Below are 144,179 nucleotides of genomic sequence, written 5' to 3'. Positions count from 1 at the left end.
CACAATGCCCGGCTACTCCTGGAGAAATGTTTCCATTTGAAAACTTTATGAGCAAATCCATTATATTCGGGAGTGAATTTAAATACAGTTGGAAGAGAGCTTCTCTCTAAAGTAATTCCATAGACAAAATACTTCTCTCTAAAGTATTTTCATAGAAAATACTAAATGTAGGTTAAGAGAGCAGGAAGCCAGTTAAGAAAGTTGACAGCCAGAGGGGGTGGTGATTCAAGAAAAATATGTAAGATATGGGTTAGGGAGCCCCTTACCGTACCCCTCACCTCTTGGCTCTCCCTATACCTTTTGCTGAAGTTTGAGATTGTTTAACTAAAGAATAAATCCATCCATTCCACAATGACATTTAGGATTGAAGGTGCGGATACCTTAAGAGAGACTTATTCACATGCGAGTTTATAGAAGTCTGATAATGCAGATCACAAATGTTAAAGCTGAGAGAAACCACAGAGCTTAACTAGCAAGCTCTTTATCTTATAAGGAAGAAACTCGGTCCCAAAGAGGGTAAGCATGCAGATTGATAGTAATGGAGCTACAATTAGAACCTCAGATGCCTGGCAAATGTGCCCATCAAATATTGCATTCTTTCTTAAGAGAAGGAAGAGGAAGCTTGTGGAAAGGGAAGAAGGGGTGGTGATCTATGAAACAGCAGGGGGGTACGAAAGGGGAGGTGAGACGCATTTTGTTTCAGCAGTGGCTGTTCCCATTGTTGCAGATTCGCAATTCTTTGTGATACAGGGTGGGGACTCCATGGAGGTAGAAAAGGGAATTCGAGCCAGCAATTTGTTGCTAAAAGGGAATCTCTTTTTAACAGTAATTTGCTGCATCAGTCATTCTGCAGGGCAAACAGAAGAACTGTGACTTCCCAGGATACAGGGGCCCTGGGTTGGGACTTCGCCCACCTGTCCCCACTCACAGGTCTTTTATAAGGTCAGCATTTGTAGTGGAAATGGCCTAGGTGTGTCATGCCCATGGCTTTCTCTTCGATTGAAGAGAGGGGTCACCTTCTATATAGTAAGTATTTAACATACATAAAGATGTTCTGGATCTTCATTTATGACACAGAGGCCGCGGTGGGGAGAAACGTGAAAGGAGATTTCAAAGCCTTTGTCAGTCTCGGAACAATAGAAGATGACAAGGAGACACGTGAGGAGTAGCTGGTCCATGGGCGAGGGAAGCGCCGGTTTGAGAGAAGGGAGAGAAAAGTCTGGCCTGATCCGTGGAAGGTCCTGTGTGAACTGGGAAACCGGGAGAAGCTTCCTGTTGGACTGAACTCAAGAGCAGAGTCTGGTGGAAGCAGGCGAAAGGAACTCCCTTCTCCAGCTGAAGGAACTCAGAGCAGGAACTCCAGTCCCTAACGGGGGAAGAGCTAAGAGCGAGAAATCAGAGGCACTGTGCTCTGTCACAAAGGGCTGGCATGGAGAACCCACAGCTGCGCAAGTCACAATGGAGCTCCCACCCAGAGCGGCCTCACATGCTCGGGAAGGCCAGTGGGGACAGGCGGTTTTCTTCTCCGTGACCGCAGTCCCTAGAGGTACTAAGTGTAGCTGAGCAAACGTGGCCTGCCGGGAAGGCCTCCCTGCTGAGGAACCAGTTTCCCCCCAACTTGTCTGGAACATTCTTAATTTCTGACTCATGGCCAACCAATAAACCCTAATTTTTGTTTCAGAAAATGAGCTTTTTCTAGGAATGTGATGAGCTACGGAGAGTCATAGGGAGGACCCACAGGGTCTCTGGAGGTGAAAACAGAAGTGACTTTTGAAAAAACAGGGATGTCTTGCTCTGTGTGCGCTCTTGCACCCCCAGGATCCTCTCTTAGGACCCAGTTACCTTTTTTTTTTTCTTAGCTTGGTGACATCTGGCAGCATTCAGTCTCCAAGCTAATGCTCAAAAACAATAAGGTGACCTGGCATCACTAAATCGTCACCAGCTGTGTCTAGCTTTAAAAATCTGTGATTAATATCAGAGCTGAATGTTGCTTATTAACCAAGCACAGCTCATTAATCATGTGCAGGTACGAGGTGGAGGTTAGGGTCACGCCCCCACAGCCAATGCCCAGGCAGCTCGGGAGTGCAGCATCTGCAAAGAGAATAATAATAGAACGGGAGAGGAAACGCAAACCTTTGCCTAACACGCTGTTCTGTTTAAACTGTCTTTCAAGCTGCATAGAGAATAAAAAGGACGACACCATCCTTTGAGAAAAGGAAGCAGCTATTGTCAGAAGAAATGCAAGCCTTGGACAGGGAAGAGGGAAGCATAAAGTGACAGGACCAGGCAGTCTGTCCCAGTTTCCTCCCTCACTTGAGTGCCAGCAGCTCGTGGGTGCTCGCCCAGGAGGGTCTCTCCTCTCTCATGTCTTTGGAGCTTGTCTGTTTTCAGGTTCTGCTCTCTGGAGGTGGTGTCCTCTTTAAAATCCACAGAAAGTTGGCACCACCTGGGAACCCTCCTGCCAAACAAAGGCCATATGGGCAGAGCTGGAGTCCAGCAAGCCCTGGTGCTCTGTCCACACTACCCCAGAAAGTGACAGTGGAGACCAAAGGCAGGGTCCTGGTGATCCCATCCTAGCTGAGCTGGAGGGACCACCTGCTGGGATCCTTTAGGAGAAAGCCCAGGGTGCAATACCAGAAAATTGTCTCTCCAGGAATGTGGTCTGAATTTACACAGGATTCAAGAGCTCACCAGGGACAAAAAGGTTCCTGGCTGGGAAAGGAGGACCCCAGAGCTTTGGAACACACACATATACGTGCATACACACACACACACACACACACACACACACACACACACACACACACACACACAGAGCTCTTATTTCTACCATGTATGTGTGTAGACATACAGGCAGTCCCCAGCTTATGAAGGTTTGACTTACGGTTTTCCATCTTTACAGTGGTGTGAAAGCAATACGTGTTCAGTAGAAACTGCACTTTGAGGACCCATATAAGCATTTTGTTTTTCACTTTCAGTACAATATTCAACAAATTACATGAGCTATTCAACACTTTATTATAAAATAGGCTCTGTGTTAGCTGATTTTGACCAACTGTAGACTAATGTAAGTGTTCTGAGCATGTTTAAGGTGGGCTAGGCTGAGCTGTGATGTTCAGTAGGTTAGGCGTATTAAATGCATTTTCGACTTGTGGTATTTTCATCTTACGATGAGTTTATCAGGACATAACCCCATTGTAAGTTGAGGAGCATCTGCACATTTGTGGAGAACTAATCATAATCATGGAACCAGCTCATCTAATCAAACTTTTCTAATGTTTTATTCTTTATAGTTGAAAACCAATTATTGTAGAAAAAAATCAGGAAATGCATAAAAGTACAAAGAAAAGATAATGTCATCATGGAGAGAAACATTTAGCATTTTCCATCTGGAACTCTGGTCTTTGTACTTAAGGACTCTTTATTTTGTTTTTCAACATTAAAATCCACTCAATATCCTGTTTTATTTGTGTTAACGATGTCCTGTTGACCTATTTTAAGTTAAGGATGTACTGTGAACATTTCTCCATGTTCCCATGACTTTTAATGTCGGTATAGTATTCCACAGCCAGATGTACCCAACCAGACACTTTAACTACAATCAAGATAAACACGTTGACTTATAACCTTGGCTCAAGGCATAAGTAAAAATGACTGTATCCCTAACTGGGCCCTACAACCCTCAAAGTCCCACAACACTGGTACAGTGTTTCACTGAGCGGAACAGGGCTGCCTGTGTTCTGTCTTTCCAGTGGGTGTTTCTGGGAAGAGAGGCCATTTTCTTCTCTCCTCTCCTGGGGTTGGATTTGTTTTCTCTCTCTGTGTGTGTCTGTTCATTTGGGGGTTTATCGTTTGCCAGGAACCCCGTGTCTGTTGTTTTGCCATTCCTGAGTGGTTCAGAGCATCCTACTACAGAGGAGGGGTAGGGCGAGCTTCAGCACTGAGGGAAATACAGACCTCTCCTCTGGGGAGCTGCAGGAGACCCTGGGTCTGGGAGGCAGGCCAGGCTCGTCCTGAGCTGGCGGCAAAGGAGAGCTGCTGAGGACGGGCCTGTGGTGCGGGTGAGGAGCCTTCACTCGCCCCTTCTATCTGCTCCCATTTAAAACCATGTGTGCCGTGGGGAGGTAATTTGCTTAGCCCTTCAACTTGTGTGACCACACACATTCTTTAAAGAGATGTTTACTAGCTTTGCAGGAAAAAAAAATTCTCCTCAGAAAAGTTCAAGAAAATATTTTCCTTTTTTTCTCTGTTTTTCAGCTGACTCTCCATAAGAAAAGTATCTGCGGCCTCTCTAAACCATGCCTCAGATTAGCACTTGGGTTCGTGCTTTCCCCTTTTCCCTTATGCCTCCCTGTTGCTGCTGCAAAATGCTGTTGCCCAAGGTGGGTTTTCCTTTTCTCCCCACTTCCACTCCCTGGGTAATGCATGGGCCCATGTCTCAGGGGAGAAGACGATGGGAGGAGGCGGCTGACCGGAGGGTCCGGCTCACCAAGAGGCCGCGGGGAGGCAGTGCCAGCCCCAGGTGAGGGGAGGCCCCGCTCCTGGCAGGGCTGACTGGGGATTGTGCACACACTGGGCAGAGAAGCGTGGGACCTTTCTCTTTAGAATTCCACCCCACTGTTTCTTCTACTACGAATATTCTCCCCTGTGTCAGTGACCCAGGAATAAAGCTAGAGAGAAAGAGAAAACGTGAGGGTTCAGGCCTGGGGAAGGTGAGGAAAGGATGGGACAGGGACAATGAACAGATAACAATGAATAACACCACGCTGAGAGGCCTTTACAGTCCACAAAGCATTTTCGTATCCGCTACTTCATTAACTCCTCACAGCCCGTGTGAGAAAGTATACCATGGACAGGATGGTCCCCACCTCATAGTCCGTTTCCAGGGAACCCTACCGTATTAGCCAGCTGAAGCCACCATAACAAAGTACTACAGACTGGGCGGCTTAAATGACAGAAATTTGTTTTCTCACAATTCTGGAGGCTAGGAGTCATGATGTGTTTTGAGGCCTCCCTCCTGGGCTTGTTGGTGGCCGTCTTCTCCCTGTGTCCTCGCGTGGTCTTTCCTCTGTGTGTATCTCCATTCTCACTCCTCCTCTTATGAGGATACTAGTCACATCAGATTAGGGCCCTCCCTAATAACCACATTTTAACTTCATTAGCTCTTTAAAGGCCCTATCTCCAAATACAGTTACATTCTGACATACTGGGGGTTAGGACTTCAACATATATGAATTTTGGGGGAATAGAATTCATCCATAACACTTCACACAAGGTTAAGAGATGGAGTGATGTGCCCCAAATAAAGCAATGCCCCTTTATTTGTTTAACCACTTGTAAAATATTAAAATATCTTGCAGCCCCAGGGCTCTTCCTGCTCCTCTGTCATCTGTGCTCTTCAGTAGCAACCTTATGAAATGGACTGAGCAGGTAGCACTGCCAGGAAATCAAGAATTAGGACCCAGATCTCTTATAGTTTCTATGCCCTGATCACTACTACACATGGTCTACCACAGCTGGGAATCGAACCCCTTTAACTCTGCTAAATTGTTGCCAGCACTCACGAACACAAACTGTAGTGCACAATTTAATAATCTTATTAACTGATGTTATTAATGACCACAAAATGACAAAATTAAGGACAAAAAAATCACCTAAAGTACACTCTCGATGAAGCAATAGCACAGGGTACAAAAGAATACAGACTGTTCTAGGTCTGGGTTTCTGGAATAAGGACTAGATCATAAAAATCCTAACTGATCAGAAAAATACGGAGCTGTATGGTCCCAAGTGGGGAATATTTCATACAATGAAGACTGTAAAAGCTTCAAAGAATCTTTCATGTGCAATAATGTTGTTAAACAATAAATACACATTGTTGGAAGTTTGGTTTTTCTTATCTCCTGACAAATCCACATGAATGGAGAGTTAGTTGGAGGAGGCTGGGGAGAGGAAATATCTGTGATTTCAAATCAAAAGTAGTTTTTGCCTTGGAAACAGTATGCTATAAACTTGTCCTCAGATTTTCACCCCACTTATTACAATTATGTCTTATGCAAGATTTTTAATTCCACTGGGCCTCATTTTTGTTATCTATAAAATGAGGGTAATAACTTTTACTCTGTAGAGTTACTGTGAACATTAAATAGATTTTTTTTTAATGTAAAGTACCCACACAGTGCTGGTGTATAGCAAGAACTTTGAAAGTGTTCCTTCTGGCTTATGGGAGGGGAAACCACCTCTCCCAACCAATGCACTGCTACCATTGCCAGAAAAATGGGAGGAAGACCTTCAATGCTAGCCCAGAACCCACCACTTGCTTATGCATAAAGGAGACAGATTCTCTCTTTCAACTCCAGGATTACTGACAGAGGCCTCAGCATGACAACTCAGCTCTGCAATAAGCCTGCTAGCTGATCTTCAGGGTCCCCAGGAGGCTGGAAACTCCAAAGGACTAATGGGTGCAATGAATAAGGGGGAGAATAAACAAAATGAGAAAGAGAGAGAGAGAGAGAGAACACCACACAGATGGACCTTTCTTTTTATTCTTTTTTCAAATGCTTATTATAGAATATTTCAACCAATTCAAACAGACAAAGAGAAGAGGGTGAGAATATTTGACATTTTGGTGAACGTCCTTCCAGGCCTTTCTTTATGCTAAAATATATAATTGTAAATAATGTCTTAAAAAATCAATTTTACTGTATGGGCTGTCTTGAAAACTTCATTCTTTTTCACTCATAACTCATCATGACTATCCATTCACATCAACAAATATAGAGATACAGTCTTTAATAGCTGCAAAATATCCCATTGTATTATAATAATAGCTTAGAATTTCATTTTCCAATCTCATATTGCTGAATATTTTGGTACTTTCCAATTATTTTCTATCAATTACAAATATTTTGTTAAACATTTTTGTATATACATCTTCTCCGATTTGTTCAACTGTCTTTAGAGTAAATTCCTCGAGTGGGATTGCTGGGTCCAGCAGAGCGGTAACAGTTTACATTTCCACCTCAAGTGTTGGGAAAATCCCCAACTCCAGCTGGCTCGCTTCAAGTTCATGATGGTAAAACTCACATGGAAACTCAACACTGCAATCCTACCACACATCTCTATGTAGTTTGCTTTCCTACTCTTCAAGATAAGCCTTCTAAATCTTTTCATTTATCATTAACACTGCCACATCCCTTCCTCTCTTACATGCTCAGTTGATATCCTGGTTTCATACTTAAAGCAAAAAGGAAACAAAAGCCACAGAGAGCAACACCTGTCCACCTCCAATCGATACACACACACACACACACACACACACACACACACACACACACACATGCACAGAGTCCCAGGGCTCTTCCTGACCCTCTGCCATCCATGCTCATTGGTAACAACATGATGAAATGAAGTGGGCAGAAAGTCACTGCCAGGAAATCAAGAATTAAGACTGGACATTGGAATTAATTAAGACACTGGAACCCATTTTCTCTGTCTTCCTTCTTCACCGTGGCAGAGTCCACCTAGCTAGCCCTCACCAACACCTTAGTTAAGCCACGTTTGCCCAATGATTCGAGTCCTTCTCTCCTTCTCAGGGATTAGCACGTAAAATCAATATCACAACATGTCAATGATAGCCCAAAAAGAAACACAGACACAGATCAATGTCATATCACTCATCCACTCTTTCAATATATATTTATTGAACACCTACTACACGCCAGGCACTCAGGGACCAGAAGGATGAACAAGATAGACTACTAGGTTTCTGTCCTGGAAGAACTTGTAATCTAATGGCAGAAACAGATGTAAACTAACCAAGAAGCAAGACAGGCAGATTGCAACAGGTGCCAGGTAGAAAAGGGGGTGACTGGATAAGAGCACAATGGGGTGGGAAGGGCTGGAGAGCAGTGTGTGGAGGGCAGGATGGTACAGGCAGTGTGGGCCACAGGAAGGGGACTTTATTGCAAATGCCTTGGGAACACATTAAAGAGTTTCAAGCAACATGCTTGGAATTTCATTTTTAAAAGATCTCTTGAGCTAACCTGTGGAAATTGAATTTTATGGAAATACAAACAACTAGTTGGAGAATACTCTCGTTTTTTATATTAAAGTCATAGGAATGTATGTATTCCTTAAACACACACAGGAATGTACTCCTTAAAAAAAATCCATCCCAAAGATCCATATCAGAGAGTGCACAAGTCCCATGCTCAAAGTAGAGGTGAGTTACTTGTCAAGATCTCTTAGTGCTGTAATTACATTTTCTTTCTTTCTTTTTTTTTTTTTAATATTTGGCTTCATTAAAGTATTTTTTTTAAGGGAAAGGAAAAACCATATTTTTTCCTCTGAAAAAAAATTTTGGCATAGATTCTAAACAAACACACTAAAGCCATATTCTTTAATCTTCTTAGATTCATAAATGAGCTATTTCCTTACTTAAGTACAATTAGGACTGGCTTATTTTCTCAATTTTAAGTGAGTTTCTGAAACATATCACATGACGCAGAGGATGAGTGGAAATTAGAAACTGTTGCTGCTTTTATAGCTCATGAACTGTACCATCTTGCTTTTCCTCCATAATTTGCTAATAACATCTGAAATCTAAGACCACCACCAGGAATTAACATATAATTCAATCAGAGTTAAAAGGATATTACCCAGCTCAGCACTGTAGGGGGTTGTTTACATCACACACGTGGTGATGAATTAGGAAATCCTTTGTATGTTTAAGATTGTCCTCTCAGAATGTTTGGATATCCATGTAACAGTGACTTTAGGACAAAAATGAGATGGGAGGCGGGGATTGGTCTAGAATTGTTTTCAGATATTCCCACCATGTATTTGAACTAAATATGTAGGAACGAATAACGTATTTACCCAAGTATGAATTATTCCACCCCACATAGTCATTGCTCTAAGGCCGCCCACAGGAGATAGACCCTTTGCCTGTATACACTTAGCTCAGTGTGTGAAAGACGCTCTGACCTTCTTCTCTTTCTCTCCCCTTCAGACTTTGTGGGGGCCGCTGTGTGGACATCTTGAATCAAGAATTTTCTAGGCTAATTATTTCAACCGACTAAGACTGTGGGGCATTAAGGCTATTGTTGGTGCTGTTATTTGCTCTGAGATAAATGTTCTGTCCTGTTGCACTATGTTCAAGATCACTAAGGGAAGATTTTCAACCCGAAGTGGTGACTTCAGAGCCACTGGGGACTCAGAGAAGGAACTGCTTCTCTCCAAATCACTTGCCCCAGCAGCCTGCCATTACTGCTGTTTCAGGGAATTCTGCAAACAAGGCTAATTTCGCAAGGTGTCAGTAAAACAGACATACATTTAATTGCATTTTTTTAGCATGGATGTGAAGGGGACACTTACATGCAGGGTGTCCCAATCCTTGTAGGAATTATCATGGAAGATTATAAAGGCAGATATCACACACCTTCCAGGTGTTCCTGGTGGCTTTCCTTCCCCTCCTCTGCAACTCTTCCCAGCACAAAATTTCCCTTCATCAGATCAAAGAGGAAAACTACACACTCACTACCCACCCCTCCTCGCTGCTGCCTTTTCCCCAAAGTTTTCTTGTTGTACTTCCATTTCTCTGCTCTGGTCTGTTGGTCCAAAAGGCTTTAGAGATCTGTCCACCCAAACTGGGTACACACTCTCTTCCTAGGTTCAGAAGTTTTCTTTCTTCCCCAACTATAGCTTCAAGCGACCACTACCGTTCTCACTCCCCTTCTTATCTTCATAAGCCAGCTTTGCCATGCTCATGACAGTTTCTGAGATGCCCCATAAGAAAACAACAATAACAAAAAACTCCTCCAACTTTTTCCTTTTTCTTTAAGCCCAAATTCCAGCTGCCCTGGTCAAGGTCAGCGTTGAGTTGCTTCTCCCTCTGGGACCTGAGATTTTCTTCGTCTCACCCCGCCACCCCATTGCAAGAATGCTGCTCTCCCATCCCCACTGGTGGCTGCAAATGCCTTTGGTTGGCTTAGTTTCTCCAGCATTTATTTCACTCGTCTCAGTCTTCTCTGGCCTCTCCTCTCACTCTTGGAGAGTGTTTTATAAAGTTGTATATGTCATGCTTATCCCAATTATTACAAATAAAGGACACTTAACTACCACCAGTGGAATTCCCTACATAAGCACTCCCTCCTCCCCAGAACTAACCTCAAATCCTCCTCTTAGGCAGAGTGAGCCTGGGAGAAATGGAATTCCTGACTTTCTTAGCTATTGGCAACAACATGTGGACAACCACACATATTATATTCCAAATATCTTTGTCGAGATGATTCACATCCACATATAGTTATCTCTTACTTCTTTGAATAATGACAACATTTTCACCAAGATAATCAGCTTTTCAATTAACTTGATCTTTTCCTGAAGAAACTGTTCAAAATTTCTCTGATCACCAGCCTGACCAAGCTTCCTTGGGGGGTGGGGGATTAGTCTGCTACCCCCCAGCTGTGTACTTCTATCCTAACCCCATGAGCATTCTTATCCCACTGTGATGAAGTCCACAGGGTTCAACAAGTTAATTCTTCCATGCATTGAATGTACACCAGGTGCTGGGGAGGGCTGGGGAGGAGGAGGGGGGAGGGGCTGGGTCACACAGATGACCCAGTCCCTGAGGGTCCAGCTGAGCAAAGACATATCAGATACAAGCCCAAAAATAACAGCATGAAGTCAATGGAATTACAGTGTGAAGGGCTCAAGGGAGCCCAGAAGGGAAAACAGTCCCATTATGGGGAAGGGAGGGTATAATGAAGAGAATGTTCACAGCAGAGAAAGAAAAGGGGCATTTTGGGGCTGAGGAAACAGCCTTGAAATGTAGACTGTATTTAGAGACCATCTGACAGTCTGGCCTGGCTGTGGGGGAAATTCGATAATTCCATGGGGAACCGGAGGGACACAGAACCTCCACACCAAATTCTACCATTTCAGGGCCTGGAATCCTCCTTGTTTCATGGGTCAATGGAAAAAAGCCAAACTCTGTAAAATAATTTTAAAGAGATTTATTCTGAGCCAAATTTGAGGACCATGACCCGGAGCCACTACCAAGAGGCCTTGAGCAAGTGGACTTGCTGTGGCTGGGTTACAGTTCAGTTTTATACATTTTCAGAGAGACAGGGGTTATAGGCAAAGTCACAAATCAATACATGAGAGGCATACCTTGGTTTGGCCCAAAAAGGTGGGACATCTCCAAGCGGGGTCTTACAGGTTATAGGTGGGTTTAAAGATTCTTTGGCTGGCAATTGGCTGAGAGAGTTAGACTTTATCTAGAAGACCAGAAAGGATATACTTATTTTAAGATAAGGATCTGAGCACTCTGGGAGGTCCAGATAGGAGGACATTTTAAATTTATAATAGGCGCCTGCTAGGATGCTTTAAGATATTTTAAATTTATGATAGGCATCTGCTAGGATGCTTGAGTGAAGACAGGGGCTTCTTATCTTTTAGGTGATGGTAATGCCATACCAGAATCAGGTTGGGAAGTAAACCACCCTGCTTAGTGGGAATGCTTAGTGGGAATTTACCATTTGTCAGCCTGACCCAGCTGGCTTCCTTAGGAAGGAGTTTTTAGCAAAAGAAAAAGATCAGAGTTCAGTCCTCACATGTCAGCTAGGCAAATAGAAGTATTTTTTTTTAAAAGAAATTTAAAAGAAGATTTGCATGGCTAGTGAAACCTTTGGAATTACAGGAGGGACTCATAATAATAATAGCAGTAATAATATTATTATTGCACAATAATATTATTATTCTTATTTTGTCAAACTCCACGTGATTTAGGACATACATGGCATTTTAGAGCTGAGAGACCTTTGAAGATCAACTCATCCAGCCCTCTTATTTTACAGATTAGGAAGCTGAGGCCCAGAAAGAAGTTTCTTGCCCCAAATCCACTGTGATTAGAGTGTAAGAGGTTTGTCTGAAGTCACCCAGCCACTGGTGGCACGGGACACCTCCAACACTGTCTTATAAACATTCTTACTACAATTAAACTCGTTCACGAGGGACAAAGCATGAGACAGAAGAGTTAAGTGTGGTGATTAAAGCCCCAGACCCCAGATATCTGCAGTCGTGACCTGGGTAAGAAATACAGGGCCAGGGGAAGTCTGCTTTGCTTCAGCTGCTGCCAGCCTAACCCCACAGCGCAGCTAAGCCGCAGGGAGTTCTCTGTCTTCACTACGAGCTTAGCTGCAATGTGGTTTAAATTAGACATTTCTTGCCTGAGTAGAACAAATCACTTAGGTTATACGCTGACAAAAAAGGAACAGTCTGCATGCTTGGAAAGCTTAGGGGGAATTAAATTATGTGCTGTCACTTCAGAGTTGCTCCTCTGTCCTCTAACCACCACCTCTCTATCGCCTGCGGGAGCCGCCAGAGCCTTGCGTGCAAGCTGTGCCATAACCCAAGGCTTAACATAAACTTGGGGCTCTCAGGTCATTGGGAAATAACAGGTATATCCGGTTTGGGCCTTTTGTGCTTGTCTGCACGCAAATTAAAAGCTCGTGCAAAGCTGAACTCCTTGGAGCCTCTGGTTATAGAGAAGGGAGGATGAGTTGGAATGAAATTCTCACACAATTGCCTTGTTTATTTTTCCAGGGAATGGGGTGATAGAGCCAGTTTACGGGAAGTTCTCACCTCTGGGAGGCTGAGCCTTGTGCCAGATGGTGTGCTGGGGAGCAGGGCTCCAAAGGACCCCAAGTTTGAACTTTGAAGGGAACTGTTTCTTACAGGGAGGAGGTTGGAGGTGGGGGGGGGGGAGTGCCATATCCCCAAATTCCTGGCTGGTAGCAACAATGCCAAGACAGCTTAGTCCTTAGTCTTAGTTACTGGCTTGCAGGGACAGAGCAAGGTGGGGAGGATACAAGAGGGGACCTGAAACTTTGGGGGCCATGCACGAAAGGCTGTTACCTCAGCTCCCACCTCTCTAAGTTTTGTGATGCCCCCAACACAATTGAGCTCTGAACCCTCTGGAAGGCTGATTGGAGGAGGAATGGAGTATCCACTCTGTCCTCACATTTCTTCCAGTGGGAAGCGACAATATTCCCTTTGCTGTGACTGTTGTCTCCCTCCTTAAATAGAAGAAACCTATGCCTGTTGCCCTCTGAATGTGAGGTTTCCTCTGCAGGTGTTTGCACACCTGGTGTGGCTGGAAAGCAATAGTTTTTGCAGCCTGGTGGACCTGAATTCAAATTTCAGCTCAATCAGCACAGGAGCTGGGTGACATTGATTGATAACTCCAATTCTTTCTGCCTTGCTTTATTTGTAAAAAACAGGATTAGGGTAATCTTTATCTCAAAGGGTTGATTGTGCAGGATTAATGAAACGATTTATGTCAAGTTCTTGGCACACTGCCTGGCTCAAAATGCTCAATAGATGGTGGTTCTTACATTATGATAGTATATTATTATTGTTACCACTGGTGCCATCCAAAGATTTCAGACTGTGGCTCGATTTCAGGCTGTGATTTCAGGATGTGGCTTAGATGGCCTCCAGGCTCCACACCTGAGCAGGATCCACTTACCTCTTCCCCTGAGCTGGGCTCTTCCGGTTGCCTGACTCAGGCACCACCTGGGCTCTAGGCAACAGGGATTTGGGTACCACTCTGTCTGCCTCTTCTTCCTAGCCCTTCTTGGGGTTAAGGTGCATCATCAAGGCAGGTGGCTGCTGTGGGACATCTTTCTAGCCAGATACCTGGTGGTGGCACCTCTGCAATAGCCCAGCAGGGTTGCAGTGCTGATTCAATGTGTCTACCCTTGTCTCTGGGGGCTTTTTTATTAAAATCAGTAGCTGAAACTGAAATTCCCCCAAATCCACCCCACTCTACCAACTTCCTATGCCAAGACCACAGCCCCTTTAGGTTTTGGGGTTCTTTACCCCGTTGGGGAGATACACACACACCCCACATTCTTAAGCTTAGACTATGGTTCTCAAAGTATGGTCCAAGAACCTCTGGGGGGTGGCCCTCAAGACCCTTTCAGAGGATCCACGAGGTTAAAACTGTGGTCATAAGAGGTTCTTTGCCTTTCTCACTCTCATTCACTCACAAGTTTACCCAGGGGTCCTTCAGGAACTACATGAAGTCTGACATCACAACACATTGGATGAAGAAACAGATATGAGTAGTCAGCTGTCTTCTGTTAAGGCAGAAATTAAAGAGATTTGTAAAAATGTAAAACAATGCCACTCTGTCTAAATATTTTTGATTTGGGAAAATATAGTTATTGTCCATAAAATACATTATTTATGTTACATGTATCAAGTTTATTATTTTTAATGAGCTAATGTATAAACATTTTAATTTTTTTCAGCTTTAATTTCTAATGTTGTAAATATTGATAGATCTAACTTAGATAAATAGTCATTTGGACTCTACCATAATTTTTAAGAGTTTAAAGAGGTCCTGAAAACAAACCATTTGAAAAACATTGAGCTAAGATTTTGGCACTGGAACCTATGAAATCATTGCCTTGCTCACTTACTTCTAAACAAAGCTATCATTTCTGGGATTGGAATAGTGTGAATTTTATGGGTAATTTTAATATAATGGGCTTGAGCTTTGCAGATCTAGTTGTGAAGCCCATGTGGAGGCTTCATGCCAACTCTCTGCATGTTCCAGCCACTGTTTTAAGGGAAGATTTTCTAAGCCCTCCCAAGATTTGATTGCAAATTCTGAAGATTAAGTTGTGCTGGGCAGATACCAAGGGTAGTCTGCAATGGAAAGGGAGGAGGAGGATTTGAATTACATCCAGCACTGGAACCAAGATGGCTTTTCCTCTTGGGATCCTGAGCCGCTGGAGGGAATCCTCTCGTCCTACTGGAGTGGCCCAGGTCCTTAAAAGGCATAACAGTGCAAGAGAATTCTACATTTAGTGCAGAGCTGGAAGGCAGGAGCTTCTGTACAATTTATGATGATGGCCAGTAGGTACAGATGGGCTTTGGGAGCCTGAAGACCTGAGTTCAAATGTTGCCCCCTCACTTGCAACCTGTGACTTTTGGCAAATAGTTCACTGTCTCTGAGCCTTAATCCCCTTATATGTAAACCAGACTGAAAACACCAATATTTTTAGGATGATTGGGAGAAATAGATGAAATGGTTGATGTAAAGCATACAATACAGTGCTTGTCACTTGGGGGAAATATTAGCTACTTTCCTTTCTCTGTCACCAGCTTGCTATTTGGTGTTAGGGACTCAGAGAATAGAAGAGCATAAGCCACGGGTCTTGGCCTTACGATTGTAGCTTCAGAGAGGAGGATCATCCTTCTGTTTAGAGGGGCACAGTGCTCAGCATGTGGCACTTGAAATTCTAGGGGGTGTTTATTCCTTGTTAAATGCTACTTGTCTTTTAATTTTCGCTTCCCTGATCTGCCACAGAGAGCCTGGGGTACTGTGCTCAGAGCCTAGAGTAAAAGAGAACAGAGTTCGCAGTCCCTCCTGTGTCCTTGCTGTGGAAGTGGTTTCCCATTTACCCCACAGCCCCAGGGTCGCACTCGGGTGTGGTTGGCAACTTGGGGGTTCAGGACTCAGTCACATCTTTACTGCATCAGGAAGTCCCTGAAGTAGGGGAAGAGAATGAGGTGCCTGCAGGCCTGAAGCCCACGTCCTCAAGGCTCAGAAGCTGACAAGCTCCTCCTTCCCCCTGCATTTAAACTCTTCAAATGCGTGACCCACCAAGACTGACTCAGCACAATGGGAAAAGGAAAAACAGAGGTTAGTCAGCACCGAAGTACAGACTGTTGAATCTAACTTTCCATTTTGGACCGGGGAACATTCTGGACAAGTTCCTCCCTCGTGTTTAAGCAGGGAGAGCTGAGAGCCTCCTGCCTTGCCCTCTGGTGCAGGCCCCCGTAGTGCGGTGGGCTCAGCTTCCCTCAGTGCGGCTGTCTGGTGGGCCATGCCCCCAGGTCTGAGGCCACAGTACACTTTGACCCAGAGCTGTAACCTAAGAAGGCGGTGTCTTCTGGGAAGCTGGGTAGCATTGCTTCATTCGTACACATCTCCGGGAGGTCCCACAACAGCACTCCCTCGAGCTTTCTCCCGTTTGCGCTGAGTAGAGTGGTGTTTTTTTTTTGTTTGTTTGTTTTTATAACTCTCCTTGGCCAGGGACTTGCATGCGTGTTGTCCCAGAGCCTCATTATGACTGGGCTACAAAGCAGCCCTAAGGCCGTGGAGGGACTGGCCAAGGCCTCGGCTGGAGGAAGGAACCCAGCATGGCCTCGCCAGGATCTTGTGGAACACAGCCTCCTCCTGCCTAAAGAACTGCCTCTGCACTAAGGGTCCCTTCTGTGGTCCGGAGCGTGTCTGGGTGAGGTGACAAGAGGTGAGGAAAAAGTACAGCGTAGCTGCCGCCTGGGAGTTGGGGGAAACACAAGTTGGCTGTTGGTGCTGTGCTCTTCTGCCAAGAGCAGATGGTTCTGTGAGATCAGCAGGCAGTAGCAAACGGCAAACGGCACCCCGCCCTCAGCTAATGATGTCGGAGCACCCCCAAGTGCAGGCGCTGTTGTAAACACTTTACGCTCACTTAGTCCTCAAAACAACTCCATGAAGTAGGTCCAGTATCACTTCCCTTTTACATCTCCATTTACTGAAGGGCAAACCGGACCCAGAGAAGTGATTTGTAGCATGGGAGTCACTCAGCTGTAGGTGGTAGAGCCACATTCAGGGCCTGGCGGCCTGGCTCCAGACGACGCTATTAACCACTTTGGTACGAGTGTCCACTACAGTCAACACCCACAGATGAACGTGCACAGCGACTTTAGCTGACAGCTAAAGTCATTTTCATTTATCAAAATAAAATTGTGAACATTTAAAAATAAAGTAATGAAAATATATATGTGTATGTTACCTATTCTGATTTACATTACAAGTAAAGCTGCCTGTAAAGTGAAACAAGCTTTCAGTGCTTTAAAGCTTTCCTCATCACACAAGAGCAAAACGGATTTGTCGTGCATGCACAGCACAGACTATGGTGCCGACTATGAGTGCCGGCTGTGGGCAAGGCTTCGCGGCTGGTGAGCGTGGTCCGGTCCTGAAGTGGTTAAGCACTCAATGTGCTGCCTGAGAAAGACTAGGAGGAGGTGATCAGTGTCACCTTGGGCTGTCAGGAGCGTGCGGGCGGGCGGGTGGGTGAGGGCAGGCCATGCTGGAAGTCCTCACACTGAACCAAGCAGGCCGTGTCTTTATTACTGTGAGGTTCAAGTCCTTGCTGTGACATGGATTTTACTGGACAGCAATAAAGGGTTAGTAGTGGTAACAGTATTAGTAGTAATAATAATAATAACTGTTATTGGGAGCTCACACTGCCATCAACTATGCTAATTAGTTCCCCCACAATCAATATCTCAGTTAATCCTCACGACTACTCTCTGTGGTTTGTATATATCATCTGTCTTGTATGAGTGAGGAAACTTGGACTCAGAAGGGTTAAATAATATGGCCAAGGGTACAGCTTATAGAGAGCTGGGCCTCACACCCAGGAGTGCCTGGCCCCAGATTCCAAACTCCTAATAATTGGGCATGCTGGCCGTATTGTTTTTAATCTCTTCTGGAGGATTAGACGAACCCAGAGGGCATCTGGGCTTGTGCCCAGGGGCCTGCAAAGAACTGTCATCTTCTCAGACGGGATATGGAGGTGTGCTGCGTTCTCTCCCCAATCCTGGTCTCTGTGCTGTCTTCCACAGGGGAGTGGAGAGCTGGAATCCCACCCCCGCACCCCGACATTTTACTGGCTTTAATCTGGGGATTTCCCTCCTTTGTCAGGAAGAGGAGATGATCCAAACAAAAGCATACATAGTCTTTACAATAAGGACGACGTCTGAAAGACAATATTTTCGTTTCGTTTGTTTTTGTTCCATAGTTGCAAAGCTAAGATAAAATAACAGTCCTTTATAGAATGAAGAGTATTTTGGTACTTGCTACTTGGTATAAAAATCAAGGTTCCCGGGGATGCAAACTGGCACACCTTTTTAAAAATGATGCGGTGATACCATCATTTATGTATATATCCCGTTGGTGCAAGCATTTCTACTGGGAAGTCATGCTGAGGGAATACTTGCTAATGGACACAGAATTGCATATAAACATGAAATCACTGCAGTGGAGTCTATAATAATAGAATTCAGAGCAACACAAATGACCATCTAAGTCATTGTTTATGGTTAAATAAATTATATCATAGTCATACTATGCAGTAGTTTAAAAGCACCTATTGATCTATACTTACTATTATATTTAGGTCACCAAGATAATTGATAAGTTGAAAAAAAAGTCATTAAACAGTAATTCTAGTATGATTACATTTGTATTAAAAATATGTGTATATGTGCAACCATATGCATGTATTAATATATAAATAGAAAACATATAGTTACCATGGTTATGTCTGGGAAAGTGTAGGTTTTTTTGTTTTTCTGCATATTCTCTTTTTTTTTTTGAGACAGAGTCTCACTCGGCTTGAGTCTCACTCGGCTTGAGTCTCACTCTCAGTCTTGCCTGGGCTAGAGTGCTGTGGCGTCAGCCTAGCTCACAGCAACCTCAAACTCCTGGGCTCAAGCGATCCTTCTGCCTCAGCCTCCTAAGTAGCTGGGACCACAAGCATGCGCCACCATGCCTTGCTAATTTTTCTCTATATATTTTTAGTTGGCCAATTAATTTATTTCTATTTATAGTAGAGACGGGTTTCATTCTTGCTCAGGCTGGTTTTGAACTCCTGACTTTGAGCGATCCTCCTGCCTTGGCCTCCCAGAGTGCTAGGATTACAGGCGTAAGCCACCGTGCCCGGCCCTCTGTATATTCTTACATATTGATCAACTCTTTTGCAATAAGAATCTATTTATATACTATGTGGATGTGTTTTAAGAACTAATATCTGGCCAAAACATAAAAATAATTTAATATACATAATATCATGGATGTATAATAATGTAAATATATAACACAAATCACAGTCCCAAGATTTTTGCCTAGAAGTAGTTGAAAGTGGCCAATGGTCACCTGGCCACAGACATGCTTTCCCTGGTTGGTTTCCCTGTCCTGTTCCAGTCTCTGTTCTCTCGTCATGGCCTCGGTGGGCTGGAGCACTATCCTAAAGCCACAGGATGCATTTAATAGAAAGAAATGTAAAATCTTATATTGAGTTTTTAAAATATAAATTACACAGTGCAACTAAAGACTCAGCCAGCTATCAAGTCCTATGTTAAAAAGATGAAGATTTTAATTGATCATAATCTTACTAGAATACAGATATCTTAACAGTGGGATGCAGATGTTTTAAAACAGGCTAAAAACTTAGTTTGCATTAAAAGGAATAATATGTGTGATCGGAAGTAACCCTATCCCTCTGGGCTAGACAAGGAGTCCCTTTTGGGATATTGTGTTCAGTTTCAGGCACATACTTAGATGGGCATATGGAAAAACTGCATTGCCCAGAAGGCACAGGTAAGGAACTGGGGCATTTGTAATTGATAGAAGGCTGGCTCAGAGGCAGAACAGCTGTCTTTAGACATGTTACTCGAAAGGAGAATTGGTGTTGATTTCTGACACTCCAAAGAGGGGCTCTGGATTCAGCAGAAGGCAAGAAAGTTTTCTCAGATTTGTTCTTAATCTTGGGAAAAACCTCCTAACATCTAGAGCTTTCTAACCAAAGCAGTCCAACAATAGAACAGATCACAGCTGAGACATTGTCACTTCACTAGCAGAAGGGAAAAGTCCCGTTGGGAATCAATGGCCACGAAGTTGATGTATAATTATCTAGCCCTCATGTTCTCTTTTGAGATTGTGTAGGGGAGGACTAACTGCTTAGTTTATTTAACTATCAATCATTTTCTCAAACTCTGGATGCAACTATAGTTCTTAACCTGAATTTTTGTCCTTTTGTGGAAAGAAAAGAAAACCTGAGAGGAAATACAGATCTAACACCAAAAACTAAGAAGTTAATGAAGAAGGAAAAAAAAAGATAGGAATGTGGATCCTAACCACCTAAAACCTAGAAGCTGTACCAGCCAACAGGCCCATGGCTAGATGTTGAGATTTGACTAAACCCAAATGTATATTCTGTCTTTTTTAGGGTGGCTGGGGGAGGGGGAAATTAGTTCACCTGGTGTTGCTTTGTGTATTTTCTTGGTAACTTGGGAAATATTTATTTTTGGAAAATAAAAATAAAAATGAAAATCAGTAGTATCCTTCATCTGCCTAAAGATTTTCTGGGCTTGATCAAAAAATTAGGAAAGTAAAGTTTTTCTCTGCTGTTCAAAATCGTGGACAGCAGGCTTCCTGCTCCACTGTTAGAAAAGTAAATTTCCCCGAGCTGGATGGGGTGGTCATGGGAACCTAGAGAACAAGCGTGCAAAAGCAGCCACAGACCTTGGCATCCCTTCCCCACAATCCCACGGTGCAGCCCCGGGGTTTAATATTTTGCTCTTTCTCCTTTACGGGCTCCCTCTCCTTGGTCTCTTTCCTTATTTCCTTCATTCCCACTTCTCTTTCCCTCTGTCCCTACTCTTTACTCTGCTGGGAATGAGAGAACATAGACAGGAAGGGATACTGGGTGGGGGTACAGCGAAGGGGCACTTCAGAAGAGAGTGGAGGTCTCAGAGGGAACGCAGGTGAGGAAGGTAAGAGTGACCCCGAGGATGGGAGAAGGAGAGAGAGAATGAAAGAGAAGAAAGACAAAAGAAGAGCAAGGGGGAAGAAAAAAGGCAGAGGAGGAAGGAAACCAAAGAAGTGGGAGGATCTGCTGGGAAAAAAACCATGAGAACTATCGCAATCCAGCACAGACATTTTCATAACCTGAACTCCAAGACTGACATCCCATGGAGGACCCTGAACTACAGATCGACTCCAGGTTCTTTCCAGTCCTTTCCTGTAAGAAACTCTCAGCAGAAGCTGAGAGGACAATGTAAGATCAAAATATTATGAAGATCTTTCTTTCTTATGTTCTTACGTTTAACTTTTAATTCTGACACAATTATAAACTTAGAGAAGGGTTTCAAGAATATCACAAAGAACTCTCACTTATCCAGATTCTCCAATGAACATTTTTATCACATTTGCTTTATTACTCTCCTCCCTCTCCCCCAACCCTCTCTCTATTTTTTTCCTTGAACCATTTGAGAGTAATTACAGACACTGATGCCCCTTTACCTGCAAAAACTTATAGGAGCCTTTTGGTGGGACACTAGAAGACTACAGTGTAGCTCTGTGGCTTTCATTAATGCCAGATTATATAGAAAACATTTAGGAAACAATCAGGTTGGAAGGGGACATGGTCGGGGAAGGGAAGTAAGAAACTTAAGCTGCATCAACTTAGCAAATGACTGTTTTTTCTTAGATTTATTTAGGTCAATAAAACTAGCAAAATCTTCCAAAACAGCTTCTAAATAAACTTTACGTAGGATTGAGAAAACATCAACTGTCTACATCAAATAATATTAACAAAAATGGGAATGGCTTTGGTAGCTAATACCCCTGGGCCCAGCCACTCCGTCCAAGAAACTTCAAAACCAACACTGCTCAATACAAAGAGAATTGGAAGAATCCTGTTAGTATGTATAATGCTTCATTGACTCTAAAATATACCTTCTTTAACTTTACATTTTAACAGCTCTGAAATCTGGATGGGTCTTACAATCAAAGGCACAATTACAATTGGTAGCTCCCCCGTATATTAATTAGTACGTGAAATAATGGTGCATTCTACAAATGATGGCTTCTGAGATTAGATAAAATATGTTTTTGAGGTCTGTGGTTCTCAGCCTGCGTGTTGCCGGGGGGAAGAAGCAATGCCATTCAGGTGAGGCACAGGGTTTTGTTATCAACTCCTAAGAATCCTCTCAATTTCCAGCACATGGTGTGCATTATCTTATAGCTCCTCCTCTGTCATTCCCTCAGTCACTTTGGTCACTTGGTGTTTCTCTTTATTCCTGTTCCTCCTGTCTACCAGCATGTGTCTGATTCCTACCCCCCAATGTCAAGGGCTTGCCAGAGATGGCTGCTTCTACTCCACTCTGCTCAGTGCATGTGGGTATGTATGTGTGCTTGGGAGGGCTTGGAAGAACACGGTACTTATCCATAAGATTGATATGGCATCATGCTGGGGAGAAAGACCATGAAGAAAGCCAACTTCCAGCCTGATAGCAAAACAACAGAGCTGTCTTGGCTACTGGCCCCAGGGACAGCCACAGGGTAAAACCTGATGCCAGTGTGGCTCATCAGAGTCCTTCTAGGACCTTGGAAAAGAGATGTTCTTCTTCTCCTGAGGTTGTTAATTTGAGGCTGCCCATGCCCATGGCCAGTTTCCCCACTAGATGGGGAGAAATTACTAAACAAAGCAAAGACCAGCTCCGACAGTGATGAAGTACGGTAGCCCTGGATCCTTCCATCCTGTGAAGTAGCACAGTTATCCTTCTCTGCCACGGGAGCCAGTGCATTCCTGTCCTGCTTAAACAAGCTTAAGCTGTTCCTTGGAATCAATACAATATAAGGTATTTCAAACCTCTACTTGAAACTATCCTTCTAGCTTAGCTGTTCCTTTTGAAAGTTATTTGCAGCAAATAATTTAAGTTTGAGATTTGGGAGGGCAAAATGCCTGTACTCTATGTTGATTGAAAGGAGATTCCTAGGCCTTAGACCCCAGCTTTGGTTGAGAAGTTGTGATGATAATTAAAGGACAGATTCTGACTAAAGGAAGGGCCACATCCTAAGCTGGATCAGGGGCCCTCACTTTTTCCAAAGTCTTCATCAGGTACCAGATGGGCCTTCCAATGAGGTTTGCACCATGCAGCCCAAGAACCTGAGGCCTGAAGAAGGTGCTACCACAGCCAGCCATTTTGGTTTATTGTAACTGAGGCCTATCTCTCCAAAAGCATTTGCCCCCTGGGTCCTCTGCTTTTTGAGGCATGGCCTAGAAAAAGAGCTGAGCCCAAGAAGCTATAGCTTACAGGATATATCAGAACTACTTGCTCTAGCAGGAAGGCATGCATCTAGTTGACCCAAAAACTATATGGCATTATTGAGGAGTCAAACAGGAGCTCTTAGGAACAGCCTTGTTTTATGCTTTTTAAAATAGGAATTTACTTGGTTTAAAGACAACTTCTAACTGCTCTAATTCTGGCAGAGATACTGTGATAAATGCTTTCAAGAATGTTGACAGCCCAGAATTGGCATTAGCCCAAAGCTAATTCTCCTGCACTAAACTAAAGTCCAGGAGAGACTGATGCATGCGGCATAGTCCTGAATTGTTAGACAAGGGTCTTGCTAAAGTTGGACATTGCAAGGTTGTTATGAAACTCATTTCAAGGACATGCAGGCCAACCCAGCTCTGGGAAACCCATGCTTATTATTAAACCAATGTAGTTGGTCAGTAAATAACCTTATCATTGATCTGAGTACTCCATCATAGTGTGTGGAATCATTCCCAGAGAACCTTTCAAATGCTACCAAATAAAGGCTTTTACATAAAGGCATTCTCTTATCAGGTCAAATATTTTATTGCTGGTTTCAATCTCTCAAGAAGTCACCTCTCTTCAGACACCCCTTCATGTCTCTTTATGATGTAATCAGTTATTCCAAGGTCAGCTATGAGTCAGCAGTCCATGGGCCTTCCTCATAACGAATTTAATTGCAAAGGGCGAGCATACTATTCTTTTTAAGATCCTCAGAATTCTCAATTATGAAAACACAAAAACAGTTAAAAATTTTTTTTCCAGATGAATTTTGTTTTAAAGGCAGGCAAGAAAGAAGGCCTTTCAGCCTCTTATCTAAAGTTTTCTTCCCTGTAAACTTATATGAGGGATCTGGAGTGGGACTCTGTGGGTTCAAATCCCCCCTTCACTTCTTGATTGCTGTGCGACTTGGATTAAGTCACACAACCTCTCTGAACCCTATTTTACTCATCTGTAAACTGGTCAATAATATCAGGAGATTCGCAGTCCTGGTAGAGTTCAAAGAACAGGGTGGCCAGTGGTAAACTCACAACTTTGTTATTTACCCTTGGTGAGGCCCGCAGGTACAATTACTACCTGGTCAGCTAGATGGATCCCAGGATCCCACCTCCTCCCCCGGAGTAGCCCTTTCCCCAGTCTCGCGAAGACCTTGTTCTCATGGTATCCGGAAAGTATCTGTAGTATGCGCCAACCTGTAGAAAAGGGCTCAGCCCGGGCCAGAGCGCCTCGGCTCCCGCTTTGAAGGAAGCGACCCCTACTGGAGCGCACGCGTGCCGGGGAAGGGGACAGAGCCGCGGGCGCTCGGCCGGGTCGCGATTCGCGGCGGGACCCTGCCTGAGGGCGGCGGCCAGGGCGTCCACCCAGCTGGCCTGGCCCGCGCTGCCGTGCGTGCGCCGCAGAGGGTGGTGGCGGCCCGCACCCCACTCCGAGGGTGGTGGCGGCCGCCGCCTCCGCGTGTCAGGTGCTAGGAAGCGCGGGAGGGGCGGCCGCGGGGAGCGCCCAAGGGTTATGACTGGGGCCGACTTTCCAGAAGCCGCGCACGCAAAGCACAGCTCTGCACGCAAGGGGGAGGCGACAGCAGGGGAAGCTTTACAACCCGGCGGAGTTCGCAGGCGTGCGATTTGCCTCGCCGGCCACTCCCCGCCCTCGCCGGCGTCCCTCCCTCCCTGATGTCCCCCACCCCCACCCCACCCCCACCCCACCCCCAGCCCCCACCCCCACCCCCAGCGCCTGCCTCCCTTTCGCCCGGGCTCGGCTCCTCGCTCTGCGCCGGCCGCCTGGGACGCCGCCAGGCCTGCCCCGCGCCCTCCAGCGGGCGGCGCCTCCGGGAGTCGCTGTACGCGGGAAAACGCAGGGCCAGCTGCGCCCGCGAGTGCTGGGCTTTGTGTGCCCTAGGACGGTCGGGCCCCGGAGCCCGGGACCCGCTGCTTTCGGGGATTCCTGATCTAGCCGCACGAGGTGGAAAACATTTTGCAAGTCAAAGAGCCTCAATGTAGGGGCCACTTTGCGAGAATTTAAGAAAAATAAAATAACCAGGGGGGTTGCACAGCAACCCGCCACCACAACCCGCGCTGTCCTTGTTTCTGAACACACAGGTTTCCCCTCCCGGCTCGGGCGCCTGCGGGTCGTCACCGCGTTTCCCTCGGGGAACACAGCTCGAGTCACGGGGAGGAAGGGAGGTCGGCGCGCGGGGCGCGGGGCGCGCTCCCACCCAGAGCGCAGCGGCTCGGGCTGCCTCCGTCCCGGGCGCGCTTCTGGGAGGCCGTGCGGTCTGGACCTGGGGTGACTGTGCTTAGGTGCAGCTACTCGGCAGAGGAAGAGCTCGCACCGCCGCTTCCAGCGAAGCCGCAGGTGGAGCTCCAAGGCCGTCGGGGGTGCGCCGCCGACGCTGGGCCGGACCACACGCGCGCCCGGACGCGGGTGCGAGTCCGGGCTGTGTGGACGGTGCCGCCGCGCCCCGCCCCCCGCAAGCCCCGCCCCGCCAGGTCTCGTTTCCCCTCCTTCCGCACTGTCCTTAAAACCCGGAGCAGCGGGATGGCGCGTTTTGACTCTGCAGAGTGAGCAAACACCTCTGCGACACCAGCTGAGAGAGCCGCGCGGGGGGCGTGGGAATTGACGCTGCTCACCGCCCCCCGGTCTCAATCCCAACGCTGTGAGAAAACGCTGGCTTTGCCAGAGCCCCAAGTGCAGCGGGGCTCGGCAAAAGAGGCACCTTTCTCCGTCCCCATCCCAGTCCAAGCGCTCCTGGCTCTGAGGACGCCAAGAGACTCCAGAGTGGGTGGTAAAGCTCCCAGAGCGGGCGGCAGGTGTGCAGGGCTGGCCTCCGGGTTCCCGGAGACTCTCGGGCTGACGTCTTGCGCTGGGTAAAGGCCCCAGCCCCTTCTCGGAGCCGGCTGTCCCGCGCCACTGCAAACCGCGTCTCCCCGCAGGTCAGTCTGTCGGGGGAGCCGCCTTCCTGCAGGTCGGGGTGGGGTGGTAGGCACTTTAAAGGCAACCAAGAGCCGCCGCCTCGATGCCCGCGGTGTTGGCCCCACATTGCAGGAACCGTTAAGCGCCGGGGTGTGTGCGTGGGGGGTGGCGCTGGGTCACAGAGAGGTGGAAATACGCCCCTTCGTTTCCTCACGGGAGACTGGGCTGGGGATGGAAAGGGGCGTCTTTGGCTACTTCTCCAGAGAGCCAGCGCGGACCTGACCTACGCGTGGCCTCCTCTCCACCCAGCGGCTCACAAGGAGTTCGAGGCTGGGGCGTGGGGCGCCTGTTCCTTTCTCTGCACACCTGTGTTACGCCTTCACCTTTCTGTCTCCAGCATGGCCACCAGCTTGGACCACCCGTGGCCGCTAAGCCTTCTGTCGATCCAGCAGACCACGCTCCTGCTGCTCCTTTCGGTGCTGGCGGCCGTGCATGTGGGCCAGTGGCTGCTGAGGCAGCGGCGGCGGCAGCCGGGGTCCAGGCCTCCAGGCCCCTTCCCGTGGCCGCTGATCGGAAACGCCTTGGCCGTGGGCCGGGCGGCTCACCTGTCCTTCGCGCGCCTGGCGCGGCGCTACGGCGACGTCTTCCAGATCCGCCTGGGCAGCTGCCCCATAGTGGTACTGAATGGCGAGCGCGCCATCCACCAGGCCCTGGTGCAGCAGAGTGCCGTCTTCGCTGGCCGGCCGCCCTTCGCCTCCTTCCGCGTGGTGTCCGGCGGCCGCAGCATGGCTTTCGGGCATTATTCCGAGCACTGGAAGACGCAGCGGCGCGCGGCGTCTGGCACTTTGCGCGCCTTCTCCACGCGCCAGCCGCACAGCCGCCGCGTCCTCGAGGGCCACGTGCTGGGCGAGGTGCGCGAGATGGTGGCTCTGCTGGTGCGCGGCAGCGCGGGCGGCGGCTGTCTAGACCCGAGGCAGCTGACTGTCGTGGCCGTGGCCAACGTCATGAGCGCCGTGTGCTTTGGCTGCCGCTACAGCCACGACGACGCCGAGTTCCTCGAGTTGCTCAGCCACAACGAGGAGTTCGGGCGCACGGTGGGCGCGGGCAGCCTGGTGGACGTGCTGCCCTGGCTGCAGCTCTTCCCCAACCCGGTGCGCACTGCCTTCCGCCAGTTCGAGCAGATCAACCGCAACTTCGGCAACTTCGTGCTCAACAAGTTCCTGAGGCACCGGGAAACTCTTCGGCCCGGGGCCACCCCCAGAGACTTGATGGACGCCTTCATCTTTTCCGCGGAAAAGAAGGCGGCCGGGGACTCCCGCGACGGTGGCACGCAGATGGACTTGGAAAACGTGCCGGCCACTGTCACCGACATCTTCGGCGCCAGCCAGGACACCCTGTCTACCGCGCTGCAGTGGCTGCTCCTCTTTTTCATCAGGTAAAGCCTCCAGGAGGCGTGGGGCAGGCCTGCCTTTTTCCCTCTGAAAAGGGCGGGCTGGGGCATGCTGAGGTCGTAAGCAGCACGCGGGCTTTGGGGTTTTGATCCAGGTCCCCACACCTCAAAACTGAGATCGCGTCCCGAAAGCGACGCCCAGGGTCGCAAGGTGCGGGCCGGGACGCGCGCGCGCACTCCCCGCACGCGGTGCCCCGACCTCCCCGCATCCCCGGTCCTGGCTCCGTCCTCCCCTTCCCGCTTGCGAATGGGCGCACATTTGTAAGAACCTCCCCCTTGAAAACCAAGATTTTTAAAGTGCCCGCAGATCAGCCCTACTGTCTCTCCCTGGCGCGGCGGAAGCAAAATTGGAAAGGTTCCGAGAGAAAGGGCAACGCCGTAAACGTGGCAAACTCAGCAGCCTCGCGCAGCCAGTTCCCGGCGCGGATCCGAGGCCGCCCGGGCCTGGCGCTGAAAGCGAAACGGCGCGCGGGGCTTTGTCCCCGGCAAAGGAAGCCCGCCGAGGCTTGCCCGGCGGACGCGTCGCGCACGGAGGCGTTCGGAAGGCGGCCAAAAACCAGCCGGCAGTGCTGATTTATAAAACTGCGACGAGAGGAGTAAGAGAAGTGGCGGCGGCGTAAAAAGCAGTCACTTTTACAGAGTGCAGAGTAGTATTTAGAAAGGCATTCGGGGTATCCGGGACCCCTGCCCTCGGCTCAGTTAACTGACCCCCAAGGACATGCCGACCTCTGCTACACTCCAACATACACGAATTCCACAGGTCCCCCGTGTCGGGTAGCCAGAGTTAGTAAATTAAAAATAAATAGTACACGGGACTTATTTATACTGAAGGATTAGTTGCTGTTTATCTGAATTTCAGATTTAACTGGGCGGCCTATATTTTATCTGGAAACCGTACCCCCAGGGGCAAATGTCACGCCCAAGGCAAATCTTGATTGCCTGAGAGACCAGAAATCCGGGTTGTGCCATTTCTTGGCGCTCAAGTAAGCAGTTGGAGATGCTGAATCTGCAGGCGCCACAGTGCGGTGTTTGGAAGGCAGGGACAGCTTCTTATTAAAATCCACTGCAATCTATATTTCCTTAGTACTGTACAGCTATCTTCACAAATTACACGTTTTTGTATATTTAAAATAGCTTTTCAGTATTAAGATCATAGAAACGGTGGGGGGAGGCGGTGCATAAATTGAATAAACAGAAGTCAACCATAGATAGGAAGAAGGCCATCCCAGAATAGTTGACTAGGTCCTTTGCATACTCAGATCAACATTTACCTTTTGAAACAACCTTTCTTTTTCATTAGAACTGAACTGTAAATAGTTCTCTCTGTACTCCAATTGGACAACAAAAGGAACTAAAACGATTTTGGGGTCATATGCTGATGAATACTTTTTTCTTCTTTTTAGTGAAAAGACAGTGTGACATGGTTGGGCAAATTCCACCACCTGCTTCTGTATATAAGTTTTGTTGAAACAGCCATGCCCATTCAGTTATGTATCATCTGTGGTTGTTTTCACACTGCAACACAAGGCAGAGCTGAATAGTTTGGAGAGAGGGTTTGGTCCACCAACTCCAAAATATACACTATCTGGCCTGCAATATTGTGTTGAAGAAGCAATTTTTTAGATCACCCATAATTTCCTCACATACATGCTTACATTTTTTTCAGTTGTAATAACTAGTTACATGTTTGTTGACTTCTGACACTTTATGAATTATTTCCCTGTCTTTTAATATTTATTTTACTAATTTTTGATGGCTACATAATTCTGCCATCATAACACATATAGTTGTGTGTAATCATTTATTGAGCTTTTGGTCATTGACCTTGATTGCATTTTAAAAATTTTAGCTATCGTTGTGGTTACATATTTTTGTACCTGTTAGATTATTTCCTAAAAATACATTTCTAGGTTTGGGTAATTGGTTTTAAAATGAGGGAGGAGGAGTTACCGTTATAGGTCATGCTTTGTACTAAGATTTTGTTTTCTAAAAGGATGGTGCCAGCTTATATAATCAGCAGTGAATAAGTATTACAGTTTACACCATAATCTTATGAGTGTTGGGAATTTGCTTTTAAATTTAGGAAATACAGTATGTAGCTTTATCCATCGGGATACCAGTTATCGTTGTATGAAATGAGAATAGCATGCCTATTGGAATTATCCACAGAAATAAACCGTGTCCATTATCATGCTTTAGATTGAGGAAATTTAGAGTTTTTTGACTTATAATGGGGGAGAGACCTTTATCTATGTGAGGCTTATTACAGGAAATATAATTGCTAAAGTCCATCTTGTAATTAAGAAATTAGGAAACCGTTTTTGTTTTTTTTTTTTTGCCAGAAATATTAATTCAACCACTGACTTAGACAGCCTGTTTAAAGAAAAGTAAAATTAAAATAAATTGTAATGTACTTTCTAGATGAAAGAAGAATTAATTTTGCTCACCTGTTTTCCTTCCTCTGTGTTAAAACGCAGTTACCCTGATGTGCAGGCTCGAGTACAGGCGGAATTGGATCAGGTCGTGGGAAGGGACCGCCTGCCCTGTATGGACGACCAGCCCAACCTGCCCTATGTTATGGCCTTTCTCTATGAAGTCATGCGCTTCTCCAGCTTTGTGCCTGTCACCATTCCTCACGCCACCACTGCCAACACCTCTATCTTGGGCTACCATATCCCTAAGGACACGGTGGTTTTTGTTAACCAGTGGTCTGTGAATCATGACCCAGTGAAGTGGCCTAACCCAGAGGACTTTGATCCAGCTCGATTCTTGAACAAGGATGGTCTCATCAACAAGGACCTGACCAGCAGCGTGATGATTTTTTCACTGGGCAGACGGCGGTGCATCGGCGAAGAGCTTTCTAAGATGCTGCTGTTTCTCTTCACCTCCATCCTGGTTCACCAGTGCAATTTCAGGGCCAACCCAAATGAGCCCCCGAAAATGAATTTCACATATGGCCTGAGCATTAAACCCAAGTCATTTAAAATCAACGTCACCCTCAGAGAGTCCATGGAGCTCCTCGATAGTGCTGTCCAAAAGTTACAAGCCGAGGAAGCTCGCCAGTGAGAAGCTGGAGGCAAGCTGAAATTTTAAACCTATTCAAGTCTTGGGGGATAGGGAGTAAAATTCAGTTTTTTCTAGCCCCTGTTTTGTGGTGCCTCTCAGCCTCTAAGGTGAGCACAAACCAACTGGCCCTCAGGGGAGGTGTGCTCCATGTTGAGTAGCTACTCCTGAGAACTGGGCTGTGCACAATCTCCTGGAAGAGTTTTTGAGTCAAAGAGTTAAAGGGTCCAAAGAATTCTTACTGGATCCTGCTAATAACAATTTCCTAAGGTAGCATTCTTTGGAGTTAAAATGCAGGCGCATACATACACACAAACTATCTAATGAAGAGTTATTTCAGTGACTCTGACTTTCTAGGTGGGATCCAAGATTTATCTTCCATGTGCAGAAATCTACTCCATAGAAAACTGTATAAAGCAAAGTTTCAGAATATATTGTTGAAGATACAAAGGCAAGTCGTTTCAATGTAAGATACATAATTGAGGGTGTTAAGGGGAAAAGTAGAGACCATCTGATATTCCCTTCTCACCTTTTCAGTAAAATAGCCTAGACAGACTCTATTATTTATGAGCGGATTTATCTTTTTGCCTACTGATATACTTCCTTACTTTTTTAGGATAAATCATAAGGTCAGTTGCTCAAAAAGAAATTAGTAGTTGTGAATTAGTGATTATAGTGGGTTTCAGTGATTCATCATGAATTTTGAAGTGTGAATTGTTCAACTCTAAAATCCAAGCTGAAGTTGTACCTCTTTTGGTTGCCAAAATACAATATTTCAATTATGAGCAAAAACCCTCAGGAAACAAAAAAAGAATCCTGAAAACCAAATTGCCAGCTAAGCTTTAAATTATGTTATTGTAATGTACTGATTTCAATAAGTCTCATAGATTAAGAGAAAGTCACCAAGTAGTATTCAACATATATATACATATATTACATAATTGTCTGTAAGCAGTATGTTAGTATTATCTTGTTCAAGAAAAGGTTGAATAATATGTCTTGTATAATATTGTAAATTGAAAAGTACCACAAATTCAACTAAGTGTGTCTCAAGTATTAAATATGTTAAATGAGCTTGATTAAATCACCCCCCTATGTTTGACATAGGAAAACCAAGCAAGGTCTCTTTTCTCATCTAAAACCTGAAAGAGAACTGACAAATCTCAAAATTAGATCTAAAGATGTGGTCTTATTTTATAAACTTTGTAAATTACAATTGTGTAATACAGAATCTTTTTGAAACTTTTTAAATTAATATGTTAAAATTCCAAACTCTTGGTATGCTTAAATTTAAATTTAATTTTAAAGCCATTCTGATTATTGAGTTTCAGTTGAAGTTAGCGGAAATCACCATTACCCTGTAGAAGGCAGAGAAATCTAACCTGTGTTTGCCTGATTGATAGTGAAAAAGGCTGTGAATTATCTAGATGTTCTCTTTGCTAGGTAAAAAAGGAGAAACTCCCATTATAACTGATATAGTTTCTCTTTTAAATAATTTTTTAAAAGTTAACATTAATGTCTGTTTTTTGGAAAGTCAGAATCAGACGATAGTCTTGGGAATCGCATTTTAAGAATCCATTTTAAGCCATTTTAAGAATCGCATTGGAAGACAGTGGAGCTGATCGGATCAGTTGCTTTAAGATGGCCAACCCTGTGAGCAGTTATTAATATTTTGGTAGCTGGGAAAGCATAAAGCAAAATGTATGCATTTCGCTTATGTAAATAACCTGAAAACCTTTGAAGAAATGACAGAAGATTGCACAAGTACGAAGTGAAGTTGTAAGTTTCAATTTTCTTTGCAATTAAACTTGCAAAGGAAGTTCTGCAGTGTCCTAAGAGCTTACTTCTTGTTACATCTTATTAAGCTTTGTGGAATCTTTGTATCAAAATTACAAAGAAAGGCTTGTATGATGGTTGTGTGTGTGGTTGGTAAGAGAAAAGAGAGAAGAATGGAAAGGAGGAAACATGGTTAAATATTCCACCCCTCCCATTCCAAATTAATTATTTGGAGCACAAAATTCAAATCATAAACATTTAGAAAGAAGATGTTTGGTATAGTAGTGTTAAATCTCAAACAGTCTATTTTTAAAGTTCTACAATATAGCAGAACCGTTTTGTAGTTTGGAATATTTTATTATAAAACTTCATGTAATTTTTATTTGAAAGATTTATAGCTTTACTTCTTGAATATGAAAAATTGTACCAATATATTTTTAAAGATATTAAAGTCGACTATAGACATCAGGCTTGCCCAGTACATTTACATGTTTTGTCACTGGCCATTCTAAAATGTTATGCCCCAGCAGGGCTGAGACAGTGATTTTGGGCTGCTGTAGCCCATTTATTTAGATTGAGAGATGTGTAACAGCAAAAATAATCATGTACCAATCTGGATGCCTTATTAAGTCAACCAGGTCCAGATGTGCTATTATTTGGTTTTATGTATGGAGGCTCAGTCGTCATCTGATACTTGTGGCAAAGGGAAAGTTGTGCTTATGTGGAAGAAAGGAAGGTAGGTGCTTCGAGGTTACCTGGCTTATTTAACATATCTATAACATTATTAAAGAAGGAAAACAACCAAAAGTGAACGAAAATAACCGAATTTGGAGGCTACAGTAATTAGAAGATTGGCTTAACCAGAAAACCTCGTTGTGTTTCTACCAGAGATAGAATGTATTTACTGATTGCCATTAAAGTCAGCACTTTTACTCCAGTTTATTGCAGTAGTTATTTTGTTTATTAAATGAAGCTTTGACTTTGTAAGAAAAATTGCTTTTTTCCCCCCAAACAGAAAGATGTCTCAGGTTTGTTTTATGGCTTATCTAAAAGCTTTCATGTCCCAGAACTTAGCGTGTACCTGTGAAATGTTACTGCAGCCTTAATATTTTCATACTAGATCTATATTAGATCAAATAGTTGCATAGTGGTATATATTAATTTGTATGTTTTTAGCTGTGATACAACTACTACTTTAGTAGATGTTTATAACTCAAAGATAACTTCTTATTTAACCTTTTCTTATTTTTGTGCTTTACCATGTATGCTTTTGGTATATATTAGCAGCTAGATAATTATAATCAAAATAGATTCTGGGGAAACAGCATTAAGATGTAGCTTTTACTGTTTGATATACCAAATTTAAAACAAATCTGTATCTGATTATGTATACTGGACAGCATTACCAAAATAATAAAAATCACTGTCATAATCTTGTTATGAAGTTTCATTTTATGTTGTAGCAAATATAGCTTAATGCATCGATTTATTTCAGTGATTACTGTACATTCTTGAATTAAAATATTGCATTGTAAACATTTTATTTGGCTAGTCTAGATTTTAGCTTGCTTGCTTTTTTAAAATATAGGCTTTCAGCATCCAGTTTTCTACCAAATTTCTGATCTTTGTATTTTGCATTTATAAGAACCAACATAGAGGTTAAATGTCAATGGCAAAGAATCAAGCAAGTTGAGAATTAATTTGCAATTTTGAAAGATTGCATAGACTGAGACTTTAAGATGCTGATCTACTATTTCTGCTTCATCTAAAAGATGCAGTACACATTTTTCCCCTTAGCAGCACACCAGTCCTTTCTCTACGTATTTAGTTAATTAATTGTTTTAATTAATAAGTACAATTAATGTCCAATAAAATAGTATAGGATGAGCGTGAGTAATCTGTAATATACTGTGTGGAAATATTTTTCTGCTGACATTTTTACTTGGCAAAAAGACTTGACTTCACGGGCTCATGCCACGAGTCTCCAGGCCTTTGCTGCCCCACACTAACAGATGACAGTGCTATGCAGTACCAAAGGCCCTGATTTCTTCTAGACTTTAGCTCCTATTGCTGTGAAAACAGGAAAAGAAATATAGGGAAGTAAAAACTGCACACAATGTCACTGATTCTGTGGCTTGGGAATATCACTTTAGCAGCCCAAAGGTATGGCTGTGAATTGGTTTAAGAGAACACTCTGTTTTCTAGCTATATTACCATAGGACCTTGGGAATGGTTATACAGGACAGAACAAGTGAAGGAAATATTTTCATGGGAAAAAGCTTCCTTTTAAAAAATCATAATTGAGGTCGGTTTTTGCAAAACTGTTGAGCAGAGTTGGCTCCTACCCAATCAATCCAAGAGAGGAGACTACAGGGTGGGAAGTGAGGGCAGCTTTGGACATAAGACAGATGCTGTCACGGGAAACTCAGAGATTGCTTCTTCAGACTCAGAGCCAGTCCGTGTTTCTGCACAAGGGCTGCAGGAGTTAACTGGCTGGCAACGCTCCCTTCTTTTGGCTCAGTAACTCTCAGTCTCTGCTCTCCAGTTTGGGACTATTAGTTATAATTCTCAGAAACAGGAAGAGAAAGAAGAAAAGAATTAAATATATTCAAACACATTCAAAAGCAATTCTTTTGAACCTGGGATTTTGGAGGAATATAATCTAGTTTAAGTACATATAGGCAAGATATAGGTAACGGCTTATGCTTGCAGCCCTTTGTGTGCTGAGCTACATACAGCGTTGAGGAGGAACACTATGGTCTTCTCAACGTGTGTTGAGGGGAAGAAATGGAACTAAAATAGGCTGAGCACTTAGGATTTTTGGATCACCGGGCTAAACTCTTAACACGTCATTGCATAGCAATCTTGTGAAGGAGGTGACAAGGTAACGTACCCAAATTATACATTTACATGTGTTATTGTCTGAATTTTCCTACAGTTGGACTGGCTTTAAAGCCTGTTGTCTTCATACTGTAGCTTGTCACTTCCCAGCCTGCCTTACAGTCTGACCATTTTTTAAGCCTCAAGATCCTTGGAGTTTCACAGCAGTTTACCTCCTTTGTCTAGGGCACATTCCATCCTCTCGCCACGGAGTAGCTGATCTAGTGCCGTGTGACAGGAAGGCCCTCTTCTGAGAAAAGCGCCCTCAAGCTGCCTCTAATGCAAAAAAAAAGAAAAAGAAAAGAAAAAGAAAAAATTCATGTTTTGTCTTATACTCCTAAAACCTCTGTCCTAGCACGTGCCTGGACCAGGGGTCCTTGTCTGAGCAAGGCCATCCACAGGTTGGTGTGCCCCGTACTGAGTGTTGGAGCATGTGGCGGGTCAGAGCCATTCCATCTCTCAGAGCCCTTGAGCACCAGCCAGAGGGAGAGAGAAGCAGCAAGGCATGCCACAGGCATGGGAAGCAGAGAGGGCTGCTGTATACTGCACAAGCAACACACAGTGTTGCAGCAGATGCCTGTCAGCACCCACACCCCTTTGGGTCAGGGCTAACAGTCACTGCACAAGCCTGAAAAATCACCCAGCCTCTTTAAAAAAAAATCTGTTTTTCTTCCTATTTGTCTACTTTTGTTACTCTGTCTCTCAATAGGTAACTGTTACAATGTCTACTTTTTGTTTGTGTGTTCCAGCAACATTTGTATTACTGTTCTGCATACATATTTAAAAAAATTTTTTTTTTATTTTAGCGTATTATGAAGGTACAAGTGTTAAGGTTACTTATATTGCCCATGCCCCACTCCCTCCTCGAGTAAGAGCTTCAAGCATGTCCATCCCCCAAACGTTTGCATGCATGTATTTTTAATTTATGTCAGTACTGTACATAGTTTAGCTTGTTACTTAATCTTTTCTTAGCATAGTATTTTTAAGTTCCACCCCTGTGTAATCCCCTGGCTTCTGACTGCTGCCTAGTGCTCCGAGGTTACCATCCACTGCGTTTTCTCTGTTCTGCTCTCTTGGCAAGGGATGCCCAGGCGGCTTCCAACTTTTTGAGCCCCCAAATGATACTTCAAGGAACATTCTTGTATGTGTTTCCTTGTGGACCTCTGTAAAACGTGTAATATATTCTATACCCATGATTAGAAGTGCTGGGTCAGCAATTATATGTGTACGCAATTTAAATACTACAGGATGTTCTCCAAAATGCCAGACCAGTCCATGTGCCATCAGCAATACATGGCACCAACGCATGGCATGACCTCTTTATTTTTAAATGAAATATTTCTTCTTGGAAGAGACAATGCATTATATAGATTTTTTTTTCCCTTGGGGGAGGCTTGCTTTACTGGGTGTTATCTGGTGACATTATCTTAGCTGGTTTTTTTTTCAGCATATTATGGGGGTACAAATGTTAAGGTTACATATATTGCCCATGCCCCCCTCCCACCCACCCGACACCCGATAAATGTTATTCCTATATGTTACTTAAGTGTTGATCAGTTAATACCAATTTGCTGGTGAGTACATGTGGTGCTTGTTTTTCCATTCTTGAGATACTTCACTTAGTAGAATGGGTTCCGGCTCTATGCAGGAATATACAAGAGGTGCTATATCACCACTGTTTCTTAAAGCTGAATCGTACTCCATAGTATACATATACTACATTTTATTAATCCACTCATGTATTGATGGGCACCTGGGCTGTTTCCACACCTTTTCGATTGTGAACTGTGCTGCTATAAACATTCAAGTGCAGGTGTCCCATTTGTAGTGTATCATTTGATCTTTTGGGTAGATGCCCAGTAGAGGAATTGCTGGATCAAATGGTAGATCTACTTGTATCGCTTTGAGGTATCTCCATATTGCTTTCCACAGAGGCTGAACCAGTTTGCAGTCCCACCAGCAATGTAGGAGTGTTCCTATCTCTCTGCATCCATGCCAACATTTATTGTTTGGGGACTTTTTGATAAAGGCCATTCTTATTGGAGATAAGTGATATCTCATTGCAGTTTTGATTTGCATTTCCCTGATGATTAGAGATGTTGAGCATTTTTTCGTATGTTTGTTGGCCTTTATTCTGTTTTCTTTTGAAAAATTTCTGTTAATGTCCTTTGCCCACTTTTTGATAGGGTTGTTTGATTTTTTTCTTGCTGATTTCCTGAGTTCTAAGTAAATTCTAGTTATCAGCCCTTTATTGGATATGTAGCTTGCAAAATTTTTCTCCCATTCTGTGGGTTGTCTGTTTACTCTCTTGACAGTTTCTTTGGCTGTGCAGAAGCTTTTTAATTTGATCAGGTCCCATTTATTTATTTTTGTTGCTGCTGTGATTGCCTTTGGGGTCTTCTCCATAAATTCTTTGCCTAGGCCAATGTCTAGAAGAGTATTTCCAACATTTTCCTCTAGGATTCTAATAGTTTCACACCTAATATTCAAGTCTGTTAACCAGCTTGAGTTGATTTTTGTGAAAGGTGAAATGTGTGGGTCCTGTTTCAGTCTTCTGCATGTGGCTATCCAGCTTTCCCAGCATCATTTATTGAATAAGGATTCTTTCCCCCAGTGTATGCTTTTGTCTGCTTTGTCGAAGATTAGTTGGCTATATGAGGATGGTTTTATATCTGGGTTCTCTGTTCTGTTCCACTGGTCAATGTCCCTGTTCTTGTGCCAATCCCAAGCTGTTTTAATTACTATAGCCTTGTAGTATAGTTTGAAATCTGGTAAATTGACACCTCCTATTTTATTTTTGTTGCCTAGGATTGATTTTGCTATACGGGGTCTTCTGTGGTTCCATACGAAGCTTAAAATTATTTTTTCTATATCTGTGAAAAATGATGATGGTATTTTAATAGGGATTGCATTGACTCTTGCCCACTATCTCCACTTCTATTCAACATAGTGCTGGAAGTCCTTGCTACAGCAGACAAGAGAGTGGAATTAAGGGCGTCCAAAGGGAGCAGAAGAGATCAAACTCTCACTCTTTGCTGATGACATGATATTATACCTAGAAACCCCCAAGGATTCAACCAAGAGACTCCTTGAACTGATAAATAAATTTGATAAATTCTCAGGATACAAAATCAATACACAGAAACCAGAAGCATTCATATATACCAACAACAGTACAAGTGAGAACCAAACTCAATTCCCTTCAAAATACCAACAAAGAAAATAAAGTACCTAGGAATATATTTAACTAAGGAGGTAAAAACCTCTACAGGGAGAACTATGAAACACTGAAGAAAGAAATAGCAGAGGATGTAAACAGGTGGAAGAATATACCATGCTCATGGGTCGGCAGAATCAACATTGTTAAAATATCCATTACATAGATTTTTTTTTTTTAATCAAGGAAAAAAAAAAGAGACATCTAGCTCATTTTTCAATACTTCTGTACCTCCATTTGTGTTTACATTGTATCTTCTGTATTAGATGGTAGTCACTGAAATGCAGGAAGTGAGTCCGAACACTTTTGCCATGAACAATATTGTGCATATAAAAGTGTGAATGAGCAAGGGTTATGGCCTGGTTGAAGTCCTTGCAGGCAGCTGGGCGGAACAAGTGGTGCCAGATTCTTGTGGCAAAACAGGAAGTAGAACATTAGCCTTGGAGATGAGCAACAGCTAAAGCCATGGGCTGGAACTTCCCAACCAAGGCAATTTTAATTCAATGCCATATGTGTTAATTGAGCACCTACTAGGTGGTAGGCACTGTTCTAGGCACCAGGGATATAACAAAGAGTGAAACACCCAGACTCTGAGCTCATGGAGCTGATATTTTAATGGGATGGGTGGGAGGAGCGGAAAAAAAATAAGATTTCAGTTAATTATAAGTGCTATAAAGATAATAAATCAGGCTGGGCATGGTGGCTCACACCTGTAATCATAGCACTCTGCGAGGCCAACGCAGGAGGATTGCTTGAGGTCAGGAGTTCGCGACCAGCCTGAGCAAAAGCGAGACCCCGTCTCTACTAAAAATAGAAAAATTAGCTGGGGAGTTGTGTCGTGTGCCTATAGTCTCAGCTACTGGGGAGGCTGAGGCAGGAGGATCACGTGAGCCCAGGAGTTTGAGGTTGCTGTGAGCTACAATGATGCCACTGAACTCTACCCAAGGTAACAAAGCAAGACTCTGTCTAATATATATATATACATACATAACAGTAATAATAAATCAGAGTGGGGTGTAGGGGGAGACTGTTTAGAATGAGTAGTCAGGGAAGCCTTTTTTTTCCAGATTATCCATAAATGATTATTTTATCTGAATCAGAATTCAAACAAGGTACACATATTGCTTTAGGTGACATTTCTCAAGTTTTATTTTTATTTATTTTTTATTTTTTTTCAGCATATTGTGGGGGTACAAATGTTAAGTTTCTGTATATTGCCCATACTCTCCCTCCCCCCTCAAGCCAGATCTTCAACTGTGTCCATCCCCCAGTTGGTGCGCATGGCACTCATTATGTATGTATATACCCATCCCCTCCCCCCCACCTGCCCGACACATGATAAATGTTATTCCTATATGTCCACTTAGGGGCTGATCAGTTAATGCCAATTTGCTGGTGAGTACATGTGGTGCTTATTTTTCCATTCTTGGGATACTTCATTTAATAGAATGGGTTCTAACTCTAGCCAGGAAAATACAAGAGGTGCTATATCACCATTGTTTCTTAGCTGAGTAGAACTCCATGGTATACATATACCACATTTCCTTAATCCACTCATGTATTGATGGGCACTTAGGTTGTTACCACATCTTTGCAATTGTGAATTGTGTTGCTATAAATATTTGAGTGCAGGTATTTTTTTCATAGAGTGACTTTTGTTCTTTTGGGTAGGTGCCCAGTAATGGGAATTGCTGGATCAAATGGTAGATCCATTTGTCACTTTAAAGTATCTCCATATTGCTTCCCACAGGGGCTGAACTAGTTTGCAGTCCCAAGGGAAGCCTTTTTGACAGAGGCAACACCAAGGGGTGGGCATTGAGGACAAGCACCCTCTTACATCCTCTCGGTGAAGAAAATGCAGGTACTGAGTTAACAGACCATAAATTAATTACCTAAAATAAAAAAAAGCTGGTTGCAGCCCCTTAAATTGATTTTATGGTAAAAGAAAAATCAGGGCAGTTGGAAATAAAATAATCTCAGCACACTCCATGGCAGAGGATGCAGGCAGGCCCCTAGTCAGTGTTGGCCTTTGGTTTTGCCAAATGGCATTGGTGTAGTCCGGACTATTGCCTGCCATTGACTCCTAAGCTCATTCCCAGTCATGTTCCCTTGGGGTACTGAAGCAATTCCTGAATAACCAGAGAGCAGGCTCTTGGAGCTAACACACTTTTCAACGATGTCTCTTAAAATACAAAGTATAAGGGCCTGCTGATTCTTTATGTGTACCAAAGGACTCCAGATTGATTCTTTGAAACCCTTAATGGATCTTCTCCTGGAATATTTCATAGACTCTACCTCTGGCCCTTAAATAGAACTTTTATTATATCTGATCGAAAGGATGTCCACCCTAATCCTTGGGGCTACTAAGAAGAGCGGGCAGTCTCATGTTCCTGTTCTCAGATCTCCCATGCCCGGGTGTTGTATTGTGTGCCCAGCATGCTTGCCTGCCTCTGTGTCTGGCTTTATTGTTTCACCCCAGAGCTCTTGCTACTGCCTAGGCCTTGGGATGCTAGGAGCCAGGTGGCACCCAGCTTTGAGAACCTCACCTGGTCCCCTTGCCACATCAAGGAAAGCTGCTAGTGCTCCGCTGCCCCTGGTGGATGCTCATGAAGCATGCGCTGCTCTGCTCTCGCCCTTTCTTGCACCTCCTCTCTGACCCTCTCTGTGCACATTTCTCTGCTGCTCCAGTTCAGGAAGGCCGAAGGGCCACCTCTGTTCTCTTCCTGCCCTTCCCAGCAACCATCATTTAAATTTAACACTCTGCTTCTGCAATTTCCACAGTTCCCAAGCAGATCCAGTTGGCATCCTAGAGCTTGGCACTGACATTGAGGAAAAAAGTGGAGGAACACAGGTTGCACAATGAAGTGGAAGAATAAGGTTGATTTTTCACTGTGTGTTTTCCAATGTGGTGTCCCAACCCGCGGGACCTTTTGTTACTCGCCGCGGTGGGGGGGGGGGTGAGAGATGGGCGAGAGAAAGGAACGAGACCAAGCAAATGGTTGTCAAGGTCTACTTTATTTAGATTTTTTTGCTGGTTTTATAATCATACAGAAATAAGGAAGTATGAACAGAAAAATAGAGTAGGGGGATGATGAGGCTCGGGTTTGGGTCAATCAGCCCCAATCAGCATCTTATTGGCATCGAAGCTGTTTGTGACTGATCACTCAACCTCAACCTGGCAGGGGGTCGGGAACAATTGCAGGTAGCACACCCTGGAGCAAACAATTGCAGGTAGCACACCCTGGAGCAAGCACGTCATGGAATGCATTCATCTCGGAGCTATAGCTGGAGGGTTGGGTGCTTATTTTCGTTTTGGGAATTTTCTAGGGCGAGGCCTGTGCGTAGGACAAGTCGTTGGGGTGTTAAGGGTCTTAGTCTCTAACAATGTGGTTTCCAGGAACCCATTGCTATAAAAACAGGGCAAACCTGCTAACCATCTTGTTTTAATTTCTAACTTCAAGAGGTGCTCTGGAAACATCTACCAAGGCTTTGTTAACAAAAAATGAAAATAACTGTCCTTCCTCCTCAGTGCCCCACCAGGGCTCATTTTCTTTGTGACAATGTGTCATCGTAGAGACCTGCCCCTGGCCCTGCAGCGGTCAGCACCTTTCTCATTTGCTTTGCCCAAGCCCCTCATCTCCATTCAGCTTGAGTTCAGATCGCAGCTCTTAATGAAGCCTGCCCTGCCCCGCTGTTTATATAATACTTAGCCTACCCTACAGGCTCTCTCAACACCCGCTGCCTTGTGAATCTGAAGATAAATATAATATGAAGAGATATATACAAGGGCCTGCAGGTAGGTACAAATAAAGTGCTTCAGGAATGTAAGGGAAGAAGAGATTTGCATTTTCCAGTTCAGGTTAGGAAATCCAGGAAAGCTTCTTGGAGGAGGTGGCTCTGAAATAGAAAACTATCCACTACCTCAGGTCTGAAGTATAGAACATGCAATAGCTTGAGAGCATTAAAGGAGAGACCAATATAAAGTGATCTTCTGGTTGAAAAGTTACCTCCAAACAAGGAGATTCAAAGGTACAGTTCCCATGGCTCTAGGATTCTGCTCTGGCTCCACCCTCACCTTTGCCTTGGGACAAGCAGCCCCCACATCTGCAGAAACAAAGGCTTCTGGTTTTGACGTGCCCTGCTTGAGCAGAGCTGCGAAAGGCCAGTGGGCACTAACAGACTCTGGACGGCTGCTCCAATGCTTCGCCTCCAAGGCTGCAGTTGCAATCCAAAGCAGATCTCATAGAGCTGCTTCGTACAGGGCAAAGCTTGAAGCCATGACCTAAAGAGCCACATTGAGGGATGATGAGTGGCTAAATGTGATTTTTCAGATACGTGCGATTTTCCTCTCTCTAGCCTATGGGGCTGCCTCGTATTGACCTGGCCTTTAACCCACAGGTGGGGAAGCCTGCACCCTCAGTGGAGAATAAACTCAGGTCAAAAGAACAAGGCATGTGAGGAGCACAATTATTTCCAAAGAAATAAGTTAAATTTCCAAGAGTTAAGGTGGCTCTCTAATGCTGCCACTACAAGTTGAATACTTTCCTGACTGGTTACTCTGATACTGTTCAGGTGGCTCCACTGGCCACCAGCCATCTGGGTAGATGAATCTTCTCTGGTTTATACCAAAGGTCAGCAAACTATGGCCCGTGGGCCAAGTCCAGTCTACTACCTGTTTTCGTACAGCTTGTGACCTATGCATGATTTTTTTTAAATGGTTGCAAGAAACCAAAAGAAGAATAATACTTCATGACACACGAACATTTTATGAAATTCAAATTTCAGTATCCGTAACTAAAATTATGTTGGAACACAGTCACAATCATTTGTATATTTATGGCCTGCGGCGGCTTTTGTATTAATCCTACCATGGCAGAGTTGAATAGTTGTGACGAAGACCACATGGCCTGGGAAGCCTGGAATATTTACTATCTGGCCCTTCATAGAAAAAGTGTGCCAACCCTGGTCTACACTATCAACTTCTCACAGCACTAACTGATCATGGTAACCACTTCCTCTTGTGTCTAAAGCACTTTATGGTTGACAAAGTGCTTCCACGTGCATCATTTCTGCCTCTGTCTGGAAGGGCCCCGGACAGTGCGAGAGCCCTGGCAGGCCAGTGCTGCTTTGCATAGGGACATGGACCCACAAAGCCAAGACCCAAACGGGTCAAAGACATTTTTCACAAAAGCAGTTTTCTAGAAAGCCAAGACCCAAACGGGTCAAAGACATTTTTCACAAAAGCAATTTTCTAGATTGTTTGAAAATGTAGGCATTTTATCATAGACAAGAGCACAAGGATGGCTGTTAAATGGAAGGCAAAATTCAGATCCAAGTAGTGTAATAACAACTAAAACAAAATAGCAATAAATAAATAAATAAAGGTTGTGGCTTTAGGACTTGAAACCTATGCTTAATGATTTTCTTCTTCCTAATTTGGTCTCCATAATTTTATATCATTTAGGATATGCCATAGTGTCACAATTCTTACATGTAACCTAAAACAAGGCAACCAATCACACAAAATCCATCCTCTTAATCTAGTCACATAGGACACTCTGTCTTTTAGAGAATTCTTATACGTTCCTACATGCAGAACACAGTAAATCAAGCATCACTTTATATACATTCAGATCATTCAGGCCATCATTTATTCAGCATCTAGTTTATGTTTCTAAGCATTGCTATCACTGTTAGATACTGTTATAAAATAAAACTGTTGTAAAAACTAACACGTGCCCTGATTCAGAGGTGTTCATTTTCTGTTTGAGGCAACACACTTACACACCCCAACACAGTGTGATGGATGTAGTACCAAGTTGTGTAGGAAGTGCTATGGGAGCTAAGATCCAGAAATATGTGAGTCTCCTTGGGACTGTGGGGAGATGAGGGTTAGGAAAGGCTCCACGGAGGAGCCACATGCCACATGAACTGGGCCTAGAAAGATGCTTTTAGGGGTTGGCCAGAGAGATGCAGGGAGGATGAGAAGATCCTGGACAAGGCCTTGAGGGATGAAAGGGCCCGTTCCCTGCTGGATCCTCAGTGTGTGGCACAGTGCTGCCACCTCATGTGTGCTCCGTAAATATCTGTTAGATGAATTAATATGATGTGCTTGGGGGTGGCAGTCATCTAGGTGGGGGAGGAAGTATGTGTGCATTTGTGTGCAGTGTGTGGGTATGTGTCTGACTGTGTGTGTTTGTGTGTGTGTTGGTGTCTACCCAATATCACTGCCCTACTTACTTGTTAATAGAAGCTTGATTTTTTTTTCAGATATTCACTCTTCAGAGGAGATGATTCTGTCTCAGCTCAGGGAAAATCCTGAACCAGTGGTAGCACTCCTATTTCCCTTGCAGTAGTTTAGACAGGGACGTGTAATCCATTTTGGCTGAGGAGTTGCAACAGGAGAGCCTATTGGAGGGGTGCTTGCAGGGTTTCACTGTTCTTAAAAAGAAACACAAGTAGGAGACAGTCTGTCCCCCTCTATAGAATGTTATAGTGTCTGGATGTGACTGCTCTAGTGATCTTGTAGCCAAGGGGGGGAGCCAGCCTGAGGACCAAGCTGACACTCCAAGAATGACTGTATGCAAGAAATGCAATGGTCCTGTCCGTGACAAGGTCATCGGGCCACTGAATAAACCAACTCAGAGCTTTCTACATGTCTGGTTTCTCTTCCAGGTGAGATGAATTAACCTCCTCATTTATAGAAAATGAGGCCTGTCCAGAAAGTATCCAGCCATTGTTAATATAACAAGAATGGTTCCATGGCTAGATAGCTTCTGGACAGACCTCGTACAATTGAGCCAATTCTGGTTCTGGAAGCCAAAGACTTTTTAACAGAGGGAGCAGCTGTGGCATAATAGGGTGAGTGTAAGGCTAGGAAGGTAGATTGAGGCAAGCCACAAAATGCACGTGCTGGGTTGAGGAATTTGCATCTTTTCCCCCAAAAATCTGTGGTGGGACCCTAGGGCAGGTAGTGCAGGAGGCATTGAAGTAGGCAAGTGCTTTAGAATGGTGACTCTGACTGCAATGGCTCAGAGAGAAGAATGTGTGAAACTGGGCAGCCCATCAGGGGGATGGCTGTGAGGTCATCTAGACAAGAGAGAAAGTGGACAGGGCCTGGCCTCACTCAGGGCATGGGGACGGAGTGGATCTGTCAGACACTTCAGAAGTATAATGAGCCACGCTTGCAATACAAAACAGATGATATACTATATGGTTTGTGGTACATAAGTTTCTGGTAACTTTCTGAATATACTTTATTGATTTTATAAATAGAATATGACACCCAAAGAGTTTCCTGGTTGAACACTGGAGCCCTTTGTCCCCTGTCCTTTGTAGAGGGGGCAGAGCCCTTGTCTGTGGAGCACGCACTGCACTGTATTCTACGTGAGGCGTGGGCCTGGGGAGAGATGGTTCAGTAGTGAGGCGTCCAGGGTCGTATACTGGGTAATTTGATAGCGTGGAGCTAGCTGGTGAATATCGAAGGAATGTTCCCAAAGAAAGGTGGTAAGGAAGACAGACGATGATCCATGAATGGGCGGGCAGCCATGCTGGGAGCCACAGAATGAGCCAAAAGACATAGAGAATTGCACCTCGGAGCAGCACACCAGACGGGAGGGGCCGGCGGATGTGGAAGACTCAAGACTCCTTGAGGTGGGGTATAAGTCTCTGTGTGTCTGCAGGAACCCGCTGCTTCTGCTTAAAGAGGACTCCAAGTTTGTGACACCAGTAGGAGCCCTGTTATCTCAAGAAACAGGGGCTGCAGTTGGGTAGTCTTGGATTTTACCCTGCTTACAGATTGTTGTTTCATAAACAGCAGAAGGCATGAGACTCCCAGGCCAGAGACAAAGGCCTTTATTACTCACAGCACAGCAAGCACCATGAGCATGATATTGGGCTGCTTTCCCATGCCCCCAAGTTCCACAGCGACAAGTGGAAGAGCCCAGATGAACACAGCGCGTGCGGCAGATTTGTGTCATAGCTGAAGAACGCCTTGAGGAATCTACCTCTATTACAGTGAGCAGTAAGCAATCTTACTCCTTGTGGGGAGATATTGTTTCTGGTTTATATTGTTCACTGCAAATAAAATTCTGAGAAGTGTCTGAGGAAAGAGTGGTCAGGGCCTTGCCTTCTTGGCATACTCAGCAAGAACGTACAGGGACGCTTGGGTCCCATGGCGGATTGCCTCTCCCAACAGTCAGTTAACTGAGAAAACAAACTGAGGAATCATTTAAAAAATAATACACATTTTTCTTAAATATGTGTTTTAACTAAAAACACAAATATCCATTCATTCGTCTATCTTGTGATATAAGGTTAAGGTCTTTTCTTAACCATGAATCCCCATTTTGGGATTTTGAGTGGCTTTTTTCAAGTGACCTGTCTGTCACCTATGATGTCTAGTTTTTGTGTCTTTAAAGTGGAGCAAAAAATTTAAAAGATATTTGCAAATCAATCTGAATGCAGAATTTTTATAAATTGTTGTCATATGTTTTCCCTAATCTTTTATAGTTGCCTAATCCAATAGCAAAATACTTTTAGCATCTCAACGTCATTGAGTCTTTCCAAAGCAGTAGTCTTTGCATTTATCAATACAGCAGTTCCTTATTGTCATGGTCATATTTCATGAATTTAACAACATTTAACTGAATTATGTAATTGTGTGAATAAGACTTAACAAAACAAACCCACTGATTCTTGATAAACACAGAGTTCAACTTGAGGATGCAGAGGTGTACAGGCAAGGTCAAGACTGCTCGTTGGCCATGGGTGGTCACAGTGTGGGGCATCTATAATGTTAGCATATTTCATAGGAGAGAAGTGCATACATTAATCTGATAAGTGGCCAAATGGAGGTTAATCAATAGAACTCCTATGGTATCTGCATAATAAGCTGGATCAATGAATGGTTCTGGGCCACTCCTTTAACTAGTTACCTGCCAAAATGACTAATTAAATAAGGGGTTCTCAGTCCTGCCTGCACATTAGAATCACCTGGAACTGTGACAAAATAATGATTGTGTGTGTCCTTACCACATTTAATCAGAATCTCTAGAGTGGGAGCCTGGCACTGGTATTTTTTCAGCATACCCCAGTAAATTCTAATGTGCAGCCAGATTTGAGAACCACTGAGTAAGATCAGAGTACACCTACTAAAAAAACCATTAATTCAACTTAGCATGGAAATGTTTATTTGAACCATTAGGCATCTGAATTTTAACATGCATTTTATTATTTCAGTTAAATTGAGTTACTATTCAAATTAATAAAATTCACTCATGCATATTGTTCATTAGTAACATACCATTTGCAAACCATTTTGTGGACTAGATAAGACTGATTTTTTAATGTAATATTTCTTGTGTCTGTGAATAAATAAATGAAAGTTCTTAGAGCCCTTGTAAACAGCTTGTATGCTTTCTTCAGCAGCATTTTAAAAACTCTTTCCTGCTATGGCACATATGGTGGACAATGTAGGGAATGTTAGACATTCCCATGAGACCCCAAAAGCTTCCCAGAAAATTTAAACTAATAATACTGAAGATATCCACCCACTAATGATTGTCAGGAATGGTCACTCATTGCTGAATGTTTGGTCTTAGGTAAGACAGGCTGAGGGTCTTATCAATCGCATTTGAAAGGCACTGGTTTATTTTTTCTTTCAAAAAAGCATATCACAATTCAAGTGAGAAAGCTATGTTATTATAAGGATAATCTTAAATCAACCACTCTTTTATTTATTTTTAATGGGACTTATTTGCACTTATAGGAACTTTATTTCTTGTAACAAGTTACTTTCAATCTCACAATGAATTAAGACATAACTGGGATTAAGAATCACTGCCTTGAACCATAACAGAGCCTTGACATTTGTAGATTTGGCAGCATTGACATCAGTAGACTTGGCAGTCATGGAGTTAATGACTGAGAATCCATTCCACATAGTGATTTTACTGAGGCACAAATTTGAATTTCATGGACTAGTGTCTGCGAGGGAATCCATTAGCTAGCGAGCGCAGCATTGCCTACCCCTTGTGCCAAAGTAGCATTAACACTTTCTACTTGTCTTCAGAGTTTCTGTAGTTCTGATAAAACTCTCTCCTGATAAAATGAGGAACTGATAACAATAAGTTTGCAGACATGACTCCATAAAAAATAGCACTTGCTGGTGATGGCAATAAAAAGAAAGATGCTGTATGAGGAATAAGCCTCCTTAGCTGGGTTCATAAATGTCTATAGAGGAACACTAAGAATATGAATATCCTGAAACTATAAAACTACTACAAGAAAACACAGGAAAATGTTCCAGGATACTGGTCAAGGCAAAGATTTTATGGCTAAGACCTCAAAAGCATAGGCAGCAAAAACTATACTAAATTAAAAAGTGTCTGCACAGCAAAGGAAACAATCAACAGGGTGAAGAGACAACCTGTTGAGTGGGAGAAAATTTTTATAAACTCTCCGTTCAACAAGGGATAAATTTCCAGAGCTTACAAAGAATGGAAACAAATCAACAGCAAAATCATCATGATCATGATGATGATCATTATCATCTTACTAAAAAGTTGGCAAGGGAACTGAATACACATTTCTCGAAAGAAGACATACAAATGGCCAACAGGTATATGAAAAAAATCACTAATCACCAGGGAAATGCAAATCAAAACCACAATGAGATATCATCTTACCCCAGTTAGAATGGCTATTATCAAAAAGACAAAAAATAACAGATGCTGGCAGGGATGTGGAGAAAAGGGAACTCATACACTGTTGGTAGGAATGTAAATTAGTACAGCCATTATGAAAAACAGTATGGAGGTCTCTCAAAAAACTAAAATAGAACTATTATACCATCCAGCATCCTATGGCTGGGTATTTATCCAAAGGAAAGGAAATTAGTATATCAACAGGATACCTGCATCCCCATGTTTATTGCAGCACTATTCACAATGGCAAAGATATGAAATCAACCTGTGTCTATCAATAGATGAATGGATAAAGAAATTGTGGTATATATACACAATAGAATACTATTCAGCCACAAAAACAAATGTAATCTTGTCATTTGCAGCAACAAGAATGGAACTGAAGGTCATTATGTTAAGTGAAATAAGCCAGGCCCAGAAAGACAAATATCTCATGTTCTCACTCATATATGGGACCTAAAAAAGTAGATCCCATGGAAGGAGAGAGTAGAATCATAGTTACCAAAGGCTGGGAAGGGTGGGTAGATGGAAGGGGAGGATGAAGAGAAGTAGGTTAATGGCACAAACATACAGTTAGATAAAAGGAATAAGTTCTAGTATTCAATAGCAGAGTAGGGTCACTATAGTTAACAGCAATATATTGTATATTTCAAAGTAGCTAGAAGGGAAGATTTGAAATGTTCCCAACACAAAGAAATGTTAAATGTTCAAGGTGATAGATATCCTAAATACCCTGATTCAATCATTACACCTTGTGCACATGTATCAAAGTGTCACACGTACTCTATAAATATGTACAAATATTATGTATCAAAAAAAATTAAAAGAAAAATAGAAAGGTCCTTCAAAATTTTCACTTCCACTTGACTGCTTTGTACAGAGGGAATTTAAAATTCTACCACTATTCACAAATGCCTCCAGACATATTATCCAGTTGAATGTGAAGGGTCTATTTTATCTTAAACACTCCTCTTGCAATTTTGTTTTCACTGTGAATTTGCGTGACCCTGAAGAAAAGGGTGGCAGGACTCAGGTTAATTGCATAAATTCCAGATTAATGAAACCTGAATTAATGAGGTTTCATGCCCGAAAGTATATCTTAATCCTTGTCACTGGAGTTGGTGATGTCTTTCCTGAAGAGGCTCATTCCCTGAGGCACAGCCAGCCTCAGGAGGCCACGTTGCAACTTGTTCTTCCCTCCCCACAAGTCTGATTCTGGCACTTGTAAATAATATGCCCTTCATGATACTTTCCAGGTAATTTTTTCAGGCAGAAGTTTCAAAAAAGCAAAGGGTTACCCAAGCGCCTTCCTCCTGTAGAGACTTCTCTTTCTTACTCCTGATTCTTGGGGATCCGATTACCCATTCTGGGATTGCCCAACTTGAGTTCTACAATCCAATGAATCTCTCATAGCCAGGAAGCTGGATTCAGATAAAGAATTACTGTTCAACTTCAAAGTTTGATGCTTCTTTTAGAGCACATTAGGAAGAAAACAGTAAATAGAAATCATACGCATAATCAATCACCAAAAATTAAATAAGAACCCATTACAATTCCTTAAACTCATATCTTTTAAGTTGTATTTTGTTTCATAGGGTGCTCCTGATTTTTTTAAGTCTTTATATATTTATTGGCTGATGTAGTTTTTACATAGACCCTATAGATGATAACACATGTCAAAACTATACCAACTCCATAGATGAAGTCAATTGCAAAGAACCAGATAGTGAAATGGTTCTTTCATTTTACACTGAGAAATGTGGAAGTTCATGCAGAGTTGTGTTTTCTCTCAACTCTTAAGTTCTTAGTGAGGTGACTAGGAGCTCTATTAGAAATTGAACCTTAGTGCTCACTTTGGCAGCACATATACTAAAATTGGAATAAAATAGAGAAGATTAGCATGATCCCTGACTAAAAAAAAAATAAACCGTGGTAGGATATCCAGGTCAGCTTTTCTGACCAACTGAAACCACATTGCATCCCAGGTGGGCAAGGCACAGCCCGTACGGACTTGTTAAAGCTTCCCCCAAATGGCCAAGACCTGAAAAAAGTGTAATTGCTAGTTACATTGCTTGCTTTTGCTTGCAACATATGTAAGTTGACATATAAGTTTACAAAGACAATATCTAGGTGAGGGTGAATGTTCCCATCAAAGCAGAAATAATATATCAGATCTTTTTGTATTTTCCCTAAGGAAGAGGGGTGTAGATAGCAGAGAGGGTGTCTCTTACATAGAGTCAGTGGCTTCTGAGGAAGAGTGAGAAAATGGGGTGCCTGGGGTGCTCAAGATGTTTTCCATTTGTGGCCAATCTATTGACTTTTGAACCAGCCAGGTGTGAGTTAGAATCTCATTTCTGTGACTCACTAGTTGTGTGAACTTAGGAAAGTTAAACTTTGCTTCTCTGAGCCATGGTTTTCTCATTTGTAAAATGAGGATGATCCCAAATGACTAAAATCCTAAAGAACAATCCTAAAATGAGGGTTGCTTTTTGCAGGACAATCATATACATTTAAATGATATATACGAAGTGCTTAATAACATTTGGCTTTTAACTGTTGCTTAAAAATATAATTATTTTTAGTTCTTTGAGGTATCTCTGTACTACTTTCCATAGAGGTTGTACTAGTTTGCAGTCCCACCAGCAGTGTATGAGTGTTCCTCTCTCTTTGCATCCACGCCAGCATTTGTTGTTTGGGGACTTTTTGATAAAAGTCATTCTCATTGGAGTTAAGCAATATCTCATTGTAGTTTTGATTTGCATTTCCCTGATGATTAGAGACGTTGAACATTTTTTCATGTTTCTTGGCCATTAGTCTGTTTGATCCAGCAATCCCACTACTGAGTATTTACCCAAAGGGACAAAAAAGACATTCTATAAAAAAAGACACTTGCACTCAAATGTTTATAGCTGCACAATTCACAATTGCAAAGATGTAGAAATAACCCAAGTGTCCATCAATACATGAGTGGATTAATAAAATGTGGCATATATATATATATATATATATATATATATATATATATACAATGGAGTACTACTCAGGCATAAAATATGGTGAACTAATATCTTTTGTATTAACCTGGATGGAACTGGAGACCATTCTTCTAAGTGAAGTATCACGAAAATGGAAAAACAAAACCCACATATACTCGCCGTTAAATTGGAACTAATTGAACACTTAAGTGCACATGTGGAAATGATGTTCATTGGAAATCAAGCAGGTTGAGGGGGATGGGTAAATTCACACCTAATGGGTACAATGCACACTATCTGGGAGATGGGCATACATAACTTTGACTCAAATGGTACGGAAGCAATTTATGTAACCAAAACGTTTGTACACCCATAATATTCTGAAATAAAAAAATTAATAAGATCAAACTATATATATATATATAATTTTTTTGTCACTTGCAAAACTCAAATCACAGCTGGGCACAAGGGCACTCTGCACACTGGCTGCCAGGGGGTACACCTCAATGGGACCCCTGGGTTGGCCCTTCCAGTGCTGAGAGGGGCAGAACGTCTCAGGGCGGGGCTGGCATGAGGGCTGCCAAGAAATGACGCGGTGGTCACAGCCAGGTGTCTCTGTCTGCACCTATGCGCGGCACTCTTAGTCCAGTGGGCTGTGAGAAGCCCCCAGGGTGATCAACCCACACCTCCATCCTGATTCCAAAAGGCTTTTACTGGGTGCCCGCCGTGCGGGAGGTTTTACTCCAGATGCTGTGATCGAAGCCGCGTGGCTCCTGTTCGGCGGCAGCACCCCCGGGGAGACGGGGCGCCAGCCACAGCCGCAGTGCGCAGGCTTCAGCCAAAGGCGCCGCCGGCTCCGCGGCGGGCGGGGCTGCAGAGCGCGCGGCCCGGCCCGGAACCGCGCAGGGGACGCTCAGCATTTCCCAGAAAACAGCTTACTCAACCCGGGGTATCAGTTTTCCCCTTTGGCACTTTCCCCCATGTACCGAGATAACTGAGCCCGAAACACAGAACTCGGCTTATTTGATGGCTGGGAAAACCCAAAACACCCCGGGGGAGTGAAAGGCCACGCGCTGCGCAGAGAAGGGCTGCAGCCGGCGCCCGCCCTCGCTTGGCCGGCCGTGCCCGGGACGCCGCGCGCCGCCTCGAAGGGCGTCGTAACGCGGGGCCCTCGCCAGGAAGGCCCCCAACGGCGTCCTCCCGCGGGCCCACATGGGTCCTGGAAGCGCCTCTCTGCGGTCCAGATGGGGAAGGAAGGGAGGAAAAGGAAGAGGAAGTGGGGAGAAGCGGGGGCAATGGGGGCGGGAAGAGAGAAGCGAGGTGGCCCGTCCTGGAGGCCGGGGTCGCCGGTGAACAAACGCGTGCTCCACAGGCTCCCAGAGGCTCGCGGAACACCCGAAAGTGTCGCGTGTTTATCCTCTTACAAGTCCCATCCTCTCACCAGCTCATTCTGAAGGATCTGCACGTGGCTGTCAGCTCGGGCGGTGGCTGTCCCGTCACGCGGGGCGAGGTGTGTAAGCCCGGGGAGCTCGCCTTTCCTCCCCTGTAAAGTGCGCGCCGTGCCCTGTGGGGGGCCGAGGAGCGAAGCGAGTCTGGCGTCCGCACACCGTCTCCCACAGGCCGCTCGTCGGTTCCTTCCTTCAGTGGCTTTCAAGCCCGTCAATAACCAGCGGGAAGGTGAACGCACTGTCACACGTGGAGACTAGGGAAGTGTCACCAGGGCTCTGAAACAGCGTTTTGAGACCCGATCAAGTCAAGAAAACTAACACTGACGCCCCAGCTAGAGCGAGTGCAGCGCAGCGCTGGGCCACGTTGGATCCAGTGATGGGCCCAGCGACGGCTCCTCTCCTGGGACTTGCACCAAGTTCCTTTGGTGCTGCCGTGCACTTCTGGGGGTTTCGACACCGAGCCCACCGCTGAAGCTGTTCCTGCGGATGTTTATTACAGGAAGGGAATCTAGCGGATCAGTCAACAAGCATTTACGAAGTTCCTGTATGTGAGCAACTGCTGCGGTGCAGCCAGGCATAAACAGAAACGTGGAAAAGTGGGGAAGGTATAAGAAGCCGGAAGAGTCTCTGATCCTCCGGAAAGGAAGCTGCAAAACAGTCTCCATTTCCGTGTGCCAATTGTTGTATCCATATTTATTTAATCTTCCTAAAAAAAAATCCAAAAAATTTTATCTTCATTTTACAGACGAGGAAACTGAGGCTCAGAGAACGTACGTCACTTACCCAAGTTCATACAGGTAGCAAGTGTCGGGTCTGGATTTGAATCTAGTTCTGAATCCAGTACCTTTGTCTTTGGTACGTCATGCTGCCTGTCTTTAGAAGCCTAATTCTAGGAAATAAATGGACTCCGGTGCCAAAGCAGCACGTTTCCCCACATTCTTTGCCCTTGATCCCTATGTATTCTTTTCCCAGAAATAGACAACAAAGCCACCAGGATACTCGAGGCAGCCTTGGTCGTCCTTGCACCATAGTCAGCAGAGTGGATTTTCGGCCTAGGTAGCTTCCCTTCAGATGTCAGCAGACAGAACACTGTATTTGCCAACTCAGGACAGCGCATCTCTGGCTCTGTTTTCTCCCCAGCAGGAACCCGGGGGTCTGTCTCTGTATGTGATGACTGGCTAAAGAGTAACATATGTCAGCAGAGGAGCAGGGCTTTGATGTGAGCTCTGCGTGCAGGAAAGTCCTCACTGCTGTTTTCTGGCTCGAGCTCTGTGTCTTTCATCGGGTTCCCCAAGACCCATCGCTGCCTGCCAAGACGAAATACAAATGAAGCAGGAGGCTCCCAGGGGAAACCTGCTTCCCAGGACCTGCATTTGGACAGGGCAGCAGGAAGATGCTGGTCATTCCGTGGTTCCCAGCTTGAACATCCTTCGTAGGAAGGGTATGTGGGCTCTTGCTGGATCTACATAGTCCTTGTCATCCAGGTTTCCCATGGAAGTCAAAGCGACTCAAAGGTAATTGAGTGCATGTTACAAACAAGGCTCAACTCAAAGTGAACCATTTTTTCTTCATCAGGATACCACCTATCAGAGTTTGCAATGTGTACTCACATTTGTCATTTCGCGTCATTCTTGTGAGAAGCCTGTGAGCTGAGCACAGCAGGAGGAAGCATTCCCATAACAGGCACTTGGCTTGATCAAGATCCCACGGAGCCATGCGTCTGGGGTCCTGGTACTCCTGCAGGGGATGGATGCTCCCAGATGGCACATGGGGGATCTCTCTGTGGTGAGTTCTTCATGGTTCTCTATCATAGACACCTCTTTCTTTATCTTCAAGTCAGGCCACAACAACAAGGTTCCCATAAGTATGTGCCCAGCAAGGGTATTCTCTCCCTCTCAGCTTTTTCTTTTCTTTTTTTGCCTCCTTGTCCTCGTTTCTTCTGAGCTATGGTTTCCTTCCTACTTGGCATATCTTTCTCTGCTGTGATATTCAGAGCTAAATAGTGTATACACCTATTACTATTTTGTACCACGGTACACTTAGTGTGTTCAGGTACAAGTCATGAGCGTTTGGAATGTAATGTTGGCTCAGACACAATTATTGCTCTTAAGAGGATCTGTGAGCATCGTGGTGCTATGGGAGAATTGATCTGAAGATGCTCCTGCTTCTTGCTAATTAAACTGGATATATCCAGTTGCTTTATCTCTCTCCCACCCTCCTTATCTTCCAGGGCCTCATTTAATTGAGTAAATCATTTTACATGCCACTTTTATCATATATTAAATTTGCATGTGTATTTGAATATATTTGTAGACTTTATATTCTTTTTCACATGTCTATTCATTCACAATATTGCTTTGAATATTATAACTTTGTATATTTTTTCATATCTGGTAGGTATGGTTGCTTCTCACTACTTGGCTTTGTAGAATTTTCCACCTACTCTTACTTGTTTTTCCATTTGAACTTTAGAAGATGTAAAGATCTTGTTGATATTTACATTGGCTTTATATCAAATTTGTAGATGAACTGAAGGATATTTGATAATTTTAAGGTGCTGTGTTCCTAGTCAAAATATAGTATGTCTTTCTATTTGTTTAAACCCTTAGAGTCCTTCCATTTCTGCTTGTTTCTCAGGCATGATACTTATGCTTATTCCTAGATATTTGATTTTGTTTTGCTGTTGTGGTAAATGAAGTCTTATCTTCTAACTGGCTATTATCTGTATTTATGATGGCTGTTGATTTCTATATATTAACTAATTCTCTTATTGTTGAAAATAGGTTTGCAGTTAGTTCTCTCAGGTTTTTCCATGCATGCAAGTTTATTTGCCAACATAAATAATGATATTTATTATATTCTGTTAATATATTACTTTCAAATGTTGTACTCTAACTTGTCTTTTCTTTAGACCTAGTATATCTAGATCAATATTAAATAATAGCAGTGATAGTATTATCTTGTCCTGTCTCTGACTTCAGCATAAATGTTGCTAAATACTTTGTTAATAAGTATGATAAGCTCAGATAAAAGGCATTTATCATGTTAAGGAAAAATTCTTTTAGCTTTACTTTCAGAATTTTTAAAATCAAGAAAACAGGTAATCTCACCCTTTAAAATGTTCTGTATTTGAGTATGTTTTACCATGAAATAAATTTTAGTAGGGTATTAACATGTATAATTTATAAGTTAATACATATAAATATATTGGGGTGCCAGTTTTTAAAACTGGTTCAAGCATGCAATCAAAAAAGCTTGGAGTCCATGGGTTTAGAAGCTTATAATAAAATTACTTCATTAAAATATTAATGTTTATCACATACAATTTATTTAATCTTTCTTTGATAATGCAGAAGACGCTTCAGGATCTTGAATGCTTTAGAATCATCATTACGGATAGTGACTATCGATTGTGAGTTAATGAAAGGTTGGTTAACTGAGAATCAATCATTGGAAGGCCTAAGTTCTCCTCTGAAAAAGTCTGATTTTTATGGCCCTCTGAATGTCTTCCTCTATGCCAGACAGTTCCAATAAAGCAACTGTAAGTGGGCTCCTCCAGCCTTCCTTATGTCCCCAGCACCAGGCACCAAAATATGGCACAGGCAGGGCCCAGCTTCTCTGGGTCATGCCTCACACAAATTGAGTATCCTGGCTCTTTTTGGAATAGGCAGGGGGAGGGTGCTGACAACATCCATGCAGAGCAGTCAATGGGTGGGAAGGAATTAGGCCTCACAAAGACCCACTGCCTTGCTTCAGCACAGTGGTAGCTTCCTATGGGGGCCAGACTCTTCATGAGTAGATGATTCCAAAAAGGAAAGAAACACTTGTATTCTTTGTAGTTATAAAAAGGAAAAGATAGCTGGGGGGATAAACATCTCAACCAACAAATTCTCTGTATCGGATGTCTGGCTTTCTGCAAATTTTTACTGAACCAAGACATGTGTTCTTTGTAAATTAATACATATGATGCAAAAACTCAAAACAGTATGCTGATGTAGTCCATAAAGATAATTCTCAGGCTAACTGTGGTTTGTTTTACATTGTTAACAAGAGCAGGAGGTTGGAGGAGGAACCGTGAAGTCGTGGAGATAAAAAGTTTGGGTTCACATGAAATGACTGAACTGAAATCTAGAATAAATTTGATCTCAAAGTCTTTTTCTCTGTCTCTTAATTATACAGTGACAATTGCAAATTCAATTCAACCTTAAAAGTATTTATTAAGCCTCACGGGAACACAGAAGCAAGATAAAATGTAGCGTCTTTTAATCCATATAGGGAATGACTATGTGTCCATAATGGAGTAAATAACAATTTCTTAAAAATGTAGAACTGAATAGCAAAATAAAAAGAATATACTGTGTTGTGAGAGGTCAGAGACCTCATTATCAGATGTTGAGATTGTATCGATAGGAGTTCCCATAAGTATAGCAGAACAAGAGAGAAGGAGGGACATGTGACTTACATTTCCCATCCCCCAACAATGTTCCAAGGCCACGGGCTCATCTACCTGCTCAACTTCCTGTACAGGGGATTTCTGAAGGTCTGTTTTGATGACCTCACTCTCAGATGGGAGGGAAAGGAGAGCTACTGTCAGCTTGTTTATGTATTGCCAGTGTTAAGGCAAGAAAGAAAAAGTAACAATCTACTATCAACTGACAAGGATGCTTTTGGCTGTAGGATTATCAAAATTTAGTGTCATTGAGCTAGTCAGAACAATTGAGTCAAGGAAGGAGATATTCAATGAGGATATGAAAAGATACTCCACATCATTAGTCAGGAAAGTGTGATTAAAGCCACAATAAGGTACCAGCACACATTTCATCAGAATGGCTAAAATTAAACACTGAGACTGACCATACCAAACGTTGATGAGGATGTGGAGTAACTGGAACTCTTGTACATTCCTGATGGGAATGCAAAATAGCACAACCATCTGAAAAACAGTTTGGAAGTTTTTATAAAGCTAATGAATACTTACTATGTGACACAACATTGCCACTTCAGGGTTTTTACCTTATTTCTTCCCCATCCCCCAAATAAAAGCAAGTCTGCAGAAAGAATTGCATGGGAGAGTACCTATCAGCTTTATTCATAATAATCCCAAACTGTAAACAACCCAGAACAGGTGGATTTATAAACAAATTATGGCATATTCAAGCTATGCAATTCTACTCAGCCACAAAATGGAATGAACTATTATTGATATACCCAATATCATAAACGAATCTCAAAAACATGTTCAAAAAAACTCAGACTTGAAAGAGTACACAGTGTGTGAATCCATTTATATGGTATTCTGGAAAATCACTACCCTAAAGTGACAGCAAATCTGTGGGTGCCTGAGGCTGGGGTGCAGGTGGGTGGGAGGTTGAGTGGGAAGGGACAGAGGGAGCTGTTTGGAGTGATGCGCATGTTCTTTATGTTGACCATGGCAAGGGTTATGCTGGTATGTAAGTTTATAATAACCAAACTGTACAATAAAAATGTGTACATTTTGCTGTATGCAATTTATACCTCAATAAAGTTAATGTAAAAAGAACATGAGTCACCTTTTCTAATGAATGGGTTTCAGGGACAGGTAAGCCAGTGAGAGAGCACTCTCACTTCGGAGGGGACTCGTTGAGGGTGTTAGAACAGTGAGCACCAGTCCTCGAACCTACTAGTAAAGAGACTGAGGCTGAGTCATAGGTTGAGCCATTGTTGTGCACAATCTGCTCTGTTGTGTGACCCTTTTGAGCCCTGACTCCATTCACTGGCTCTCCCCTTGGACAAGAAACTTGAGTTGGGGTGTAGCTATCTGTGGTCTGGGAGAGTTCGATCACCGCATTCCCCGTGGGCTCTGCATTCCCCGTGGGCTCTGTGCATGGGAGGGGGGGCTCCTGCTCTGGAAGCACGTCCAGCCTTGAGACCAAGGTGGGAGGTCAGGAGGTGCAGCTATTGCTTCTGCACCCTCAGGAAGTTGTTCCCTTTGTAAAGAAATTAGGTGTCAATGATACTGAGTTGAGTGGGTTCGGGGAAAACCCAGATAAACTTTCTCTTTATCCCCAAATATCTCTGGCCAATTTAGGGAGCCGAATAAAACAGTTGAAGTTTAGGGGTGGGGATCTTGTTAACTGTTAGATCATAATCTCAATGGAAGATGTTATAAAATGTAAATTACAGTTCTGTAACAGTGAAAACTCACACCTTTACATCAGAATGAAAAGAGAAACAAAGCTAGACAAGGTGCAAGTCATTTGTTCCCTAAGTAGAACAAGGCACCTTTATGAGGCTATTCCCACGAATCTATCTTACATAGACACCAAACATCCTATCCAAAGTCTATCTCAAATTACTGCTTTCCTTTCCAATGAACCATTTTCTACCCCTGTGGGAGATACTTGTATGTTCTTGGCTAAGTTAGTAATTACACAAATGCCAGGGTCTGTCTCTTTTTAAGAGATCTATCTTTTTTAGTTGCCTTAAGCACTTTTTAGAAAAATGGAAACAAAGGAAAAAGAAAACAAAGAGGTAGTCCCTAAAGACATTAAATCTTATGTAGTTTAAGACTATATAGCTCCGAATATAATTTCTTTCCATGTTGCACAGGCCAGGGCTGACAGTCAGTCACCTGGGTCCAGTCCTGCTCTCTCAGTAACTAGGTATGTGACCTTCAACAAATGTAACCTTTGTTCCAGTTTTATCCATGGTCAAATGCTGGTGGTATCATTTTCTTAACATATTTCAGCCAGTTAAAAGTTTTTTCATTGAAATATTAGATGTGATCGTTTGAAAAGTTAAAAATTTAATAAAAACCCATATAGAGGTTTTTTGCATTTAAAAGAAAACTTTTAACATGTTATAAACATAATATATGTGCTATCATTATATATAAGGGCTGGATCTCTAAAGCAATAAACATCATTCATCATTTACTTTTCCAATACTCTCACCAGGTTGTTAAAACTGATCCTCTGACACTGTTCTAAATCTTTTGTAAGTTTCACACTAGGGTGTTGCAGAAGTTATTTTATTGTTAAAACAACAGACTGGAAACTGAAGCCTAGAAGTGGAATAAAAATTATAGGCAAAAGAAAGCAATTGGGTCATAGAAATGCCACAGTAATTAACCCTAGTATGTGGTCTGCACTTGAGTGAAGCCTGTGACAGTGAAAAATAAAGTAGAAGGTACACAGATCTGTACTGTTTTTGGGGGAGTCAGAGAGCCATGGATTTGAAATCTAAGGGCTGGCCTTGTCCAGTGGCTGCCTTCCCTCCACTCCCCCTGCTCATGAGGCCTCATCTCCCCCTCTCTCTGCTCTCTTTCTGCCACATCATATCAGAGGGTACAAATTTTACTCTTTCAGGAAACTTAGGAACATGTGAAATGTGAAATGTTTTTTTCTTTTTCTTGAGTTGTTTTATTTGGTTTAACAAATGCTAATTGAGCACATACTGCCAGACAGAAGATCTGTTCATGCAAAGGTACAGATACATGGTGCTTGCTCTCACTTTGCGGAAGATCTTATGGTAGATTGGGCTAAAAGAGGACACAAAAAAGTGCTGTGGCATTTTGAGGTGGGTGAGAGCACAACTGGATGTTTGGATCAGAAGGTTTTGTGGCAGGACTTCTACCACCTGAGCCAGACCTCGAGTGGGGAGGGAGATTTCCAGGAGTGGGCTTGGGGGAAGGCAGCCCAATAGGCAGAAAAAGCCAAGGCAAAGGGCAGAGGCTGCCAGGTGGGTTTTGAACAGCAGTCATTCCAGAGTGTCAGGAGTGCAGTCTGTGTGTGTGTTGGGGGGAAGAGCTAGGGGGTCTGCTGGAAAGACAGGCTGGGCAGGAGCACGGGGCACACGAAAACCCTGCTGAGGACTCTGGCCTGTACGCTGTAGGCAGTGTGGAAGAAGAGGGAGATACTGGTATTAGTTTGCTCTTATTCACAGGACTTTACTTGCATGGATATGTGCCCACACTGTCTCCTGTTCTTCCCTCTCCTCTCCACTCAAGAGCAGCCCCACCCTCAGGAAAATGGCATGGAGAGCTGTCTGGCCTGGGGTGGGGTCCCCTCCACACCCCATGGTGGATTTCGTGGAGGGGGGATGGCCAGCAGGTGGCTTCCATCCACTACACCAGCAGGCCCCGTGACAGCTTGTTTTGGGGGGGCCTGCATTGACTCTGGCTTTGACCCGCAAGGAGATGGCTATGAACAGGGTGTTGCTTGGTTCCCTGCTCAGGGCCCACTATGACTCAGGCTTCAAGGCTCACAGGGACCCACCCACTGCTGGGGCTGGGATGTAGGGAGACCTGGAGGAGCAGAGATTGGGCAGAGCCATCCGGGCCAGCTCCTCGTGCTCAGACAGAGCTGGGAAGAAGGGCTGCTGAGGAAGTTGCTGCACTCCATTACCAACAAGAAGCGAGGCCGAGAGGAGCTTTTCTCAATCATCCTTAATAAAAAACAAATGTCAGTCAATTGTGTTAGTGGAAAGACCAATATTTCATCCTCTAACCTCTCAATAGAAAATGACATTAAAAATTAATGCCATATGATGAAGTGAACAGAGTATGTAGCAAAATGTAGAAGAAAGTATTCTAGAGATATATCCCACAGGTAATAAATAGTAATCAAATATATTATTTTTCTGGATTTTGTGATATTTGTCAGCTTTTTAAATTTTATAATTTGTCATGACAACATTTTTTATTCTAAATAAATAGTTACTTTCATACCTAATTTTGTATTTGTAATTTTGTAGTCTTTTTCTTAAAGAGTCTCCAAATTGTGCAAGCTGCAGCCCCCTGCAAAATTTGGATCAGCTCCTGGATGGTCCTCCTAAAATGAGCTCAATAAATGTTTGATTAATTATAATTGCAAAGTGCATTGAGCTCCTAGCACTGAAGAACATGAGGCAAATAAAATACATTTCAAATAAAGAGACAAAATAAATAACTGGATGAGAGGCTTGGCTGGAAAATCACCATCTTCATGACTGGGACCTTTTAAAAATTAGGACAGTCAACGTTGGTCTCCATTTGAATTTGACACCAACATGGTGGGGTCAGTCTGCCTGATAAAAAAAGTGACTGTCCAGTTAGGGCTCTGCTAGGGCCACTGTTACAGAGCATTACTAATTTCTAATGCCATTTCCACATGTAATTTTGAGCAGATTAATTTTCCAATTAGGTTTCCCAATTTTAAAATAGTTGGGTTGTGTAAACATAATGTACTCAAGAAGGAGGAAAAGTGTACTTTAACTTTCCACACGCAAATTTTATTTGCCAAAGCACAAGGATGCTATTTAAAAACAGACAAACAACAATTATCTCAGTGCATGAACCAAAGTCCAATTTAATAAGTAATTTCATAGTACAATGGGCTCAAGTTGCTTTATTTAATAGAGCGGACGCATTTGAAACATCATAAAAACTTGTTTAAAGAAATTCAATACTTTTGGGTTTGCTATCTAGAAAATAATGGTTTATAGGACTGGAAAGTATGGTGAGGAGGAGTTGGGTTTTTTATATTACAATGTTACAATTACAGCTTTCCAAAGTCACAACTTCTGGCATTCGAAATCTAAAACATGGACAAAATATATGAAACAATGATTTTCAAGATATTGGACTGCAGGAAAGAGAGGACAGTGATCCCTGAGAGATGGGTAACAAACAAGATGAACCCTACAATTGCCCCAGCTCACTGCCCTGAGAGAGTTTTCAAGCCATGGTAAGTGGAAGATGAACCCAAAAAGAGTCCTGCAATGTCCTTGAGCTGAGGAGACAGCACTGAGACTACTACAGGGACCAAGACAGGAAGATTTGAACAATACTTGATGTAATTGATCTTTAAAGAATGCATATTCTTTTAAAGTGTACATGGAACCTTTACCAAGGTAGGACATTCTGGGCCAAAGAACAAGTTTCTTTTTTTTTTTTTTGGAGACAGAGTCTTGCTTTGTTGCCCAGGCTAGAGTGAGTGCTGTGGCGTCAGCCTAGCTCACAAACCTCAAACTGCTGGGCTCAAGCGATCCTTCTGCCTCAGCCTCCCGAGTAGCTAGGAATACAGGCATGCGCCACTATGCCCGGCTAATTTTGTATATATATATTAGTTGGCCAATTAATTTCTTTCTATTTATAGTAGAGACGGGGTCTCGCTTTTACTCAGGCTGGTTTCGAACTCCTGACCTCGAGCAATCCGCCCGCCTTGGCCTCCCAGAGTGCTAGGATTACAGGCGTGAGCCACCGCGCCCGGCCAAGAACAAGTTTCAATAAGTTTAAAAAGATTTAAGTTACATGGACAAACAATGTTTTCTGACCACAATGGAATTAAATTAGAAATCAATTACAGAAAGACATCTAAAAAAAAAAAAAGACCTGAAGAATGGATAGACTTCTAAATAACCCATGGACCAAAGAAGAAATCAAAATTGAAATTAGAAATTATTCTTCACACAAAACATATTAAAATTTGTGAGATGCTGCTAAAGCAGCACTTCGAATTTTATAGTCTTAAAAGCCTAGATCAGAGAAAAAGAAAAGTCTCAAATCAATGACCTCAGCTTCCACCTAAAGAAATTAGAATAAGAGCAAATAAGACTAAAAGGAAGTAGAAGAAAGAAAATTAATAAAGACCACAGTGAAAAATCAATGATTTAAAAAAATAGAGAAAAATCAATGAAACCAAGACATCTTTGAGAAGCTCAATAACATTGATAAACCTCTAGGTAGACTGAACAGGTAAAAGGAAAAACACAAATTACTTATATCAGGAATGAAAGAGGTGGTATCACTACAGATTTTATAAAAAATAAAAGAATAATAAGGAAATACTATTAAATTTGTGTCAATAAATCTGACAACTTAGATGAAATAAATAAATTCTTTGCAAGATATAAACTACCAAAGCTCATTCAAGAAGAAAGATAATCTAAATAGCCCTACATTAAAACAATTGAAGTTGAAATTGTAGTTAAAAACATCCCCCAATGACAACAACAAAACCTCCAGGCCCAGAGGGGTTCACTAGTGAATGTCACCAAATATTTAAGGAAGAAATAATATTAATTTTATACAAAACCATCCAGATTAGAAAGAAAGAAGTAAAACTATCTTTATTCACATAGATAAGATCATCTATGTAGAATATCTAATGGAATCTACAAAAAAGCTACCAGAAATAAGTGAATTTAAAGAGGTCACAGGATGTAATATTAATGTACAAAAATGAATTGTATTTCTATATACAATGGAGAATCAGAAATTGAAATGAAAATATAATTTACAATAGCATCAAAATATGAAATACTTAGGAATAAGTTTGACAAAAATGTGAAAGACTTATACATTGAAACTATAAAACATTGCTGAGAGAACTTTAAAAAGAGTTAAATAAATGAAGAGGTATACTATATTCATGGGTTGAAAGACTCAAAATTGATGTCAATTCTCTTCAAATTGATCCATACATTCCCAATAAAAATCCCAGCCACTTTTTTCTTGGTAGAAATTTTAAAAACTGATTCTAAAATTTATATGAAAATGCAAAGGACCAGAATAGTCAAAATAAATAAAAAAAAAAAACAACAAAATAAACAACAAAGCTGGAGGATTAACACTACCTGATTTCAATACTATATAGCTACAGTAATCAAGAGGGGGTGGTATTGGTGCTAAGATCAATAAATAGATCAATGGAACAAAATAGAAATTCCAGAAATAGGGTCACACATACATGGAAAAATGATTTTTAATGAAGGTACAAAGGCAATTCAGTGGAGAGATAATGGTCTTTTCAACAAATGGTGCTGAAATAATTAGATGTCCAAATAACGCAACAAATGAATTTCAAGCCATACCTCAAACTATATATAAAAAATAAAACATTTCAATTTGAATAATGGGCAAAATATTTGAATAGACATGTCACCAAAGAAGATACACAAATGGCAAATAAGCACATGAAAAAATGCTCTGTATCATTTGTCATTAAAGAAATACAAATTAAAACCCAAATCAGATATTACTACACACCTAGTACAGTGGCTAAAATTAAAAAGAATGAGAATTCATTGTTGTTAAGAAAGTTGAGCAAACAGAATTCTCATGTACTGTTGGTGAGAATGTAGAATGGTAAAACCACTTTGGAAAATAACAATTTTTTAAAATGGTAGACATACATCCACCATACTTTCTAACCAAGAGACCTATGAAAGCATAGGTCCATCAAAGACTCCATATGAATGTTCATAATTTGTTTGTAACTATCAATTACTGGGAACAGCTCAAATGCCCATCAACAGATGAATGGAGAAACAAATTGTGGTATGTCCATGTAATGAAATACCACTCGAAAGTAAAAAGGAATAAACACTAATACATGCTGTAACATGGATGAATCTCAAAATAATTGCGCTGAGTGAAATAAGGCAGACAAAAGGGTAAATAATACATAATTCTTCTTATATAAAACTCTAGAAAATGCAACCTTTAATTACAGAGAGCAGATCGGTGGTCATTTGGGGACAGTGGCACAGAGAAAGGCCGGAGGGAGGGATTACAAATGGGCGTGAAGAAACTTTCCAGGTGATGGAAATGTTTGTTATCTTTATTGTGGTGATGGTTTCATGGCTGCATTCAGGTACCAAAATTTATCAAATGACATACTTTAAACACATGCAGTTATTCATATGTCACTTGTACCTCAATAAAACTATTTTTAAAAACACAACCTTTTGATTTAGCTTCGGAATCCAAAGTGAAATGTAGGCCGGGAGCCCCTGAATCACAGAACTTCAAGATATTAACTTCATGGTTCTCAAATGTACCTTTTATTTAATTGTGAAAGCAACTACTCTGGTTAATTGCCCAATCAACAGGCCATGAAGCCCATAAGGAGACGCTCTCAACACACACAGCTTAAGTGGGTCAAGTCATTAAAAACAGGCTTCACCACCCCCTTTTTTCTCTTTCCTTACCTTGGTGGCAGGGTATGGGGGGGTTGAGGAGAAGGTGAGCATATGAAAAAGATATAAGGAAAAATACAAATTTTCAGGTTGTCGGAAATCTATGATGTGAAACTAGAAAATGCATATCAACATCCAAAAGATAAATATAAGATTTTTCTTTGCCTTTTCTCCTTTTCTTTTCCTTCTTTCCTTATTACTCCTCTCTACTTTTTAAAAATCCTCCTTTCTTCCTTTCCCTTCCTTTTTTTTCCTGCTCTCCTTCCACTCTCTGTCTTTTACTCCCCACATCCCAGTCTCCCCCATTTGCTGGCAGGATTGCACAGTGGCTCAGACCACAGCAGGGACTCTGGGACATCTGCCCAAGGTGAAATCCCTGCTCACTGTGTTAGGCGTGGTGTTTAATATCTCATGCTTTAGCTTCTCTATCTGTAAATGGGGTAATATCAAACATTTCTTCCTCATAGGGCTGTTGTGACGACTAAATGTTAAAATAGGAAGAACACGTAGAATAGGTACTCACCAGGTAAGGGTTACCATTTTCAGAGCCCCCATTCTACGCCAGGTATATTGGACTCCAATCAATTAAATGTAAATAGCTGTAGGCTCAAGGAATGCAGAAGACTGGAGATTCCAAGGCCTGCCACCCAGTCCTGGCTCAGCCAGTACAGTTATCTGACTGTGGCCTTGTCATTTACACATCAGCACTTAAACTGTTTATTGGTAAAGTGATAAATTTGGTATACAAGTTAGTCCCATCTAGCTTTTACTACTGCTTTTTGTAACTCAAAAGTGTATAAATATTTCCAAATGAAAATTATTTTGTAACTTTTAGGAAGAACTCAGAAGTGCCATGGATTTTCATGTTACAGTGAAGGCCATTTGTTATCTAGTAAGAAAGAAACTAACATCACAATTACATGGACATCACAATTGTTAAAATTTTAGTAGAACTCTAAGTTACCCTTTTTTTTTAATTTTTATTTTTTATTACCTCATATTATGGGGGTACAAATATTGTTAGGGTTACATATCTTGCCCCTGCCCCCCTCCCCCACCTGGCTATGCCAGAGCTTCTATCGTGTCCAACCTCCAGGTGGTGCACACTGAACCCACCGTGTAAGTACCTACCCTTCCCCTCCTCCCCCCTTCCACCTGCCCACTTCCCGATAACAGATTTTTTTTTAGACATTTTGGTTACAGTGTATATCTTTGCCTCTCCCTAAAAAGGGATAGGGGTAATCCCTTTCCCCCCACAATGTTCGCCACTTCCTTAAGATGTGGGTCTCCCCCCCAATCCCTGTTGAACACTACCATTTTTTGAGCACCATAGTTTTAGTCTGTCAGTACCAATTTGATGGTGAGTAGATGTGTAGCCCATTTTCCAGATCTTGTGTCATCTTGCTTTGTACTATGGGCTTAAACTTAATCCAGGATAGCATAAACAGTGCTAGCTCACTGTCATTTCTTAGGATTAATATTCCATTGTGAGCATATACCACATTTTAGTTATCCACTCATGAATTGACGGGCACCTGGGTAGTTTCCGTGACCGTGCAATAGTGAATTGTGCTGCCATAAACATTCGGGTGCAGATGTCTTTGTAATAGAGAGACTTATGTTCTTTTGGGTAGATGCCCAACAATGCTATTGCTGGGCCGAACACCTAACCCCAGTGAGAATGGCCTGTATCAAGAAATCCCAAAGCAACAACTGCTGGTGAGGATGTGGAGAGACAAGAACACTCTTACACTGCTGGTGGGACTGCAAATTAGTGCAGCCTTTGTGGAAAAGAATTTGGAGATACCTCAAACAGCTAGAAATAGAAATACCCTTTTAATATTTTATGAGAAATTGTAACATATGGTTTGACTCTCATCTTTTGAAATTGAATATATTCAAAGTTCTAGATGGGAACTTTCCCATTCCAAAGTGGTGCACAAAGTCTCCTGAGAGGCTAGCAGTTTGTGTATTTCATTTGTGAGTGGAGGGTGTGCCATTAGCTTGGCCTTAGTGATCCAGCAGGAGAAATCCTCATTTCAGGAATACCCTGCAGCTATTCTGTCTTCTCGAAGGTCAACCAGCCTGATTGGTGAGTGAACTAACCATAGAAAACTAGAGTCCACACGGCTCACTTTGTGTGAAATCCCCTGGAGTAAGTATAATATTCTTCATATAATCCTGTCATTCAAGAAAAATACTCAGCTTTTAGAAGGCAGGAACACACATAGCTTCTTTGATTATATGGTTTGATGAAGACTACGGAGATGATGGTATAACTCTAGAATGGCGCATACAACAGAGTGCTAGTGCTAATTTGAAGGGGTATTACCATGATGGAGATGGGGATCCCCTCTGTTAACACTCTGTGGAGAAACTGCCGAATGTGTCAGAAATTCCTAATATTCTGAAGATTGAGGTAAGAGTATTACACCTCTATTAGGTCAGGTCCTTACTGAGAAACTACTATACTGATCACCCAATCAATGGACACCAACTTGTCCATTGAAGACATACTGATTACAAGAACCAAATATGAATTTTGTTAAAATAAATGAACATTGATTAGATCTTATGTCAGTTTTCAATTATGAGTCCCAAGTCCCACTATTAACATTCTTTATAATTCCTAGAGGACGTCTTTATACCACTCTCTGTTGGAATGAGTTGCTCCCATGGAGCATTTTGAATAATATCAGTGTGTGTGTGTGTGTGTGTGTGTGTGTGTGTGTATTTGGGATAGCAAATAGGAAATCCAAGTCTTACTCTAATTTCCAGGATGAGGCTGGTTCAGGGAGTCTTTATAGATTACTGCTAGTTAAATTCAAATTTTTAAAAAAATTCATTTTAGTTTATTATTAAAAATTGGGAAATATAGAGAATAAAACTCAGCCCCAGAGAAATATAAACTACTACCATTTTAAAGTATTTCCTACCAGAGGATGTTCTGTGCGCATCTTCATACAGTTGAGATTACATATATGTACTACTTTGTCTTGTACTTACATAAGTGTTCTGTGCATTTCCCTATATAATTTTTGTAATTATTTTAATGTCAAAATGATATTCTCTTGTAGTTATATTCTAATGTGGTTAACTGCTTTCTTAATGTTGGACATAGTCTTATGCTATTATGAACATTTATACATAAATCATTATACTTTTCTCTTTAGGACTATTTCCGTAAAATGCAATTATAAGATTAAAGAGTTAATACTTTTTAAAGGCTCTAGATAAGTTTTAGCAAGGTTTGTACCAAAATATGCTTCCACTAACACTGTATGAGAATGTTCCATCTCATGGCAATATTGGCAGCACTGAATGTTTCCTGAAAGAAGAAAAAAATCCTGATAATTTGATGGTAAAGTAGTATTTTGTGGTAATTTTATTCACATTTCTTTGATTACTAGTTACAATATATTTCTTCTTTTGTTTTTTTTTTCTTCTGCCAACAACTCATTCATGTTCTTTGCCGATTTTTCCATTTTTTATTCACATCAATAAAATTATTTTGTTTTAGAGTTTCCATTGAAATGACAATAAAATACTCACGAGGGTTCATTTATTATATTGATTTAAATATTTTATTTAAAGAAATATTCTGAAGGCTATTGTTTATTGATAGGAAAAATATAAAGCATACATGCCTATAGATTATTATGTACTGACATTACAGTAAATAGATTCTCCAAATAACATGATTAGCTTTGTAGTGCTACTAGTGGAATGCATTCTGGAGAAACGTGGTTTTACCTTCAAATCTGAGCTCATTTACCCTTACATCAAAAAAGAAAAAAGGGATAATAAAAACACAATTTTGATTAGTTTAAATTTTAGTAGACCACATCTGATTTGTTGAAGAGCAAGTTCTTTTATTTACCTCTTCAAGGAAGCGATTATTTTTTTGATCTCTTTCTGTGCCTCTTTATCCTATAAAGAAAATACAAAAACAAACAAAAAAACAATGAAATTTCAGGCATTCATCTTGACACTCGAGTACTTTCTAACAGACTTTTGTTGAGTGTAGGCATATTTTCTGAAAGACCATTACAAAGAAACTGTGGATTTCTTAGAACCAGACATGATCTAGATCCATGAGAATGCAGGTTATGTGGACAGCTATTTCTGGGATAGTACACCCACCCACATCTGGAGTGGTGGGATTTTGGAAGGAGAGAGTCTTTCCTATAAGCTGACACAATGGATTCACCTTTGCACTAACAACATTATTGTTTTCCTTTTCGACTATGAGATGTGAAGAAGCCCTGGCCCTAGCAGCAGGATTTGAAGAAATCTGAGATTCTGCTGTAAGAACCAGACAACATATATTTCATTATTGACTTTATCAGGTAGCTTATATTTAACATTAAAAATCACGTAATATATCTTATAGGACACCACATGTATTGTTATTTCTTTATAACAAATGTGGAAGTTAGAAAGAATGACAGTAAATTCAGATGGCTGGGTACTTTAATGTATTTTTACATTTAACAAACATTTACTGAGCACCTATCAGAAAGGATTTAAGGAATGTAACAACTTAAAGTAATCAGATGAAGAAAATGGGATAAGGTAAATATTGGGAAGTAGCTGTTAGGTAGATTTTTTAAAAATTAGAAGTTTGTCAACAGTTTTGATCATAAACATTAAAACACTGATTCTACTGTGGTTATAAACTAGAAGTCTACCTTCTCCCAAACAGTATTTACTGGAGGTTGTGAGAAAATAAGATCAATGGTATTTAGGATATTTGTGTGTTACTTAAAAGAACTTATAAAAAAATCCATAATTCCAGGTATTGGGATCCATGTTTATCTTTGTAACTGTTGGGTTATCTTAGTGCCTGGCACCTAGATAGCCCTAAATAAATGTCTGCTAAATAAATGGTTAGATACTGGAACACAGTAACAATTTTCGATATCTAGGAATCGATTTCTTATAGAAGAATGACATAGGTGCTCCAAGATCCTCTCTGACTTCCTCAGGAGCTTATTCTATCAATTATCTCCTCCCTCTCCAGTCTTTACTGAATGTTTCCTTTTTTGTTGGCTCTTTCTCATCATCCTTTCAATGTGTTGTTATATTTCCCATCTATAGTAAACTATTCCTCAACTCAAGCATCCCTTTAACTTCCACTTTACATCTTTTCTGTCTTCCCCATGGGATTCTTTGGGAGGGTATCTACGTGTACTGACTGCACCTCTGGTTGCTCTGAACTTTGGTCTCTCTGCCCACTATGCTACTGAAACAGTCTTGGTTAAGATCATCAATGACATCCACATCAATTAACTCCAACAGACTCATTCCAGTCCCTTGCTTGCATGTCTTCTCCAGAGCATGTGACAGAGCTTATCACTTCCACCATCCCTTGGCTTCTGAGGCCCTGTCTTCTCTTCCTTCAGTCTCACTTGCAGTTTCCTCTTCCTCCCCTCATTCCACTATTTTGGTGTTTCTCAGGGATTGATCCTCTGCACTCTGCTTTTCACATACTACATAACCTCTTTGGGTGATCTCTTCCATAGTTGTGACTTCAAACATCACTACTATGCTATATATCCAATCTCGCAAATACAAACTCGACATTCCAAAACTGAATTCACCTTTTCTACCAAACCTGGCTCTCCTCTATTCCTTGTGTCAATAATGGGCACCTCCATCTACCCTGGATGGTTTCCCAAGCTAGAAACCAAGAGGTCACCCTTGAGTCCTTCTCCCTCAATAATCAATCTCCAAGTCTTGTAGAGAATACGACTTATAATTTGGTTGAATTTGTCCTCTACTCTTGCCATCCTCTCATTGCCATCATCTCAGTCCAGGCTACCATGCCACATCTGTGTCATTGCAGTAGCTACCTAAATGATACTCCTGCTTCCAGTTTTGCTTCTTTCCACTCCCAGCTGACAGTCTCCACACCGCCGTGGCCACTGCACTCTTCTAAAAATCTCACTATGTTATCTACTGCATAAGACCCTCCAGTGGTTTTCTCTTGCCTTTACGAAAAAGGCATATAAGGCTTTCATGTCTTCTCTCCCACTAGTACTCAACATTTCAGTTATATTGTAAACTTGATTCAGTGCTTTTATGCATCATATTTCTCAGTTTTGAGCATTCATCTGTTTTCTGGTATTTCATAAAGTATGGGCCTGTGTACTACCTGCTTCCAGATCCTCTAGGATATTTGATACTGTCATGATATTTGTTCATGTTTCCATTCACCCTTGCTGTATAGATACATATTTCATCACTAACATAATAGAACACATCACTTTGTGTTCTACATTTTTTAGTTACATTAAAGTTATTTTCTGATTGAACAGAATCTTTGTATATATGTTTGGAGATGTATGAAAAATAGAAACTGATCAACTGATAACAGTGATGGACTACTAAAGGAAAAATGGCCCAATTACTCAGCAGAATGTTTTATGGGGTTTTAAAAAGATAAATATCAAGGGATTACATTTTTCATCAACAACTTTTACTGTATACATATTCACTAGCATTAATCTATTAAAGAGGGGTTATCTCATTGCTTATTAAGTATTACCAAATTCTATATTCAATATTTCCAAGAAAGCATCACAATTCTACACTTCTATGCTACATGTTTTTCCAGTAATATGTCATTGGACAAAAGTCTAAATCATTTGTTGAATTGTGTGCTAAGGGGTTCTTGATAGAGTTTTCTTTTTCAGTGTGAGTTATGTAAACTCTATTTCTACACTGACTTGAGGCCTGGGAATCTTCCCAATGTGATAACTTCAAGGTTAACTAATGTATATATAATCAATAAAGACTTTCATTCATGACTAATGTGAGTCCTCACATGTCCTGCAGAGGTGCTTCATGAGAAAAGGAATCCTCATGTTTATTTCATAGAATTGTTTGTCCACCATGAATTATCTCATGTTTCCTAACAGGCTGCTTCTTCTTGGTAAAGACTTGCCACTTTTTTCCTGTTTTAATGTGTTTTCTGCACTTCAAGGTTTGAGCTTTGCCTGAAAGCTGTAGGGTTTATTCTCGTAGAAGCTCTCTTGTGTCTATAAAGGTTAGAGCTGAGGCTTAAGGCTCTTCCAATTCTTTACATTTGTAGGGTTTCTCTCCAGTGTGCATTGTCTCATTATGACTGAGGTTAGAGCATGAACTGAAGGCTTCCCCACATAGATCACATTCGTATGGTTTCTCTCCAGTGTTAATTCACTCATTTTGTTTAAAAGAATAAATGGCTACTGAAGGCATTTCCACATCGATTACAAAGGTTTTCTCTCTTGTGTGAGTTCTGGTATGAATAAAAGTTAGTTCTCTGGCTCAAGTGTTTTCCACATTCATTACATTTATCGGGTTTCTCTTCAGTCTGGGAATACATGTTGAGTCGATGCTGAGCTGTGATAATGTCTTTACACTCATTATATTTAAAGAGCTCCTCTCCAGTGTGAAATCTCTGTTATTGAGGAGATAGATAAAAAGGCTGTTGAAGGTTTGCTCACATTCATTCATCCATTCATTTATTTTTCTACATATGAATTCCATGTCAAGCATTCAGTGATAGTCTCCAGTTAAAGTCTCCCACGTTGGTAACGTTCATGCAGTGTGTTACTCTCTTTCGTGTACAGAAGTTTCCTCCTTTATAGCAGGTCAGCTGCATAGCTATCTGATTAACATTGAGGTCTTCATTATGTTTCAAGCACTTGATATATTGGTTATATTTATTCAATTGCCCTCTTGTAAGAACTCAAGTTATGGTTTTGAGCTTAGGTTATTCCTTGCCTCTCCAAATTCAAACTATCCAAACCTTTGAACTGAGATAGCGCACTTTCTCTCACCTCAAATTACAGTCATGTGATTGTGCTGTATTCTTAATTTAGCTCATTCCCCTTCACTCGAATGTGAAGGAACAGGATTCACTCTCATGAATCTTACTATTGACATGCTGTTAGATGGTTCTGTCCTGTTGATATTCTGCATGGAAGTTCTGTCTTTGTTTTTAAGACCTTCCTGCTTGGACTCTGGCTTTGGGAAAATCCTCTTCCTTCCCTCCATATCTCCTTTCCTTGCATCAGCCAGGATCACATCTGATTTTCACAGGGGAGACCCCAGGGAGACCACGTGTTTGATGTTCTCCAGTATCACATTTCTGTACAGCTTCCTCTGAGTTGGGCCCTCTTTTCCTGAGTAGAGTCTACAGCCATGTCCTCAAAGGTTATCATTTCCTGTGATTGCACTGTCAAGAACTCAGCCACCACCTGTCTTTCTCCGTACTCTCATCCTGGGACAATCTGAGCACTAATCAAAAAAGCAGAACTTGAATAGATGGAAACCTGAACAAAACCATGTTGATATTGAGGGTGGTGTCCCTATACTCTGGAGCTCAGTGTTGGGGAAATATGATTGAGGAATTAATGAAATGTGGCTCATAAGATCATTATTCTATTGTATAACCCAATATTACTATATTAAAGACAGAAACAGGAGTTTGCAGGGTTTTGCCCTGAAGGAATGTGTGGACTCAATGGTTCACTTATTAGAGGCTGCCAGCATGGGAGAGCTCTCAGATCTCCGGTGGGGATGTTTTCCAGGAAGGCTTCCCGGTATCTCAAAATCTGTGAGCTTTCCTGTGTCTTGAAAGACAAGACAAGGCAAACGTGGCCCACAGGATGGGAGCCCGAGACAATGAGTGGCCTTTGCCCAGTGAAGCACACTGGTGGTTATAAACGACCTTTATTAATGATGGGCTTCCTGCTCTCTCCTGTCTGTCTACCTTTAAGTTCACCATAACTAATCAAAGATATACTGAGTCACTATACCTCCTTTGTTTTACCTTTGTTAATTGAGAACTACTTCTTAGAACTTAGAAACTAGGCCCTGAAAGACTTTTTACCTGTTTGTTCACCTAGATAGTTTAGAAGCCCCTTGAGAGGACTTTTGACCCTAACCCACAACCTGTATCCTCTAGCAACTGTATTCCCTGATATGCAAATATGTTACCCTGATGACTGGTAATTGATGTCTGTGATTATAAAAACCTGTATGAATCTAACCATTTTGCTGGTGGTTGTGGAATCTCCCGCTGTGTTTTTTCTGATATATATATACACACACATATATATATATATACACATATATATGTAGGAATCTCCCACTGTGTTTTATCTGATATATATATATATATATATATATATATATATATACACACACACATATATATACACACACACATATATATATACATATATATATATAAAACTATAAACTATACCTTAGTCTCTGTGTATTCTTTTATTTCTCTCTGCTGCCTATCAATTTCCTTATCCTCTGTGGTGACCCCTATCTTAGGGACCTGGCTCCATGGGGAGAAGTAGCTAATCTCCTCATGGGCCTGCCTCAACTACTCTTGCCCTGTAGCTCACAGCTTTTCTCTCTCCAGAAAACGACCAGGAAACTATTCTTAATAAGCTCTCCACTCTCCAAGCAAGTCTTAAAGATTCAAACTACTGGGTTTAAATTCTCATTTCCTTAAAATCTCAGATTACATAGCAAAACTTTAGGAAGGCCTTTCATAGCCCCTGGCACAGGTTACAGTACCAGTTGTATTTTCTCATAAATCTTTGTGCTTTCATTTCCATAACACTCTTCACATTTTATTGCTATGACTTGTTCAGCGCCTACTTTTCCCCACTAGACCACAGAATTCATGGTGGTGGAGACTATGTCTGATTTTTCTCTTTGTATCCCAATCCTCTAGCAGAGTATATCCCCACATTTGTAATGCAAATGAGTAAAGATAATCTCTTTCTTTCACTGACACACACATTCAGAAATATGGATTTAATCTGAAAGTGTTGTAAAAATATGTTTTGGAAAAATATATCAATGCTTTCTGCTAAAGACTTCAGATAAATAAGAGAGAGTTTTATTTATGTTAAATTGGAGGTTTAAGAAAGTTCTTTAGGGTGTTTTTAAGATTGATTTAAAGAATACAACCAAGGCTATTATGTATTGGGAAATCTTAAGAAATAATATATTTTACATGCAAATGACCAGAGGGTAAGAGTCAAAAGTGTAGAAATAAATAGAAGGTTGTAAACAGAGTACCATTTCCTTCCTGCAACTCATGAAAATGTCTGTTTAGAAACTGGGAAAAGTCTGCACATCCTATTAGTTTTTAAAAATAATATACAAAAAAATATATTCTCCAGTCATGAATGGCACAAATGAGTTAATCTGCAGCAAATAAATTCTAACCAGAAAGAAACAGGCAAATAGGAATTTTTAACAACTGAAACAACATTACTGGATTTCAGTAAGTGACTCATTCACTACTCTGAGCTGCAGCAATCCTATCATAGGAAGGCAGGGTGAATATATACGGACAAATTCTATTTTATAAACCTACCTGAGAAAGCCAATGTCTTAAGATAATCAAATATGATGTCTTAATTAAGATAGAACATTTAAAGCAGGATTAAGATTTTATTACAAAGAATATTTTCCAATAAAAGTGATGATTTTCAACCCATAAAACAGACTGGAAATGTAGCTTAGAACTTTAGTCAACAGGCAACTTCAAAGACAGCTATGCTACTTGCTAAATATGAAGAAGTATTCTTAACTTTGAGCATTCCTGGAATCTATTTCTTCCTGTGGTTGTTTCTGTATATTGTATTTACTATTATATATAAATCTGTTTGTCTTGGAAGGATGATTAATTCCACTTGAAAGTATTACAGCAATTTTAAAATATAGGTTCTTTTTTTCCTTGAAATCAGATTAGCACATCTCTTACTATAAAGCAAAACATTACATAAAGCTTTTTATATTTGAGCTTTCACCATAGACCCCAAGTCGATGAACTTTAATACTACCTCCAGGCAAAAAACTTTCAGGCTGCCAGTGAACTCATTATTTCATTCAGCAATCATTCTCACACTGCCTTAGCCACAGGAATCCCTTTTATTTAAAAAAATGAATGTTTCTCGGGATATGAGGTTATTTTCCTAGGGTTAGGAAAAGTCCACATGAATAATAAGAATACTGTAGTTTCAAATTCTGAGAATGTAAAGCTGCTTACACCCAGGAATCTGGGCTCTGGAGACAAAATGGCTGACATTCCCAATGTCAATCAAGTAGCAGAGTGATGAGCTTAGAGTTCCCTAATAGGGGACAGGAGGGATGTCTAAAAATGGCTATAATGCAGCAAAGGTGGTTCAAATGCCATAAGAAAAGAAACAAACATGTTTTTCAAATTCACCTGAGGGAGAGAAAACTGCTGGCTAGGTCTTCATTGTAATTAGTGGCACTGCTAGACATTTTGGAAATGAATAAACTGTTCAGCAAAATCACAAATGGGGAATATTTCAATCTCAAAAAACTTCATAGAGATGGCGTTTATTACATGTAACTCAGTTTGTCCCATTTTTTTATTGAAAAAGAAATTAAATATTACTGACAGTGCCTCTACTACTACTAAAAAAAAACTGCTAAGAGTACAAATGGAGACATCACCGGGGAAAAAAGGTAATGTGGGAAATATTTGCTCATGCTATTTTGTTTATTACAGAAATACTTCCACAGTGTCCAGCTTTCTTAGATGTATCATCATGCCTCTTTATTAAGACTATTCACACTGTTATTTTTATTTGTGTGGTATTAGTGGTTTGACTCTTTCCACCAGTACTTACTACGTGCTTATCTAGTACACTTAGCACTGAGCAGAGTGGGAACTGAAACTGATCTGGTTGCTGCTTTCATGGAACAATGATTCATGGAACAATCGCACCAATAACATTCACAGACTCAGTCGTTCATGGAACAGTCACAAATATAATAACTATATAATCACAGCTGTGCTAAGGGATAGGGAGGAAAAGTAAGGAGCTTTCTTGCCAGCGGGTGTCAAGGAGGTGTTTCCTGAAAAAATGGAAGTCATGGTGAGGCTTGAAGGATGAATAGGGATAAAGCTGGTGAAAGGAGTGGAGGGGGTGGGTGGGAGTGTCTCAGGAAGAGGGAACAGTGTGTTCTAAAGGTGAAGGGCAGGGAGGAACACAGTGCAGAGGAGGAGAGAGAGCGGGAAACAAAGAAGCTGGAGAGATTCGTCGGAGCTGATCAGAGCCTTGAAGGACGCACTAAACATTCTGAACTTCATCCTAACAGCAAAGGGTGTTAAGCAGGGAAGTGATATGTTGACATTTATGTTTAATCTTTCGCTTTGGCTACTACTGGAAGCCAAGAGTGGCCTGGAGGGAGGCCAGGAAGCGGTGGGGAGGCTGGCTGGGAGGCTCTCAGAGCCTGCAGTCCAGGGAAAAGTGGACAGTGCTGTGCTTCCAGTAGCAGCCGTGGGTGAGCAGTGGGGTGGTTCAAGGCATGTTTTAGAAGAGGAAATCTGAGAACTTGGTGATGGGGTAGATGTCTGGGTTTGGGGGACGGAGGGGAGAAGGAGGTGTTAAGGATGACCTCCAAGCTTCCCAATTGAGTAGATGGAGGCGTCATCTACTAAGGGGGGAATGGAGGAAGAACAGCTCCAAAGGCCTGAAGACAAGTCAAGTTTGAGGTGTCTGAGAGACATCCAACTGGAGATGGCAAGTAGGAAGTTGGGGAAGCAGGTCTGGAGCTCAGAAGAGAGGTCTAGAGATAAGAATTGGGGGACCCTGGCATGTAGGCAGCATTTGAAGCCATGGAGGATCAGTTTAGGGGAGGGAAGAGGAGGAAAGGGGAGAGCAGACAGGAGCCTTATAGATCAAGGACCAAGCCCTGATGCTCATCAATATTTAGCCTTCCCGTGAGAGCTCTGAATTTTGTGCATAAACATTTCCATGTCAAACCAGATATTAGACCTCATTATCATATTGTATTGTAATCTTATAATCTAGTAAGAATGCACATATATTCAGTTTAAAGATGACTGCACATAACCCAACCTGACATCACTCAGGAAAGATGTGAGAGACAATAGGGTCCCAGTCACCAACACAGAGCAGGCAACCAGAGGAACAAAATCTGTTTTCTGCTGAAAAAATTATACAGTATTCTTATCTGTTGGAGAAAGACTACCACTGTTACGACTGCGCTATTTTGCACTTCCTGTTATAACTGATGGAACCAACTGAGGGATTAGAGCTGGGCTAGACAATCGACTCTGCGGGAAATTCCAAACATCTGGGAGATACAGATAAGCAGTCCAAGACCTTGCTCCTGCGGTGATGGAAGAGCCCAGCAGAGCCTGACGAGTTTTAGAGACACAGGCACCCTCGAAGCCTAAAGTTCCTTGGCAGATCTTATTTCATTTCCCTGTTCAGTCTTATGTGCCATGACGGCCCTGCCCTCTCCTTCTGCTCCAGGTGAACAAATCTTCGCTTTCTCACTTCTATGCCTCTGCTCACAACTTGCAATATACTTGCCCACACATCCGCATTATATAGATCTTTCAAAGTCCACCTCCGATGCCACCTGACCTCTTCTGGGTAAAAACAATTTCTCCCTTTTCCAAATTTACATAACCAAGTATCTGTACTTTTCTTAGCACTTCATGCTTTCTCTCTGGAGCTGCAGCTATCTGGATATATGCCAGGCATGTAGCATTTGTTTGTATTCCAGATCACAACTAATATTGGAGCCTATACTGCTCTGATATAGAAAAAGAAGAGTGCTTTTCATGAAGCATTTCCTTTCTATTATGACTGAGAGGATGATAACGTTTGGTGGTGTGAGAAGGGAGCAGGAAAACATCGACCAATTTCTTTTCATTCCCACAATACTAGACAATGGCACCCAGGAGCACAGACTGAGTTACTAACTCTGCAGAATGCCTGAAAGTTGTAGCAGATCCAGAATCCTGAATTATTGCATATAAGGTTGAGAGGTAATGTGATAGTTTCTTTTGCATTAATGGCAGCAGTCCCCAAACCAATACAATGTTAATATATACTTTGAATCTTTTTCATGAACTTGGATAGCCACACCCTGCTATAAGCTGGGGACTGAGAATGGTGACCCCCCAGACCCTCGCCTTGGTCTAAGCCAGGCAGCCTGTCTAGCCTGTTTGCTGCCTACATAGTTTAATCAGCAGCTCCCCAGAATTATGCTGTTCCTCCTCCATCACAGGGGCTTGTCTCATTCTCTGCTGTTTCATATCTAATAAGCATCAGGAGGTTTTAGCTGCTAGCCCATGGTGTGCATGTCCCTTAAAGATTCAAGGGGCTTCCTGGTGATAGGTTATCTTATAGAGATAACAACACATTTTAAAACTCTATAGTACATGTAAAATCCAAGTCAAAATGTTTTAGTATAAAAGAAAACTCCAGCACAGAAGCATAGAGCAGAATGGTGGTTGCCAGGGGCTAGATGGGTAAGAGAATTGAGGAGATTTTGATCAAGGATACAAAGTTTTAGTTACACAGGGTGAATAAGTTCCAGAGATGTAAAGGACAACAATGTGATTATAGTTAATAATACTGTACTGTATGCTTGAAATCTGCTTAGAGAAGGTGATGGATATGTTAATAAACTTGATTATGGTAGTCATTTCACAATGTATAGGTGTATCAAAACATCCTGTTGTATACCTTATATATATACAACTTTATTTGTCAATTATACTTCAGTAAATCTGGAAAAATAAAAATAAATTAAGTAGTAAAATCTAATAAAGTAAAGAAAGAAAACTCCATATGCATCTAAGCCAGTTGTTCATATTTTGAACGTGAATAGTATTAAGCAGACAATAGCACTCCTTGTCCCTGTCTGGACTTACCTCTTTGGTAACACAAGGAAGTAATAATGCCAAATTACAGAACTTCAAAGCATTCTGTTTTTCCTCAATAGCAGTATAACACTGGAAGTGAAAAAATAACCCATATTAAAGGTAATCACATTTTTATGTAATGGAGTCGATGTGACCTTAAAAGAGTGGTCTTCATTACCTTTGCCAAGTACAGGTAATTGGAATTAGAATAACCAGGATGTAGTTCTTCAGCCTGATTTAAGAGAAAAGACAAGAGAGTAACGGGACAATATTACAACAACAATAACCACAAAGGAAGAGAATATATTTCAATAAATCAAATATTATCAACCAAATTGCCCCAAGAATTTAGGTTGGCTATTTCACATTTGAATCATTTTTATCAATTTAAGTATCTTTTGGGTGGAGACATGGCTTTTGCAATTATTTAGCCATTAAAATAACATTGATTACTATCCTCATAAAGCTTGCAAAGCAATGAGATACTTTAAAGCAAATGCAAGTTAGGGTGCCGAGGAGTGGTTCAATATCTTAAGAGAGCACATCCTTTGTAAAGGACATTTTAATCTCTACAGAATCCAAAAGGTAAGGGTTCTGAGAGGAGGAGGACAAAATCTCCTGGGGTGGGGAGCCAGACTGGGTGGAACTCTTTAAGACCAAGTAGGTGAACAGTGTCTAGACCTGGTGTGGAACCTGCTGGAGAGACAGTAAAGCCACAAACAATTAAAGGAAGTTGTCACATTCCGTCCTTGCCAGAGCCTTGAACATACTGTAGAGCCATCCACAGTGCTGATGGGCTCTGGTTCTCCTATTTCTTCTCTCTTGCCTAATCATTTCCATTTCAATATTTCTAGTTTGGTAAGTGCATTTCTTCAGCCATCCTAATAAGAGGAACTTAGACTGAATTTTGCTCAGTGATGCCTTCTTCTGTGTCCAATGGTTACTCCAGCTCTGTCCACATCCCCTCTGGATAACTTGGCCCAGTGCATGAACATAAGCATCTTATTTCTTTAATACTGGCATTTTAACTCTGCATATATATCTTAAGACCTATGCTTAATTAACTTAAAGTGACTATAAATCAGAACACCTCTTTTTGTTCTCATGGTTAAAAAAATAAAGCCCAAAGGAACACAGGCTATTAATGACATTGAATTCCTAAAGTGGAGCAGATTCTGACCTTTTACCAAAGGTCTTGGGTGAATTACAAGGAGGGCAGCATGAGTCAGTATAATGTTCTAATTAAGGAGCAGTTTCTAGAGAGGCTCTTAGAAGATTCTTTATCCTTACAGCTGGCAAAGTATATTATACATAACCACTTGGTCTTGGCTATCCAAGTTCCTTGAAGGCAAGAACTGTTTTGGTCATTTCTGTGTTCTAAGTATTTGACACTGTGCTTGGTACTAGTTATATGCTTAATAAACACTGTTTAATAAATTAGTTTTGCTTTAAAACATTTCATAACCCAAGCAGCAGCCTTCTACCATATCAGGACATAGAAGAAAGCTCTACAGCTGGTGAAGCCACTAATAGAGAATCAGGGATCATATAATTGCAAACAGAGGGTGCAATCAGGGCAGCCTGCACCCTAAGACTGCCACACTTATCATGTAACTACACACACCCATCTTCTGGTCCAGTGTTTTCCAGCCATCCTATTGGCTGCCATTGGAATTGCCTCAAGGCTTTTAAAAACACTGATCAAGTTTTAAAAACACATACCATATGACCCAACAATCCCTAAGAGAAATAAAAATATGTCCACACAAAAGCTTGTATATGAATGTTCACAGAAGATTTATCTGTATTAATAATAGCCTCAAATTGGAAACGACTCAAATGTCCATCAATAGGTTAACACATAAACAAATTGTGGTTCTATCCATATAATGGATTATTACTCAGCAATGGAAAGGAACTACTGATATGCTCAATAAAATGAATGAATCTCAAAACATTATGTTGAGCCAAAGAAGCTAAATACACAAAAAAGTACAAGCTATATGATTTCACTTACATAAAATTTTAGAATAGGCAAAACTATGCTAACGTGACAGAAAGCAGGCCAGTTGTTAGCTGGGGCAGGGGGTGGGGAAAATTTATAGCAAGGGAGCAAACATAACTCTCTAGGGTGATGAAAGTGCTCTGTATCTTAAAATGGTGGCAGTTACATGGGTATATAAATTTGTCAAACCTCACTGAACTATGCACTTAAAATGGGTATAATTTATTGCTTATGAACTATATTTCAATATAGCCAGAGATTCCGAAACAATTTGTCTGGGTTGTGGCCTGGGTTGACATTTTTTAAAACTCCCCAGCTGATTCTAATGTATAGCCAAGTTTGAGAGCTGCTGCCATAGAGAATCCTGCCAGAATTCTAGATGAGGTGGGAGGCACGCTACAGTTTGAAAGAATTCCTACTGGCGATTCACAGATGACTACACAAGTTATCTAAAATCACCTCCCTGCATGCTTTGAGGCTGTGGAGGTCAAGATTTTCCCTGATATAAGAGCAACATAATAGTAGCTAACATTTATTTTTAGTTAGGACATTTGACATACTAGACTCTGGGCCAAGAAAATTACATTATTTTTTGTATTATTTAATGTGATCTCCACAAAAACTGTACAGAGTAGGTATCAATATTATGACGTCCGCTGCACAGATGAAGAATTTGAGAGTAGGAGAAATAAAGAAATGTGTCCCTGTCATTCAGACAGGAAAAGGCTCAGGTCTCAACTTCATTTGTCTGACACTAAAGCCAGTGCTTTCGACCTCTGTGGGACCCAACTGGATGGCTCTGGAGACACATTCCTGGCCCCTGGGAGGGAGGGATTGGGGACAGGAGTCCTATAGTCTGGGTCCCAACAACTTGGCCTCCCGTGGGGATGGGGGTTGCAGCCCCTCCTAGGGTGTGGGATCCAAGGTCCCCTCCTCCACCTCCCGGATGTCTTAGTCCCTCCGCACGCAGCCTTAACCCTCTGCAGCGAGACTCCTCGCTCCTCGGTACCCTCAGCTGTGGCAGTAAATACGGGAGGAGCATTCCGGATGCCTTCCCACTCCCTTTTGACAAACTCCAGGGAACACACTTTCATTCAGAAGTCTAAGTCATGAACAAATGGTGGAGTCCCCAAGATGGTTTGCGGAAATGTTTAAGTTTTAACAAAGTTAAAATTCTGTGAGTTTTTATTGGGGGCTTACTGAGTGGTAGGCACACTCTAAGCAATTTACTTGTATTAATGTATATAATCCTCATAACACCTCTATGAGGTAGATACTATTATCCGCATGTTATTTACTGAATTGAGAGAGAGAGGTTAAGTAACGTGTCCAAGTTAGTCAGCTGGTAAGTGATGGAGCTGATATTTAACCAGGAAGTCTGGTTCCAGAATTTTCACTCTTTACCTCTACACATTATTGTGCCACTTACCTTTTTTTTTTTTGAGACATGGTCTTGCTATGTTGCCCAGGCTGGTCTCAAACTCCTGGCCTCAAGTGATCTTCCCACCTCAGCCTCCTGAGTAGCTGGGATTACTGGCACAAGCTGCCCCACCCAGCCCATTTACCATTTTTGATTTTATCTGTGTTTTATTTCAGGTACTTTTGTAATGTTCTGAAAACCTAATCCCCAATTACAACTTTGACATTATGAGGAAATGAGTTTCAAGTTCAAATAACATTCTTGCTAATTAACTTGGCACCTTTTATAGAGATATTTTATCTTAAATATACCATGATCCATATTCTTATAAAATTTAAAATGAGAGAACTAATTCTCAGTGGTAGAAAAAAGGTGAAGAAATGGGGATGATGCAGTCTTAGACTTCACTCATATCTTAAATCAAATCTTTGATTGCCATTGTGTGAAACTAAATAAGTTAAGTTCCTAAGCTATTAATTCCCTTTTTAAAAAACAAAAAAGATCATGTTAAACAAAAAAAAAATAAAAAACGTATGACTCTTGTGCTTTTATTTCCTGTACTTTTTTCTGTTGGGCTCGTGCTTGATTTCAGAACACTTATTTTTTCATATAGCACTCTAGGCAGCCACTGGCCACAGGCTAGAGATGGAAAGTGAGAGGAAATCTATTCTCCATTTTAGACTACTTGATTTCCAAATTCCCTCTCAGTCTATAAAATCCATCCCTGAAATACAACACAAATATTAGCATGTACAAGATGCTGGATAATATAGCTCAGAGGCTGATCTCCTCTGTATTTTTATAAACCTGAACGAGGTAGGCTGGAAAGGAAAACACATTTAGTAACTGTAAGATTTTATAACTGGTTCCAGAGAATGGTGAAGGGGTTAGCCCAAGAGGAAGTTGATTATATGGGTGGATATATTATACATTTATATGTGTGCCTACATACTTATTACTACTCAGAGTTGTATTAGTACAGCAATTATACATTTTAAGATAGGAAGGAAAATAGTGATTTGTTCTCATGCTCCAAAAATCTTCCATTGACGTGTCTGCAACTTAGGAGGGGGCTTTTAAGATAACTCTTCCTTTTGGCATTTTTTAATTATTTAAGATTAAACTAGTTCTATATTAGGTAAATCAGGAGTATTGGGACCAAGTCTAATAACCAGGGGATGACTGTTTCTGCACGTGCTCACATGACTTGGAAAGCTACTCCTGGATTTTATAGTAAGGGCTGCTATACCTAAACTTTAATTTAGGCTGCTGAGTTATTGTTTAAAAGTTGACTATTATTCCTAGGACCTAGGGCATAGTTAGCTGCTCTAAGAAGTTTACATTTAAAATATAACTTGTGACCTGTAATCCTAGCACTCTGGGAAGCTGAAGTGGGAGGATTGCTGAGGTCAGTTCTAAACCAGCCTGAGCAAGAGCGAGACCCCATGTCTACTAAAAATAGAAAAATTAGCAGGGCATCATGGTGCACACCTGTAGTTCCACCTACTCAGGAGGCTGAGGTGGGAGGATCTCTTGAGCCCAGGGGTTTGAGGTTGCAGTGAGCTATGATGACACCACTGCACTCTAGTCTGGTGATAGAGCAAGATTCTGTCTTAAAAACAAACAAATAAATATAACTTGCATTATAAGAGGCTTAAAACAACATCCAATACCCAAAAGTATTAATAGGATTCAAACTGGGGCTTCTCATGGACAAAAGATTTCCTTGATAACAAGGGTAGCAGGGACTAGTGGAGATGGTAGCTGGTTGGACATTAAAATAATGGATTGACAAAATGTACCTTAAGGAAATTTTGCAAAGCTTCTTGTACCGTTGAAGATGGTACTTTTCCAAATAGAGTAGCAGCCATTTTTTTTTCGATCCAGCTCAGTTTTGATATCTGCAAATACAGGGCAACATCATACTTAGAAAGTTGTTCACCTTTTGAATGGATAATGTTTCCCCAGTTAGATGTATGTGTGTATGTATACGTAAATATGTGCATATAAATAGAACATATACAAATATAAATTAAATATATATCCATAAATAATACATATGAGATATCACCCTTTGGTATTAATATTAATATTTGCCTTCCTTTTCATAATTTTAAGAAATCATGAGCTCTAGAAGCACTGGTTTCAGAACCAATTCGAAATACTCCTGATATAATCTGTGTCCAATCAAAGAAAAAGGGGTGGGGTGGGGAATAATGCCGACCCTGTTTCTTTATTTCATTTGAGACTCTAAGACGACCACAGAGTATTTCTTTGAACAGCATGTAGTAGCCACAAAGACTGCCTTTGCTCTCTTCCTGCCTGCTCTGTGCTGCCAACCAACCTCCTGACCCAGAAGCAGCATCTCAGAAATGTAAACAAAACAAGGATCCTCAACCCAAAGGGAGTGTAGAATGAGGGCCCAGTATACATAGTTACAATCCGGAAGATTATTTTAACCAATAACCACCAAAACTAAATTTCACATTACCATTTATTTTTTAAATTTTTTCATTTTTTATCCAAATATGAATATTAGATGTTTATTCTAAAAGATTAGACTGGCTCAGAAATGAATACTTAAAACTTAATGATGTAGCTAATGTTCTCCCCAACCCCAGGAAGCATCTTCCTTCTCAGACCCATCTTTTAGATTTCTAGGTAGCCATTATCCTCTATTTTTTTTTTAATTGTTTCCTTATTTCTCTACATACTTCACTCATTGGTATGCTTGTTTTTGCTTTGTTTTGAACTTTGTAAAAAATTATATCATATTGTTTATTTCCTTGTATGACTTGTTTTTTTTTTTCACTTAACATTATGGTTTTAAGATTTCATACAACATATTGACTATAACTGAAGTTCACTCATTTAAAACATTGAAAATATCCCATCATTTAAACATACCAACAGTTCTTTTTTTTTTTTTAAATTTCAGACTATTATGGGATATAAATGTTTTGGTCACATGAATTGCTTTTGTCCTGCTTGAGTCAAAGTTGTAAGTGTGCCCATCACCCAGATAGTGGACACTGTACCTGTTAGGTATGATTTCACCCATCCCCTTGTCCCCCTCTCACCCACATCATTTCCACATCAACAATTCTTTTATCCCTCTTTTGTCAATGGACATTTGGGGCTTTTCTATTTTTTTGCTCTTCTGAGCAAGGCTGCTAGAGGCATTCCTGTACACGCTTTCTGGAGGACATTTGCAAGGGTTTCTGTAGGGTAGGCACCACTGTGTATCATATGGCAGGTAAGTAACCAAATCTAAAAGATAATACTCAATTGCTTCCTAGGTGGTTATGCTGATTTGTTTCCACGACAATGTAAGAATATCTGTTGCTCCATATCCTTGCAATACTTCATTCTAATATTTTAAAATTTTATTAAATGAGGAGGAATAAAATGACATCTACCTGGGGATTTTAGTATCATTTTCTATGTTTTTTAAAAAATTTCAATTTGACCAAATTGCATTATGGTCAGAAAATTGCATGATAGCAACTCTTTGAAATTTATTAAGACTTGCTTCATAGCCTTGTATATGGTCCATTTTAGTAAACATTCTACATATGCTTAAGAAAGTATATATTTGCCAGTGATTAGGTGCATGTTTTCATATTTGTTTATTAGATCAAGCTTATTTAATATGAGGTTCCAATGTTTTCCATGCTTACTAATACTTTTTTTGGTCTCCTATTCTATTAATCACCAAAAAAGGTGAGTGAAGATCTACCAGTATGTGGTGGATTTATACATTTATCCTTATATTTTGGTGCATTTTTATTTTATAGTTTTGAGGCTACTATTAGGAGCACACTAGTTTATAAATACTTTCCTAGCGAATCAAACTTTTTATCATTATATAATTACTCTCTTTGTCTCTAAGATACTTTTGCCTCAAAATTTATACATTTATATATGTGTATAAATGAGTATGTATAGACTCATTTGAGTATGAGTATGTATAGACACACACACACAGAATAGCCCCCTCTTATCCATAGATTATATGTTCCAAGACCCCCAGCAGATGCCTGAAACAACAGATAGTACCAAAGCTGATATATATATATGATGCTTTTTCAGTATAATAACCTAGATAGTTACTAAGTATACAGCATGGATATGCTAGACAAAGGGATGAATCACAACCTGGGTGGGATGAAGCAGGACAATGTGAAATTTTTATCACACTACTCAGAACGGTGTACAATTTAAAACTTCTAAGTTATTTATTTCCAGAGTTTTCTATTTAATATTTTTGTATCATGGTTGACCATGGATAACTGAAACTGCAGAAAGTAAAACTATAGATAAGAGGGGGACTACTCTGTGTATGTGTGTGTGTGTATAATTTTATTTAGGTTACTTTTTTTAGTTTACTATTTGATATTATTTTTCCACATGTTTACTTTCTATGTTTCTTGGTCATTATGTATTCTTAAAACTAGTTTTATTGATGTATAATTTACATGAAATAAAATTTCATCCATTAGAGGTGTATATAGTTCAGTGAGTTTTGATAAATGCACACAATTCTGTAACCACCACAACAATCAATACATAGTGCATTTTAATCAATGTACTATGTATTGCAATCAATCTCCTTATTCAACACTGATGAAAGAAATCCTAGGTGACACAAACAAATGGAAAGACATCTCATGCTCATAAACTGGAAGAATCAATATTATTAAAATGACAATATGCTCAAAGCAATCTATAGATTCAATGCAATTCCTATAAAAATACCAATATGATTTTTCACAGAATTAGAAAAAACAATCCTAAAATTCAAATGGAACCAAAAAAGAGCTAATAGTGAAACCAATTCTAAGCAAAAAGAACAAAACTGAAGGTGTCATATAACCTTACTTTTATACTACAAGGCAACGGTGACCAAAACAGCATGGTACTGTATAAAAACAGACATATACATCAATGAAACAGAATAGGGAACCCAGAAATAAAGATATATACTACGAGGCCATTACTCAAAGTTCAAAACACAATAGATGTTGGCACAGATGTGGTGAAAAGGAATGCTTATAGACTGTTGAGGGGAATGTAAATTAGTACAACTTCTATTGAGATCAATATGGACATTTTTCCAAGAGCTAAAAGTAGATCTACCAATCAATCCAGCAATCCCACTACTGGGTATCACAAAATAAAACAAAACAACTGGCATAATAATAACTGCTTCATAGGACTATTTTAGGGATTAAATGCAACAAGAAATACAAAGTATATAATGCACATTTGGCAATTTGACATATAGCAGGTGTTCAATAAAAACAAATTCCCTTCTTCATATCCAATTGTCTTTCTGCCTCAATGAAAAAATTATCTCTTTTCTCATTCACAAATAGCACTTCCTTTTTATGGCAACCTGGGACAGCCACAAAGGGAGTATGACCACTCCAAGGGGAAATAGAAAGGGAGGAAAGAAAAATTATATATGTATATATATATAAAATATCACATATAATATATAGAGTTATAAGTGTATAAATTATAAAGTATATATACAATTTTTAAAATATGTATAAACCATAAATTCATATAAAAGTATAAAATGTATATATTATACATTCATATAAAATGTATACAGATATTATAATTCTCCCTAAAGTGGGCACTTGGTAAAAATAAAAGCATAAATAAGTCATTGAAAATGTATCACATAATCATAGTATATGCAAACAAGATTTATAAATAAGGGCATTCAACTTACAGTATAACAATATCTTCCCTTGAGGTAATACAAAAAAGATTCTTCAGGCAAAAGTTGGATTGCTTTATCTAGATGATCCTGAAAGAAACATACAAAGGAAAAGTCATCTCCCAAGTTTCAGATGTCGTCGAATGGAACTATGCCAATGCCTAGTAAACTCTAAAACAGTTTTTAATGTTGTCTCAGTCTCCATCCCATGCTTATCATTAATACAATACAATTATTATTATCAATAATTCAATTATCAAAAATGATTGCTTGAAACCACAACCAGAACTATGACTATGATTTAACAAGGTTATGTATAATGTAAAGCCAAAATGTTGCAATAAAAATAGAAGACACCAAAGGCAAATGCTTTTCTGCCCATGACTTAACTAGCCGATACTGAATCAGAAATGAGCTTCCAGATATCAAATGACATGGAATAGGGTATAATGCAAGAAAAAATAGCAGAACTAGATGGGAGAGGAATCTATTCCTCTGGCATTATCAAAATGGTTACAGGTAACTGTTTGGTTGTCCCTGTAATTATTGACCCCAAGGGATTATTTATTGAGCTATTATAACCAGAGGCAAATAAGAAATTATGTGTATATGGATTACTTATTTTGTTTGTCTATCATGGTCAATTTAAGCCCCTAGATTGGATCCTACTTCCCCAATAAGTCAACATGTGGATATTGTTAACTACTTAGTCCCGGTCACACTTATGATGTCGGTGAGCTCATGACCAAAAGGCTAATCCTCTATCTTTGAAAAATAATACTCATCTACTCTGTGACATTTTTCAGGATCTTGAATAATAATAATCTTTAATTACCCAAATATTAATAGTTTGATTCTTTTTGTCACAGTACTATTTAAAGTGTGCCACTTCATTTCCTGTTTTTTAAAAAAATAACAAATTCCTAGAGCTGAAATTGTTGAATAATCTGATTTATACCTGTTAATGGAACATATAGCTACATGTAAACAGTTTTAATGTCAAGAAATACCTTGAAGATATGTCCATAGTTGACTTTGTTTTGTAAGCCCTCGAACTCAGATACATAGCCACACAAAATTGCATACCTGAAAAGAATAGAAACAGTGGCTATTGTATAAATTTTTATTCAAATACTGCCAAAGTCTAACATTACAAAAATCTCTAAAGCATTCATTAATATTTAGAAAAAGTATTTTTATAGATACAAGGGCCCTAAGAGTAATAAACATTAATACTTGCGATTAACATGAGGCCAGTCCCCTCACCTATAACTGGAGATACTGACAATACTTCTGTGTATGCTGTAAGGGTAAAATGAGCTAAAACAGATAATGTGCTTACAACATTGCCTGGCATGTAGAGAGTGTCAATAAATGTTACTTGCCACTATCATGGTCATCATCAACATCAAAGTCAAAAAACTCTAAGAAAGTCTAATCGCATGAGTATTAAATTGAAAAACACATCAATACATTTATAATTTTAAAAACATTATCAAGACCAAGCTTTTAAAACTCATTCCCTCCTTAAGAAATAAAAATAAAAATTCATGATCTCCCTGAATATCATTGAAAATAAAAATAAATATTATGACTAAAACCAAATAAAGTTAAGGGTAATTTTAGAATATGCTTTTTCACAAAATTCCTTGTCTCCCTCAAACCTTTCTGGAAAAACAGAATAGTGCATCCCATGGATTATTTACTTTTTTCCACTAGGAATACAAAATTTACAAAAATATTTGACTATAAATTGCATACAATATTTGTTCAGCAATTTGTTTGAACATTGCTGAACAAATTGAGGATATGTGACTTTTCCACATTCAGAGTGTTTCTGTCCATATGAAAGACTTCAGAGTAAAGGCTGGGCATGGTGGCTCACATCTGTAATCCTAGTGCTCTGGGAGCCTGAGGCAGGAGGATTCCTTGAGCTCAGGAGTTCGAGACCAGCCTAAGCAAGAATGAGACCCTATTGCTATTAAAAATAGAAAAAAGTAGCCGGGCGTGGTGGTGCATGCCTGTAGTCCTAGCTACTCAGGAGGCTGAGGCAGGAGCATTGCTTGAGCCCAGGAGTTTGAGGTTGTTGTAATCTAGGTGACACCATGGCACTCTAGCTTGGGTGACTCAGCAAGACTCTCTCAAAAAAAAAAAAAAAAAAAAGAAAAAAAAAAGAAAGTCTTCAGAGTATTTCAGAGTGTTTTTGTCTGAGACAAATTATCTAGTTACCTAAATATTTAAAGAGTAGGTGTTAATTTTTATGTGCAGTGTCATAATAACTAAGATGAAAAATATACTACTGGAAGTTATTTATCTTGATCATTTCTATGAATAATCACAATTTCCAAGTGCAAAAGTGAAACGAACAATTTTCTTATTTGGAACAATAAGACTATTCCTGGACACAAAAGATGACATAATTCACACCACCTGTACACAACCAATAAAATGGCTACTTTTATCTCTTCATTTTTAGTTTCCATGTATTCAGCAGAATCTGCTACAGTGAAAAGCAAGATGAACAAGTATATCAACCTATTAAAAATGATCTTAGAACTTAACTAAATTAGGATATACTACTACTCACAGATTCTAAGATCAGATTGAATTTCATGTAATTCTCTACATCCAATACAAACCTTTCTAGAGATTGCACCTTTAAGAAAAGCAGATTAATGGAAAAATACTCTGGAGAGCCTTTGTGAAAACTGCCACTGTTGGCCTCACACCTCACTATATACTTTTTTTTTTTTTTTTTTAGTTGACAAGCTTCATTTTTTAGAGCATTTTTAAGTTCACAGCAAAAATGAGTGCAACTTTCAGAGAGTTCCCATATACCTCCTGTCCCCACAATTAACATCCCACACCACGGTAGTACATTTGTTAAAATCAATGAACCTACCTTGACATATTGTTACCCAAAGTCCATAGCTTACATTAGGTTTCACACTTGGTGATATACATATTACATGGATTTTGGCAAGTGTAAAATGACATGTATCCATCATTGTAGTATCTTACAGAATAGCTTCACTTCCTAAAAGTCCTGGGCCTATTCATCCCTTCCTTCCCCCAGCCCCTGGCAACCACTCACTAATCCTTTTACCATCTTGATAGCTTGGCCTTTTGCAGAATGTCATATAATTGGAATTATACAGTACATAGCCTTTTTAGATTGTCTTTCTTCACTTAGTAATATGAATTTAAGGTTACTTCATGTTTTTTCATGACTTGACAGCTCATTTTTTTTTAGTGCTAAATAATATTCCATTGTCTGGATGTACTACAATTTATTTATCCATTCACCTACTGAAGGACATCTCACTTGCTTTCAAGTTTTGGCAATTATAAAGCTGCTAAAAACATTTATGTACAGGTTTTACATGGACATAGGTTTTCAAATCCTTTGGGTATTCACCAAGGAGTGTGATTGCTGGATCCTATGGTAAGAGTGTATTTAGTTTTGTGAGAAACTGCCAAACTGTCTTCCAAACTGGATATACCATTTTGCATTCCCACCAGCAAAGAATAAGAATTCTTGTTGCTCTACATCCTTGTCAGCATTTGGTGTTGTCAGTGTTCTGGATTTTGGCCATTCTAATAGGTGTGTAGTGGTATCTCACTCTTGTTTTAATTTATAATTCCCTAATGACATATGATGTTGAACATATTTCCACATGCTTACTTGCTATCTGTATATCTTCCTTGCTGAGGTGTCTTGTTCAGGTCTTTTGTCCATTTTTACACTGTATTGGTTTTTGTCTTATTGTTGAATTTAAAGCATTTTTGTATTTTATATAACAGTCCTTTATCAAATGTGTATTTTGTGTCTTGTAGTCTATGACTTATCTTCTCATTCTCTTTACATTGTTTTTCACAGAAATTGTAATGAAGTCCAGTTTATCAATTATTTGTTTTATGGATTCTACCCTTGGTGATATATCTAAAAAGTCACTAGTACCTCTGAAATCATCTAGGTTTTCTCCTATGTTATCTTCCAGGAGTTTTATAATTTTGCATTTTACATTTAGGTCTATGATCCATTTTGAGTTAATTTTTGTGAAGGGTATAAGATCTGTGTTTAGATTCATTCTTTCTGCATGTTGCTGTCCAGTTGTTCCAGCACCATTTGTTGAAAAGATTAACTTTGTTTCATTGTATTGCCATTGCTTCCTTGTCAAAGATCAGTCCACTTGTTTATTCTTTTGCCAATACAATACTGTCTCGATTACTGTAGCTTTATAGTAAGTTTTTAAGTTAAGTAGTGTCAGTTCTCCAACTGCGTTCTTCTCTTTCAATATTGAGTTGGGTCTTTTGCTTATCTGTATGAACTAAGTTTGCCAACATCCACAAAATAATTGCTGGAATTTTGATTTAGATTGCATTGAATCTACAGATCAAGTTGGGAAAAACTGACATCTTGACAATATTGAGTCCCTTTATCCATAAACATGGACCATCTTTCCATTTCTTTAGTTCTTCTTTGACATCCTTCATCAGAGTTTTGTATTTTTTCTCATATAGATCTTATAAATATTTTATTAGTTTTTTTACCTGTGTATTTCAATTTTGGGGGTGCTAATGTAAACAGTAATGTGTTTTTAATTTCAAACTCCACTTCTTCATTGCTGGTATATAACAAAGTGATTGACTTTTATACATTAATTGTGTATACTGCAACCTTGCTATAATTGCTTAATTCTAAAAGTTTTTTTGTTGATTTGTTTTGAATTTTCTACATAGACAGTCATGTTACCTGCAAACAAAGACAGTTTTATTTCTTCCCTCCTGATTTGCAAAACTTTTCTTTTCTTTTCTTGTCTTACTGCATTAGCTATAACTTCTAGGATGATGTTGAAAAGCAGTAGTGAGAAGGGACATCCTGGTCTTGTTCCTGATCTTAGTTTCTCAATGGTGGGAAATAAGTTTCATGAGAGATGCTGGTTTGTAGTTTTCTTTTCTTATAATGTGTTTATTTGGTTTTGGTATTAGGGTAATGCTGGCCTCACAGAATGAATTGGACATATAGCCTTTTCTTCTATCTTCTGGAAGAGATTATAGAGTATTGGGATAATTTCTTCCTTAAATATTTGGTAGAATTTACTGGTGAACTCATCTGGGATTGGTGCTTTCTATTTTGGAAGGTTATTAATTATTTATTCTATTTCTTTAACATATACAGGCCTATTCAAATAGTCTATTTACCATGTTCTTTTGAAACACTCTCTGCCATTCTGTTCTATCATTCTTCCCAAAGAGTTCCAGATGGAAGAGCAATTCCAATTCTTCCAAAATTCCACACAAATACCTCCCCAAACTCCCTATTTTTGTTGTGGGCATTATCATTTCCAATTTATTTGGTCTTAAAATCTTGGGCCACTTTCTATTTAAATACATTTTTTTAGATAGCTTTAGATTTACAAAAACGTTATGATAGTAGAGACAGTTCCCATATATCCCACACCTAGTTTTCCCTATTGTTTACATCTTACATTATTGTAGTACATTTGTCATAATTGTATCAATATTGATAAACAGTTCTCATAATGAACCATATTAATACAATATTATTAACCAAGCTCAGCAATTTATTCAAATTTCCATCTGTTTCCCCTAATGTCCTTAGTCACTTTTGACACCTTTCTCTCCATCCTTCCCCTCCATATTTATTTCTATTAATTCACACCTTGTTAGGTATCTTTTCAACATATTAAAATCTTTTGAATTACTATCGTCATCCATCATATACCGTGTTACTCCTAATTTTATGTTATCTGTAACTTTTATAAGCATACCTCCTATACATTTATCCCCTGACAAAATTACTGAATGCACTGGGATCTCAGTTATAGACCTGGCCCTAGAATCACCCCCAGAATGACAGTGATCTGTTGAATGACTGAGGCTCAAAATCTTGGTCAGCGTGGGTAGCCCAGCAGCTTGCTCACATTTCTACATCTTGTCCAAAGAATATTATGAGTGAACTTGCCTCAATGCCTTGCCTAAATCCAGATATATTAGGCTAATTTCCATACTGTACTAGCAAGGAAATAAAAAACATCATGTCATATTTTTAGAAAACTCTAAGTTGGGTCTACTTGAAGTTACTTTCTCATCTAGAGACTCACAAAACAACCCAACTAACTCTTTGTGTTTCTCTCTGGAATCAAAGAAATAGATGCTATGTTCACTGGTCTACAGTGGTGGAGTCAGTCTTCTATTTTCTGAAAATTGGAACTACTTATGCACAGCTCTAGGCTTTTATTTTGCTCTTTCAACACAATGTCTCCAAGTTACTCTGAGTAAAGGGGGAAAAAAGAAGAAAATACATGATTTATAAATATCATATGAAATATGTATATGTTCCCTTTTAAGTAATCTGTCACTAGAATCTTACATTTTCATAATCTTTTTGAAATCTGCTTCTTTAAAGTCTAAAATACTATTTATCTTCTTACATAACTCAAAGCTTACCTGGCCACTATCTCCCAAAGGTTCATCTCTTCTTTTCTTTTAGTCAATTCTATCTGTGTGTGTGTGTATGTGTGTGAGTGTGTGTATGTTATTTTTTATATTGTTAATTAAAAAAATAATTTAACGTTTTATTCCTCAAACTCTCAGGTTGACAGGAACTCTGAAGAAAGCTAGTTCACAATATGGTATATTAACTCCATCTAGAGGTCGTTCTAACTACATAACTCTGACAAGAACACTAGTTTCTTTGGATTGCCATTGAGTATATCCTTAATAATTGACAATAATATTGTTTCAACCACTACTAAAAAACTCCATTAATTTCCCTGTAGTATTTCTGATTCAGCATCAATGCCATTTATACTAAGAGAAAGTAAAGGTAGAATACTATACTACAAAAAAGACTGAGCATTTAAGAATACAGAATCTGGGTTCTAATTTCTGTTTTTACACTTATTGTGTGGCCCTGATTATTAACCAACACACATATACACACACAAACACACACACATACCGTGCCTTGCTCACCCCATCTATAAAATGAAAACATGCTGTTCTGTGACTCACATGCTGTAAGGCATGTGGATATAATTTGCAAACAGTAGAGCACAACAAATATGTAAGACATTACTTACAATTAAGATCAGGCCTTTTTGGCGAACAAACTACAAATCCATTGATGACTTTATTCTCTTCATTCTAGATGTATTTTTGGCCATCATGACAAAAACAACAGAATCTTATAGAAAGCCTATGTGGCCATAAAGATACAAAGCTATTTCATTTTGGAAAAGATGAAGATAAAACTAAGTCTTCAAAGTGAGAGGTGTTTTTTCCATCATTCCAAAATATCAACCTCTATGTAAAATTATCCTTAAAGATCACATCTTTTTTTTTAAACTGAAGGCTCATCATATACACCGTAAACCACACATCTGCAAACTTTAGCTGTAGGGCCAGATGGTAAACATTTTAGGCTTTGGGGCCAATCTCTTTTGCAACTACTCAATTCTGTTGCTGTGCACAAATGCATGGGTATGGCTGTGCCCCAATAAAACTTTATTTACAAAAACAGGCAGTCAAACTTAATCTGCAGGCTATAGTTTGTCATTCATACTAAATGAATAAGGAAATGTTTTATTAACATACTAATAAATTCAATCTTAGTTCAATCTTAATATATTGAAAAAGATTCCAGCAGAATAAGATCTTTTCTTAACATTTTATTAGTTAGTGATGGAATCAGTTCACCTAAATCTCACCCATTGTTTCTCAAGTCAAAGTCTAAATTTCTCTTTTTATTTTTAATCACCTTAAACCTCTACTATTTAATTGAATGGAACTTTTGCATTCAGTAGGAAAAAATACAGTCTAAGAATTAAGATTAAATTGACATTTAAATTTATTAAATTTTTATCAACGGATTAAATTTTAATATTTTTTAAATTAAAAATTGATATTGAATAAGAAATCATGTGAAAGACAACTGGATCATTATTCTGTGTATATTTTGATAAGATTTAATCTTGGGGTTAAATCCTATGGGTATAAACAAGGCAATTAGTTCACAACAAAAAATGAAAAAAAGAGGAACACAGGAGAAGTGGCCAGATTAGTTGAGGACAGACTGGGGAACCCACTAAGGAGGAGTTCTATATAATCTAGCCTCACAAGATATAGCTCAAGGTGCTTATGAAGCCCTCAAAGAAATTTCAACATTGTTCCTCTATGAAAATTTGGAAACCCACACTGATGAATGTCCTCAAATTGAGGATTAATGTGAAATGTACATTTTAAATGTGATTCTTCATGGGTACAGATACACGTAGGGGAGAAGAAATAGGATAGCACAGAGAGAATAACCGAGGAGGAGAAAGAGGGGAGGGAGAGGAGAAGAGGGAGCTCAGGGTTCAGAGCAGGACTTGGGTGGTCTTTCTGTATCCTCAGAGGGCTAACCAGCTCCCAAACACCTCCAATATCAAAGGAGATAGAGAGAGTGTGGCTTGGTCAGCACAAATTCGTTACAGTTACTTTTAGTAGTAGTGGAAGAACAGACACACTTTAACGCATACATATGTTAACTTATTAGTATTAGCATTATGTATTAATTAATTAGATGATCTAGGTAAACCTGGCTATAGAAATAATAGTCAAGACCCTTATATATTAGAGAAGTGATCTTAAAAATCTGTACCAGGATCTTACCTGCTCCTCTCAGAGCAGCTTCAAAAGACTACTCATATTTTGGCATATGTCCCTTACAGTTTGGAGATACATAAAACGTTAGCTGATTCCTGCCCAAGGGAAGTTTTAAGTGGGTTTGTGAGTAGAGCTCCCCCTGCTGAGGGCAGAGTGAAGAAACAGGTCTGCTTTGGGAAAATGGTTTTGTACTTTGGATTTGGGTGGGACAAAAATGACTTCCCTGTGAGACAAATGTGGACCTGTGGAAAGGGAGCCATTTTGAGGGAGACTTTACCTAAAAGTACCTCTATGGGGAATAAAATAACCCCAAAGAGGGGTAGATTTCTGGAAACATACGCTCAGGAAATGACTGCGTATTTATTACTTTATCTTCCTAACATGTAAGGTACATGCATTGCTGGGAAGAAAAAAAAAACAAAACCTAAGGAACCAAAAAAATTTTGTGTAAATGCAACTATAAGTAAAAGGAATGATATTCACTAAAAACAATATATTCTTATTTGTGTTTTATAATTTCTATTTATAAAATAACATTTATATAAATATACAAAAGGTCCAAAACACAACCATAATCAAGATTAATTTTTTTTGCCCCAAGGATATTTACCTATGCTCATCCAACTAATTAAGTCCCCTTAATATTATAATTGGCTGCTCCTGACCTATGGAATTTATACAGCACGACTCATCAAATTATAAGACATGGCTGATGTGCCTTTATTCTTTGAAGCATTCTTTCCATCTTTCAGTTAGAAACATGGCATCATTTTAATATTTATTTTCAAATAAAAGGTTATATTAAACTATATTTAATTATCATTCAACATCTTAGATTAATTTATGAAATTTTCAGCCAGGCATGGTGGCTCATACCTATAATTCTAGTACTTTGGGAGGCTGAGGCAGGAGGATTGCTTGAAGCCAGGAGTTCAAGACCAGCCTGAGCAACAGAGCAAGGCCCCCTCTCAACAAAAACTATAAAAAATTAGCTAGGTGAGGTGGAATGGGCCTGTAGTCCCAGCTCCACTGGGAGGATCGCTTGAGCCCAGGAGCTTGAGGTTGCAATGAATTATGATGACACCACTGCACTCTAGCCCCAGCAACAAAGTGAGATCCTGTCTCCAAAAAAACCAAAAACAATGATGAAATTTTCAATGAAATATGTGAACAAACAAAACCAAGAACAGTTTCTGTACTATCAACTATATATATCTGGGTCAACAATACTTTGAAAAATCCATTTTAATTTATAAAGAGGCATACTAGAATTTAAAAGACTGTTTAAATCCTATATACTCACCACAGATGACAGTGTCCATTCATGGGTGCTCTAGTAATAGCTCTTTCACCTAAAGTTTTTCCTGAAATATAAAAGAACTTATACTTAGCACTTTGATATGAGTTGGTAGGAAGTGTATTATTGAATTAACTCAGTGGTTCCCAAGTTACAGTCCCAAGACCAAATGCATCAACATCACTTGGAAACTTGTTACAAAAGCAACTTTTCAGCCACAAACTCAGTCACAAATTCTGGGGGTAGGGCCAGCAATCAGTGTTCTAATGATTCCGATGTATGCTCAGTTTTGACACCCACTGGACTAACTGATTTAACTAAGTGCAAGAAAAGTCATTTAATCATTACTTAAAAACATAGAAATTGTTTTTCGTAATCCATTCAAACAACATTTCCTGTGTTTCTACTGAGTGCCACTCTGTGTGAAAATCTGGGAATAAAATGTCAAATAAGACACAGTTCTTGCCTTCCAAGTGTTCACAGCTCAGTGGGCTGCAGGTATATAAACAAATCACATGCAAAGAATAAGAGCAGGGTACACAGAGTACACAGCAGGGTGGGTATCTCTGTCTAAAAGAGTGAGACAAGGCTTCCTTAAGAAGTTCTTGCCTAATCATTCACGATAATGAATAGCCTCAGTGACATAAATAATTCTTCCAGATTATTCTACTTAGTTTTAGAACAATTTGTAACAACATAATAAATTTGGATAGAGGCTTGTCTAATGGCTTGACAAATCAAAATGCTTGCAACAAAACAGAACTGCATTCTGAGACTCTCAAAAGGGGTCATTTTGTTTTATACCTTCTTCTTTCTTCCCTGCTTCATTATTATTTTTATTATTATTGTCTTGAAGAGACCGTCCAATGAGATGCAAAATGCCTTTCTAAATAAATAGTTGAGATAATATTTATAAATAAGGATCTTCTATTCTAAAACCATTCTCCTATTTGTTAATTTGTTAAATTGACACTCTATAGCTCTATCCATTAAGGGAACCATCCCATATAGAAATCTATATAAATTGGAAAGAATTTAAAAAGTATTTTAATAATAACTGATATTACATTATAAACAAATATTAGTAATTTTTAAATGAATGATTAAAAACATACTGTTTAATGTAAAACCATGAAAAACTAAATCAATAATTTAGCTACATCGTCAAATGAATAAAACTTTCAGTGCATGATGGCAGGCCTTATTGAGGTGATTGTATCACTGAGAATATAAAAGGAAGTTGAGTAGTATACAAACTGGTTTTGCAGCCTCATCTATGCGGCTGAAGACCAAAAGGAAAGCTATTTCCCATAGAGAATTGTATTGTGTGATCTTTCTGAGGCATTCATGTCAATCAGTTAATTATGAAAACTATAATAATGTTCCTTTAAATATAAGATTCACATTTTATTTGGAATACAAATTATGATCATAGTATTTCAAAAATACATTGCATAATGGTGCATTCACTTAGAGTTTTATGAAAGAATTCTGCTCTCTCCAGTGATCAAATTTGTCCTTAGCATAACAGTTTCAAACATACTAAAACTTTGTGCACTTCTTTCTTACTCATGCTGAATTCCAACATTCTTAACGGCTAGTCTGAGTCCTCGCCTTGCTCTCAGCTCCAGTGTACTTGGCCATTACCATTCCTAAGCACTTAATCCCTATGCACTGAATTATACTGGCTGCCTCTTTATTGATCTTTTCCTTAGAGTAAGTTCCTTAGTACGGGACCATCTTAGTCATATTCATGTTCCTCCCTCTCTCCCTCCTCTCCTTCCCTCCACCCCTCACTTTAACATTATTCTTGGACATAGTAATTTTGAATAAATATTTCTTTAATGGATAAATAAGAGGCCTCCTTTTTAATCTATTTTAATATCTGAGTGAACACATCTGAGGCTTTACTCCTTTTTCTTTGGCATAAAAAACTTTTCTCTTTTTGGGGGATATATCCTATTTTAATCCCATGTTCCATCCTTGTTCTTGAATTTCCTCCAAACTATTTTTTTATTTTCGAATTTCACCATTGCATACAGTAACTCAATGAAACTCCCATTCCACTTAAACATAGAGATCTAAAGTGATTTTACCTATGGAAAACTGTTACTTCCATAAGAAAGACTTCCCTGCATCAACCTCCATTCTCTGCCATCACATCCTTCTTTCTGTTATACACTCTCTTGACACCTGCACTTTTCTTCAATAACAGCTTATTTCAATTTGTCTCTTTATACGTATGATTATTTGAATAATACTGCCTCCCCCACAATGCCATAAGCAGCCTAAGAACATGTCTATTTTGCTATCTTATCCCTACCTGCCAGCATAATACCCAGGGTGGGTTTATGAAAGAAATGTGTTTAATATTGATGAATGTTAGAACAGTTTATATAGATACACTTTGATTTTCTCAGTAGATATGAAAATAAATCCCTTTGTTCTTTTTCATTAAATTTTCATTTACCTTGAAGTTAATAAATCTCTTCTCTAGGATTCTATTTTGTACATGGTCTGCAAACTGGATTGCTACAGAAAAACCACCCCACAAACCTGATGATGAATATGTAAAGAACCCACTGGGGGAAAATGAAAGTGCAAAGGTCATTCAGAAAAGAAATTTCCAAGTGGAAGAAATATAATTACAAGGACTTTGGTAATACTTCCTTCTTAGAAATAAAAATGACAGGGCACTAAACCAGGATGAGATCTTTCTTACTGTTTCTTCCTCACACTATCGTAGAGAATAAAACCCTGAAAAAGAGAAGACTTTGGAATATAAACAAAGAATTAAAAGGTTTTTGATGTCAGTTCAGAAGGATGGCAGGGGCTTTTACAAGAAAGCCCTTTGAAATCCACTGAAAGGCAAGGTGAGATATAAAAAGAAACAACAACAATACTTTGACATTCTGGCTATTCTGCTGTTGTTATAAAAATTTCAAAAATACACAAAAAAATATAGATGATGGTACCATGAACCACCATATACACATCATTCAGTTTAAACAATGATCAACTCAAGGTTAATTTTGTTTCATCAAGATACATTTTGAAAAAAACATATAAACTGAAGTCTGAGGGTTTATTTCTTTGCAGTACCTGGAGTAAGGTGTATAATTTTAATTATAGTAGACTACAGCTGAAGATAATTGTCCTCCACCTATTATTGTTTCTTAAACACTACCACTTAATGTCTTATCTTTCTATGATTCTATAAACTTAAAAAATGAAATTTGAGTTTTTTCAGTTGCCTATTCTAATATACTCAAATATTTTTAAAGAATATATACTTTAGTCTTAAAAATACTTTTCTGTTCTGAGATTGTGATTTTTTTTTTTTTGGTATCAGGATATATGAAATATATTAACCATATTGGTTTTAGCTAAGATAATTTAGCTTTAATTAAAATTCACTAGTGTTTATTGTAGATCCTAATAGCCACTTAAGAGTAATCAATCTTTACAAAATACTTACCAATATTAGCATAATGTTTCTTTTCTTGTGTATTTGTAGATAGCTCATACATGTCTCCATAAGCACGAGCAAACCGCCACATAAACTCTATTTCATCTCTAAACTGAAAAGAAAAGAGAAAATTGCACATTAGATTAACTCAGTAACTTATTTAGACTATAATTATTTTCTACTGAAACTTGGAAACACTCAGGCAGGTAAATTGATATTCATAGATGATTGAATCTATGTATATACATATTTAAGTATGAAACATTTTAGATCCAAATATTCATGGCTAAGAAATGTGACCTAATATAGTGTTACACTTGGACCTTAAAACGAGTTCATATTATCCAAACACTAGCTCCTTCTATCGCCTATGCAGAGGAGAGAATGGACAGATGCCAGAATCTATATATTTTCTCTGGGCTGTGGTATCCTCTTCTTTTTCTTTCTAAGTTATCTACTATCAATATAATAGTTCAGTGAGCATTTCGGATAATATCTGTAAACTGAATTGCATATACTCAAAAGAGCTGTCACATTTTTTACCTAAATTACTGATAACTGTATTCCTGGAGATGAGATAAGTTTTAGACAATGTGTTTAAATGTGTTTTGAGTTGCTAAATCCTCAGATGTTGCAAACTCTTTTTTCCCCCCAGTGGCGGTGGCGAGAGGAATGGGCTTTTCCGATTCAGGATATGAATATGACCAAATGACTATTGACAGAAACAGCTTTAAACACCGATAGCTGTTATACTGATAACTAGATGGAAAATTTAAAATGTAGTTTTTCCTCTCCCCAGAGAAGTAGTACTATATGCTTTGGCATACTGTCTCATTCTTTATCTGTTATAAAATATTTATTAAATATACAAACTAGTAACAATCAAACAAAAGTAAATCAGTGTAATTATAGCTCTGATTCACTTTTATGACCCTAGAGTCTAATAAACTCTCATAATTACTTTTAAAATTTTTAGTCATTTTATAAAGTAATTTTGTACCAATTATTCAGCTTGTATGAACTGTGACATCATTATTATGGTCATAATGTGAATAAGATGATATATTAAATCAAAACTTAAAGCTACATGAAATGTTATTGTCACCTATCTCTTACCTTTTCTTTGTGGTCACAAAGTAGTTCAAAACTCTCCAACTTGCCAGATTCATCCATACGTAAATGATCTGCCTTCTGAAGAAGGGCATCTAACTTTAATTCTTCTACATGTACGTTAAATGATTTAGAGACTGGAAAATTCCGTTCTTCTGTATCAGTATTAGCTGTAATATATCTAAAATTGCAGAAATAATTGTCACCTCCTTTGAGTGTTGTGCATATTAGCCAGAGTGATCCCTTTTAAAATGCAAGCCAAATCATGCCCCTCTTTTACTTGAAACTCTGCAATGGTACCCCCTTCACTCAGAAAAAGCTCAAGTCCTAACAATAGTCTACAAGACTCTATCTAAATTAACTTTTAACTTTAACTTAGTGTTTGAAAATTAATACTACCCCCCATTTTATTTTTGGTGGTATATAATGCAAACAGTTTATTTTTATTTATTGAAACCCTGCTGGTTCTTAAAAATGTTTCAAGGAGGTATATAAAAATATATAACATATAAGAGAACAAATTAGAAGTAGTGAAAAAGATAAAAACAAGGCCAAATGTGAATGAAGTCAATAAAAAAAACACACACACATTTTAGATATCTATTTGCTACAAGGGACACAAATGTGGTTCTGCATTTTCTAGCAGCCAATGCAACCAGTCACATAAGTTGCAGTTCCCGTTAGATACAAACAAATATACAAACAAAGCAACTTCTTGGGAGAAGTAAAACTATTTCCAAATACTAAGACTCAAAATAAATTTCTTTCAAAGGCCTTCTAAAAAATATATTATATGAACTGATATCTGACTTCTTCAACAACATTCTTTATTAAAGAAAACTCTATTCTTTCAGTTGCCGAAACCAGAAAAACCTGGAATCATCCTTGACTCTTCTTTCTTTCTCCTAACCAATATACAGTCTATTAGCAAAATCCTGTTAATTCTATCTTCAAAATACAACCAGAATCTAGCCACTCCCTCCACCTCTTCCCACTACCAGCCTGGGCTATTAAAATCCAAGCTGGCATTTTTTTCTCCCAGAATTTGACAAGTTGATTCTAAAATTCATATGGAAATGCTAGGGATCAAGAATAGCCAAAATAATCTTGTAAAAGAACAAAGTTGGAGGACTCATACTTTCTGATTTCAAAATCTACTACAAAGTTATAGCAATCAAGAGAGTGTAGCATTGGCATAAAGATAGACATGTGAAAGAGACATTAAGGATGTATTAAGAATTAAGGGTCCCAGAAATAAATTCTTACATTTATGATCAATTTATTATGACAAGAGTGCCAAGGCAATTCAGTGAAGGAAATAATATTCTTCAGCAAATACTGCTGGGACAAATGGATAGCCATGTGCAAAAGAATAAAGTTGAACTCATATTATATATAAAAATTAATTCAAAATGTAGCCAAAACCTAAATGTAAGGGCTAAAATGATAAAATTCTTAGGAAAAAAACACAGGAGTGAATATTTCTGAAATTGGATTAGGCAATGGTTTCTTAGATATAATGTCACAAGCACAAGTGACAAAAGCAAAAATATATAAGTTGGACTTTGTCAAAAGGAAAAACTTTGGTGCTTCAAAGGACACCACTAAACAAGTGAAAAGATAATCGACAGAATAAGAGAAAATACTTATAAATCATATATCTGATAAGGGTCTTATATACAGAATATATAAATAACTCTAACAATTCAACAATAAAAAGACAAATAACATAATTACAAATGGGCAACTCAGCAAATAAATTAAAAACTACTAAGCTGTACAATTTAAATGAATAAACTACGGTATATAAATAATAGCTCAATAAAGCTGTTATTCTTATAAAAACATAAATTTCCCTGTAGCCATTAAATAAATTAAATCAAAATTATATATTCCTGTCCTTCTTCTTCCCTCTTTATCTTACTCTCTCTCCTATGCATACACAAAGAATAGTTTCATAGTGAATTCTATCCAAAATTTAGACTTATTTAAATTCTTCTAAGGAATTATTAAAAAGGGAACACCCCTCAGTTTATTTTATAAAGCTAATATAACTGATACCAAAACCAAAAATGGATAGTATAAGAAATAAAAATTACAGGCCAATCTCCCTAGAGGTCATTATTTGTAGATTGTTTAACAGAATAGAAAACCTAAAAGAACTAATTAACATTTATGATCAATTCTTCAAAGTCAATTGTGCTCTTATAGTCTATAAAACAAGTTAGAATACTTAATTTTTATAAAATATAGCATTTATAATAGTAGGAAAAATATAAGGTACCTACAGGAAAAAAAATTGCAAACATTTTTAAATGTAGGAAAAATATAAGGTACTTATGGAAAAAATTCCACAAACGTTTTTAAATGACTTTTCTGTAGAAAATTGCATAATATCTTCTAAGAACATTAAAGATTACCTAAGTAAATGGAGAAAAGATATTAATGGATAGGAAAACTTAATTTTAAAACCATTTGATATGGTTCCAAATTAACCTATATTTATGATGCAATTTTAAGCAAATTCCAATACAATTTTCCTATGGAACCCATCCCTAAAATAATATGAAAAGGCAAGTGCAAGAAGATCCAACACAATTTTGAAGGGCAGATATCAGAACTATATGAATGTAGAAAGAATGTATAAAAGATAAAGATATAGAAATTAAGTCAATATGGTATTGGCATAGCAATAGGCAAACTGGCCAATAAAACAAAAGTGAACATCTAGGCTAGTCTGTTTCCCACATTAAAAAAACCTAAGTGTGGGAAAATTGCTTTTCTACTTTGAACAGGGATGTTCTATTTATAAGTGGGTATTTCTCAGAAAATTGTAAGAAAGTTCTGAAAGCCAATTTAAACAGTAGAGCAAATGTAAATATTACTAGGAAAATTTAACTTTACCTACCAACTTTAGGTTAGAAATTAGATTTTGTACTACTTCCCCCAACCCATCCCCTGAAAAAAAAGGCATTTTATAGATTATCTAATGTCAAGCCTAGAATTTTCTAATAGCCTTTTAGCAGGTATGGAGAAGTTCACCTTATAATGTCAAATTTACTTACATTTATTCCTCATGTACTTTTCTGGTCCTATTTTCTGCTCCGAAGTTTAATAAGAACCATGCCATTTTTTCTATTTTTTCAATTCTGTATCATCAGCTATTTATTTCAATGGCAATAATAGCATCTCTGAAGGCATAGTTCCATTACTTAGAGAGAAAATGACATTATTTACTATGAAAATAGCATAGTATATTTACAGAAGTATATCCAGTAGTGAGTTGCATTGAATAGGCCCTTATTTCTCATGAAAACACCAAGTGAACAACAAATGACTTACTGAAATATCTTTGTGGGAGACTCAGAAGCTAATTAAGGACTTGGAACAACCAAGTGAATGTCCAATCAAGAAAAAGCCACACTCAAAATGGTAAGAAATTTCACTGTGTTTTTGCTCACCCTTGCCTCATCTCATCTCTGGTGTATCATGGCTAGGGAAAAAATGCCTGATTCCTGTCTCCTCTCTGAGGACAGAAGAAAACAACTGAGACTTTTTTTGCAATATTTTGGCCTTTATGGGAGCTTCATGAGAGAAGCTTGAGTCAGAGCTCAGATGGAAATGAAGGCATAGTTTGGACATCAGGTTGGAGGCTACTAAAAACAGTGATGGGCACTGTGGTGTGAGAAAAATACAGGGGACTACATACCTGTGGGCACCTAAGTGCAAGAGATTATGGAAAGAGGAATACAGTAGAACTTCTAAGCCTGCAAGAAGAAGCAGGGGTGAAACTCCTTAGGGAAATTAAGATATTTAAAAGCAGCCATGTATATGGGGGAATTGGGAAAAAAGCACATGCACATATACACACATCTGAAAAAATGCATACGCAGAAAAGATTTCAGAAGACTTTATGCTTTCACACTGGGCTGAATAGTAAAAGTCTTATTCTGTATAGAGGCAATCTACAAAGATTAGGAGAGGTGGCTGTTGTTTAAGTTTGCAATTTTCAACAAAAAGCATAAAGCATACAAAGAAACAGGGAAAGATGGTCCCTCCAAAAAATAAATAAATCTCCAGAAATTGACCCTAAAGACATACAAGCTTTGGACTTAACTAATCAATGATTTTAAGACAACGGTATTAAATATGATGAAAGATTTAAAGGACAACACAAAGAAAACTAAAAATCATGAAAACAATATATGAACACAATAAGAATAGCAACAAAGAAATAGAAATCTTAAAAATAACAAAATGTAAATTGTGGAGCTGAAAAAAATACAATAACGGAATTGAAAAATTCACTAGAGGGGAACAACGGAAGATTTGAACAGGCTGAAAAAAAGAACAGACAGGCAAACTTGAAGACAGGTCACTTAAATATTGATTGTGAGGAGTAAAAAGAACAAAGGATGAAGTAAAGTGAACAGAACCTATGGGACTTATGGGATATTATAAAGCACACCAATACACATATTACAGTGTTTCCTGAAGGAGAAGAGAGAGAGAGAAAGTGGCAGTAAGATTATTTGAAAAAATAATGGCCAAAAACCCAACTTTGAGATAAGACAAGGAAATACAAATACAAGAAACTTAACAAACTCTAAGTAGGATAAACCCAAAGAGAGCCAAACCAAGGCATATCATACTCAAACTGTTGGAAGCTAAAGGCAAAGAGAATCTCAAAAGCATCAAAAGAAAAGCAACTCATCATCTTTAAGAAATCCTCAATAAGATTATCACAGGTTTCTCAGCAGAAATCTTGCAGGCCAGAAGGCAGTGGGACGATATATTTAAAGTGACAAAGGAAAGAAAACTGTCAACTGAGAATCTATAACCAGCAAAATTACTCTTCAAAAAAGAGAAATAAATTTAAATATATCTAAATAAACAAAAACTGAGAAAGGTTATTATCAATAGATCTGACCTACAAGAAATACTAAAAAATAAAAAAGTCCTTCAAGTTGAAACAAAAAGAACTTTGACAACAACTTGAAGCCAAATCAAAATATAAAATTCTCTGGTAAAGGTAAATACATGGAAAAAGCCAGAATTATTTTAATTTTGGTCTATGACTCTACTTTTTATTCTTTTACAGGATTTAAAGAGAAAAGCATAAAAGTAATTATGAATCTATATTAATGGTTAATAATATATAGAAGTATAATTTGTAACATTGACAATATAAATGGGGGGTGGAGCTATAAGGAGTAGACTTTTTGGTCAGGCATGGTGGCTCATGCCTATAATCCCAGCACTTTGGGCAGCCAAAGTGGGAGGATCACTTGAGACCAGAAGTTCAAGACCAGCCTGGGCAACATAGTGAGGCTACTGTCTCTATAAAAAAATATAATTTTTTAAAAAGGAGTAGAGTTTGTATATGTAGTTGAAGTTAAGTTGGTATGAGTTTAAAATAGATTGTTATAACTTTAGGATATTATATGTAATCTCTATAGTAACTATAACAAATATTCATAGAATATACACAAAAGGAAATCAAAACATGTCATTACAAAAACATCAAGTAGACACGGTAAGGGAGGCAGCAAGGGAGAAAATGAGGGAACAGAAATCCTATAAGACATACAGAAAACAGCTAACAAAATGTTAATAGTAAGTCCTTTACTATCAGTAATTACATCAAATGTAAATGGATTAAATTCCTCAATCAAAATCATATATTGACAGAATGGATTTAAAAAATCAGGATCCAACTATATGCTGTCAATAGAGATAAAATTTTGCTTTAAAAACACATATAAGTTGAAAGCAAAAGGATGGAAAGATATTCCATTCAAATAGTAGCCAAAAGAAAGTGGGGGTGGCTATACTAATATTAGACAAAATAAACTTTAAGTCAAAAACTTAAAGTGTTACAAAAACAAAGAAAGACATTATATAATAATAAAAGGGCCAATTCACCAAGAAGATATAGTAACACTAAATGCACTAAACATCATAACTCTTAATTATATAAAGCAAACATCAACAGAATTGAAGAGAAATAGACAGCAACACAATAATAGTAAAAGTAATCAATAATAGTAATAGTATAGTAACATTATTACTTTAATAACAAAGTAATAGTAAAAGACTTCAATGCCCCACTTTTAATAGCGGACAAAACAACCAAGCAAAAGATCAATAAGGAAATAGAAGACTTGAACATCATTATAGACCTATAGACCTATTGGACCTAACAATATATACAGACCATGCCACCCAACAATAGTAGAATACACATTCTTCTCAAATGCATGTGAAATGTTCTCCAGGTAGATCATATGTTAGGCCAAAAAATAAATCTTAATAAATTTTAAAAGACTGAAGTTATATAAAGTATATTTTTTTAATGAAGATGAAATGAAACTAGAAATCAACAACAAAAAAAATAAAAATGGAAAATCCACAAACATGTGAAAATTAAACAACACATCCTTAAACAACAAATGAGCCAAAAAAGAAATCACAAGGAAATTAGAAAATATCTTGAATTAAATGAAAATGAAAACACAGAATACAAAAACTTATGAGATGTAGCAAACTGGTAATAAGAAGAAAATTTATACCTGTAAATTCTTACATTAGAAAAGAAAGGTCCCAAATCAGCAGCCTAAATTTACACAGTAAGAAACTAGACAAAGAAGAACAAACTAAATCAAAAGCTAGCAGAGCAAAGGAAATAATAGAGATCAGAGCAGAAATAAACAAAACAGAGGCTAGAAAAACAATAAATTAATAAAAGTAAGAGTTTTTTCTTCAGAAAGATCAACAAAATTGACAAATCTTTTGCTAGACTGACTACAAAAAAAAGAGAAGATTCAAATAACTAAAAGCAGAAATAAGAGAGGAGACATTACTACCAATTTTATAGAAATAAAAACAATTATAAGACAACATTATGCAAAGTTGTATGCCAGCAAACTGGATAACATACATTAAATAGACAAATTCCTAGAAACATATGAAACTGAATCAGGAAGAAACAAAAAATCTGAATAGACCTATAACTAGTAAGGAGATCGAATGTGTAATCAAACCTCCTAACAAGGGAAAACCCAGGACTTGATGGCTTCACTGTTGAATTCCACCGAACATTTAAAGGAGAATTAACAGCAGTCCTCTTCAAACTCTTCCAAAACATTGAAGAGGAAGAAACACTTCCAAATTAACTCTATGAGGCCAGCATTCCCGTAGTACCAAAGACAGACAAAGACACTGCCAGAAAAGAAAATGACAGACCAATATCCCTGATGAATATTAATGCAAAAATTTCTCAACAAAATAGCAGCCAACTCTGTTCAACAGCTCATTAGAAGAATCATGCACCACAACCAAGTGAGATTTATTCCAGGAAATGCAAGAAGGTACTACATATAAAACTCAATCAATGTTAATACATGACATTAACAAAATGAAGAGGAAAAAACCCCACGTGATCATCTCCATTGATGAAAAAAAAGGTATTTGACAAAACTCAGCATCCCTTTATGATTAAAATGCTCAACAAACTAGGAATAAAAGGAAACTGCTTCAACATAATAAAGTTCACACATGAAAAGCCCACAGCTAACATCATGCTCAATGGTGAAAGACTGAAAGCTTTTCCTCTAAGATTGAGAACATGACAAGGATATCTGCTTTTACCATTTCTATTCAATATAGTGCTAAAGTCCTAGCCAGAGTGAAGGCAGAATGAAGAGATAAAAGTCTTCCAAACTGGAAAAAAAGAAGCAAAATTATATTTTGTTCACAGACAACATGATCTTACATGTAGGAAAAAAAACCTCTAAATATTACACATAGAAAAACTATAAGCATTAATAAACAAATTCAGCAAAGCAGCAGAATCAACATGTAAAAATCAGTTATATTTCTATGCATTAATAATGAGCTACCCTAAAGGAAATCATGAAAATAATTCTATTTATAATAGCATTAAAAAGAATAAAATATTTTGGAATAAATTTAACTAATGAACTTAAAGGCTTATACATTTAAAACTACAAAATGCTAATGAAAGAATTTAAAGACACACGTGGATAGACATCCTGTGTTCATGGATTTGAAGGTTTAACACATTAACTGCCATGAGTTATATTTAACTCACTCTAGTTTTGACCCTGGGACCACATGAAGCACATATAAAATCTTGTTGACGTTCTTATTGTTACAATTAATATTGACAATTTAATTCTAAAAATGTGGATTAAATGAACAGTTGTCAATAAATTTCATTTTTCTATTTATGTTTACCTTTAAATTACACTTAAAGTTTCTATTCTATTTTCATAATAAAACACTGTGGCCCCAAGGAAAAGTTTCTGATTTTTTTGTGTGGCAGTCAATGTGTTAATATTGTTAAGATGTCAATACTACCCACAGTGATTTACAGATTCAATATAATCCTTCTCAAAAGCCCAATGATTTTTTTTTTATAAATAGAAAAATCTATCCTAAAATTAATTTGGAATCCTAAGTGACTCCAAATAGCGAAAACAATCTTGAAAAAGAAATGCAGAGTTGGAGGTCTCACACTTCCTGACTTCAAACTCACTACAAAGCCATAGTAATCAAAACAGTGTGGTAAAGACATAAAGACAGATGTATAAACCAATAGAACAGAATAGCAAGCCCAAATGTAAACTCACACATATATGGTCAAATGGTTTTTGACAAGGGTTCCAAGACCACTCAGTGGAGAAAGGACAGTCTCTCTAACAAATGGTGTTGGGAAAACGGATAACCACATGCAAAAGAATGATGTTGGACTCTTACTTAACACCATACACAAAAATTAATTCAAAATGCATCAAAGACCTAAATGTAAAAACTAAAACTATAAAACTCTTAGAAGAAAACATAGGGCAAAGCTTCATGAGACTGTATTGGCAATGATTTCTTAGATATGGGACCAAAAGCACAGGCAATGAAAAAAAGTAAATAAATTAGACTATAAAAATCTAAAATTTCTGTGCACCAAATGACACAATTATCAGAGTGAAAAAGAAACTCACACATTGGGAGAAAATATTTGCAAATAATATCTCTGATAAGGGGTTAATATCCAGAATGTATAAAGAATACCTACAACTCAACAACAAAAAAATAAACAACCTGATTTAAAAATAGGCAAAGGACCTTAATAAACATTTCTACAAAGAAGATACAAAATGAATGACAATCACATGAAAATATGCTCAACATCATTGATCATTAGGGATATACAAATCAAAACCACAGTGAGATACCACCTTATACCCAATAGGATGGCTACTATAACAAAACAAAACAAAACAAAATAATGAGTGTTTTCAAGGTAGTAGGGAAATTGAAATCCTTGTGCACTCTTGGTGGGAATGTAAAATGGTGCAGCCACTATGAAAGACAATATGGTGGTTCCTCAAAAAATTAAAAACAGAATTACCATATGATCCAGCAATTCCACTTCTGCATATATATTCAAAAGAATTGAAAGCACTGTCTTGAAGAGGTATTTGTATACCCATGTTCACAGCAGTATTATTCATAACAGTTAAATGTGGAAGCAAGCCAAGTTATCCATTGATTGATAAATGGATAAGCAAAATGTAATATATACATACAGTGGACCATTATCCAGCCATTAACAGGAACGACATTCTGACATATACTACAACATGGGTGAAACTTAAGGACACTATATATTATGCTAAGTAAAATAAGCCAGTAACAAAAAGGCAAATACTATATAATTCTACTTACATGAGATACTTAGAGTAGTTAAAAACATAGAAAGCAGAATGGTTTACAAGGGCAGGGGGGGAAAGGAATGGAGAGTTATTGTTAACGGGTGGAGAGTTTTAGTTTTGCAAGGTGAAAAGAGCTGTAGAGATGGCTATGGTTGTACAACAATGTAAATGTACTTAATGCCACTGAACTATAGACTAAAATATGGTTAAAATGGTAAATGCTATGTTATGTATATTTCATCACAACTAAAAAATTTGAAATCAAAAGAATTTTTTTAAAAAGATACATGATAGGAGGAAGAGAAAACCACAGAAGTAAAAACATCCTAACCCAATGGTATAAATTTGGGGGGCATTTTACTATAACAAATAATTTAAAATAATGCAAATTCCTTTCCTCTATGAAGTCTAATTGTATTGTAACTTAAGTGTTTTTAATTGCCTATATGCATTTTCTACTCAGTTATTCTGATAAGGACATTTATAAGCTTTGTTTAATATAATGGGAAAAATTTTAAAAATAGTCACTTCTAAAAATAAAATTTTTGGAGACTGTTATACACACTTTTACCTCAGATTTCAGAGTTCCCTTAACTCCCAGATTTGTGCATACACAAATGCATACTTAAGTTAGTTAAAATATCTGGTTTCTAAATATTCTACATATTTCCACTATAATATTTTTTAACTTTATAATTTGATTCTTGTGTTGGTAAAAACATCACATATCAGTGTATGTCTGGCATCAGAAATATAGTAGCAAGGCTGATATAAATGAAAATGTGTGAATTCATGAATATAACTCTATAGATTATGTAGGAATACTATCTCTAACGATTAGAGTAAGATAAAAGAAAGCACTAAACTCTCAGAGAATGTATTACATTTAGAAGAGCTATACATCTTGATGTTATTTTCAGACTGCAGAAGTATTCTAATAGTCACTCAAAAATTTCGAACTAGTCAATCTTTAGGCCATAAATCTGAAAAAAAAAATCGAAACAGGTGAAATCATCTTTGATTTCCATATTCCCAAAATGTCAATAAACTAACTTTTAAAAGTACAGCAATCAAAGTTAAATTTATATGGTAATATAGGAATCTTTTTCAGAAAATGCAGGGAAGCTTAGTGAGGACAGAGGAGTTGTGTGAGAAGTGAGCAGTGATTTCTAGACTATGGAGTGAGTGACTGGTGTGAAAATGTCTGATTTGAGCTGCCCTTCTACAAGAGTGGTAAAGTCTGAGATGACCTTTTTAAAGGAATTTCAGCAGGTGAAGATAGGTCTTCATTCTGAGTCAAGTTTTCATCTTCAAACGAGCTTAAGGCAGTTTCATTTGGAGGTGAGCTAAAGCTACCAGCTTTTTTGGGAGATGAAGAAAATCCAACAGAATGGAGACTAGGAGAAGTTACATGGTGAGAGGGATGCTGTTCAGTCATAGCTGGAGAATACTTTGTGCTGTGACTCTGAGAACCACTATGAAGGGAATCTTTCAAATCTTTACTTATTTGGCCTCTTTGTTGTGTATCAGTAGCAATTCCATTTTGTTGATGGGAAGAAGCAACAACAGTTGCAAGAGGGAAGAAGGATGCTGTGTTTTGCTGATTGGGGATTCCATCAATAGTGTTCTGAACGTGGGCCGAAGAAGCAGCTGTTTCAAAATTCTTGAAGTTTTTAGTGGTATATTTGGGAGCAGAGGAGCTTATATGTTTTTCAGCAGCAGTATTGCTTTGGTTTCCAGAAAAGAGTTCAATTTCATTCATAATAAGCATGTTTTGACTCTCTGATTGAGGATCAAAACAAATGGCACTCTTGTAACAGGAAACGACACTTAGTTTATGGGAAGAGAATGATCTGTGGGTTCTAAATACACCAAAATGGTCTGAGGAAGATTTTAAATCAATGCAGCTTAGGTATTCTTGAGAATCAAAGTTTGCTCTACTTTGTTGCCGGTGAATAGAAGAATTGCTTTTTTGAAATCTAAATAAAGAACAACTTTTTCCAGAAAAAGATGAACTTGATGAAAGCCATGACTTTTTTCTTCCTCTGGATAAACTGGCTTTATGTGTTGCAGAGGGGCGAGATGTTTTAAGTGCAAGATAGCTACTTGATCGTGGGACAGAAGAGGCTCCATGATGCCGGAAGTCTGAAGTAACTTGATTCCCATGTGGTTGGAAGGTCTGGTCCTCTTCACAGCAGCTAGAGTGAAAAAAGGGTCAAATGAGGAAAAAAAAATAGGGAGCAGGGTGGAGAACTGCCAAGCCTCCTGAAGAATAATAGCCACCTTACCAACATGGGAACAACAGGGAACAAGAAAAACAGGGTAGCTGAAGTTGATGGTCACACCCAAAAGAATGGATGAGCCTAAAAGATTATCTCTACCTAGACAGTACCTGCCCACTCTACTAAACCTTGGGAAGAGAATTTGAAAGAACCAGGGACACAGGTAGGAAGACAGACCAGGGTAAATACAGGAATCAATACCAGAACTAAAGGATACCTGAAGGAAAGGATAGAACTTCCGGTTTTAAAGATAATAAATCACAATATGTGTTGAGACTATTAAACTACTGTATTTAAAGGAATTAAGTAGAATAAACTTATAGCCTATTGACTAATTGCATTTTAAAACATTAATTATTAACCTCTCTGGGGAGAACGTTTTAGCTAAGTGTCCAGACATTCTAGATATTTCTAGTTATTGTGAGAAACTAAAGAAAGTGCTAAAGCTTGGCTTATGAATGTTTTCAATGTTCTTTTAACATGTGAAACACAGGATGAGGTGTTTTTTTTAAAGGCTTACCTTAAGCATTTTCCCATATTGAACTGAATCCAAATTACGTCTCTCCCTTCCCTTCTAGGCCATCATCCTTAAGCCATAAATGCCCTGTGTAGGTGGAACAGGTCAGAAGACTGAATGCTTGAGTTGCTTGTGGAATTAACATGGCAATAACAGAGAATGTGATGACAGAAGACTCTAGAATCTAATGACATCGGTTTAGAATACAATTGTTCTGTGGTTCACCTTTCTGAAAAGTTTCAATTCACATGGCTGTGGAACAATTCACATGGCTGTGGAACTACCTTCCTTATGTTCTCTGAGTCAGCCAACACGTCAAGGAGAAAACAGTGGGATGAGAGCAATAACATATACGATATCTGTACAATCCTTTACTTGCAGCTCTTTCGCCGGCTGTCTTCCACAGCCCCGTCCTACCAACTTACTCTTCTTTCACTTGAACATTTTTTACCTCAGGTTTCACATCCTCTAGCAATAGGGAAAAGCGACTGTTAAAGACTTTGGCATGAAGATCCATTGACGAGGGGGAAAAAAGCTTAATAAATAGCAAATGTCATTGCCCCCAAAATGAAACACCCTTCACCCACTTTGGCAGTAAAGTATTCCATTTGACTGTCTGGGCCATATAAGAAGATTATGGAAATTGCTGTGCCACTATTTATTACCCTTAGAACAACATACACTCATCCAAAGGTGAGGTTAACAATTATTAGAAAAGAAATAACATCTTTTCCTTTTCCAAACCAATTTGGAGTACTGTCCCCATAATAGGTGTATGTATATGTGTATAGCCACCTATGATGAAACACCCCTTTGAACACTTTTACTTACTGCTCAATAGCCTGATCCTATACCCTACTACTCCCTGTAGTCTTTGCTCCCTTCCTAATACCCTATACCAGGAAATCCTTGAACAAATTCCTCTTAAGAGGACTAAAACTCTCTAATTATTACCATACAATTATCAGATCTGTAATTTGATTTTACCTTATATACAAGCTAATATATTAATCTCTTAATGTTTCACAGATGCTGGAAGAAGACGTGAGATTCCTGGGTCAAAGACAGAAGACTTATGTTACTCACAAAACAGCAAGCAGCATGATCACCGAATATTTGTTCTCCTTGGTCCCACATTGCCTGTAGGGGCAGTGCACAGGAACCAGAGACTCTTGCATTCATACTAAATTATGTTATAAGAAAGGAACATTGAGCTTAGGTGACTGACCACTTCTATAGCAAGCAGTAAGCAAACCTGCTAAACCTGCTCTTGGTCCTGGAAGGAAACAATAACCAGTTCCTCAAGGTTCCTTGCCACAACCCTGAAAAATGGCCTACATAAAGAGGGGTCATGGCCTTATATTTTTGGCACATCTAGCAAGATGTGTAGGAACGTAACAAATCCAAGGAAGACCGTCTCTTACTGTAGCAATCTGTTTAATTTCTCCCTCTCTTGTGAGATTGTTGTCTATTGTTCCTAAATCACATTAAGATCTGTGCTTGACCTTTTCCAAAAGGACCTCTTTTGCACATTGGCAGAATAGAATATGTAATGCTTTTAAAGTTTCTATAAAAAAACTTTCCCTTGCAAAATTGGACCAGCTTGCTGTTTGACACTCCCCCCAAGAGCCTCTAAAAGAAGCATCAACCAACTGAGCTACCCCAAAGGAAATGCTGAGTTTATGACTTGATCTCAATGCTGCCAATCATTGCTGCTCAAGGGAGGCAAAAAAGAGGTCAGATAACACCCCCTCCACCCCATTCAAATAAATCTATGATGATCCACCAAAAAAGGGTGTTTGGGTGTGTTTGGGAGATGAGGAAGAAGATCCAGATCCACCCAGAAAACTGAACAAACAAGAAATCTCACACGAGTATGGGTAATATCTGGAAGTTGTTTAATATTGCTGTGGATGAAGAAATTATTTAAATCTCTACATGTTTTAAAATTGACTCCTCTTTGCTTATCTTTAAGATAAATAAAATTATACTCAGCCCAAAAGAAGGTATTAACACCTTATAATGGCAAGCATCTGCAATACGCTCCTCCTTCAGTCCATTCTCAGCTCTCTTTTTCTATCAATTCCATGACCCTAAGTACCTCTGCTTTCATCACACTCTGTGGCCACCCAAACCTCCTCCTTTTCTACTATAGCCACTCTACTCCCACCAAGACCATACCTCACTATGCCCAGTGAACCTCCTATTTTCCTGCAACCATAATTGCCACTCATTAAAACTACGATTTCATCATGACAGCTCAGCTGATGTTAGAAAATCTTCCTACAACAAAGCTTCTCAAACTCTAGGGCACATCAGAACCATCAGGAAAGCTGGTTTTTTGTTTGTTTTTGAGACAGGTTCTCTCTCTGTAGCGGGGCTAGAGTGCAGTGGCATCATCATAGCTCACTGCCACCTCAAACTCCTGGGCTTGAGTGATCCTCTTGCCTCAGCCTCCTGGGTAGCTGGGACTTCAGATGCATGCCACCACACTCAGCTAATTTTTCTATATTTTTGTAGAAATGGGGTCTTGCTCTTGCTCAGGCTGGTCTTGAACTCCTGAGCTCAAACAGTCTTCCTGCCTCGGCCTCCCAGAGTGCTAGGATTATAGGCGTGAGCCACTGCACCTTGTCTACTAGTGAGTTTTCCTAATCTTTCCTAGACTCCATTGCCTTATGTCTAAAACCTTAGAGTTAATATGTGTATTAAATAACATAATGGATATAAAACATTTAGGACAGGCTCTGGAAAAAATTAGTGATGGAAGTGATTTCCATTTTTTTTGTAATATCTGTGTAGTCACAGATTTGGGATCTTTTCCTTTCCCTTATATAACATGTAGAATTACTGTAATTTTTATATACATTGTATCTATTGGTCCTGGGCATTGGAGAGGATGTGAAGAAATCTAAGTATTATTCTTGGTGCCAAGATATCAGGGGCACTCAGATTCGTTTGCTGATGTACTAGTAGAATGAATGGATGCTGTATGTAAGTTGTGAAAAAGCACAAAAAGATCACTAGATGAGACTTCTGAAGACAAATGTCTCCAAACTAGAGGCAAAAGCTAACAGAATGTAAGCTCTATGAGTGCAGGAACTTTGTCACGACTGTACCACCCACAAGAGTGTAGTATAGTGGGTGCTCAATAAATGTTTGTTTTAGAAATGAATGAATTTGCAAACTTATTCTTTCTGTCTTTCTTAATAACTGCTAATTATTATATTTGTAGATATTACGGTAACATGGATACTGATTGGGAAGATAATGCAATGTAGAGAAGAGCTTAACTTTTTCCAAGCTATTAAATAGTATTCCTTTATTGGGGGTAGCAGTGCTAGAGACTTTGTATTGTGAGTTTCCATGTTACCAGTTACTCTCTTAAGGTTAATAAAATTTCCCTAGAGTCTGCAAGTGATACTATTCTCTTTCTTCTACGTGTTATCCCAATATCTAAGGTGTACCTGCTAAAAAGGCCAGGACACACCTTATTTCATGGGTTTTATTTGTTTCTGATTTTTTTAAAGGTCTTTTCCCCATATTTTTATTGTTGCTCTCTGTACTGGCTTCCTCCCTAGAGCCTATAAATACACTCAAGTACCCCTCAGGTGGAAACAAAACCAAAACCAAAACCAAAAAGTAAAACATAAAATACATGCTCTCTGAACCTGATACCCCTTCTTGATTATACATTCTCCTTTCATTCAAGGTCAAGTTCCTTGAAATAAGGGTCTAGGCTTCTGGTATCCACATTGTTACTTCACATTCATTTTTTCAAGCCTAGATCAGGTTTCTGTACTCATCACTATCCAGCAACTGATCCTGCAAAGCTTATCAATAAATGACCTCTTAAGTCCCAAATCATGGAAACAAAGGTCAGTCTCTATTTTACTTGACCAAAAACATTACAAGTTAAAGGTTACTATTAAACATCATTTCTAGTTCAGGTGTTGTCAAACTACATCCTGGGGGCCTAATCCACATGCCAACTATTTTTGTAAATACAGTTTTATTTAAACACAGCCATACCCATGTTACCTATGGCTGCTTTCACATTACAATGGCAGAGTTGAATAGCTGGGATGGAGACTCTATGGTCTTCAAGGCCTAAAATTCTTACAGAAAAAGTTTGCTGACCCCTGTTCTACTGCATTTGGTACATTTAATTACTTCCTTATTATAATAACAACACAACTCAAATTTTTTCAGAATTTGCTATATATTAGACACAGTGTAAAGCACCATCTGATATCATCTAAGACTTAAAAAAATATGAGACATGTATTATTAATCACATTTTGGGGGGGTCCATTTGTAAATATTTATTTTTTTATTTTAGTGTATTATGGGGGTACAAGTGTTAGGGTTACATATATTGCCCATGCCCTCCCTCCCCCCTTGAGTCAGAGCCTCAAGCGTGACCATCCCCCAAACGTTGCACATTTCACTCATTTTAAGAGAAATAAATCCAGGTTTGGAGAAGTGAAGTTACACAGCTAGTTAAAGGTTAAGCCAGGATTCATGCTTGGGTAAGAATCATTCTAAAACCTGTGTTTTTTACCACTGTTATGGAAACCTTGTCCTCTCTTGGATTCTATGACACCTTTGTCTTGCTTCCTTTCACACTTCTTTGACCAGTCATCTGTCTTCTTTTGCAGGCTCATCCACCTCTGCTCCTTCCTTCAGTATGGGTTCCAGAAGGCTCTGTACGCCACCTTCTTTTCTCTTCCCATGCCACACATTCTGCTTGAGCAATGGAATCTGGTTCCCCCAGCACCCAGCTTCATACACATACCAGTGGGATGCCTAGCATGTGAACAACTTCCCCAGAGAAATGCTTCTCTCAGCCTTCAGCAGATTCCTTTCATAGGTGGCACATGGGTGGCTGCTCATGCTAGCAGTGGCTTCAATCTCTTAGCAAGTCATGCCCAGGAAGGTCTAGCCCCTGGCTGCAGGATGCGAAGGTACTTGGCACTTATTGCCTTGTTCTTGGCCTTTGGGGTTCTGGTTGAAACTGAGACTGAGAGTATTCCTCTTTAATATCCTGTTATATTTTTCAAAAATTTCTTTGACTTGTGACACTTTGTTTTGTTCCCTGCTGGATTTCCAAAGCCCAGACAGCACTTGGCATAGAGTAGACACTCACATTGAGTGAATAAAGGAGACTTTAACTGTTAGTGTTACCTTTTCCTTCCTTCCTTCCTTCCTTCCTTCCTTCCTTCCTTCCTTCCTTCCTTCCTTCCTTCCTTCCTTCCTCCCTCCCTCCCTCCCTTCCTTCCTTCCTTCCTTCTTTCCTTTTTTAATGCATGGAAGAAAAGACCTACACGGTAAATTAATGATGAAAAGATGGACAATCTTGCTAGTGTCCTTGCTAGGGAAATGCAAATTAAAAAATGATTAGATACCATTCAATCTCTATCACATTGGCTAAAATCAAAAGTCTGGCAATATAAGAATTTGCATGAGAAGATAAGAATTCTCATACACTACCCATAGGATTGTGAATTGGTACACTTTAAAGAATGACTTAGTAATACATATAACAACATGTTTAGCCTATAACTCCACATTTCAAATATATACTTTCAAGAAATACTTCCACATGTACCTAAGGAATTATAAAGAAAGGTATTCGATAAAGCACTGTTTATTGGTACAAAAAAACGGTGACCTAAACATCCATCAATAGGAAAATAAATTAAGGTATATTCATTCAATGGAATGTGACATAGCAATTAAAAAGAATCAAATACGTTTTTATATATCAATAATGGAAAAACCTCAAGAAAACATTTAATGCAAAAGCAAGTTACAAAATGTTATGCACCATATAAGGTTATGCACCATATAATGACATTTATTTAATTTTTAAGAACAAAAGACCATCGATGCCTTGTTTATATAAAAATGCACATGTAGGAAAGACATTAAAACTTTCAAAGGAAGAATGCACACAACTTCAAGACAATGGTTAGTTACTTCTGAGAGAAAGGTATAGAAAGGAGACTTCAATTATATGTGTAATGCTTCATTTTAAAAAAAGATCTGAAACAGAAAGCGTTTTTTTTTTTTTTTTTTACAAATTTAGACTACTATAACATTAAGGAATATAGAATCACCACATAGTGAATATCTGAATCTCTATCTTCACGCCTTGGAAAACTGGAGTTCAACACTAAAACTGACCTGACAGGAGTAAATAATGGTAAGAGTAACAATGCAAATGAACAAAAAGCAAGGTCTGTATTTTGGCTCATGAAAGTGAAAGTTAAAGGAGTTTCGAATAAAACCTCAAAAACCTGTATCTGTCCATGGTCTCATTTTCTATGGCCTCTATTACTTGTAAAATAACACCATCTAAGGTACTAGATAATGTGCCTTGTATTATGCTGGTATTATTCTGAGGGTAGATTTCGAGAGTTTCTTTTTCTTGTCAAAAAATCAGTACTGTTTCTGTTGATATGATCTGAAAATATTATATGAAGCTAACACTAAAATGAAAATACCTAGATCAAGAAAAAAGGTCCATACAGTCACTATACAACCCTCAGTTTAATTTTGAAACACATTTATTCTTCCCAAAGTCCATAATGAAATGGAAGAACAATGAATTTATTATTTTAACCTGGGATAAGAGTTAATTTTTTAAAGGAAGGTTTTTGAAGCTTCACATAAATTAAAATTTAAATAACAATTGTTATATCCATAGTTTCGTAGAGCAATATAGGTCAAATACAACAAAGAAAAGAGAGGTAGGAACTTAAAAAAAAATGAAAATTTTCAGGAAAAAAAAAGTTTTCAGCAATAAGGGCTTAAATTTAAACTGAAAACATCAATGTAAACCTTAAGAAAAATTAAAAAATACATTTTTCACCATGTCCCCAAAGGGACCAAAACAGCCTCTGATATCATCCTGCCTAAAAACAGTACTCCTGCATGAACCCAGATTTTGGTGTCTAATACTAATACTAACCTCACTCAAAGGAACTGATTCTGCCAAGGCAGTAGCTGATTCCATGTTTTGGAGCATGGACTAAACCAAAATTAGTTGAAACACATTATTACCAAGAAGCATAGATTCTTTCCAAAATGTTAACACTAGTGCTAAAAAGGATAAAGGAGCAACCTTAATAGACCCTCTGAGGGCCATGTTATGAGAATTTAAGAATCAGTCATCACACACAATAGATGAAATTAACTGAGTTCAAAAAAGGCATAAACCCATAAGTTCATAATGATACTTGTGCACTAAGAAAAGGAATGCAAGAGATTTTAATAATGGTTACAGAAAATGTGTTCCATTGATCTACCCAAATTTTGTGAGTCCTACACTCAAGTTCTTCTCAACAACTAATGATATAATTAGATTTCTTCCTTTCTTATGTAAAATTAATTGTACGAGAAAATTGTAATTGATATCTATTTTACTAAAAGAAGTGAAAATCTCCAAGTACCTCTTGCAAAAGAGAAATTTTACATATGGAATATGTGATTGTCACTTAATGTTTTAACTTTGCTATCCAGGACTCTGTGTGTGAAGGGTACATCGTACCTGAAATGTGGCAAGGGGGTTATGTATGACTGCATCTCACCATGGCGGAGATTTCAGTCCCATGGGAGATTATAAAAGGCAAAGCAATCTAAAATTTACATAAATACACTTTACAAAGACCTTGTTTGAAAAAAAGTATTTTATTTAGAAAGTTAGTTTCTACATATTTAGAAAGATATGTTAAATTGTTACGCATCTTATTCTTTTCCTCCCTCCAAATCAAAATTAAGTGTAAGTTTATTGCTCTTTTTATTTATTTTTCTAAAGGAGGGCTAAATAGAAAAAAGGTTCTCTTCCTCTACTCTATTAAGTATCATTTGCTATAATCTAGTCCAAGCCATCAGGACTGTACTGCATCTACTCTAGTATTTTATTGCTAACGAAGGCACAAAGGGTCAAGCAAGGGCAGGGAATGTCTTACCTGACATCAATCTTGAGGTTTTAAGAAATCTAGTTTTCCTTAACTCACTGTATGTAACTGTCATTCATAAATGTCACAAATCCTTCTTGAACCCACATAAAAAATGTGTGAGTATACCATTACTTGAAGTTAATTAAGTCCCATAATTATCTTCTTTTTATTTATCCTAAGCTAATGCTAAACTTATCAAAGTTTGCTTTTCTCTCTATAATTTTAGAATTTCTTGAATAGGCCTATGCTCAACTTAACCAGGGTCTCTTTCGGATTGAGAGCCACTCATCCTTCTGGTCTACACTCCGTTACCAGAGCTGCCATCTTTCCTCTCAGTCTAGTGGATCTTCTCGAATTAGTCCCTAATTCTGTTATCTCCTTTCTAAGATGTGTTTGCCAAAACTGTGCACAGGATTCATGATCGGGAAACACCATGGACTCACACGAGTCTGTGAATCTGTGGTTTGTTTTGTCTTCAACAACTCTCAATGATGCTCAATGTTACACTGAGCTTTTGTGATTGTCAGAATACTAAGTGTCTATACCCGTAACTACCAGGTTTCTTTCCTGACTTACAGTTTTAAATGACAGAATGATTTTAGATTCCTTCTGAACATTTCCCTTACCTATTTTTAAACCAGTCTACAACTTTTTGTTGTCATTGTTCAGGAAGACAAACTTTTTAGACCTTTTTGTTGTCTAGATCAATCATTTGTGGCCCTTTCCTCTCTGAAAATTTTTCATAGAGTCATTTCTCCAGTTCATATATAAAGATGCTAAATTATTCCAGTCTTAGAATTGATCTCAAAGACCTGATAACTATATATTTTTGTCTATAAAATCACCCTTTATCCCTATGCTTTGTTTCCTCCCTCCAGATCCCTTCTCCCAAGTCCACGGTAGTTTAGCAGATCATTCATTGAATCAAGAGATCTTTACTGTCATCCACTCTGTGCTAGGCATAAAAATAGGGTGTTAGGAGTACAATGAAAACACAGGGTTTCTGCCCCCAAGAATTTCAGGCTATATCATATTCACTAATGCCCCCTTTTTTACTGCCTATTTTACTCCTAAACAACACTAGTCAGGCACAATTTCTTTATTCACAAATTATTTGTTTTTCTTCTAAAAGAATATTATTTATATTTTTGGTGTTAGAATTCAAGGGATTAAACCCACACAAGGACGAGCCTCCATCACTTATACATTCTCAAATCCTTTTAGACCTGCACTAAAAGTCAGGAGCCACTAGCCCCAAGTGGCTACTTAAATTTAAATTAAATACAATTAAATAGATTACAATAATAAAATAAAATTTAAAATTCAGTCATCAGTTACACCAGCCACATTTTATGTGGCTAGTGGCTACCAAATTGAGGCGTGCAGATTTGAGCCATTTCCATCATCACAGAAAGTTCTACTGGACAGCACTGGTCTAGAGAGCTCTATATAAGGGGTCATATGGTGACCACATATTAATAAAATATAGGTGACACATTTTGGCAAACAACTATTATTTTCTTCAATACTCACATGATGCTATATTAATACTTAGATGATAATCTAAGTCAAAACATCACTTAGTAGAATATATGACTGGAACTACATAATGAAAATACCTAAATAGAAATAATGAAATGATCGATTCAACATAGGAAACTTCTGAAGGAAACTTACCCTCCTTCACTTTCTGCTTCCTCCGAACTATTACTTGTTGCTGAACTTTGAACTATAGGGAGCCTTCTTTTTCTAGGTCTGTGCTGAGGACTTATCTTATGAACAGTTATCTTCCCTCCAAGTTCATCTTGTATATATTCCTCCAGCTTTGGAATAGTTTCTTTAAGAAATCTGATTTCCTCTTTGAGTTCTTCCATATTCGTCAGTAATTCATTTAACTTCTCCAGTATCTGAAGTTGCCTTTTTTGAAAGATCACTGCTGCTCCTTGGTCATTATACATTTCATCTTGCAAAGTTATTGAATCAAATGTTTTACCCACAGAAAGAAATTTAGGTAAATTCATTGCTATCCTTGGTTTACGGACCTTGTGGTACCACAAAAGTAGCAAGCTGATTCCAGCAGTTCCTACCATGATGCCAAGTACCAGTTCTTTGTTTGTGCGATGAGGCATTTCTTGTTTTTTGTTTCTAAAATTAAAAACACAAATGGAAATGAATGTTGTTTTTGTATTTGCCCAAGATAAAAACATAGGTGCTTTTTCGATCAACAAAAGCCAAGTCTGTATCATCTAAAAATAACGGATAAACCATAAGCTAAAATATAGTGTGAATGATTACCTCTATAACATATGTAGCCCAGTGGAAATGTTTATTTTAAGGATATATGACACCTAGTGTAAATAATCACCTTTTATTCAGAATTTGCATTCTGTGTGACCCAATCTGTAATTTACCCTTTACTGCATATTTTTAAGGGGTTTGATAAATAGAAGTAAAATCATCATTTTAAATTTCTGAGACAACTATTTAAGAATTTAAGTTATTCTTAACTTTCTCTGACCTTTTATTTGTATAAAATTAATGTGCTGATTTCTGGTTCTTACCTAATCTTTAAAGGAGGCCAAGAAGTTCTTCCTTAGCAAGTAGCTCACATTAGTACTTAAATTTAGAGTGATTAACAACATTTTTTAAAACTCAGGCATTAGCATACAATATACATGAGGTTTGGCAAGTTTGTAACAGCCCCATCTTTGTTTTATCCAACATTGAAAGCAGACACAATAACATATGTGGAGACTTCATCTCCTTTCTTCTTCTGGCCCAGAATCCCTCTGCTTCTTAATATTTCTACTTATACCTGAGGTCTTAATATTCTTACATTCTTTCAAATTTTCATTTTTTTAATAATAAAAAAGTCATTTCTTTGACTGCTTTCTCTTTCTGACCATTGGCCTTTTTGCATACAAGTCCCAAGCTATGATCCACCTCATTCCATATAAACCTAGCTACTTAGACTAAATGCACCATAGTCTTTCTTAGTGAATCTCTTCTTCACTAGTTTTATTGACCATCCCTATTCTTAAAGTCAGAAGATCATTAAATGAAAACAGTTTAATATAAAGTTCCCTTCCCTCTGACATTGTAAAATGGCAACAGGTATATTGCCATTAGTATTAGTACTATGATTGCCAATAAGTATTAGGACTATGATAAACTTTTACAATTGGGGGAAAATATATTGAGACTATTTTATATTCTTTGAAGCTCCCAAAATTGTTTCCCTTAAATTTCCCCTATTTTATAAACATTTAACACCTGTGTTAAACTTTGCTGGCAACTTGGGAGAAATGTTACAAGAAGTGCTAAACTGTCCATTACAAAAAACTAAATTTGTAATTTTTTTCATTTTGTTTTTCTTGACACTTTCTCAGGGAACAGATTATTAGAGCACCGCCACCTATGATCCCTGAGAAAAAAGAAAGGAATGAGGTAAGTTCTATGATGTTGCCAGGTTTCCAAATGGAGGCAATTTCTGGACTCTGGCACAGGGAGGAGGAAACCAAACAGCCTGGTAGTTTAACTGAGTTGAAAAGACAGAGATCAGAGTTCAGAGAAACTGAAGCACCTAGAATTTGTGTACTGAAGATGAAGGAAGAGCTCTTGAAATATTGCATTAAACACCAGTTTGCACATGCATGGGGTGAAACTCTATCAGAACAGGCAAAGAACAATTTCCAAGGAAAGAACAATTACCAGGAAGCTTTAAGCTGAACTATTTCTAAAGATTACACAGAACTGGGAAGCATTAAGTTCCCACCAGCCAGAGTGGAGAATGCTTATGGAATATATGAGGCTTTTAGCATAGATCCCAGAAGGGTAAATGCCTTGAATCAGGGGATAAAGTAACCCAATAATTAAGGCTGTTCAGGCTTGCCTTAAAATAGATTAAAAACAAGCTTCCAAAGGATTAAACTGATTCATATGTAATTTAACTGCCATGAAGAAGAAAGTTTAATACTCTTTAAAGGAATAGAACTCAACAACATAAAATCAAAATGTCAAATATCCATTAAAAAACTTGGCCGGGCATGGTGGCTCACGCCTGTAATCCTAGCACTTTGGGAGGCCGAGGCGGGCAGATTGCTCTAGGTCAGGAGTTCGAAACCAGCCTGAGTGAGACCCCGTCTCTACCAAAAATAGAAATAAATTAATTGACCAACTAAAAATATATATACAAAAAATTAGCCGGGCATGGTGGCACATGCCTGTAGTCCCAGCTACTCGGGAGGCTGAGGCAGTAGGATCGCTGAGCCCCAGAGATTGAGGTTGCTGTGAGCCAGGCTGACGCCACGGCACTCACTCTAGCCTGGGCAACAAAGTGAGACTCTGTCTCAAAAAAAAAAAAAAAAAAAAAAAAAACTACTATACATGTAAAGAACCAGGAAAATGACAGAGATGATATAAATGGCAGACAAGGGTATTAAAAAATCATTACAAATGTATTCACTATATGATATAAACATATAAATATGTTAAAGGAAACACAAACATGATGAAGAGAAAAAAGAAGGCATGAAGCAGAACCAAATAGAACTTCTACAGATTAAAAATAAAATATCTGAAAAAAATTTGGCTAAATGGAATTAATAGCAGAAAAATCACTGTGGAACAATAACAAAAATCAGTGAAGCTGAAGATGTAGAAATAAAAACCATCCTAAAAGAAATACACAGAGAAAAACAAAACAAAACAAACAGAGCCTATGGGGCAATATCATACAATCTAAAATTTACATAAAGTGAAAGGGGAAAAAAGGTGATCAAAAAAATTCCCAAATTGGACAAAACTATAAAACACAGATATAAGGTCAATGTAATCCAGGCAGAATAAGAAAAACAAACCAAGGCACAACTGGTGAAACCAGACAGATGAAAACTAGTGATAAAGAGAATATCTTAAAAGAAGGCAGAAAAAAATAAAGACACATTGTGCACAGAGAAAAAAAGATAATATTACAGCAGATGTAGCCTCAGAAACTATTGGGGCAAGAAAACAATGGAGTTACATTGTTAAAATGCTCAAAGAAACTGTCAACCTAAAATTCTATACTCAATGAAATATGCTTCACAAATGAAGGTAAGATAAAGACATTTAGAAAAAGAAAAGCTGAGAGAATCCATGACCAACAGGCATAAGACATGCTAATAGAAGTTTTTCAGGCACAAGGAAAATAATAACAGAGAAAAACTTGAACCTACACAAAGGGTTATGAACACCAGTAGTGGCAAATATGTGGGTCATTTTACTTATTTTAAAATTTCTTTATATTTGATTATTAAAGCAAAGATGATAATAATATAACATAGGGTTTATAACATATGTAGAAGTAAAAAGTGGGACAACAGCCCAAAAGATGGGAAGGGACAAATGGAAGCATACTGTTGTAAGTGTCTCAGATTATAATGAAGTGTTATAATATTAAGTTAAAGATACACAGTTGTAAACCCTAGTATAACCACTAAAAATCAAAGAAAAGGAAAGGTATAGACAATAAGCCAATAGTGGAGATACAAATGGAATACCAAAGATACTCAGTCGAAAATAAGGCGGGAAAGGGGGAAAAAAGAGAACAAATGAGAAAATAAAACAAATAGGGAGGAGAGAGATGATGTCATAACTATACGGGGAAAAGATCAGGAAATTAACAGTATTTTTGTCTGTCAACAGAAAAGATTTTTTTTTTTTTTTTTTTTTTTTGAGACAGAGTCTCGCTTTGTTGCCTAGGCTAGAGTGAGTGCCGTGGCGTCAGCCTAGCTCACAGCAACCTCAAACTCCTGGGCTCAAGCAATCCTCCTGCCTCAGCCTCCCAAGTAGCTGGGACTACAGGCATGAGCCACCATGCCCGGCTAATTTTTTCTATATATATTAGTTGGCCAATTAGTTTCTTTCTATTTATAGTAGAGACGGGGTCTCGCTCTTGCTCAGGCTGGTTTCGAACTCCCGACCTCGAGCAATCCGCCCGCCTCGGCCTCCCAGAGAGCTAGGATTACAGGCGTGAGCCACCGCGCCCGGCCTAACAGAAAAGATTTAACTTAAAAAATGATGAAGTAAAAGAAATATTAGAAAACAGTACGTCAATAAACTTAGGAAGGCAAAGTGGATGGTTTCTAGTGCGTAAGTACAGGGGTTGGCCAGTGATGGGAACACAAACCATTCATTCACTATAACGGAAGAAAAGACAGATATGTGAGCAGAGATTCAGGTAGGTGGGCAGATGTGGTGGTGGATGGTTATGAAAGTTCTCTGATTGCTTCACTGTTCTAAGTGAAACAGGAAGTAATTTAAACAGGTGGGACTGAGAACCAGGGCAGAAATACTGGTAAGGTGAAATTATGATTTAGGTTGTATACCCAAAATTTGCTTTCTTATAGCTTATATCCTATGAATCCACACATTCTAGCAAAGCATTATTGTATTTTACACTCTAAATGGCCAACTAAATGTGATGTTTCAAACACCCCATGGAAGAGGATCTGAAAGAATAAGCAGCAGGACTCCATTTCAGAGAAGACAAATGTTTCTCTTCTGATTCCTATTTTACTAGACAATATACACAGAACACAACAATTATCCTATTTGGATGCCCTACACTTCATTACAGGCCTAAGTGTTAATGAGAAGGACTGATTTTAAAATAATCTTCCAGAAATTACCTCAGGCATCACTGAATATTGTTTAAGAATCTCTTCTCCTAAACCAAGGATTCCAGAGAAAGCCTTGGTGCTTTATCTAGCCTGCCTGACCTCAGGGTATTTTGCCTGAGATTACTTTTTTTTAAAGAGTACTTTCACCTCATTGCTATAACTGGGAACTATAGGTCTAACCATCTTCCCACTTCCATTCTACCCACGAGATACGCCACCAGCAGATTCTGATCAATTTATAACTTCAGCTGAGGATTATGTAATTATTATTAGTTGCTTAATTTAATTTCTGTAAGCAAATTATATTCCAAAACTAAATTATCTTGAAAACTTACTGTAAAAAGGCAATAGATATTTTAAAAAGTTACTATATGCCCATGACTTACATTTGCATTACAGCTAATTATCACACATCAAGGTTGAGCCTCTTGGTTTTTGTCAATAAAAAGATTAATGCAGGATGTCCACATACTGACCTAGAGGTCTTTTAGAGGGAATCTTCCTATTCTAATTGTTTTCTTTGGCCCATTCCTGCTAGGTCTTCCTTGAACTCTGCATTAAGAAACATAGCCTAGTTTGAATTTTTTTTTCACTTAATAAGTAAATGAATGGAAGCAAAAATCTACCTAGGAAGGAGATCTTATTCTTAAGACCTGATTTAAACAAGAGAGAAAGAGTGATACTTTGCTTGACCTTTCTTTAGGAATTGCACCAACTCCAAATTACCTTTGAGGCAGATCCTGTCTAGGCACACTTACTTAGTGTGCCTAGATAAGCACACTGAGGCACAAAGTTATCAAATCATTTACCCAGAGGTCAACCATCTAGGGAGTGAGAACCGCCACCCTTGACACCCTGTGCCTAATTCCTGGATGCATCCCTGCATGTGGAAGATTCAGAAAGCATTAACAAGGACATGAAGGAGAATGCTGACTGAGCAGAGATGTTCAGAGCTGAAATATGATTTCAGAACCAAGAAAATCAACTGGGAACAAAACCTACAATCAATGGAGCTGGCATTTGTTTTAAATAACCACAATTAGAGACTAACAGCTCATGCTATGTTTGAGTTTTATATCAGTATAAAATGAATGTGCTTCTATGCCAATAATTTGAAAAATGATATTGATTATAGTGATATGCAAAAGTAATAAATCACAATACTTGCTTGCCTGCAGTATAATTTTAAAGGTCATATGAAAACGTATATAGTTTTTATATTTTAAAGTATATTAGTACATATTTGCACTGTTGAATAAAAATATAGTAATTAAAAATTTTACTGACCATATTTTAGAACTCTAATACTTTAATAATCAGATACAAAGTATTATTCCTATTACAAGTTTCAATTTGTAAGGTGCTATTAATAACAATGGAAACAATAGACATTACTGTGATATAAATTATGCCATCTAAAATTAATGTCTATTACATAATCAAAAATTATTTACAGAAATGAGAATCAAAAATTCCACTGAAAATAAATTATCAAAATGTTGACTAAAGAAAACTAGAGGATGAAAATGAGATGTTTTCTTAAGTGTCTGAAGAAAACATTATTCCATTTTCGTGTTCTGGTTTTACCTAAAATTAATTTTTAGATATGGAAATTATGCTTTAAATTAATTATAATAATGCTTTCTGTTTATATCAACTCTATGTATTAATTCACGAGCAGATCCTAGAGCCAAAATATAAATTGCAAAACTGATAAACTCAGGGAATGTATGAAAAAATTTGCAAGAAAGGTAAAGGAACATTATGAGTTACAGACAGGCCTAAGGTTTAAGTTTCCCAAGAGAATTGCTCTGAGACCTTGAATAAGTGATCAGGTTTCCTACAGCGACCTGGAAAACCTGATACTTTCGAAGTGAATTCTAATACTCATTTCATCAGGTCTTCATGAGTGTTTTGTATTTTATAGTTTACTTTAAATTTAGGGCTCTCGGATATTTGACTTATTTGCAAATGTTGGTAGCACTGATAATCTGGCCTTCATTTTTGTGTAAAATAGACACAGAATCGAGTTTGAGGGAAAACAAAACAAAGCAAAACGTTCGCGTGAGGCTGAAAGGTTAAGATCCTGGGAACTGAGGTGAGAGCCCAGCAAGTGTCTCCGCTCAAACTCTTCGGGGTTTGCAGGGACAGCAGCAAACTGCCCGCTCCCCATGCAACCCAGAAGGGCGGCCTGGGCGGAAATACCGGCGACCTCTGGGAGCTGGAGCTTCCGAAGCGCCGGCTCAACTAGGGCTGCGCCCGCGCAAGCCACTTCGGGTCGTCGGGTCTCCATCCCAGTGCACACAATCACACAGTGAAGGCCGGCGAATTGCGCGCAGGGATGCAGCAACCCGGAAGTGTCGTTATCGCCGCCGCCGGAAGTACTTCCGCCGCGCTCCGCACGCCCCCGTCCGCGTCCGGCCTTGGGTGGCCGAGCTACCCCTCTCAGCCTCCGCACTCACCTGTGGTAGTTGTGCCAGCCTTTCTGCGCTTGGAGACCCGGGCCTGGGACCTGTGGGCGGGAAGCGGCGGGCAGACAGTAGCCCCAGAGCCTGCGGGTCCGGAGGTCCGGCGCGCGACCGCCTCGTCCTGTCCCCGACAGCGGAGGCGCCGGGGGAGGAGCTCGCCGGCCGCTCGGCCCGCGGCTCCCGCCTCCTCCCGCTGGGGGTTCAGTTCACCCGGGACGGGCGCCCAGCACACCTTCTGCGAAAGAAGAAGATTGCGCGCCGCCGGGCGCCGGGCCCGCACCGGACATTGTGGCTCGGATGCCGCCTCCCCTAAAGCCTGTCACCCCTCACCGCGCCTGCCCCTTTGTGTTCTCTTCTCTGTCACTGCAGATCCCAGAAACCACCCCCACCCCGTTCGTACCCGCTTTCAAGCCCATCCCTTGGCCCCTAGATAACCCTTCTTTCGTGCCCCTTTCTAGCCCCAGCCTTGAACCTTGCTCTGTATGACGGAGTCAAACGCAGACGTCTTGCGCTAATTATTAATCATGTCCAGAGCCCCGTTTTCCTCATGTTCCCCTTTAATGAGCCAAATCCCATCCTTTTTGTGCCCCCCCGCCCCCCCCCCACCGTTCTGAGTTTCCTTTGGATAAAAATCCACTTTTTTCCTCAGAGGCCTAACATTTGAGGTTTTACTCCTCTTTCTGTGGTTAGTATAATGAAAATAATTCTGTAAAATAGACTCAAAAAATTGCTCACACACTCCTGTCTTGTCCTCACCTTGAACGTTACTAGTTTAAATTAGGTTTGTATAGAACTTAGTTGTATTTACTTTATTTCCTGCCAGTGTACTGAACGGAATTAAAAATGGGCACACTCTTGTTTATTTAAAAACAAAAGAATACTTTATGAAGAATCAGAAGGCTTATTTTGCAATTCATATACTACTATTTACTGATGGGGATTTGGGGTTTCTATAGGCTCTTCATAAAATTTCTTTTTGAACTTTAAGCAAGCTGCGTTGAATAAGTAACCCTAGCCACTACCATTTTATTAAAACTAAGTTATATTTGGGAAGAGAGCAGATTAACAACCTTTCAGACTCAAAACTAAAAATTTAACCTCTTTATAACCACTTTCGCTTCTGTTTTATTATGGTTTGCAAAGATATTAAAATATAATGCAAATATTTGCTTTATTTAACCAGAATACAATATAATGCAAACCTATCATGCAGAGTGATAATAGGTTTCTCTTTTAACAAGATTTGGATACAAAAGAAAGTTTACTGTTTCTTCAGTAACACTTAAAAGAGCTTTTTAATGTTTAAAAGAAAATTAAAGCTTTTCCAGCAGCCCAGTAAGTTGTTTACTGCTGCATCCCAGGACATAGCACAAAAGACGCTTTTAATAAAAAATGTGAGTGTGGGCTGAGAAGAAGCCTTTACCAGCTCTCTTGCTGTAAGAGGAAGATGGCAGCTGGTACTGACTTGGTCTTCCAGTTCAGGAAGCAGAGTAAAATAGCTGCACTTATCCTGTATTCCTGGGTAACACCTACTCCTGTCTGCTCTCTAATGCTTTTGCTTCTATTCCTTGATCAGTAAAAATTATCTGAGAGACTGTGATAGCCATTGATCTTGGCAAAGTTAAAACTAAATAACAAAGACAGACACCATTCTTGTCAGGCACTGTTGTAAGGGCAACATAAAAAAGAAATGATCCCCCTCCCTCTACTAGGAGTATTTGATCTAGAAAAAAAACAGCTGGAGGAAAACCAAAACAACAAGACCAGGAATCCCAAAGTTGCTATTATTCATCGCAACCAGAAAAGCATTGTAATCATTTGGAAATAGTGGCATAGAGGCCCTTCCCAATTTGTCTCCACCTACTTTTTCCAGCTTTTCTGCACTAGTTCCACCAGGCATTATCCTATACTTTAGCTATTGCCAAGCTACTGATCAGCTCTCCATGAACCGTGTCCTTCTTATCCTGTTCCTCATACATGGAATGCCCTGCTGCTTGCCGCGTGTCTAAAACCAGTTCATCCGCATTAATCTGTTTCCCATGAGAAGCTACCGTACACTTTCTTCTACCACACAAAGCAATCATCCAATACCCCATTAAAACTTTTGTGGAAGTACAAGGAGTTTAAATGAATACAAAACCCCTCCGTGTTGTCTTTCAGCACACCTCTCTCATGTACACTATAATTCCTGCTTGCCAGTGACTGTGTGTCAATAAGGCTGTGAACATCTTCAAGGCAAGGTTGGTACATTTATCTTTGTATCCCCAGCACCTGGTACAGTGTATTTCCTCTATATTAAATAAATGTTTGAAAAAATTTCTTTGAAAGTAATATATAACACTTGAGGGAAATGCATTAGGAAATGTACCTTTCACACAGTGGTACTATGAGACAAGTGTGTCAATGGTTTATTTTTTGCTTTATTTCTGTTTTGGGGTTTTATCTGAGTGGTTTTATTTCCAGGAAGCAATTGAATGATAAAATTAGTTTTAGCTCTATAACAGTTACTGATTTTATATAGCTAACTATTCTGTCCTCTAGTTGCTTGTTGTTTATTTCCAAATCTTTTTATCACCTATCAAATTACCCAGTGAATAGACCATTAAGGAAAAATGAACTGTTTAATTAGAAAGCAGTCAAGCATTTTGCCTCCATTTTCTTGAGGTGATACACTCTTCAGTTTGTTAGAGATTTGGTATGGATTTTACTTTAAAGCTCAGGGATTCGTGATGTTACAATTTACATTCCAAGGATGCTTTATTTTTGCCCTTCAAATTTTCTGACTTACAACCTGAATTTCTTCATTTGTAAACTGAAGACTGAGCTGTAAATATAATTAGTGCTGCGATGTAACTCCAACCTCAAAACAGCAAAATCAACCCCCTTCATTTCCAGGCTAGGGTTACAGAAGTATTTTACTGCTAAATAGCCGAAGAAATTCTTTTAAAATAAAGAACACCCTAACCATTGTGTGAGAGACAGGAGTTGAGAGAGAGAGGTTGAGTGAGAAAAAAAGAGGTTGAAAGAGAGAAGTCCACAGACTGGTTAAACAAGCAAAGAGCAGGATTGAAGGAAGAAGCCAGCCAGGTGTAACTGACACTCCAAGTTCCCCAAATCAGATCTATGAAGTGGAGGGAGGGCAAACAGCAACAGCAGGAAACCCATTTATTGAGTCCTATACTCAGTTTTCTAGCTCCATTCTTTATGTAAATTATCTTATTCCATCTTCACAACAATCCAGTGAAGTAAATAACATTGCAGGTGAGGGAAACCAAGGCTCTGAGAGATGAAGAAACTTATCACAGGCTGCATATTTATCTAATATGCAGCCTGTGATAAGTTTCTTCTAATATGCAGCCTGTGATAAGTTTCTTCTCTTTTAGAGACAATAACCAAGCCCAGCTTTGTCTAAGAATCTTTCCTCTTAACCACTTCCTGTGAGCCCAGCCTCGACAGCCAGACCTTGCCTTTGATAGGACACCTGAGGGAGGCTCTTCATAGCACCTTTTAGAGGCACATGTTGTGATATTGTACAGTTTGTTTCCCCCACTTCAGTTTGTTAGGGTTCAGCCTTCACTGCCTCTGTTAGAGGAGGGACTGAATCCTCAGATCTGATCACTTACCAGATGGAGGGTTTTCTGTAGGGGTTTACCACAATCCATAAGCCACAGGATACAAAATTGTACTGTGTTTACAATGTTGAGGTTGGGCCAGGGGTAGGATTTGGTGAAAAGATAAAAAACGATACTGTGTCTATTATAAACATTTTTTTATATGTAGGAGATCTCTAGAACACAAGAAAATTACAAAAAAGAAAAAAAAAGTTCTGAAAAGAAGCTGATTAACTTGGACCTTCCAAGGGAAAAATGCTTTGTTTAAAAAAGGCATGAGGATAAGTTTATTAAGTATTTCCATAAAACTAAGTGACTAAAGCAATAAATTATTAATCACTTAAATACAATAAAATGGTTGACCTAATATTTTTATGCTGAAAGAATCAAAAATGGTATTTTAGAAAGACATGTATGAAAGAAAAATTAGCAACAAGTTATGTAATACTATTTAGCAATTCAATGTCGAATCAAGTTACTAAAAATGTACTACCTCATTAAGATATAGAATTCTTATTAGAAATTTTCTATTTTGTTAGAAAAGTTAAGTTTTTGTTCAATGAAGACACATTTTCAGAAAGGCATACACACCAAGCTTGCCCAGTGTTTATCAGCAGTTTTTCTGTGACATTTCAAGGTAAGAATGAAGTTTCTTCAGAAATTGCAGATTTTGTAAGTCACATTCCTAAGCTGATTTTCCATGGCCTGTATAAGTACAGCCTTGGATGTAATCTAAAATGGAACTCATAGATTCAGAGTAAAGAAGGATTTTGCCCTTCCCTCTGCATTCTTTCTAAATGTTCAAGGACATCAGTGACAGTATATATGTCAACTTCACAAGCCAAGGTCAGTTTCATTGTTTGAGACAGATTAAAAGTAAAGTTGAATGTTTATCAGACAAAATGTTGTTACAATACATGTGTACAAAAGTTGTTTAAAATAGTCGGGTAGTTTTAATTATATGTAATATGTAGGACAAAAGATTTCATTTTGGACTTCATGGGTAAGTCAATTTTGTGCAGTATTCTGCTGGGAAAAAATGGGGTTAGCAGTTTTCCAGGCCCACTGTCCTTAGATTATACAAAAAAAAAAAAAAGTGATTTTCCCCTTCAGAGAAAATCCTGTTCAAGAAATTGTTCTGCAGATAGAGCCTCTAGGTATACAAATAAATATATATAGAGAATCTACTATCATATGTTACAATAGAGACACAATAATTAACCAATCATTGTTAAAATTTTTTGCATTTTATAAAACTTGCATTCCTATCATTATAATTGACACAATTTTGTTTGTATTCTCATTCAAATAAATGAATTTAGAAAAGGGTGAAACCTGAAATTCACTGCTGTAATGATTTTAGAAGAAAGCTTGATTTATAAAGCAAGAAGACAATCCATATGTATCATGATCCACAAGAATTGTAGTTTGATTGTTTAGAACAGAGGACATATGTTATCATGAAAATTATGCTATAAATGGTGGTTAGTTTCTCAAAGAAACCCCAAAACCTTTTATACGCTACATGATAACATACGGTATGGCTTTTAGCTGACTTCCAACTCAGGCCTGCTGATGTCAGGAAATCATTTATCTGTTGCTATGGCCTTGGCCGCTTTCACTTACAAAAGAAAAAAAAAAAGTGTACTTGTCCCTGTCAGCTACTTCAGCTGATAACTATCCAATGTCCAGTGAAAAGAAAAATCCCACCCTCCAGCTATGGAGTCTACTTATCAGCTAGTACAAAAAAAAAGTTCTTCCTACCACCAGCCACAGGCTTTGCCAGGTTTCCAATAAGAAAAGAACTACCCATTCAGCCACAGGGCTCTTTGACTTTCTCACAGGAGGCAAAACAACTCTTAAGAAACAACTTCTTAAAAAAAAAAAAAGACAATTCTGACAGTAATAATTTCACATTTACTTCCTCTCCTAGTATTGGAAATCTCCCATTTCTCAAACAGAAGGATGTTGAGGATCTGAGTTGGAAGTCAGCTGAAAACATTTCTTCTGGACATAATGAGTAGCCAGTCACTCATAGTATAGGAAGAGTAACTCGAGGATTATCAGTAGTTAACAAACGAAAGACTGTTAATAAATTAATTTGAATTTGAATATTTTGGATATTTATAGACAGAAATGCAATGAGACCTTACAGAGTGACATTGCAAGAACTTAAAAGATTTTCATAAAATATTTAATTGTGAGAATCCAACTTTAGACATCAAGGCACTTTTGTTATTTCCCTCTGCTAAATGTTGGCGATTATGAGATGTGACCATAAATAGGCAGCATTATTTTCTTCCACCTTTAAGATGTGTAAAGATCTTTCATCAAAATAACACATTGCTACTATGGCTTAGATTAAAGTTTCAAAGACATTAGACACCTAAATGAAAAATGAAAATTTCAGTTGATTCAAATACTTTAAAATACTTTGTACCACCAATTATTCTTCCTAAAAAAAACTTCCACTAACTATGTCCACCCTCTCATGCTACTACTGCCTTCTCCAACACTCTTCACTACCAAACATTTGTAAAGTTTCATCTCATAGGCTTCACTTCCTGACCTTCCTCCCACTTACCAATCTACTGCAGAAACCACTGAAACTATTCTTATCAAGGAGGACAAAGGTTTCATGATTTCCCAAATCAGTGGCTTTTGATCTCATTGGAACCGGATTTCTCAACTTCAGTACTATTGACTATTTGGACCAGGGAATTCTTTGTTTTAAGGAGAATTCTATTTTGTAGAATATTCAGCAGCCTCTCTGGCCTCTACTCACTAGTAGCCAATAGATCTATAAGTTAATATGTAACTTCATACAATTTAAACCCTTAATTAACAGTAAACACCACAAATGCAGGTACATTCTTCTAGAGAATTAAATAATGCTTGCGTTGGCTTGTTAAGTAGTGTCCCAACATTGAAAGAATGTGCTAGAGGTTCTTAATTTCTAAGTTTTAGGTAATCTATCTTAACAGGATGAGCCATGTCTTACTCATTTTTCTACCTTCGGTACTTGACTTTCAGTAATACATATCTTAAATGAATGAATAGATTGATAGATAAAACTATCTAGGTATCTGAATTCTTCATTTGCAGCCAGAAGTTTTGGCAAATTTTACATATGTGACCAGCCTATATGATTGCTTTTTTTTTTTTTTTAATTGGCTGATGCCAGGTGAGATAGCTTACAGAGGAGAAAGACCCATTGGTCATGGAACATGAAATTGTAGGGAAACTGAGAAAGGATAAATTAAGTTTCCAAAAATAAATGAGAACTCTGACTTCACCTCAGAGACCTAAATTTTGCCTAAAGCTATCTCTGTTTACCAAAATAACTTTTCTCAGTGGCATTTACTATCTAGTGTTTGGAATTCTTTCTAAATGTATATATACTTTTAAAGGTTTTAGTGTCACTGGTTCTGTTTTACAAGGCCCACAAAATCTTTTAGGTAATATTTGTAACTAAGATGGAAAACTGAAAGATGGCTATGGTTTAATCCATTTGTGTTGCTATAAAGAAATGCCTGAAGCTGGATAATTTATAAAGAAAAAAAAAGTTTATTTGGCTCACGATTCTGCTGGCTGGAAGATTGGGCATTTGGTGAAAGCCTCGGGCTGCCTCCCCTCCTGGTGGAAGGTGAAGGGGAGCCAGTGTATGCAGAGATCACATGGTGAGGGAGGAAAAAAGAGAGAGGGGAGGGAGGAACAACCAGCTTTTGTGACAGCTAGTAGAGTGAGAACTCACTGACTATCTCAAGGGTAGCACCAATCTATTCTGGAGGTACCCAACCCCCTGACCCAAGCACCTCCCATTAAGCCCTACCTGCAATATTGGAGATCAAATTACAACATGAGGTTTGGGGTAACAAACATCCAAAAAATAGCAAGCTATTTATGTGCATGTAAACCAATTGGATTGCTTGCAGATTTTGTAGATTCTTTCACCACCAAACCTTCATATTCTTAGTTCTGAAATGGGGCCTGGGCATTTGCAGTTCAAAAGATTATCCTGAATTGATAGTGCCATGGGCCACACTTTGAGAACCATTGCTTACAGCAGTATAAGTGATGATCTACTGATGAATTTCTAAAGTAAAAATGAGATCAGGCAACATCATTCTAGAAGAACCATTGTTGAATCTGTTCATTCATTCATTTTTGGTCTTTTATGCAAAACGGAGGTCAAAGACCATGTTGAAAGTAACCAAATGAAATTCTGGTTTTGGAATTTTATTAGGGGTTCTCATTTCAATGTTTCCTATCAGAGAGAGGGAGAGAAAGAAAGAGAGAGCAGTGAGAAAAGAGATTCATTTCAGCATGAGAGGAAAGTATCCCTGTTTTTCTCAAACTTCTTCTAATAGGTTCACTCTAGGCTCTGGGTCCTGTTTGGCATCTCTAAGAGCCCACGCATTCTAGCAAGACTTGGCAGCCTGAAATGAGGCCATGATCCTAAGAGTAGCACTTACACTTTAGTACTTGGCCAACAGGTTTATTGTTATCATGCAGATTAATCATTTGTGTCACAGTTTTTCAGTACTTGCCAAATTCTTTTCTCCTGGAAGTTAATCCTCTGGATGTGTATGTACAGTGTACACAATCAGAGGTTTGATGCATGAAGTATGAGAATGCTTTCTGCCTCCTTTATCAGACATAACACCTGCATTCATGGGACATTTGGAGCATTCAAAATGCTTCCATGTGTTTGTGTTTGATTGTCACCTCAACCTCTGATGTAGGCAGGGAATGTATTTTCATTCCAATTTTGCAGATGAGGAAAGGCAATCTCGGTGGTTAAATGTGACTTGTCTAAGTCACAGAGTAGATAGAAGCTCAAAGCTCTTACTTGTGATTGATGACTTTCTAGTCTTTCCTGCCCAAGCCTCCTTGCTAGTATACATTTGTGGTACTCGAGATAGCAAGCTTAGGCTGAGACAGCAAGTACACAGATAGGTAGGAAGGGCTAATTAATTTTTAATGCACAATATAAACAGTTCATTTTAAGTTTCCCCCTGTGCATTATTTATTTGACTTAGTAGGAGAGGAAAACTTAACAAATATTAAAGAATAAAAATGCTACACTTTATTAATAAATGACTAACAAAACACTAGTTTCCTGAAGATATTAAATGTTTTCATATTTTATAGTTTTGACCTTAAAGACTGACTACACACTTTTGTTATCTTTATTTGGCATTGATTTCAAGTTGTTTTCGGATTATTTCCAGTCTAGTGCTATTCTGGAAAATGCAGTATGTTCATATCTTTGCTGTAATGTTCTACAATATTTGTCAATTCACAGACTTGGAGTTAGAAAGAACCTAGGGAGGTCACTTAGATTCAAATACCTTCAGATGGCATTCGAAGGAGTCTTCCTCGGGTTCTTCAAATAAAGTGAGAGGCCTTGTGAGGGGAAGGTATGCTTGTGACCTCTACTAGTAACATGGGAGAAACTCTGTCACACTTTTACCCAGGCAAAAGCAAGCACCTACACTTTCAAGTGAAAACTTATAATAACTGACTGGGAAAACTTAAGTTTGCAAGTTCAAAACCCTTGAGAAATTGGAAAGCTACTTTTTGAAGTATTGCCTCAATTTCTAACAATTATTCTCTCAAGAAGAAAAAACCTCTTAAAGCATATCTCAGGAATAAAAGAATAATAAAATTTGGCAGCCTTTGAGTTTATACAAAAACCAGTTAAGATAAGGAAGGTCCACATTAATTATTATATCACTGAGAAACCATTCTCAAGATTTCAAATCACAGGGAATATGTCTCTTCGTACTTGTTGTTTGTCCAGAACACTAGGAAATGATTTTAGGTATTTATTGGACTGACCTGAGATTATCAGTTAGATGATTGAAGTAAATCACATGCAGAATAATTATTAAGAATTGTGGTAGAAAGGAGAAAAGTGTAGACAATGAAAATCTAGGTGGAGGTGGGGATCACAAAAAAATAGTACAGAGGCTACCCACCCTGTCCATATGTATGTGTCAATATTTATACATCTATGATAATAAGTAAGTCTTTTATTTGATATCTCATGGTACTAATCAATCTAATATATCAGAAACAGGGTGCCAGAGAAGCCACCATCAGAAGCAGAACTAGAATTGCAGGCAAGGAGCTGAGAAGATTGTACTGGGAGGATTATATTGAGAGGATGATACTGA

At 39.1% G+C, this 144,179-nt stretch overlaps 2 protein-coding genes and 1 non-coding gene across 6 annotated transcripts; 2 read left to right on the top strand and 1 right to left on the bottom strand.

Moving 5' to 3' along the window:
* Positions 1-25,477: 25,477 nt before the first annotated feature.
* CYP1B1 (cytochrome P450 family 1 subfamily B member 1) lies at positions 25,478-33,581 on the top strand. Its single transcript, XM_012788458.2, has 3 exons — positions 25,478-25,880; positions 26,258-27,295; positions 29,788-33,581. The coding sequence occupies exons 2-3, from the start codon at positions 26,259-26,261 to the stop codon at positions 30,374-30,376; spliced, it is 1,626 nt and encodes a 541-aa protein (XP_012643912.2). The 5' UTR covers positions 25,478-25,880; position 26,258; the 3' UTR covers positions 30,377-33,581.
* Positions 33,582-50,797: 17,216 nt separating this feature from the next.
* On the top strand, positions 50,798-50,906 carry LOC142870325 (U6 spliceosomal RNA). The gene has a single exon (XR_012918743.1). It is a non-coding gene; the product is annotated as a U6 spliceosomal RNA (small nuclear RNA).
* An 18,965-nt stretch (positions 50,907-69,871) lies between these two features.
* Positions 69,872-134,762, bottom strand: RMDN2 (regulator of microtubule dynamics 2). 4 transcript variants are annotated; one of them, XM_012788455.3, is made up of 11 exons: positions 134,381-134,762; positions 126,934-127,401; positions 104,766-104,940; positions 103,659-103,761; positions 100,187-100,247; positions 91,221-91,296; positions 90,223-90,300; positions 86,282-86,380; positions 81,233-81,286; positions 81,064-81,144; positions 69,872-70,244 (listed from the first exon to the last, which is right to left on the bottom strand). In XM_012788455.3, the coding sequence occupies exons 2-11, from the start codon at positions 127,383-127,385 to the stop codon at positions 70,191-70,193; spliced, it is 1,233 nt and encodes a 410-aa protein (XP_012643909.2). In that variant the 5' UTR covers positions 127,386-127,401; positions 134,381-134,762; the 3' UTR covers positions 69,872-70,190. The 4 variants fall into 4 exon arrangements, with proteins under 4 accessions (XP_012643909.2, XP_012643908.2, XP_012643911.1 ...); XM_012788454.3 differs by lacking the exons at positions 126,934-127,401; positions 134,381-134,762 and adding exons at positions 115,744-116,691; positions 117,296-119,291; XM_012788457.3 differs by lacking the exon at positions 126,934-127,401 and having other exon boundaries at positions 134,381-134,577.
* Positions 134,763-144,179: the final 9,417 nt, after the last annotated feature.

This window comes from Microcebus murinus, chromosome 3 (assembly GCF_040939455.1).
Source record: "Microcebus murinus isolate Inina chromosome 3, M.murinus_Inina_mat1.0, whole genome shotgun sequence".
Taxonomy (NCBI): domain Eukaryota; kingdom Metazoa; phylum Chordata; class Mammalia; order Primates; family Cheirogaleidae; genus Microcebus; species Microcebus murinus.
The sequence above is the reverse complement of the archived record's forward strand: the minus strand, read 5'-3'. Positions and strand labels throughout refer to the sequence as shown.

Coding starts and splice junctions, on each gene's coding strand:
- RMDN2 (XM_012788454.3), bottom strand. Junction 91,297..100,186: donor AATGGACACTGTCATCTGTG/GTGAGTATATAG, acceptor TATTCTTTTCAG/GTATGCAATTTTGTGTGGCT. Junction 70,245..81,063: donor TTCCTTGTGTTACCAAAGAG/GTAAGTCCAGAC, acceptor TTTTCTTTATAG/GATAAAGAGGCACAGAAAGA.
- CYP1B1 (XM_012788458.2), top strand. CDS start 26,259: ATGGCCACCAGCTTGGACCACCCGTGGCCGCTAAGCCTTCTGTCGATC. Junction 27,296..29,787: donor CTGCTCCTCTTTTTCATCAG/GTAAAGCCTCCA, acceptor GTTAAAACGCAG/TTACCCTGATGTGCAGGCTC.